The sequence below is a fragment of the Coregonus clupeaformis genome, chromosome 5 (genome assembly GCF_020615455.1).
Source record: "Coregonus clupeaformis isolate EN_2021a chromosome 5, ASM2061545v1, whole genome shotgun sequence".
Classification (NCBI taxonomy): Eukaryota; Metazoa; Chordata; class Actinopteri; order Salmoniformes; family Salmonidae; genus Coregonus; species Coregonus clupeaformis.
Window position 1 is genome coordinate 14,797,523 of NC_059196.1, and position 121,896 is coordinate 14,919,418.

Consider the following 121,896-nt stretch of genomic DNA (forward strand, 5'->3'; position numbering starts at 1 on the left):
GGTCCCAGCCATACAGTAAACACTGAGCCATACTTCTTACTGAGCTGAGTAGAGAAGAACCATAGGGTTATAGTTAGGGAACCAGTATAGGGATGCCTCAGATCCAAGGTTGATATGGAGCACTGCTGACAGTCCTGGGATGCATGACATGGAGGTGAAATTATTGTGGCCTTGCTATTCCTTTGGATAAGTGGGGGAGAGATCGAAGAGAGCCAGAGAGGCAGAGCCCCACCTGTTTTGCATGTTATTTTGGCATTAATACGTGTCACATATCAGTTTGCATACAATCCCAATTTTTTTTATAATCATTGAGTTAATAAAGCTGCATACAAACTTGGTTTAATTTTTGTTTCTTGAGTAAGGCAGGTCCAAAATTCAGGCATTTCAGCCTAGCTCAGTGATTTCTGTAGTGATATGAAACATGTACTTACATTTCAACAAGGACGCACACTGGCCTTGGCTAACACAATGAAAGCTACCTGGTGGGAAAACACAAGGATGGCTGGAACTTTCTCTCACTTGACTTCCCTTAAACTGATCTTCTTCTCCGAGCTGGAGATCGCCCAGCATGCTCTGCTCCACTTCACCGGTGGGCGAAGCTACAGCTCTGATATGATGAACTAACATTACTGATATGATTAACTACAAATACTTCACAGCCTTCACACCTTTGTTTTATCACAAAACCGGATAGCAACCTCTGTCCAGTGAAGTCAAGAAAGCATATTGCATGTACAGTAACAGACCTACAGCATGGTCAAGCAAGTTAATGTTTCCGACATTTTCGGACCACTAAACATCTATTGATTTAGAACCACAGACTTGCGGCAAATCGCAAAGAAAACAGGAGCTGCCTCCACTATTCCAGCACCATTTCAACATCATCAAATCACCTCTGCTTAGTATAATAAAATGACAACTAAAAGATACCAAAAACTATTAAGTCCAATCAAGGTAAGCTAAATATGATGTGGCTGTCAATGTTTCTGATTTCTGTGTGTGTGTGTGTGTTTGCATTTGTATTTATTATGGATCCCCATTAGCTGCTGCCAAGGCAGTGCCCTCAGGCCCCTACTCCACTACCACATATCTACAACACAAAATCCATGTGTACCTGTGTATTGTGCATATATTGTCATGTGTGTATGTAACAGTACCCTTCTTGCGTTGTGTACAATCAATCATCAACACGAACTCCATCTTGTAACACTAGTCATGGAGCTTTATTCTGATAGGAACAGCACAAAATTGCACGTCATGCAATGCATGGCTCACCATCCAACTCTGCACTCATGCACGCTGGTTTGGTGCTTGTTCACTGGGGCATGTAGTTACCAAAATAATACAATTACAATATAATATCTTTAACAATGTACCTGATAGGAACAGCACAAAATTGCACGTCATGCAATGCACGGCTCACCATCCAACTCTGCACTCACGCACTGTACAAAATATACAAACCCCCCACCAGACACAGTAAGTTGCTAGCTAGTATTAGCTGGAATTCTCTACAACAAAATGCACAACAAATATTCACCAAAAAATACTGCATCTTATGTGTGATGTTCGAATAACATTTACAAACAAATTGATATAAATTATACATTTCATCACTTGGGAGTATAAAAATCACTTTTGACGTACAGTGCTTTGCAACCAACAACTTACCGCTGGTTTGGTGCTTGTTCACTGGGACGATTCTAACTGAAACATCCTCCCTCGTAAGCAAGCTACGCCAACCAGTCAATAAGATGCCATGTTGAGTAGGTGAATGCAAGACAAAACCAAAAACCCATTGGCTTAACAATAAAGTGGCAAGGGGAATCACCAATATAACCCTGTTACACTCCCCCCTACTGAATTCCACTTGCAAATAAATATATTTAAAATACAAAACGGCACTGTGCAAACATACCAGGTACAGAAACACTCAACATATGTACAGAATAATTCAGAGAGAGAAAAAAAAAATTATAGATATATTTTATACTACCTAATATAGAAAACTAAAAGGTAAAGCTGTGTATATCAAGGATGCAGACCCTGCTTTAAAACAGTCACTAAATATTCCAGTCATTAGACTATTCTCCTTGAGAATTAGAGTGAAAAGCAGTTGATCAATCCCCTTAGCCCTCATAGGTAAACATGCCTGTTACATATTAAGGACACTCAGTGACTTTAAAACATCCAAGTAATAAAATAAACAACCATAAGAGACTTACTTTATCATATCCATCACATTACCATCCTGCAACCTCTAATCATGGTCACAATGATGTACAAACAAATAAAATAAAATATGTCAATACCATTCACATACTAACCTTCAAGAGCTAACTTTCTGCTGATTCATAATCTCAATCAGTCTAGACACTGGTTTAAATATTCTTCCTGCCCTTGACCTAATACGACCCCGAGTACCTTCAACTGCATAAGGGGTAACAGTGTTGTGTACTGTTGCAATAGTGGGTCTGTCAACACAGTCAGTGCGTAACTGATCAGGTAGGGAATGGTCAGAGTTTGGTAGGTCAGTACGGATATCGTAAGCAGACTGGTCAATTATCTCACTCACTACACTGTTACGGTCTCGGTCAGATTCTTGAAGACTCTCTGATGGAGGCAGACCTTCCAGCTGCAGTATATCTTCCACAGAATCCAAAGGTGGAATATCCTGAGCTTCCAAGGATCGCACATCACCCTCCAGGCTTGTGTCACCTATTCCTTCAGAAGGCAACTCTGACACCCACACTCTTGTTCTGTACTCAGCATCATCATCCACTGCAGTGTCCATGGCAGCTGAGACCACAAAGCTGTCATTCATGTCCTCAGACTCTGTTAATCCAGACATGTCTGTTCCCTCATCAACGGCAGCATGGGGAAGAGGAAGAAAGTTGACTGGCATTATCAGGTTGCGATGTACCGTCTTCTCCTGTCCGGTGGAGCTGTTCTGAATCTTAAAAGTGTGACTGTCAGCATTCAATCCAGTGACAAGGTAGACAGTATCCTCCCAACGGTCAGCGAGCTTCCGCTTTCCTCGCTTCCCCTTGTTAGCCAGCAACACTCGATCCCCAATCTCCACTGGTGCTCCTCTGACTCTTCTGTCATAAAGGTCAGCGTGCCTCTTCAACTGCTTCGCTGCAGATGCCTGTGCTGTATTCATGGCTTCTTTCAGATCTCTCCTCAAAGACTGAATGAATTGATCAAAGTCGACAACTTCTGGGTTCTCTATGACAGAGCCAAAGACTATGTCAACAGGCAGTCTTGGCGTCCTCCCAAACATTAGCAGGAAAGGGGCAAAGCCTGTGGTCTCGTGGATGGTACAATTGTACGCAAACGTGAGGGACTTCAGCGCCTGAGGCCATCTGTGCTTTGCTCTCGTTGGCAGGGCCTGGATCATGTTTCCCAACGTCCTATTCATCCTTTCACAGGACCCGTTCCACATCGGATGGTACGGCGTGGTGTGAGACTTCTGAACACCTGCAACACTCAACAGTTCGGCTATTAAAGCGCTCTCAAAGTTGGCTCCCTGGTCTGAGTGTATACGGCGAGGCATCCCGTAGACACAGAAATAGTTGTTCCACAACTGATGAGCTATTGACTTAGCAGACTGGTTCGGGCACAAGAAGGCATGAGCCAATTTGGTAAAGTGGTCAGTAACAACGAGCACATCCAAGGACTTGTTTGAAGAATCTTCTGCAGACCAAAAGTCTATGCACACTAGTTCAAGAGGCTCAGTTGTTATTATGCTCTCAAGAGGAGCTCTTGCTTCCGGATCAGGAGTCTTGCTCACGACGCATCTCCTGCAGCACTTCACATATGTGTTTACCTCCCTCTCCAGGCCATGCCAGAAGAACCTCTGTCTTGTCAGGTAGACTGTTCTCTGTTGGCCCTGGTGGCCAGCTTCATCATGGACACCCTTCAACACCATTGCTTTCATGGAGGCTGGAACCACATACAGATACATCTTCCTCTTTGTAACCACATTCTTCGAAACACGATACAGTACACCCATCTTCATGGTCAACTTGTCCCAACTTCTGAGAAGACACAAAACCTCAACACTCTCATGGGCACGCTCTCTCCGGGATGGTCTTCTCCCCCTCTCCACAAAGAAGATCACTCTGCTGATCACGTTGTCATCACGCTGCTTACTCATCAGTAGGTTGTGTGGCAGAACATCGACATCGGTCTGCTCTGATGGCATAACAGCCTGTGGAAGCTGTGGCAACAGTAGCGCATGTGAGCCCACTTCACCCACCCAGCACCTGTGTGAACAGTAGCCTGACAGTTAATGGCCACTTCGTTGGAGTCAGAGGCTTTGTCAAAGGGGTGGCTGGACCAGCGAAACACATCTTGCACTCTTTCTGTGCGCACAGCGTTAGCTTCAGCTAGTAAGGTCTCGTACGGGACCCTTGTCAGGCGATGGAGTGCACTGGGTCGTACGAAGGGCTCTCTGCTCAAAGCATCTGCAACAACATTTATTTTTCCAGGGATGTACTTGATGTCAAACTCGTACGGTGCCAGCTTGGCGACCCATCTCTGTTCACAAGCATCAAGCTTTGCTTTGGTCAGAATGTATGTCAAGGGATTATTATCCATCCATACTGTGAACTGCTGTCCCCGTAGCCAGTGGTGGAATTTGTCACAGATAGCCCATTTCATGGCAAAGAACTCGAGCCGGTGCGCAGGATACCTCGACTGCGCATAACTGAGGGACTTGCTCGCGAAGGCTATAGGTCTCGCTGTAGCTCCCTGTTCCTGCACCTGGGACAGCACAGCACCTAAGCCATTGCTGGACGCATCCACCGAGAGTAGAAAGGGTTTGTCGAAGTTGAGGTGGGCCAACAAAACCTGGTCCAGTAAGGCTTGCTTTAGCTGGAATAAGGCCTGTCTGCATTCTGTTGTCCAGTCGGCAGCTGTCAACGTCCTGACAGGTGAGCGTCGCTTCTTTTTCCAGCATGGAGCCTTGTGTCCAGTAGTCAATCCAAAGAGAGGCTTTGTGATGGTCGAGCAACCTTCAATTAATTGTTGATAATACACCACCATCCCAAGGAATGACCTCAATTTCTTCTGAGATGGAATGTCAGTGCCATCTTCCATCAGATCAGCTTCTGTTACTCCTGTAATGTCCCTCACCTTCTCAGGGTCTGTAGCTACACCATCCGCACTAATGATATGCCCCAGAAACTTCACAGACCTCTGCAGAAAGTTACACTTTTTAGGCGCCAACTTCAGGTTGTGAGCCTTGAGACGTTCAAAAACCATTTCCAGGCGCTGTATAGCCAGATCTTCAGTGGGTGCATAGACCAAGGCATCGTCAAGGTAACACAGCAGGCTAAGAAAGTTCTGATCCCCAAAGATGTTTAGCATCATCCTCATAAAAGGTTGCAGGACTATTACATAACCCCTGTGGCATACGATTGCATTCGTACAATCCAAATAGCGACGTAAAAGCTGTGAATCTCCGGTCATCCTCATGCACTTCCACATTGTAGTAGCCAGAGGTAAGGTCCATTGTCGAGAAAAAGGCATTTCCATCTAAAGCAGCCAGCGCATCAGCCTGGTGAGGGAGTGGGTGTGCGCCCTTGATGGTGGAGTCTCAGGTCTCCAGATTTCTTCCATACAAGGACAAGGGGAGAGGCGAACTCACTACTAGACTTCCTTATGATTTCACGTCCTTCCATCTCATTCAATGCTTGCTTGAGCTTCTCATAATGATTTGGTGAAAGGCGTCGGTAGGGCATCCGAAAGGGTTTCTCATCACTCAGTTGAATGCGGTGAAGACATCCAGAAGCTTTTCCACAATCCAACTTGTGCCTGGAAATAATGGACTGGTACTCAGCTATGAGCTGGATGAGTTTCTTCTTACCAGTAGGAGACACTTGACAGGAGTCGACATCAATATCAGTCAAACCTAAGTCACGTAAGACCTCAGGACTGCTTGAACTGTCAGGTCCGTCAGTATCGTGAAGTTGGCTGGAACCGTCATCAGTCAGTGTCAAGTCATCTTGGCAGTCAGTGAGTATATCAGCCGTTCTCTGCACTTGCTGCTGAAAAATCATCATTCACACACGAACAGTCAAAGTCCTCTAGAGCCATGCAAGGAAAGACATCGGCTAGAGTGGCGTTTCGTCTCAGTGTCACTGTCTTCTGAGAAGGGTTTATCACTCTAACAGGGAGCCACCCATCCCCCCGCAATAGAGCTACTGTCCTCCCTATCAGGATTGACCTTGGTGTTGACCTTGAACTACTGGGCTAAATGAGAACAGCACTGCCCGCTGATAGATTCTGAGTGTTTCGTAGTCTGCCCCAGACTAAGTGCTCCTGCATAGGCTCTAGAGTCCCAGCCCCTTTTAGTCTCACAGTTCCAACTTTGTCAGGTACCTCACTGTCTCTCCATCTCTCCACATTAGCCATCATGTTGATTAGCTTGCTCTCCTCACCCCCATCACACACAGGAGTATAAACCCTCTTCCAGAGATCTCCATTAGTCTTCAGGTGGCGAATCAAGTGCTTTAGGAGATTGCTGCCCAAGATGAGGTCATCACTCTGGCCTTAAACCACCAGTGTAGGCACGGCAACTCTACAGCCGTACACCTCCATCTCCAGCTCACATACTCCCGAAGGCCTTGTCTTCAACCCACCACAACCAACCAAGACTACCTCTGTAGGTCTCAATGATGGACTTTTCAACACTCCTGCATACAACAGTTCAGGTAAGACTCTAGAGCTCAAGGTACAAGCCATGGACCCACTGTCAAGCATAGCTCTCACTTCTCCTCCTATTAACACCTTGGCATAGAATAAATCATCATATGGGGAAAGTCTCTGTGTGTTCTGCATTATGATACTCTTCTCAGTCTCCATTTCGTCACAAACACGTTTATATACAGACTCCAAATCAACAGCTCTCACCGATGGGGACTCTACAAAAGGCCCAACACTCTCCCCTTCTACATGCAGGCCTACTAGTTTCCCGGGAGCTGAGCAGTGATTACTGTAGGGACTCCACCAGCTGTGCTCAGAGCTGCGGCCTTGGGGCACTGAGAGTATGCGTGGCCAGCTACATGACAAAGAAAGCAGAGGTGATTGGCCCTGCAGTGAAAGTAAGTATCATGTCCAGTATCCCCGCACACATTACATGGCCCATTAGACTTCAATTTGCTCCTATTCTCTTTTTGGAACTTACGGTCAGACTGTTGTGGCCTCTGCTCCAGCACACGCTCCAGCACCGCAAGGATACGTTCCATCTGCCCAGCTGAGCCCTGAATAGTCTGGGCTGGAGAAGGCAACGCATAAGGTACTTCCATGTGGGGCCTCACAGCAGGCATGGTGATTGGCATGACAGCACCAACTTCCTGCTTCATTGTTGCGATGGCTGGGGTCACCTTAGATAAGTGAGAGTACCTCTGCTCCCTCCTGTATTCATCCAACCTCTCATGAACATCTGCAGCGGTCCACTGCTGTAATGGTTTGCACTTAAAGATAAGCGACAAAATTGCACGTCATGCAATGCACGGCTCACCATCCAACTGTGCACTCACGCACTGTACAAAATATACAAACCCCCCCACCAGACACAGTAAGTTGCTAGCTAGTATTAGCTGGAATTCTCTACAACAAAATGTACAACAAATATTCACCAAAAAACACTATCTTATGTGTGATGTTCGAATAACATTTACAAACAAATGGATATAAATTATACATTTACATCATCACTTGGGAGTATAAAAATCACTTTTGACGTACAGTGCTTTTGTAACCGGTGTGAAATGGCTAGCTAGTTAGCGGTGCGCGCTAGTAGCATTTCAATTGGTGACGTCACTCACTCTGAGACCTTGAAGTAGTTGTTTCCCTTGCTCTGCAAGGGCCGCGGCTTTTGTGGAGTGACGGGTAACGGTGCTTCGAGGGTGACTGTTGTCGATGTGTGCAGAGGGTCCCTGGTCTCACATTCCTCCTCTGGATCATCCAGATGGTCATTGGCAAACTTCAGACGGGCCTGGACATGCGCTGGCTTGAGCAGGGGCACCTTGCGTGCGCTGCAGGATTTTAATCCATGACGGCGTAGTGTGTTACTAATGGTTTTCTTTGAGACTGTGGTCCCAGCTCTCTTCAGGTTATTGACCAGGTCCTGCCGTGTAGTTCTGGGCTGATCCCTCACCTTCCTCATGATCATTGATGCCCCACGAGGTGAGATCTTGCATAGAGCCCCAGACCGAGGGCGATTGACCGTCATCTTGAACTTCTTCCATTTTCAAAAAATTGCGCCAACAGTTGTTGCCTTCTCACCAAGCTGCTTGCCTATTGTCCTGTAGCCCATCCCAGCCTTGTGCAGGTCTACAATTTTAACCCTGATGTCCTTACACAGCGCTCTGGTCTTGGCCATTGTGGAGAGGTTGGAGTATGTTTGATTGAGTGTGTGGACAGGTGTCTTTTATACAGGTAACGAGTTCAAACAGGTGCAGTTAATACAGGTAATGAGTGGAGAACAGTAGGGCTTCTTAAAGAAAAACTAACAGGTCTGAGAGAGCCGGAATTCTTACTGGTTGGTAGGTGATCAAATACTTATGTCATGCAAACAAATTGAGAAAAACATTTCCAGAAAATCACATTGTAGGATTTTTAATGAATTTATTTGTAAATTATGGTGGAAAATAAGTATTTGGTCACCTACAAACAAGCAAGATTTCTGGCTCTCACAGACCTGTAACTTCTTCTTTAAGAGGCTCCTCTGTCCTCCACTCGTTACCTGTATTAATGGCACCTGTTTGAACTTGTTATCAGTATAAAAGACACCTGTCCACAACCTCAAACAGTCACACTCCAAACTCCACTATGGCCAAGACCAAAGAGCTGTCAAAGGACACCAGAAACAAAATTGTAGACCTGCACCAGGCTGGGAAGACTGAATCTGCAATAGGTAAGCAGCTTGGTTTGAAGAAATCAACTGTGGGAGCAATTATTAGAAATGGAAGACATACAAGACCACTGATAATCTCCCTCAATCTGGGGCTCCATGCAAGATCTCACCCCCGTGGGGTCAAAATGATCACAAGAACGGTGAGCAAAAATCCCAGAACCACACGGGGGGACCTAGTGAATGACCTGCAGAGAGCTGGGACCAAAGTAACAAAGCCTACCATCAGTAACACACTACGCCGCCAGGGACTCAAATCCTGCAGTGCCAGACGTGTCCCCCTGCTTAAGCCAGTACATGTCCAGGCCCGTCTGAAGTTTGCTAGAGTGCATTTGGATGATCCAGAAGAGGATTGGGAGAATGTCATATGGTCAGATTAAACCAAAATATAACTTTTTGGTAAAAACTAAACTCGTCGTGTTTGGAGGACAAAGAATGCTGAGTTGCATCCAAAGAACACCATACCTACTGTGAAGCATGGGGGTGGAAACATCATGCTTTGGGGCTGTTTTTCTGCAAAGGGACCAGGACGACTGATCCGTGTAAAGGAAAGAATGAATGGGGCCATGTATCGTGAGATTTTGAGTGAAAACCTCCTTCCATCAGCAAGGGCATTGAAGATGAAACGTGGCTGGGTCTTTCAGCATGACAATGATCCCAAACACACCGCCCGGGCAACGAAGGAGTGGCTTCGTAAGAAGCATATCAAGGTCCTGGAGTGGCCTAGCCAGTCTCCAGATCTCAACCCCATAGAAAATCTTTGGAGGGAGTTGAAAGTCTGTGTTGCCCAGCGACAGCCCCAAAACATCACTGCTCTAGAGGAGATCTGCATGGAGGAATGGGCCAAAATACCAGCAACAGTGTGTGAAAACCTTGTGAAGACTTACAGAAAACGTTTGACCTGTGTCATTGCTATTGACCAAATACTTATTTTCCACCATAATTTGCAAATAAATTCATTAGAAATCCTACAATGTGATTTTCTGGAAAAAAATTCTCATTTTGTCTGTCATAGTTGACGTGTACCTATGATGAAAATTACAGGCCTCTCTCATCTTTTTAAGTGGGAGAACTTGCACAATTGGTGGCTGACTAAATACTTTTTTTCCCCACTGTATATATATATACACACTACCGTTCAAAAGTTTGGGTTCACTTAGAAATGTCCTTGTTTTCCATGAAAACATACATGAAATTAGATTGAATAGGAAATATAGCAAAATGAAATGTATTAATTGACAAGGTTAGAAATAATGATTTTTAATATAAATAATAATTGTGTCCTTCAAACTTTGCTTTCGTCAAAGAATCCTCCATTTGCAGCAATTACAGCCTTGCAGACCTTTGGCATTCTAGTTGTCAATTTGTTGAGGTAATCTGAAGATATTTCCCCCCTTGCTTCCTGAAGCACCTCCCACAAGTTGGATTGGCTTGATGGGCACTTTTTACGTACCATATGGTCAAGCTGCTCCCACAGCTCAATAGGGTTGAGATCCGGTGACTGTGCTGGCCACTCCATTATAGACAGAATACCAGCTGACTGCTTCTTCCCTAAATAGTTCTTGCATAGTTTGGAGCTGTGCTTGGGTCATTGTCCTGTTGTAGGAGGAAATTGGCTCCAATCAAGCGCCGTCCACAGGGTATGGCATGGCGTTGCAAAATGGAGTGATAGCCTTCCTTCTTCAAGATCCCTTTTACCCTGTACAAATCTCCCACATTACCACCACCAAAGCACCCCGAGACCACACATAAGACATGAAGGTCAGTCAATACGGAACGTTCCAAGGACTTTGAACGTTTCTTCAAGTGCAGTCACAAAAACCATCAAGCGCTATGATGAAATTGGCTCTCATGAGGACCACCAAAGGAAAGGAAGACCCAGAGTTACCTCTGCTGCAGAGGATAAGTTCATTAGAGTTACCAGCCTCAGAAATTGCAGCCCAAATAAAGTAACAGACATCTCAACATCAACTGTTCAGAGGGGACTGTGTGAATCAGGCCTTCATGGTCGAATTGCTGCAAAGAAACCACTACTAAAGGACACCAATAAGAAGAAGAGACCTGCTTGGGCCAAGAAACACGAGCAATGGACATTAGACTGGTGGAAATTTGTCCTTTGGTCTGGAGTCCAAATGTGAGATTTTTGGTTCCAACCGTAGTGCCTTTGTGAGATGCGATATGGGTGAACGGATGATCTCCGCATGTGTAGTTCCCACCGTGAAGCATGGAGGAGGAGGTGTGATAGTGTGGATGTGCTTTGCTGGTGACACTGTCTGTGATTTATTTAGAATTCAAGGCACACTTAACCAGCATGGCTACCACAGCATTCTGCAGCGATACGCCATCCCATCTGGTTTGGGCTTAGTGGGACTATCATTTGTTTTTCAACAGGACAATGACCCAACACACCTCCAGGCTGTGTAAGGGCTATTTTACCAAGAAGGCGAGTGATGGAGTGCTGCATCAGATGACCTGGCTCCCACAATCCTCCGACCTCAACCTAATTCAGATGGTTTGGGATGAGTCAGACGGCAGAGTGAAGGAAAAGCAGCCAACAAGTGCTCAGCATATGTGGGAACTCCTTCAAGACTGTTGGAAAAGCATTGCAGGTGGAGCTGGTTGAGAGAATGCAAAGAGAGTGCAAAGCTATCATCATGGCTATTTGAAGAATCTCAAATATAAAATATATTTTGATTTGTTAAACACTTTTTGGTTACTACATGATTCCATGTGTTATTTCATAGTTTTGATGTCTTCACTATTATTCTAAAATATAGAAAATAGTAAAAATAAAGAAAAACCCTTGAATGAGTAGGTGTGTCCAAACTTTTGACTGGTACTGTATATGGTAACCAACATCTCTTAAGGCAATTATTGAAACCTGACCAAAAAACTGCTTTAAAATACATTAATGTGGACAGAAATTAGCCTTGATAATAGCAAGATACTACAACTCACTAACCCCTGTCAAAAGTTGGTAAATGTAAGGCTATGGTTAATGTATAATGACAAGCAGCTGCCTGTGAAGCTCAGCCTGTGACTGCTCCACAGTAGAGTGGTCACTCCTCAGTCCTGAGTTTGATGTAGCAATCATAGGAAGGCGGCATGCGGCCAAAGCTGTAGCACGCTGGGTCGATGTTGATCTCCTCTGGAGGTCTGGTGCCGGTGAAAGTGAAGCGCTGCAGGAGGGAGGTAAAGAGGAGAAAGAGCTCTAATCTGGCCAGAGCCTCTCCCAGACACAACCACTTCCCTGGGGACAAGAGAAGGGAGAGGGGAGAGGTCATTGTCAGTCAGCCTAGAACTTCAATTGTTTAATTGAAGTTGACCAGAGGTTCTCAGGTTTCTTGTTTTGTTTTTTAAATGAGTGGGGAAGTCCTAGGCTGGTGGATCAGGCTAGCTCCACCACGCTAGGGTAGTCCCAATCCTCTCATATCTTTTCATGTTTTTTGTGGATAGGATAGAGAGACACAGGAAAGTTATTAGGAGAGCGTGCAGAAAAGCAGTGGGCCAAATTCAAACCCATGCTGGCAGCGGAACAAAGTACATGTGCTCCAGAGAGGCAGCGGCTTAGACCGCTAGACTACCCCAGGCCACTAGGTTTCTTGTTATTAACTCACATAATCTATAAACTACTTGGAGCGTGATCTTACCCACTCCAAAAGGGAAGAATCCATCATTTTTCTTAAAGCGTCCATTTTCATCCAGGAAGTTCTCTGGGTCAAACTCATCTAGGTTCTTGAACAGTTTGGGATCAGCAAGCACAGAGGACAGCAGAGGCAGGACCATGGTACCCTGAAAGAATGTCAAAATAACACCCTTCACTTGCTATGAAAACTGCATGTTGATTAGTAAAATGTAAATCATATTTTTTGAACAACACTTCCACCAAGTCAAACAAAATATGGTGAAATGTAACATTCAGTGTTCCTAAAGTTACAGAATTGTGGTCACCTCTGGAATGAGGTAGTTGTGGAACTCTGTATCTCTGATCACTGTGGGGGACAGAGGTGGGAGTGAGATCCATATATCTCTGGACTTCATGAATGACAGCGTCCATGTAGGGCATTTTAACTCTGTCGTCAATCGTGAGCACTCTTGAGCCAATCACCTCGTCTATCTCCTTCTGAACACTCCCTTATGAAGACTTCGGTCACACTTTACATTACGTTGCACTGATACCATATACGGATTGTTGTTGGAGTTATTACATGTAACTACATCGTAATAACACATTTCAAACAACTTATAGTCCAGGACTATTCTTTTTTGGATTAGTGTTTTCAAATAGGTCTAGGAGACTTGGATGCAATCGTTAAAGACCTGGGTAGATGGGGTACCTTGAACGTGAGGGTACTTCATCAGAAAGGAGGTGGATGGTGGAAGATGTGGTTTCTGTTCCAGCAGAAAACAGGTTCCATACAGTCATCACCATGTTCTCATAGTTGAACTCAGTGTTGTGATTATCTTTCTCCTAAGAGAAGAGAACAAAGATACCTATGTAAGTGCAAGTAAACAGTGACATCTGGTGACAACTTGATGCGATCTCCACATACTTATTGCTACTAAATACGTTGGAAAACCAGAGATGGGCCTCTCACTTGTCTATTCACTCTTGATAGCCAAACTCACATAAGTGGATATGGATGGTGTCTTAATTCCAGCCACATTCCATATTTTCATAATGTGTAAGAGGTTCGACCTCCAATGTGATGATCATGCCGTGTTTTCTACCTCTAGCATTTTAACCAGGAAAGCCTCGATGAAGTCCTGAGGGTCAGAGGTGTCCAGGGTTTTAAGACATATTTCTGCTTGCCCTTGTATGTCATCTTTGGCCTTGTTTATGATAGTAAAACATCTCATGGGGTTTGCCTGGAAAGCACCAAACGATTCTAGGGAACATGTTGTACATCTGAAAGAAAGGGGAGGAAGGGGAGTTTTTTTAAATATATCCTTAGAGATTGAAAGTAGTGTTAGGTTCAAGTTCTTTGTGTAGGAGAAGTGTAATTATTTAGTGGACTGTAGGAATGTGTACTCCCAATAACTCAAGGCCTCTACTGACTGATAAGAAGTTCTGTGATATGCATGGAGAAATCCTGGGTGATGGAAAAGTACTGAAGTACATTTTTGTGGAAAGGAGGGGGCGAGAGCTAAGGGTATATATTGACACTGCATTGAATGTATGTATTCAGCTGTTACATCTTTGCTGAGAAAGCATTTGAAACATCACTCAGAGTTTGGGCTCTTTTGTATGATAAATGTGTTATTTGTGTATTGAGATATTGGTCTTATCAAAACACTAGATGATCCATGTATTATAAAGTAAAACTGCACCTTTACAATTACAGGTTTAGTGTGAAAAGCTTGGTGAAGATATATTACTGAGAATAATGTATACAGTTCCTTCCTGTTATAAAATTCCCTCAGCCTCAGTTCTCAGTCCCATTGCATCCAAAACAAACGTTAATCACCCTTGGAATTTATCCCTGGGGTCCTGGAAGGAGAGGCAGGTCCTGGCAAAGTGCTCTATCTGATTTTGTACTGGGGGGGGGGGGTTTACTGTTACTATATTCTGCAATAAACCATGCATCTTCAGTTTCTACTTAATTCCCACAACCTGAGTAATATTGCCCATAAAGTTATTATACAATATATTTCAAATGCAAGAAAGATACCATGAAAACAACCTAGCTCCATATTCACTGAAGGCTTTCACCAGCATCTTAGCCACTTCTTGGACCCGTTCTTCGATGCTCCTGTGCCCCATCCCAACGTTTTTTTCAGGGTCATCAGGGAGAACCTGCGAAGATCTTTCGATCTCTTCCCACTGCTCACCAACACTCCTACAGTAAAGTGTAAGACAGAAGCACAAAGAGGAAGAATTTGAAAAGCATAACATCAACCTAATGTAACGTAACATACAGTTGAAGTCGGAAGTTTACATACACCTTAGCCAAATACATTTAAACTCAGTTTTTCACAATTCCTGACATTTAATCCTAGTAAAAATTCCCTGTCTTAGGTCAGTTAGGATCACCACTTTATTTTAAGAATGTGAAATGTCAGAATAATAGTAGAGAGAATGATTTATTTCAGCTTTTATTTCTTTCATCACATTCCCAGTGGGTCAGAAGTTTACATACACTCAATTAGTATTTGGTAGCATTGCCTTTAAATTGTTTAACTTGGGTCAAACATTTCGGGTAGCCTTCCACAAGCTTCCCACAATAAGTTGGGTGAATTTTGGCCCATTCCTCCTGACAGAGCTGGTGTAACTGAGTCAGGTTTGTAGGCCTCCTTGCTCGCACACGCTTTTTCAGTTCTGCCCACACATTTTCTATAGGATTGAGGTAAGGGCTTTGTGATGGCCACTCCAATACCTTGACTTTGTTGTCCTTAAGCCATTTTGCCACAACTTTGGAAGTATGCTTGGGGTCATTGTCCATTTGGAAGACCTATTTGCGACCAAGCTTTAACTTCCTGACTGATGTATTGAGATGTTGCTTCAATATATCCACATAATTTTCCTTCCACATGATGCCATCTATTTTGTGAAGTGCGCCAGTCCCTCCTGCAGCAAAGCACCCCCACAGCATAATGCTGCCACCCCCGTGCTTCACGGTTGGGATGGTGTTCTTCGGCTTGCAAGCCGCCGCCGTTTTCCTCCAAACATAACGATGGTCGTTATGGCCAAACAGTTCTATTTTTGTTTAATCAGACCAGAGGACATTTCTCCAAAAAATTAGATATTTGTCCCCATGTGCAGTTGCAAACCGTAGTCTGGCTTTTTTATGGCGGTTTTGGAGCAGTGGCTTCTTCCTTGCTGAGCGGCCTTTCAGGTTATGTCGATATAGGACTCGTTTTACTGTGGATATAGATACTTTTGTACCTGTTTCCTCCAGCATCTTCACAAGGTCCTTTGCTGTTGTTCTGGGATTGATTTGCACTTTTCGCACAAAAGTACATTCATCTCTAGGAGACAGAACGCGTCTCCTTCCTGAGCGGTGTGACGGCTGCGTGGTCCCATGGGGTTTATACCTGCGTACTATTGTTTGTACAGATGAACGTGGTACCTTCAGGCGTTTGGAAATTGCTCCCAAGGATGAACCAGACTTGTGGAGGTCTACAATTTTTTTTCTGAGGTCTTGGCTGATTTATTTTGATTTTCCCATGATGTCAAGCAAAGAGGCACTAAGTTTGTAGGTAGGCCTTGAAATACATCCACAGGTACACCTCCAATTGACTAAAATGATGTCAATTAGCCTATCAGAAGCTTCTAAAGCCATGACATCATTTTCTGGAACTTTCCAAGCTGTTTAAAGGCACAGTCAACTTAGTGTATGTAAACTTCTGACCCACTGGAATTGTGATACAGTGAATTATAAGTGAAATAATCTGTCTGGAAACAATTGTTGGAAAAATGACTTGTGTCATGCACAAAGTAGATGTCCTAACCGACTTGCCAAAACTATAGTTTGTTAACAAGAAATTTGTGGAATGTTTGAAAAACTAGTTTTAATGACTCCAACCTAAGTGTATGTAAACTTCCGACTTCAACTGTAATATCTGCTAAATTGTCAATTTCCACACAGACAGACTGTGGTAAGGTCAATGACATCCACCTACTCCCATAAAAAAAAATAAACACCCACCATAAATATCCTTTAGAGACTGTCATGATCACAGGTTAGTTGGCTCTGCCGCTGAACTCGGTGGCCTGAGCCAGAGATCACCACTACAGTGTTTGGGGCCCAGCCATACAGTAAACCCATGGGGCGGCGCACAATTGGCCCAGCGTCGTCCAGGGTAGGGGAGGGAATGGCTGGCAGGGATGTAGCTCAGTTGGTAGAGCATGGCGTTTGCAATGCCAGGGTTGTGGGTTCGATTCCCACGGGGGGCCAGTATGAAAAAATAATTTTAAAAAATTATGTATGCACTCTGGATAAGAGCGTCTGCTAAATGACGTAAATGTAAAAAATGTAAACACTGAGCCATACTTCTTACTGAGCTGAGAAGAGAAAAACCATAGGGTTATAGTTAGGGAACCCAGTATAGTGGTGTCTCAGATCCAGGGGCGCAACTTTGGTTTTAGAAGTGGGGGGGGGGGGACATCACTTATTTTTTATCCAGTCAGATAAACACTCCAGACCGCTCAGAGGCTTCTGCATGGTCTGTTGCCTCGTTTTGTATCACATTCCAATGACAAAACTGGGGGGAACAAAAATGCAATTTCAGAATATGGGGGGGGGGGGGGTTGCGCCCCTGCTCAGATCCCTGGTTTATATGGAGCACTGCTGACAGTCCTGGGATGTATGACATTAAGTGAAATTATTGTGGCACTGCTATTCCTTTGTATAAGTGGTGGAGAGACCCAAGACAGCCAGAGATGCAGTGGCAAATTGATAGTACATTACACTCACTCAGATATCGAAAATGTGTCAAAATAAGTGTATTTATTGCATGTTATTTTATGTTCCCAAAGATATTTTACACAAGCAGCTTTACTGCAGTAATATATCAACATTGGAGGCCTCAGAGATATAAATAATTCACTTATAAGGCACAGTCTGTATCGGGTGGTTGCCTTGCAAATAATTACTAAGTCTATGGCAACAGCCCAATCCAGACATCCAAAACCTGTTCAACCAAAAGTTAACCTACAGTATCATGATTTAGTAACTGTAGCAGTCACATGAGAACACTGAACTGCATTGTTGCTCCAATAACAAACACTGAAAAAAGTATAATAATATAAAACATAATAATAATCTAGCTAGCCACATTTAGATATTACTTTTCCAAAGAGCTTGGCAAAAATACTTATATTCAAGCAACCCTAGATCTATCACTGGTTGAGGGAGAACCGAAGGTGGAAGAACCACAGAGGGGCTAAACTCCCTCCCAAACAACCCCATCTCTCTCACCATGCAATTGGCTATCCACCCAAAGATGTTGTTCATGTTCCCAGCACTCTAGGAGTACCTTTTATATAGGATGTGTAACCTTATGTCCTTGTAGATTTACCCAATATGTCATGGCTAGCTGTTGTCTTCTTTACTGTAACGGCATCTCTCCCAAGTCTACCTGCATCGCTGCCACCGGGGAGGTCCTGAGTGCTCCACAACATATTCTTAGGGCCTGGATTACATCTAGCTTTTTTAAAGACGGCTGAGCTGCTGATCCATATGCTACACTTCCATAATCCATTAATGACCTTAACAGCGCTATATGTATATATATATATATATATATATATATATATATATTCATTTTTAATGCCATTCTATCTGCCCCCACTCCATTCCTGACAAGCAACGCATCATATTCAATATTTTCTTTCCTTTGACAACTACTCTGTTAATATGCTCCGTCCATGTCATTCGAGTGTCAACCCAGACCCCCAGGAACCTAAACCCTCCCACCCTCTCCAGATTCCTTTCATACAACTTCAAATATATTTCCTCCCCAACCTTCCTTCTAGAAAAAAAAACAGTCTGTTTTCTCAAATGAAAACTTGAAGCCCCACCTGAGGGACCACTGCTCTACTTCACTAATCGCTTCTTGAACTCTTCTGGCTGTATGGGTAATATTTCTCCCTCTCTTCCACAGCGCTCCATCATCTGCAAACAATGACCTCCCAATATCAGGTCTCACCTGAGAGAATACACATGAGATACGTCAATCATAATGGAGAACAACAAAAGACTAATGACACTTCCCTGGGGGGGGGGTACTATTATCCACCTCATAGCTTTCTGACATAGAGCTCCCCACCCTCACCTGTATAGATCGGCCAAAAAGAAAATCCTTTATCCAGTTAAAAACCCTTCCTCCAACCCCCATGTCATCCAGCTTGATAAGTAGGCCTTCCTTCCACATCAAAGAAAATGGCTACCACCACCTCCTTATTTGCCTGTGCCTTCCGTATGACTGTCTCAAGGCACAGTACAGGATCCATCGTTCCCCTGCCTTTCCTGAACCCACTTTGATCAGGTGACATTAGTCCTCTACTCTCCAGAAAGTAAGTCAGCCTTTCCGTTATCATCCTTTCCATAAGTTTACATACGTGAGATGTCCACGCTATCGGCCTATTGCTTGAAGGACTAGTAGGGTCTTTCCCAGGTTTCCGTGTTGGCACCACTACCGTCTGCTTCCAACTTCCAGGCAGTTTCACTTCCTGCCACACCTTATTGTAAAGGCCCAATACTTTCCCCATTGCAGGTGCTGGTAATTATGGGACCTTTTCAGCATTCTGAAAGCGCTGTTCCTACTCTTCACTGCTTCTCCACACTCTTCACTCCACCACGGGACTGCGTTACTCTTTCTCCCCCCTGTACCCATAGGAATCACCTGCCTTGCAGCCGCTACTATTGCTCCTCTTACTCCATCATTGGATGTTTCTATATCTGAATTAAGATCTACCTGAGACAACTCCTGTTCACTCAACTCCTGAAACTAACCCCACTCCGCTTTCCCAAATATCAATTTCCTCAATCCATTTCCTACTGATTCTTCCTCCCTCAATCCTACAGTACACATGATAGGATAGTGATCACTACCCACTGTAGATTCCTCCAAAACCTCCCAACTACATCTGCCTGCCATTGAACTTGAGATCAAAGTAAGATCCAGAGCAGATTCATTTCCAGTTACTGGGTCAATCCCGGTTCCCCGGCCGTCATTAAGACTCACAAGCCCTTTCTCATCCAGTAGTTCCTCCAACACTTGTCCATTTACATCAGTCTGTAACCCTCCCCAGAGCGTACTATGATCATTAAAATCCCCCCACCACATTACCCGTCTCCTATCTTGACCTTCTACATTCCCAAGGGCCAGCAACTCCAGTCTCTTACACGGGTTGTAAAAGTTCACTATTACCATATTCCCCCCTCCCAACCACACCTCTACATACTCCTGTTCCACTCCCTCTCCCACACACATATATGGGATATCCCGCTTTATAAAGGTAGCACACCCTCCTCCTCCCCCTGCCACCCTATCTCTACGGACTGCAACATAACCTTATAATACTAAATCTAGAGAAGGTTTTAGCCATGTCGCCTGGAGACATATCACATCAGGTTTGGCTGGTAACTCCTCAAGAAACTGTTTGAACTCTTGCCCATTAGCCATCAAATTTCTGGCATTCCATTGAAGGATTAACACCATAATGCAAATTAACCAATACATGATTCCTGGCTGAACTGATTCTCAATCTTATTGAGGTCGTCCTGTACATTTTCCCATGTCAGTCCTGTGATCCCAAGATACCTCACTGCCTGCTCCACTATGATCTTTATCTTCTTAGTCCTCAATTGTAATTTTTCTGTGCAATTGATTGCTGCTGTCACAAATGTAACAACCTTCCCACCCCTGTCTCAGTCTCCAGTATCTATGCTGCAATGGTCTATGTGCCGGGGGGCTAGGGTCAGTCTGTTATATCTGGTGTAATTCTCCTGTCTTATCTGGTGTCCTGTGTGAATTTAAGTATGCTCCCTCTAATTCTCTCTCTCTCCCTCCCCTCCCGGAGGACCTGAGCCCTAGGATCAGGACTACCTGGCCTGATGACACCTGGCTGTCCCCAGTCCACCTGGTCATGCTGCTGCTCCAGTTTCAACTGTTCTGCCTGCGGCTAGGGAACCCTGACCTGTTCATCGGATGTGCTACCTTGTCCCGTACCTGCGGTTTTCCACTCTCTCTCTCTCTACCGCAACTGCTGTCTCAACATCTGAATGCTCGGCTATGAAAAGCCAACTGACATTTACTCCTGAGGTACTGACCTGTTGAACCCTCTACAACCACTGTGATTATTATTTGACCCTGCTGGTCATCTATGAACGTTTGATCATCTTGAAGAACAATCTGGCCTTAAATGGCCATGTGCTCTTATAATCTCCACCCGGCACAGCCAGAAGAGGACTGGCCACCCCTCAGAGCCTGGTTCCTCTCTAGGTTTTCTTCCTAGGTTCCTGCCTTTCTAGGGAGTTTTTCCTAGCCACTGTGCTTCTACATCTGCATTGCTTGCTGTTTAGCGTTTTAGGCTGGGTTTCTGTATAGCACTTTGTGACATCTGCTGATGTAAAAAGGGCTTTATAAATCAATTTGATTGATTGATTGATTGATGTCTCCTACCAGTCTTGTGTTCTCCCCCATTCTGCTCTCTCCATCACGCCCAACCTGCATCTCAATCTGCCCTGGAATACCTGCTCTTCTAGGTGCCCCGATTGTTTCTGCGCGAACTACCTTCACTGCTTCTGCAGACGAGATGTTACGCTCACTCCTCACCTGCAGCACTTCCACCTGTCTTTTCATCACTGAACAACCCCCATACACTATGGGCGCCCCCACAGTTACAGCACTTTAACTGGACCCCACCTCCACATTCCCCATATGCATGTTCTCCCCCACACTTCGCACATCTCCTTTTGCCTTTACACACCGCCGCCACATGCCCAAACCTTTGACAGTTATAGCAACGCAATGGTTTCAGAACATATGCTCGCACATAGCAACTCATATACTCAATCCTAACTTTTCCTGGCAATACCAGATCCTTACAGTTTAGTAGCACTGACAAGCTATCCACCTTCTTCCCATCAAGTGTCAACTTGCGGCGCTTTGCCTCAATAAGAGAGCCTCCCTTCAAGTGGTCCTTTATTTCTTGCTTGTTAACAATTTCTCGAACTCCAGTAATAACTCCCTTCACCCACTTCCGTCCAGTTTGATCCGGCATGCTACTATCAACCACACGTTTATATACCTGCTTGAGTTTGAGTTCCTTCTCATACTGTTTAACATTGAAACACACCACCAAACTTCCATCACAAAGTACTTTAGCAGACACAACCTCTCCTACTTTACTCTCCAAATCCCTAGCCAACGCAATCGGTGTCACGGTTTCGGCCGAGGCAGCTCCTCCTCCGTGTTCGGGCAGGTTTCGCCGTTCGTCGTCTCCGGAGTACTAGCTGCCACCGCTCTATGTTTTCTGTTTGACTAGTTTGGTCTGTTAGTCACACCTGTCTTGTGTTATGTCTAATTTAGCACCCTATTTAGTTTCCCTGTTGTGAGTGTTGTGTTGTGTGTAATTGTTTCGTGTTGGTGTCGTTTTCGTACCGGTGTTTGGTACGCCACCTCTGTATTTTGCTTACTTCTCGGTTGAGGGAGTTTTACGCGCCTGTTTATTTTGCGCGCTTCTGTTTTTACGCCTGTGTGCGTTGTGCCTCTGGCTATTTTGGGATTATTGACTCACTTTTCCCAGTAAAGTATTTTTGGACTCTCTTTCTGCTTCTGCACTTGATTCCACACCACACCATTTCTACACGGCCCTGACAGAATTACACACCCTTTCGATGGAATCAGCAGGAGCACAAGTGGACAGCGTGGAGGAACGTCTCCAGGGACAGGAACATCGCATTAATCGGATCGGGCACGCGTTGGAGGGCGTCATGGACACTCTTCGGCGCTGGGAGATCAGCGGTGTTCCCACAGCCCCACCGATCGCTCCATCACCACCAGAGAACCTGCCCACTCATCCACCGGAACCCAGTGGGATTCGGCTCTCGCTCCCGAGGGCGTACGACGGCTCCGCTGCCGGGTGTCAGGGCTTCCTTCTATAAGTGGAGCTCTACCTAGCCACTATACACCCGGCGCCCTCGGGATACGAGAGCGTTTCCGCCCTCATCTCCTGTCTCACCGGCAAGGCGTTGGAGTGGGCCAACGCCGAATGGAGGGGAATAGACTCCGCCACAGTCACCTATGCGGAGTTCTCCCGCCCGCTTTCGTGCGGTCTTTGACCATCCACCAGAGGGAAGAGCGAGCGGGGGAACGTCTATTCCACCTCCGACAGGGGATGAGGAGCGCTCAAGAATTCGCACTGGAGTTCCGGACTCTAGCGGCTGACGCGGGGTGGAATGAGAGGGCCCCTCATAGACCATTTTAGGTGTAGCCTTAGGGAGGACGTCCGCAGGGAGTTAGCGTGTAGGGACGCTACGTTAACTTTTGACCAGCTTGTGGACATGGCTATTCGTCTGGACAACCTACTCACGACCCGCGGGACGTCCCCAGATGGGGGCCTCCCATTCCACCCTCCAGCACCTCCGAGCCTAGTCCGATGGAGCTGGGAGGGGCTGGCGCTAGAACTAAAAGAGGAAGGAACCCGAGGGGAGCAGTCTCCTGCACCAAGTGTGGCCGCGGAGGGCACACCGCGGCTAGGTGCTGGGGAGGGTTCCCTGAGGAGGGAGATGGCAGGCCATACAGTGGGGGAGTCCACCCAGGTGAGTAGGCGCCCTACTTACCCAGAGCTTTCTGTCGTCCACTTTACATTGCCTGTTTGTTTTCCACAGGTTGCACCTCGTTCCCAGCATAAGGCGCTAGTCGATTCAGGCGCAGCTGGGAATTTTATAGATCGCAAATTTTGTGTTAAGTTAGGGATTCCCCTCCTTCCAGTCGATAAACCTTTCCCCGTACATGCTTTAGATAGTCGTCCGTTAGGATCTGGGTGGATTGGGGAGCTCACAGCGCCACTTAGGATGATGACGCAGGGGGTCATGAGGAGACGATTCAACTCTATCTGATTGACTCTCCTGCGTATCCGGTGGTACTGGGGCTTCCCTGGTTAACCACCCATGATCCTACTATTTCGTGGCGAGAGAAGGCTCTTCAAGGGTGGTCTGCTCAGTGTGAGGGGTTTTGTCTGGGTGTTTCCGTAGGGGCGACCTCGGTGGAGAGTCCGAACCAGATGTCAGCACTGCACATTCCTTCTGAATATGAGGATTTGGCACTCGTGTTTAGTAAGACCCGAGCGGCAAGGTTGCCACCTCATAGACAGGGGGATTGTGCGATAGACCTCCAGATAGGGGCAGCGCTCCCGCGGAGCCATGTGTATCCTTTGTCACAGGAGGAGAAAAAAGCAATGGAGACGTACATTGCTGAGTCTCTGAGACAGGGATACATACGGACCTCTACTTCTCCCGCGTCCTCGAGCTTCTTTTTTGTGAAGAAAAAGGATGGAGGTCTGTGTCCGTGTATTGATTACCGCGGTCTCAATCAGGTGACTGTTAAATACAGTTATCCACTCCCGCTGATTGGGACTATGACGGAGTCATTACACGGGGCACGGTTCTTCACAAAATTGGACCTCAGGAGCGCATATAATTTGGTGCGCATTAGGGAGGGCGATGAGTGGAAGACAGCATTTAGTACTACATCCGGCCATTACGAGTATCTGGTCATGCCATATGGGTTAATGAATGCTCCATCAGTCTTCCAATCGTTTGTAGATGAAATTTTCCGGGACATGCAGGCGCAGGGGTGGTGGTGTACATTGATGATATTCTGGTGTACAGCCCTACCCGGGCCGAGCATGTAGCCCTGGTACGCAGAGTATTGAGGAGACTGTTGGAGCATGACCTGTATGTCAAGGCTGAGAAATGTCTGTTCTTTCAGGAGTCAGTTTCCTTTTTGGGTTACCAGTTGTCTGCGTCAGGGGTGAGAATAGAGGTGGACCGAGTGTCCGCCGTGCGTAATTGGCAAACCCCAACGACTGTTAAAGAGGTGCAGCGGTTTTTGGGGTTTGCGAATTACTACCGGAGGTTTATCCGGGGTTTTGGTCAGGTGGCAGCTCCCATCACGTCTCTTCTGAAGGGGGGTCCGGTGCGCTTGCAGTGGTCGGCTGAGGCGGACAGGGCTTTTGGTAAGCTGAAGGACCTGTTTACCTCGGCTCGGTGTTGGCGCACCCGGATCCCACTTTACCGTTTCAAGTTGAGGTAGACGCGTCCGAGGCTGGTATTGGGGCCGTTCTATCTCAACGCTCGGGTACACCACCTAAGCTCCGCCCCTGTGCTTTTTATTCTAAGAAGCTCAGTCCGGCGGAGCGGAATTATGACGTAGGGGACAGGGAGCTGTTAGCCGTAGTCCAGGCCCTAAAGGTGTGGAGGCATTGGCTTGAGGGGGCTCAGCACCCTTTCCTTATTCTGACCGATCACCGTAACCTGGAATATATTCGGGCAGCTAGGAGACTAAATCCTCGCCAGGCTCGATGGACTATGTTTCTCGCCCGGTTTGTGTTTAAGATCACTTACATCCCTGGGTCCCAGAACGGGAAGGCAGATGCTCTGTCCCGCCGGTATGACGCGGAGGAGAGGTGCGTGGAGCCCATTCCCATACTACCGGAGTCGTGTCTGGTGGCTCCGGTGGTGTGGGAGGTCGATGCGGAGATCGAGCGGGCGTTGCGCACGACCCTAGTCCTCCACAGTGTCCGGTGGGTCGGATGTACGTTCCGCTCGAGGTCCGGGATCGGTTGATTTATTGGGCTCACACGTCGCCTCCTCTGGACATCCGGGTATTGGCCGGACGGTGCACTGCCTTAGTATGAAGTACTGGTGGCCAACATTAGCCAGGGATGTGAGGGTTTATGTCTCCTCCTGCTCAATATGTGCCCAGTGTAAGGCACCCAGACATTTGCCCAGGGGTAAATTACAGCCTCTGCCCGTTCCACAGCGACCCTGGTCTCATCTATCGGTGGATTTTGTTACCGATCTTCCCTCCTCCCAGGGGAATACCACCATCCTGGTCGTTATGGATCGGTTCTCTAAGGCCTGTCGTCTCCTTCCCATGCCGGGTCTTCCTACTGCCCTACAGACCGCTGAGGCTCTATTTACTCACGTCTTCCGGCATTACGGGTACCCGAGGATATAGTGTCTGATCGAGGCCCCCAGTTTACCTCCAGAGTCTGGAGAGCATTTATGGAACGTTTGGGGGTCTCGGTGAGCCTTACCTCGGGTTACCACCCGGAGAGCAATGGGCAGGTCGAAAGAGTCAACCAGGATGTGGGTAGGTTTCTGAGGTCATATTGTCAGGGCCGGCCGGAGGAGTGGGCGAGATATGTGCCCTGGGCCGAGATGGCACAGAACTCTCTCCGCCACTCCTCCACTAGACTAACCCCTTTTCAGTGTGTCTTAGGGTATCAGCCGGTTCTGGCACCGTGGCATGAGAGCCAGATCGAGGCCCCGCTGTGGATGAGTGGGTAAGGCGCTCGGAGGAGACGTGGAACGCTGCTCATGTCCATCTGCAGCGTGCCATACGTCGACAAAAGACGAGCGCCGACCTACGCCGCAGCGAGGGCCAGTGTACGCACCTGGAGATCGAGTCTGGCTCTCAACCAGGAACCTACCCCTCCGCCTGCCCTGCCGGAAGCTGGGTCGGCGGTTTGTGGGGCCTTTTAAAGTCCTGAGGAGATTGAATGAGGTGTGTTACAGGTTAGAACTACCTATTGATTACAAGAATATTAACCCCTCATTCCATGTGTCTCTCCTCAGGCCGGTGGTAGCTGGCCCACTCCAGGACTTCGAGATTGAGGAGACTCCTCCGCCCCCGTTGGAGATCGAGGGGGCTCCGGCGTACACGGTTCGGACCATCCTGGATTCCAGACGCCGGATGGGGGGTCTTCAATATCTCGTGGAGTGGGAGGGGTACGGTCCGGAGGAGCGGTGCTGGGTGCCGAGGAGGGATATTCTGGATCCGTCCCTGATGACCGAATTCCATCGTGGTCATCCTACGCGCCCGGCGCCGCGCCCTCCTGGGCGTCCCCCGAGGCCGAGGTCGGCGCACGGCTGGAGCCGCGCGTCAAGGGGGGGGTACTGTCACGGTTTCGGCCGAGGCAGCTCCTCCTCCGTGTTCGGGCAGGTTTCGCCGTTCGTCGTCTCCGGAGTACTAGCTGCCACCGCTCTATGTTTTCTGTTTGACTAGTTTGGTCTGTTAGTCACACCTGTCTTGTGTTATGTCTAATTTAGCACCCTATTTAGTTTCCCTGTTGTGTTGTGTGTAATTGTTTCGTGTTGGTGTCGTTTTCGTACCGGTGTTTGGTACGCCACCTCTGTATTTTGCTTACTTCTCGGTTGAGGAGTTTTACGCGCCTGTTTATTTTGCGCGCTTCTGTTTTACGCCTGTGTGCGTTGTGCCTCTGGCTATTTTGGGATTATTGACTCACTTTTCCCAGTAAAGTATTTTTGGACTCTCTTTCTGCTTCTGCACTTGATTCCACACCACACCATTTCTACACGGCCCTGACAATCGGACTCACCGCCGTGACTCCACCTTGATCCTTAAATTTCACCAACACCTTGAACTCCACTTCTCTCAGTACAACACTGCGATCCGAACCTCCCTTGTCACTACTCTCTTCTGACAAGACCTGCAAAGGCTACTCAGGCTTCCTCTTATTCTTAACCTTTACTCTTACTATACCTCCACCTTTTCCCACTCCACCACTACACTCCATCCTGTCCTCCTCAACTCCTAACCCCCCTACATTTCCATCCATCTCTGCTCCAGTCACAGCCCAGTGTTGCTCAACCACCTCCACCGGATTTCCTCTCTGTTTCGTTAATCTTTGTTCAAATCTATTAACTTAGCTATATTGAATAATCGTCGTTTATCTATCCTAATTCACCAAACGTGGACAGCTTCTCAGCCGTCGTTTCTCCAGACGCCTCCGTTATCTCCTCCCACTGGCTTCTCTGTCCAGCTCCTTGACAGCGGTGGCATAGCCTTCTACTCTGATAATATTTTAATTTCCTTTTTGACCCACATTCAAAAGAATCACACAAGCATGAAGATGTCGTGGAAACACCCCGAATTGCGGAAACGCCCCGAATTGCGGACAGCAGTTGCACACTATTGGAAAGCTTGTTGAAGTCGTGTCAAATTTATACTGAACAAAAATAAACGTAATATGCAACAATTTCAAAGATTTTACTGAGTTACAGTTCATATAAGTGAATCAGTCAATTGAAATAAATTCACTAGGGCATAATTTATGGATTTCACACGACTGGGAATACAGACATTTTTATGACGTCATGACAATTTGCTTCGGAAAACCCTAAGATTTCTAAGTAGCCAATGACACTAGGTGAATTGATGGTAGCAATTAGATTTGTTCTTTACGAGCCTCAAACTTAGCAACAGTGGTTACCATGAATGAATGTTGATCTGTAGAGTTGACTGTAGCAATCCTTTGTTTCTTGTGTCTTGGGGTTTCAAATGTCTCCGGAAGGTGGTGAGTGACTCCGCTGTCCTGGCGTCGTGAGGGAGCTTGTTCCACCATTGGGGTGCCAGAGCAGCGAACAGCTTTGACTGGGCTGAGCGGGAACTATGCTTCCGCAGAGTAAGGGGAGCCAGCAGGCCAGAGGTGGATGAACGCAATGCCCTCGCCTGGGTGTAGGGACTGATCAGAGCCTGAAGGTACGGAGGTGCCGTTCCCCTCACTGCTCCATAGGCAAGCACCATGGTCTTGTAACGGATGCGAGCTTCAACTGGAAGCCAGTGGAGTGTGCGGAGGAGGGGGGTGACGTGAGAGAACTTGGGAAGGTTGAACACCAGACGGGCTGCGGCATTCTGGATGAGTTGTAGGGGTTTAATGGCACAGGCAGGGAGCCCAGCCAACAGCGAGTTGCAGTAATCCAGACGGGAGATGACAAGTGCCTGGATTAGGACCTGTGCCGCTTCCTGTGTAAGGCAGGGTCGTACTCTCCGAATGTTGTAGAGCATGAACCTGCAGGATCGGGTCACCGCCTTGATGTTAGCGGAGAACGACAGGGTGTTGTCCAGGGTCACGCCAAGGCTCTTCGCACTCTGGGAGGAGGACACAACGGAGTTGTCAACCGTGATGGCGAGATCATGGAACGGGCAGTCCTTCCCCGGGAGGAAGAGCAGCTCCGTCTTGCCAGGGTTCAGCTTGAGGTGGTGATCCGTCATCCATACTGATATGTTGGCCAGACATGCAGAGATGCGATTCGCCACCTGGTTATCAGAAGGGGGAAAGGAGAAGATTAGTTGTGTATCGTCAGCGTAGCAATGATAGGAGAGGCCATGTGAGGATATGACAGAGCCAAGTGACTTGGTGTATAGGGAGAAAAGGAGAGGGCCTAGAACTGAGCCCTGGGGACACCAGTGGTGAGAGCACGTGGTGCGGAGACAGCTTCTCGCCACGCCACTTGGTAGGAGCGACCGGTCAGGTAGGGACGCAATCCAGGAGTGAGCCGCGCCGGAGATGCCCAGCTCGGAGAGGGTGGAGAGGAGGATCTGATGGTTCACTGTATCAAAGGCAGCAGACAGGTCTAGAAGGACAAGAGCAGAGGAGAGAGAGTTAGCTTTAGCAGTGCGGAGAGCCTCCGTGACACAGAGAAGAGCAGTCTCAGTTGAATGACCAGTCCTGAAACCTGACTGGTTTGGATCAAGAAGGTCATTCTGAGAGAGATAGCAAGAGAGTTGGCTAAAGACGGCACGCTCAATAGTTTTGGAAAGAAAAGAAAGAAGGGATACTGGTCTGTAGTTGTTGACATCAGTGGGATCGAGTGTTGGTTTTTGAGAAGGGGTGCAACTCTCGCTCTCTTGAAGACGGAAGGGACATGGCCAGCGGTCAAGGATGAGTTGATCAGCGAGGTGAGGTAGGGGAGAAGGTCACCGGAGATGGTCTGGAGAAGAGAGGAGGGGATGGGGTCAAGCGGGCAGGTTGTTGGGCGGCCTGCAGTCACTAGTCGCAAGATTTTATCTGGAGAGAGAGGGGAGAAAGAAGTCAAAGCATAGGGTAGGGCAGTGTGAGCAGGACCAGCAGTGTCATTAGACTTAACAGACGAGGATCGGATGTCGTCAACCTTCTTTTCAAAGTGGTTGACAAAGTCATCCACAGAGAGGGAGGAGGGGGGGAGGGGAGGATTCAGCAGTGAGGAGAATGTGGCAAAGAGCTTCCTAGGGTTAGAGGCAGATGCTTGGAATTTAGAGTGGTAGAAAGTGGCCTTAGCAGCAGAAACAGATGAAGAAAATGTAGAGAGGAGGGAGTGAAAAGATGCCAGGTCGGCAGGGAGTTTAGTTTTCTTCCATTTCCGCTCGGTTGCCCGGAGCTCTGTTCTGTGAGCTCGCAATGAGTCATCAAGCCACAGAGCTGGAGGGGAGGACCGAGCCGGCCGGGAGGATAGGGGACACAGGGAGTCAAAGGATGCAGAAAGGGAGGAGAGGAGGGTTGAGGAGGCAGAATCAGGAGATTGGAGGGAGAAGGATTGAGCAGAGGGAAGAGATGATAGGATGGAAGAGGAGAGAGTAGTGGGAGAGAGAGAGCGAAGGTTGCGGCGGCGCGTTACCATCTGTGTAGGGGCAGAGTGAGTAGTGTTGGAGGAGAGCGAGAGAGAAAAGGATACAAAGTAGTGGTCGGAGACATGGAGGGGAGTTGCAGTGAGATTAGTAGAAGAGCAACATCTAGTAAAGATGAAGTCAAGCGTATTGCCTGCCTTGTGAGTGGGGGGATGGTGAGAGGGTGAGGTCAAAAGAGGAGAGGAGTGGAAAGAAGGAGGCAGAGAGAAATGAGTCAAATGTAGACGTGGGGAGGTTGAAATCCCCCAAAACTGTGAAGGGTGAGCCATCCTCAGGAAAGGAACTTATCAAGGCGTCAAGCTCATTGATGAACTCTCCAAGGGAACCTGGAGGGCGATAGATGACAAGGATATTAAGCTTAAATGGGCTAGTGACTGTGACAGCGTGGAATTCAAATGAGGAGATAGACAGATGGGTTAGGGGAAAAATTTAGAATGACCACTTGGGAGAGATGAGGATTCCTGTGCCACCACCCCTCTGACCAGATGCTCTCGGGGTATGCGAGAACACATGGTCAGACGAGGAGAGAGCAGTAGGAGTAGCAGTGTTTTCAGTGGTAATCCATGTTTCCGTCAGCGCCAGGAAGTCGAGGGACTGGAGGGTAGCATAGGCTGGGATGAAGTCAGCCTTGTTGGCGGCAGAACGGCAGTTCCAGAGGCTGCCTGAGACCTGGAACTCCAGGTGTGTGGTGCGTGCAGGGACCACCAGGTTAGAGAGGCAGCAGCCACGCGGTGTGAGGCGTTTGTGTAGCCTGTGCGGAGAGGAGAGAACAGGGATAGGCAGAGGCATAGTTGACAGGCTGCAGCAGATGGCTACAATAATGCAGAGGAGATCGGAATGAAATGAACTAAACATCAGGGAAAGGAGAGAGCAGGCCTCCCTCACCAAAAAAAAAAGAAATATATATATAACTCTCCCAACTTCCACCTCAGAAACTATAATTGTTTCACTGAACCACCCGAGTAAAACTCTCCCAACTTCCACTTTAGAAATTAGAATTGTTGTAAACTACAGCAGACTGTTATCAGTAGCTGTAATTAAGTACAGCAGCTACCAACCACCTAACGTTAATGCCTCGGATGAGGTTAGAAAAACAGCTGAATGGTAGCAGCTAGCTGGCTCAATCACAGGTACTCTTAAGCATGAAATAACATTGGAAACAATTAACCACAGTTGCAAAAAGTTACCAGTAGCTACCCGCTAGCTAGCTAGCTAGCTTTGTTGGTCCAAGTAGTGGGTAAGTTAGCCTCGGTGCTTCGCCGGGGTCCGCCGAATACAGTCCTTACCTACAATAATTACCTACAATAACCTTCAATAACTACCTGAGTAAGCTACCTATAATACCAAACTACAATACCTACCTACAATCTAAATACATGGTTTAAGCTTAACTCAACACCATATAAGAAGCCAAGCTTACCTTTCATAACGCAGCAATGATTAAACGTTGGGTAGCTAGCACAAAGATATTGTATTTAGCTACCACAGTACAGCCAGCTGGTAGTGTTGGCTGGCTAGCAATGGCTACTGTGTTGACTTTGTTTGAAAAACGGCGTCGCTGCGAACGAATGTAGCTGGCTAAAAGGATATTGTTTTTAGTTGCAACCGTTGCTAATAGCAACTCGCCAGCTAATCCAGGAGGTGAGTTAGCTAGCTAGCTTCGTGCTACACCCGGCACCGCCGAATACAAAAGTAACCTACAATAACTACACAACAGCTACCCACAACAGCCCACGATGCCTACCTATACTACTTAATAATATACAGCCCACGATGCCTACCTATAGTACCTAACTACAATCTAAATACATACTCCCCGGCCATAGACTTTCTAGTTTGATATTACAGCATGAATAGCACATTATTTCATTTGTTAAACAATATTTAATCCACAGTAATTAATATAATTGAAGATTTAAAAATAAATAACATGCCTACCTTGAACTCTTTATTCTCCATAGATCACCTAAATGTGTGTTTCCCACCATTTATGTGCACCTAGTGGTCTGGGGTGTAATTACCCGAATATTACCGTAACATAAGATACACCCAAATTGGCTCCAACACACTGGCCCCTAATTGCAACCAACAATTACCCAAAACATAACCGAGGAACCAATAAAGTGAAATGTGAGTGAATCTTCCTTCACTTCTGTTGGTCAGAGTTCTTCACAGGGCTGTACCCTCTTGGAGTAGACAGATATTGGTAACAGGTCTGTCCAGTTCTCCTGTTCTGGTTATCAGTCTCACAGACCGGACCATTCTTGTCAGAGTAGGTTTCCAACACCTTTCCCATCAGCCACAAACCTCTTGAAGCAATAGGATCCATGAAGACCAGATCTCCCACGGAAAAACATATCTTCTGTTTGATCCACTTGTCTTTCTTGTAACAATGGGAGGTACTCCTTCACCCATTGTTTCCAGAATAGATTAGTCAGGTACTGAACTTGTCTCCACCTCCTGGTGTAGAGATCACAGTCTTGATACAGTCCAGGAGCAAGGAGTGTTTTTTCCTTCAAAAGCAGTAGGTGGTTTGGAGTGATCTGAGAGTTTTGTGATGGGGCGGTTGTTCAGAATTGCCGCTGCTTTACACAAAATGGTATGAATAGAGTAGAGCACATTCCTCACCAGACGAATAAGACGCTCCCACACTCCACCATGATGCGAACCAGCAGGAGGATTGAAGTTCCACTTGAATCCCTTTGATAGCAATGCACTCTGTATCTTGCTGTGGTCCAGAGAGTGGCCAATGCTTCTCTGAGCTCTCGTTCAGCTCCAATGAAATGAATGCCATTATCTGACCTTATGTGAAACGCTTGACCTCGGCGACACATGAATCTTCGCACAACATTAATGCAGGAATTGGTGTCCAACGAATAAGCCACTTCAAGGTGTTTCGCTCTACTTACCATGCAAGTGAAAATGACACCATATCGACTATACAGCGCCCTCTCTTAACTTCAACAGGCCTGAAGTAGTAGATGAGACCAAAATGGAGCTCTTTGGCGTCAACTCAACTCGCCATATTTGGAGGAGGAGGAATGCTGCCTATGACCCCAAGTACACCATCCCACCGTCAAACATGGAGGTGGAAACATTATGCTTTGGGGGTGTTTTTCTGCTAAGGGGACAGGACAACTTCACCGCATCAAAGGGACGATGGACGGGGCCATGTACCGTCAAATCTTGGGTGAGAACCTCCTTCTCTCAGCCAGGGCATTGAAAATGGGTCGTGGATGGGTATTCCAGCATGACAATGACCCAAAACACACGGCCAAGGCAACAAAGGAGTGGCTCAAGAAGAAGCACATTAAGGTCCTGGAGTGGCCTAGCCAGTCTCCAGACCTTAATCCCATTGAAAATCTGTGAAGGGAGCTGAAGGTTCCAGTAGCTAAACGTCAGCCTCGAAACCTTAATGACTTGGAGAAGGTCTGCAAAGAGGAGTGGAACAAAATCCCTCCTGAGATGTGTGCAAACCTGGTTTCCAACTACAAGAAACGTCTGACCTCTGTGATTGCCAACAAGGGTTTTGCCACCAAGTACTAAGTCATGTTTTGCAGAGGGGTCAAATACTTATTACCCTCATTAAAATGCAAATCAATTAATAAAATGTTTGACATGCCTGAGTGGCGCAGTGGTCTAAGGCACTGCATCACAGTGCTAACTGTGCCACTAGAGATCCTGGTTTGAATCCAGGCTCTGTCGCAGCCGGCCGCGACCGGGAGTCTCATGGGCGGCGCACAATTGGCCCAGGGTAGTGGAGGGAATGGCCGGCAGGGATGTAGCTCAGTTGATAGAGCATGGCGTTTGCAACGCCAGGGTTGTGGGTTCGTTTCCCATGGGGGGCCAGTATAAAAATAAATGTATTCCTTGCCTTGGTTTTCTGCACGTAAATATCAGAAGCCTCCTTCCTAAGTTTGAGTTATTCACTGCGTTAGCACACTCCGCCAACCCTGATGTTCTAGCAGTGTCTGAATCCTGGCTTAGGAAGGCCACCAAAAATTCTGAAATGTCCATCCCCAACTATAACATTTTCCGTCTAGATAGAACTGCCAAAGGGGGTGGAGTTGCAATCTACTGTAGAGATAGCCTGCAGAGCTCTATCATACTATCCAGGTCTGTGCCCAAACAGTTTGAGCTTCTACTTCTAAAAATCCACCTTTCCAGAAATAAATCTCTCACTGTTGCCGCTTGCTACAGACCCCCCTCAGCCCCCTGCTGTGCCCTGGACACCATATGTGAATTGATTGCCCCCCATCTATCCTCAGAGTTCGTACTGCTTGGTGACCTAAATTGGGATATGCTTAACACCCCGGCCATCCTACAATCTAAACTAGATGCCCTCAATCTCACACAAATTATCAACGAACCTACCAGGTACAACCCTAAATCCGTAAACATGGGTACCCTCATAGATATCATCCTGACTAACTTACCCTCTAAATACACCTCCGCTGTCTTCAACCAGGATCTCAGCGATCACTGCCTTATTGCCTGCGTCCGTAACGGGTCCGCGGTCAAACGACCACCCCTCATCACTGTCAAACGCTCCCAAAAACACTTCAGCGAGCAGGCCTTCCTAATTGACCTGGCCCAGGTATCCTGGATGGATATAGATCTCATTCCGTCAGTAGAGGATGCCTGGTTGTTCTTTAAAAGTAATTTCCTCTCAATCCTAAATAAACATGCCCCATTCAAAAAAATACAGAACTAAGAACAGATATAGCCCCTGGTTCTCCTCAGACTTGACTGCCCTTGACCAGCACAAAAACATCCTGTGGCGTACTGCATTAGCATCAAATAGCCCCCCGCGATATGCAACTTTTCAGGGAAGTTAGGAACCAATATACACAAGCAGTTAGGAAAGCAAAGGCTAACTTTTTCAAACAGAAATTTGCATCCTGTAGCACTAACTCCAAAAAGTTTTGGGACACTGTAAAGTCCATGGAGAATAAGAGCACTTCCTCCCAGCTGCCCACTGCACTGAGGCTAGGAAACACTATCACCACCGATAAATCTACAATAATCGAGAATTTCAACAAGCATTTTGCTACGGCTGGCCATGCTTTCCACCTGGCTACCACTACCCCGGCCACCAGCTCTGCACCCTCCGCTGCAACTTGCCCATGCCCCCCCGCTTCTCCTTCACACAAATCCAGACAGCTGATGTTCTGAAAGAGCTGCAAAATCTGGACCCCTACAAATCAGCTGGGCTAGACAATCTGGACCCTTTCTTTCTAAAACTAGCCGCCGAAATTGTCGTAACCCCTATTACTAGTCTGTTCAACCTCTCTTTCGTAACGTCTGAGATCCCCAGAGATTGGAAAGCTGCCGCGGTCATCCCCCTCTTCAAAGGGGGTGACACTCTAGATCCAAACTGTTACAGACCCATATCCATCCTGCCCTGCCTTTCAAAAGTTTTTGAAAGCCAAGTTAACAAACAGATCACCGACCATTTCGAATCCCACCGTACCTTCTCCGCTATGCAATCCGGTTTCCGAGCTGGTCATGGGTGCACTTCAGCCACGCTCAAGGTCCTAAACGATATTATAACCGCGATCGATAATAGACAGTACTGTGCAGCCGTTTTCATTGACCTGGCCAAGGCTTTCGACTCTGTCAACCACCGCATTCTTATTGGCAGACTAAATAGCCTTGGTTTCTCAAATGACTGCCTCGCCTGGTTCACCAACTACTTCTCAGATAGAGTTCAATGTGTCAAATCGGAGGGCCTGTTGTCTGGACCTATGGCAGTCTCTATGGGGGTGCCACAGGGTTCAATTCTTGGGCCGACTCTTTTCTCTGTGTATATCAATGATGTCGCTCTTGCTGCTGGTGACTCTCAGATCCACCTCTACGCAGACGACACCATTTTGTATACATCTGGCCCTTCATTGGACACTGTGTTAACAAACCTCCAAACGAGCTTCAATGCCATACAACACTCCTTCAGTAGCCTCCAACTGCTCTTAAACACTAGTAAAACTAAATGCATGCTCTTCAACCGAACGCTGCTGGCACCCGCCCACCCGACTAGAATCACTACTCTCGACGGGTCTGACCTAGAGTATGTGGACAACTACAAATACCTAGGTGTCTGGTTAGACTGTAAACTCTCCTTCCAGACTCACATTAAGCATCTCCAATCCAAAGTTAAATCTAGAATCGGTTTCCTATTTCGCAACAAAGCCTCCTTCACTCATGCTGCCAAACATGCCCTCGTAAAACTGACTATCCTACCGATCCTTGACTTCGGCGATGTCATTTACAAAATAGCCTCCAACACTCTACTCAGCAAATTGGATGTAGTCTATCACAGTGCCATCCGTTTTGTCTCCAAAGCCCCATATACTACCCACCACTGTGACCTGTACGCTCTTGTTGGCTGGCCCTCATTACATGTTCGTCGTCAAACCCACTGGCTCCAGGTCATCTATAAATCACTGCTAGGCAAATCCCCGCCTTATCTTAGCTCATTGGTCACCATAGCAACACCCACCCGTAGTATGCGCTCCAGCAGGTATATCTCACTGGTCATCCCCAAAGCCAACACCTCCTTTGGCCGCCATTCCTTCCAGTTCTCTGCTGCCAATGATTGGAACAAATTGCAAAAATCTCTGAAGCTGGAGACACTTATCTCCCTCACTAACTTTAAGCATCAGTTGTCAGAGCACCTTACCGATCACTGCACCTGTACACAGCCCATCTGAAATTAGCCCGCCCAACTACCTCATCCCTACATTGTTATTTATTTTGCTCATTTGTACCCCAGTATCTCTATTTGCACATCATCTCTTGCACATATATCATTCCAGTGTTAATACTAATTGTAATTATTTTGCACTATAGCCTATTTATTGCCTTACCTCCATAACTTGCTACATTTGCACACACTGTATATATATTTTTTCTGTTGTATTTTTGACTTTGTTTTATTTTACCCCATATGTAACTCTGTATTGTTGTTTTTATCGCACTGCTTTGCCTTATCTTGGCCAGGTCGCAGTTGTAAATGAGAACTTGTTCTCAACTGGCTTACCTGGTTAAATAAAGGTGAAATAAAAATAAATAAATAAAATTCACTAACTGTAAGTCGCTCTGGATAAGAGCGTCTGCTAAATGACGTAAATGTAAATGTAAACATGCGTTTTTCTGGATTTTGTTGTTGTTATTCTGTGTCTCACTGTTCAAATAAACCTACCATTAAAATTATAGACTGATCATATCTTTGTCAGCGGGCAAATGTACAAAATCAGCAGGGGATCAAATACTTATTTCCCTCACTGTAGGCAATTTTGTGACTGTGGTAACTAGGCGAATTCCTATGCCAGGGAAGGACACGCACAATTGTAGCCTACGTTTTGGTCCATGGGCGCTCACGCCCGTGACGCAGGCACAGAGAAAGACCTTCGCAGCAGTACAGCACCATCCTCAGCACCATTGCTGTTCTCATCTAGCTGAACCGCGAGGAAAAGCTTGAGATAATCAAGAAGCCTTGTTTTGAGGTAAGATGAATATCATTCATGCATATAAGATTCTAATTATTGGATATATTTCGTTTGATTAGATTAGATTTGTGCTGTGTTTTTTTCACAGACTGTGTGTTTGTCTTGATACGGAGCCTAGAAAGATGGAGATGCTCTTAAACACTGTTTCATGAAATCTCACGGGCGGATGTTATTTTGCGCCCATTTTATAATATAAGCGTAAACATAAGACATCAGCGCAGATATTAAGTGTTTTCTCATTGTTATTGGATCAAATGAATAGTTGCACATGCCATGTGTGTATTCCTCCTCCAGCATCTTTCTCATTGTTTGTCAACGGGGCGTTTTTTCTCGTTGGCTGAATACACGCCCTCTCCTACGCACAGTCACGAATTGACACATTTTCTCAGATAGGCTTGTCAAAAGCCCTTTTATCATGCACGTTGTAGAGCAATGTGATATGCACATTTTGCATTATTGCACATTGCAACACTAATATGTTATTTCTATTTATCATAAATGACTCAAAAATGCAGCTCTGGCCTATTGTATTTGTCAAATAGAGTAGGATGGCAGTAGTGTGACCCAGCCAAATGATAAAATGATATTTATTCCATTACAATATGGATTGAGTAGAAGATCAAAATCTGTAACGTTTGTTGCACCTGTTTTTCTCATATTTTGCTGTCTGACTGTATTTGCCTCCAAAATGTATACATCTTGTTGACTCATATGAGCACTGTTGCATAAGTCATATACAGTACTCATTTAATTAAACAAATAATGTGCTCTTGCTAATTATACATCACATTTATTGCAGTGAAAATGCTGTCTGTGACTGAGACTTCATTTATAAAACACTACTGGGGTAGGAACTAGGAGGAGCAGGGCAACTCAGAGGAGAAGATGATGGCTGCCATTACTGGACTCTGTTAGCAGGATTGTCATAATAGGTGACAGGTATTGCACTGCACAGGTATAGTTATCTACCAGTCATCGGACTCTATATCATGGATACCCTTTGTTTCAACGTAATCCTTTTGGGATGTCAGGCAATGTGTTTTATCACCCATTCTGCAGTGGCTATTGATTCAGCAGCAAATCATGGGAAGCAGTAAAAAAAAGTATATAATTAAAGGAATAAATGAAAGACATGTAGGAGCTTGTAGGTAAGGTGACTCACTGCACAGGGACAGTTGCTCCCAAATCATCCAGGCTACGATATATCTTGGCTATGTATCCATGTTATGTATCCATATCCAAACACGACTAGGAATCCCCTCAATATGATGCAACTGAAGGAAACAGGCAACTCGTTGAGTATCAGGAGGATGGTATCTGCCAGAGTGGGGGTTGTTCATTTGGCTTTGAGTACATGTCTGTAGAATCGGTCTCTGTTAATGTAGTTTCCCTAAGCTTAATGAATACAGCACAGACCACTGTACGGCCTCTGTTTTGCCTCATTGTTTGAACCCATAATGCTTTGGACAATGAGTTGGTAGACTGATAAAGTAGCACAGCTGCGCAATACTGATTGTGTGATGAGCTCTCTCTCTCTCTCTCTCTCTCTCTCTCTCTCTCTCTCTCTCTCTCTCTCTCTCTCTCTTTCTCTTTCTCCTCTCTCTCTGGACTTCTTTCAAAATCAAAAAGGATTAGCAGAGGCATGGATGGACAATTTAGTCTGTATTAGATTACTTGGCAGCGTAATCATTTTCAGGCCGGATGGATCTTTTTTAGATACATGTGGTGTGCTCACCGTGCAGTCAGACTTCAGAGGAAGCAACCCTTGGACGTGACAAAAAAGACCCAGTGAATAATTTACGCTATCATAGACTTTGTTCCCATTTCAATGTTGGGATAAACCGTTTCTCAGTTGTGTTAGTGGTTCTGTTCTAAAGGGGTGTTTATAGCACATACACATAGCTTATTCTCTGAACCTAGATGAGAGTTTGAACATTTATTTTAGGATGAAATCCAGTCAGGCCATATTAATGTAATAGACCAAAGGGTCCATTGTGTTGTATATAAAATTGCATTAGCATTGGCATACTGATACTATAGGGCTTTTACATAGATGTTTTACTGTTTGTTCAGCAGCTCCTCAGAAATCAGTGCTGCAATGTCCAACACATACTGTACAGTACATGCATCCCTGAGTTCCCATAGTCAGGACGGATGTGCGAGATCTGCTGCTGCATATACTATTTGGAAAATATAGCTCAGCCCATTAACTATGTCCAGAGCAATGATGGACATTAAGACTTAGCATTAGCATGCACTGAGATGGTACAATAAATTAGCCTGCCTGCTCCCTGAGTCTCCTCATCTCTTGTCAGTAAGTGCAGTTATCAGTGAGTCACTACTGACCGTCTTTCACAGGCCCTAGAGCCAAACATAGAGAATGTCTGCTCTGGGAGGGGCATCTGCAGGGCATAGACTTGTCAGAGTAGATAGGCTGCCATGGGAACAAGACTCTTATAAGCAACTACTTCATGTGACTTTTGGCTGAGTCACAGACGTATGACAACTGTTCAGAGAAACCTGCGATGGAGCTGTTTGTTTAGTAGTGCCACACAAGGAATGTTTGTCATCCATCTTGTTTTCCAGGCCCGGCAACATCTAGCAGAATGACTAAAGAGCAGACTGCCAAGGTGGAGGAGGAGGCCCAGCCGGCCTCTGAGTACCAGAGCCCAGTTCACGAGCCCCGGAAGAGGCCCATGGTCCACCCATCTGCCCAGGCCCCCCTCCCCAAAGACTATGGTGGGTCATAGGCCTCAGTCTCCAGGGCCCATATTCACAAGAAGTGTCTCATAGTAGTGCTTTTTAGATCATAATGAATAAGACTTTGGGACGTTTTGTGAATACAGGCCAAGGCCCTTTGTCAATGCTCCCTACTCAACACTGCTTTATATGTAACAGTGGATTTTGGGCTCTGGGCCATGTGCTGCTGTAGCCTCGATCCACAAAGAGCCTTTCACCAAGCGCAGACCACTGCCTGGTCAAACAACCTCTGCAGATTCATAGAAACATAATGAAAAGATTTAATGTATGTATATTATCATAAATAAGTGAACAAGGACTTTTATAGCATGTTATTGTAGATGGATCTTGGTTTGGGGCTGTTTGTGCAAACAGTATGATACTGCTGGACTTATTCCACTCTATGCCAATGAATGTAAGTGATTTCTGCAGGCTAGCGTGATGTAAAGCTTTTAGTTTCAGTTTGCCCACAAGCTTCAATGCATTTATTATGATGGTTTATTATAAAAACAAAGTAAGATCAATTGTGTTATTTCAGTGCAACGTTTGCACTTTGATAGGGTTTCAATCTACCACATGCTGCTTTTAGAAACAGTGCTTTCAGACAGGACAGAAAGATTGGATGTCTAACAGAGAAAACTCCATAAGTAATTAAATAGAGCGCACAAACAGGCCTACTGAAAAATACAACCCAAAATACAAATTACATAAAACATATTTTTTTTTTTAAAGATATTTAATGTCATACATTCAGAATGAGTCAATATGCTGTCTGGACAAGAACGAAAAATAGCAAGAGAGGTAATTCTCTTGTTGGCATTCCCTACCAATCCAGTCTTCACATTCTTTGACCCAAATGATCCTGCGTGTCTGGAGATCCTGCTGGATCCGCGCACCACCATCCCAGAGCTGTTCGCCATCATCCGTCAGTGGGTCCCACAGGTCCAGCACAAGATCGACCTCATCGGAAACGAGGTAAGTTACTGCCAGTAGGACTTTCAACAGACTACAGGTCTGAATACAGCTCAGACACAACACTGGCAGAAACAGAAAGATATATGTTGATAGCTGTAGGCCTAGACCAGGGATGGGCAACTTTGATGGGCGTGGGGTCCACAAAAAATCTGAACTCATCATGTGCGGCGCGGTGGCTCACGGGTCTGCGTACCCACATTCATACCCACACATGCCGTCAGAGCCAGCCCTAGCCTTTTGGGGGCCCTAAGCTAAATTTTGTTGGGGGGGCCTACCTTGCGAGCAAAACATTTTGCTGCTCTTGACAGCAGAAAGGAACATTTTCAGTTTAAAGTGCATTTCTTGCAATTCTACACATTTTACCATGGGGCGGAGAGAAGATTTTGCAATTTTCTAACTCATTTCATGCCATTCTACTCATTTTGCCAATGGGTGGAGAGAAAAATTAGCAGCTTTACAGCTAATTTCCTGCAATTCTACACATTGTGCAATAGGGTGGAGAGAAATGTTTGCAGTTTTTAATATGATATCTGAGTGAGACTGACTAACAAAATCAGTGGGAGCCCCCCGGTCGGTAATTCGGCTATGATTACTACAAGTTTACATAGCTGGCTAGACTAATTTACCAATCTAAAAAAATGTTAGCTGACATGGGATAATTGAGTGTCTTTCCGATTGACATCACAGGAGAAAGACTGCTGATGCACAACCAAATTTGCACCTTGTGTATTCAAATATTCTAACTCTCAACAATAAATTGAGATCCCAACTGAGTTCCTAAAAACTTGAGTTCTGAGTTCTTTTTTGTGTGGAAATTGATCCGCGTGCCTACAAAAGGGCCGGGACACCAGTTGCCCATCCCTGGCCTAGACGTATCAGTACTGGTGCCAAATCTTCTGAATGTTTCAAAGTTGAATTTGGAGTCTCACAAGGCTCTGTGCTTGGACCCATATAATTGTTTTCTTTTTTTCTACTGTACATAACAGACAGATACAGTATATTACTGCATAGTGCACCAAAGATACAGGTCTCCAACCAAAATACAATACACAGAGGAAACAAAATACACCATGCAGTCATTAGAGAACATGGAACCACTCATCAACATACTGTATCACACAACATTGCACACCTTTTAGCCCAGATTCATCGAAATCTAAAGAGCAGTGGCCTTTCAGCTGCGTGCAACCGTCTAGAGTTGGTCACCATCGCCACATGCTGCATTTGCAGTAAGGAGAGAAGTCCATTGGTCTGTGCTCAGCTTGCTGCTCTGCTCTCATGCTCTTAGGAGCTGTGAACAGGGCAGAGGCATCGAGTTCCTTGATCCCTGGAGGAATGCAGTCAATGCGGGCCTAGTAATTGTGTTGTTCCCTTGCTCTTTGTGGTGAACTTCTGCGGCTCTGAGCCGGTTAGCAACGGTGCACTGTTGTTGTTGGCCAAGGTCCTGCTAGAAGATTACAGACTCTTTATCACACTAACCTAGTAAGATAGAGAACCCATTAAGGCACAAGGCAAACATAAGATTAGTATTTCCCAGTCCCATGCCCATGCCCATACACAGTATGTGCTGTTGATTAAGCATGTGCTGTGTATGGGCATGGGATTGGGAAATACTAATCTTATGTTTGCCTTGTGCCTTAATGGGTTCTCTTATAATGGGATCTGTATTATGGGAGGCTTGGTGGCTTTGGCTTTAGTTGGTGGCATGACTTACAGCACCTTGGGGCACCTTAGCAAAGTTGAGGCTGTACTAGTGGATTTGTAAAAAAAAAACACCTTCTTACTAAGGATGTTGTCATGTACAGTGCATTCGGAAAGTATTCAGATCCCTTCACTTTTTTCCACAGCCTTATTCTAAACTGGATTAAGTTGTCTTGGATGTGTGCTTAGGGTCGTTGTCCTTATGGAAGGTGAACCTTCGCCCCCATCTGAGGTCTGGAGCAGGTTTTCATCAAGGAACTCTCTGTACTTTGCTCTGTTCATCTTTTCCTCGATCCTGACTAGTCTCCCAGTCCATGCCGCTGAAAAACATCCCCACAGCATGATGCTGCCACCACCATGCTTCACCGTAGGGATGGTGGCTGGTTTCCTCCAGACGTGACGCTTGGCATTCAGGCGAAATCTTGGTTTCATCTGATCAGAGAATCTTGTTTCTCATGGTCTGAGAGTCCTTTAGGTGCCTTTTGGCAAACTCCAAGCAGGCTGTCGTGCCTTTTACTGAGGAGTGGCTTCCGTGTGGCAACTCTACCATAAAGGCCTGATTGGTGCAGTGCTGCAGAGATGGTTGTCCTTCTGGAAGGTTCTCCCATCTCCACAGAGGAACTCTGGAGCTTTGTCAGAGTGACCATCAGGTTCTTGGTCACCTCCCTGAACAAGGCCCTTCTCCTCCGATTGCTCAGTTTGGCCGGGCGGCCAGCTCAAGAAGAGTCTTGCAGGTTCTAAACTTCTTTCATTTAAGAATGATGGAGGCCACTGTGTTCTTGGGGACCTTCAATGCTGCATACGTTTTTTGGTACCCTTCCCAAGATCTGTGCCTTGACATAATCCTGTCTTGGAGCTCTACGGACATTTCCTTCGACCTCATGGCTTGGTTTTTGCTCTGAAATGCACTGTCAACTGTGGGACCTTATATAGACAGGTGTGTGCCTTTCCAAATCATGGGCAATCAATTGAATTTACCACATGTGGACTTCAATAAAGTTGTAGAAACATCTCAAGGATAATCAATGGAAACAACATGCACCTGAGCTCCATTTCGAGTCTCATAGCAAAGGGTATGAATACTTATGTAAATAAGGTATTTCTGTTTTTTATGTTTAATACATTTGCAAACATTTCAAAAAACCTGTTTTCACTTTGTCATTATTGGGAATTATGTGTAAATTGATGAGGAATTGTTTTAATTTAATCCATTTTAGAATAAGGCTGTAACGTAACAAAATGAGGAAAAGGGGAATGGGTCTGAATCCTTTCTGAATGCACTGTAAGGTGTAGTTAGCTATGTTTCAGTTGATTCCCTTTATATTGCTGTTGCTCAGATGAAAGTGCACAACTTTAGCTCAGGACAAACAATTACTGCAGTGTGAGTAGTGGTAATGTAACCGTGGGAGCAGGAACTCTCATAACCCTGAAGAGGAAGAGTGTGCATACTTCAAGTTTCAGACTCATTTCCCAATCCCGCCCGACTATCTTAGAGAGAGGGAAGATATGCCCCATAACACATGTACACAGACACACACACACATACAAATACACACTCTTAGTTAACTTAGTTTCCTCTTAGCGATGCAGCTTTTAGTGTTAGGATTGATCGTAAAGTCAGCCTCAGTTCCTGGGTGTCCCCGGGACCCCATGATGGCTGTGATTGATGGCTGAGATAATAGGGCCTTTCCATTACCCAGACAGGCTCTGCACTAAGGCAGACTCTAAATCAGATCGTCAGATATGGGCAAAGAACCATTCCGCCGCACCCTCAGTAAACAACCTCAGCCCTCTGGCAAATAGTCAATGTCTTTACATTTTTTTAAGTGTTTTTATTAACAGAGATGCATTGACTTATCTGCAAAAGGCCTGTGTGGGTGTAGGCTTTTGCTCCAATCAAAGCAGAACGCACCTGGCGCTTACAGATTGGCCACCGCTTCTTTACAAACTACTTGGACAGCAAGAATTTCCACCAATATCAGTTACTACTAGCCCCAAATTCCTTTTCGACAGTGCTAGCCTTGTGTTAGCACTGCAGCTACGGGGATCCATCTTATAGAATCCATGTTGAATTAATGTTGAATCATGAAAGTGTGCATGGTGGTGTCATCGTTAAGCCTCAGGAGAAGACCTGTCTGATAATATCATGTTAATTCAGTTGGACTACATGTCTCTGTATGAAAAGGCATAATGTCAGGGCTTGAGGAGAGTGCTCATTTCATCTCTCTTGAATGACACTGATGGATAATGAACTATCCCGAGATAGTTGCTAGTCTAGTTCAGGAATCAGGATGGGTCCTTTTTCACTTGTCACTCGGCACCCGTCACTGCTGTCTGTTTGCACCAGAGGAGAGAGCTAATTAACTGGAGTTTCACTGCTTCTTTAATCTTCACCATTGGGAATATGGCTTTACATAGCACATCTGACACTCAGCAAAACATTGATGGAGGTTTTTCGACATTGTAAAGGCTGCTATGAATAGTTTGCTATTAACTCCTAGTTGTACTATTTTCAATGTACCTAGTACAAACGTAGATATTCAGTTGAAACTGCATAGTAAATTAATGGCACTTCCAGTAACGACTGCCATCATTTCAATATTTGTGTCCCTTTGTTTTACCCTATCCAAAATGGCTTCCAGTTCCTCATGTAGATGTATGCTACTCAGCAATGATAGCCTCTGATGAAATTGCAATGCAATGGAAATGACGTAGCGCTTAATTCATGACTCAGCAGGAATTCATAACTCCCCATCATTAGAGTTCACTAACACGTGTCGTCTGTGCTAATTGGGTGTGAATGGCTCATCCTGCTAATGTGGCTACGCTAAGAACAGGAAGCATCTCTCAGAGAGATGAGAGGCTATGGCCCTGGGGTGGTGTGGTCTGTATGTGTGGTGTGAGTGATGACTGGCCTTAGTGTTTCATAGTGTTTTAAAAGGCATCTGATACTACTGCTCTCTCTTCCTTTCCCCTAGCATCTCTCTCTCTCTCTCTCTCTCTCTCTCTCTCTCTCTCTCTCTCTCTCTCTCTCTCTCTCTCTCTCTCTCTCTCTCTCTCTCTCTCTCTCTCTCTCTCTCTCTCTCTCTCTCAGTTCACTGAACAGTCCTTGTCTCCTCTTACAGATCTTGAAGCGTGGTTGCCATGTCAATGACCGTGACGGACTGACAGACATGACCTTGCTCCACTACAGTTGCAAAGCCGGGGCCCATGGAGTCGGTGAGTCTCTCAAACCCTCAACTGATTGTTAATTTCAAATGTCTGAATCCTCAATAAAGCTTTCATAATATAACGTGTTTTTAGCCTAAGATTCAATGCAGATTTACTGTAGTTTCCTACACATTTTGTCCATCTTGTGACCCCATCCAGGTGACCCTGCCGCTGCCCTCAGGCTGTCCAATCTGCTAATTTCCATGGGGGCAGACGTGAGTCTCCGCAGCCGCTGGACCAACATGAACGCCCTGCACTACGCAGCCTACTTCGATGTGCCAGAGCTGATTCGCATTCTCCTCAAGGCCTCCAAACCCAGAGGTGAGTAGCATCAACACAACCCATGTAGTCTACCTAGCCAACTAACAACATAGTCAGTCCTCATGAGCTGTTGGAGATTAATAAACCTCCCCAAACACTCCCTGGACAACTTTCCTCACCCTGTTCGCACACTCACTCATAAATACACACACACTCACACTCCATAGCTCCTGCTTGGGCCTGTCTTGTCAGTTCTGGCATGCTCCTGTATGTCCTGTGTGTTCCTATATGTCTGTGTTCCTCTATGTCCCTCCCCTCCCTGGACTTCCAATCAGAACTAACACTCCATCCAGCCCATACAAGCATTGACCCAAGGACATTTAATTAACTCCTACATTGATTTCTCATCGCTCCACCACACTGACCATTGATTGGCCGTTTCGTTTCATTGTTATTTTCCTGTCTACGGACCATGTTCCTCAAACACCACACGAGACTCCTAAGAGAAGAAATTGGTAATGCTTTCAGAGACCCCTAGGAGAAGAAATTGGTAATGCTTTCAGAGACCACTAGGAGAAGAAATTGGTAACGCTTTCAGAGACCCCTAGGAGAAGAAATTGGTAACGCTTTCAGAAACCCCTAAGAGAATAAATTGGTTACGCTTTCAGAAACCCCTAAGAGAAGAAATTGGTTACGCTTTCAGAAACCCCTAAGAGAAGAAATTGGTTACGCTTTCAGAATAAAACGATGATAATAGCTGTCTTTGGCAATACAATTCTGATTGATTTGATCTGAACCTGGTTGTACTGTCTCTGTAGTGCTGAATTCCACCTGCAGTGACTTCCACCATGGCACAGCCCTGCACATCGCTGCCTCCAACCTGTGTCTGGGATCAGTCCAGTGTCTGCTAGAGCATGGAGCCAACCCCACTGTCAGGGTAAGAGCACTATTGACTGTCTATACCTCTGTTTGTATGTCTCTTTCTCATGGTAACTAACTACAGACAGAAGTGCTGAAATTGAATATGGCATATATACTCACTGGACAGTTTATTAGGTACACCACCCTGTTCATGAAAATTGATCGCTCCTACAGACAATGAGTCTTGTGGCCTGCTATATAAAGCAGGCAGACAGGTTTTGAGGCATTCAGTTACTGTTCGATTGAATGTTAGAATGGGCAAAACGAGTGACCTAAGCGACTTTGAGCATGGTATGATCGTCGGTGCCAGGCGCACCGGATCCAGTATCTCAGAAACGGCCGCCCTCATGGGCTTTTCACACACGACATTGTCTAGGGTTTACCAAGAATGGTGCGACAATCAAAAAACATCCAGTCAGCAGCAGTCCTGTGGGTGAAAACAGCTCACTGATGATAGAGGTCGAAGGAGAATAGCAAGAATCGTGCAAGCTACACTCTTAGAAAAAAGGGTTCCAAAAGGGTCCTTCGACTGTCCCCATAGGAGAACCCTTTTTGGTTCCAGGTAGAACCATTTTGGGTTCCATGTTGAACCCTCTGTAGAAAGGGTTCTACATGGAACCTAAAAGGGTTCTACCTGGAACACAATGTGTTCTACCTGCAACCAAAAAGGGTTGTTCAAAGGGTTCTCATATGGGGACAGCCGAAGAACCTTTTACGGTTCTAAATAGCACCTTTTTTTTTCTAAGAGTGTAACAGGCGGGCAACAAACAGATAAATAACACTGCAGTACAACAGTGGTGTGCAGAACAGCAACTCGTCGATCCTTGTCATGGATGGGCTATTGCAGCAGACGACCACACCGGGTTCCACTCCATCAGCTAAAAACAAGAAGAAGCCGCTCCAGTGGGCATGCGATCACCAACACTGGACAATTGAGGAGTGGAGAAACATAGCCTGGAACATGATAGCGAGTTCAGTTTACTTAAGTGGCCTGCGCAGTCGCCAGACCTCAAACCAATAGAGCATCTTTGGGATGAGATGGAACAGGCTGTTCGCAGCATGAATGTACCGCCGTCCAATCTGCAGCAACTGCATGCCATCGCGTCAGCATGGACCAACATACCTGTGGAACATTTCCTACACCTTGTAGAATGCTCTGAATAATTCAGGTTGTTCTGGAGGTAAAGGAGGGTCTGACCTGGGACTAGATGGGTGTACCTAATAAAATGGGTGTACATTTGTGGTTTCATGTCATCTTTGATATGATTTCATGGTAACTTAAATGAGGGCTGAACTTCCTGATTTGGCCTCGTTTTGAGAATTGTCTTGGGGGGGTGGTTTAATAAGTGTCTCTTTTGTGTGTGTTCGCATGTGGCAAGCAGTGTATGGTTTGTACATTCACTCTCCCAAAACAGTACACAGTTACAGCCACTTACCCTTCTAGATAACTTGAAACAGTTTAACCAGGTCTTGTGTCTTGAAGTCGTCTAGGAAAGCTATTGCTAGCCAACTTCTTTCGCCTATTAGTTTCAGCCGGCTGGTGTGCGACCGTGGCAAAATTGGTTTGACATTGGATAGCGCTGGGGCTAGTTAGGGACCATCAATAAATTACACAATGTAAACGGCACAATATTTTCATGTTGCACATCTTTTAGTTGTCTCATTAAATTATTTCAATATTTGTATATACATTTCTACAATTTATAGTTGGTTAAGACATTGAAATTTGGAGCTATTGGCATTTTCAAATATTGTCTCATGCACATTTGTAATTTACTGATGGTGCCTAACTAGCCCCATAGAGCTATCGAATGTCAAACCAAATTGATCATGGACATTATGATCAGGTCTCGTGAAATAAACCCAACCAAAGGAAAACTGTTACAGTACCCTTCATTCCATGACATACTATTATAACTGTTTCTGACTCATATTGATGCCACATAGGCTGTTTTTTAGGGGAAGTTGCTCTTTAAAAACAATGTTTCAGATAAAAACAGATTCTGTTTCTGTTTTATGTGGGGATGACTTCTACACAAAACAGTAAAAATATGCCAATTTATTCCTCATGTCTCTTTCTCTCTCTCCATCTCTCTCTCCCTACATCCTGTTCTCTCTCGCTCTCTCTCTCTCTTACAGAATGATAAAGGCCAGGGGCCGGCCGATGTGGTCCCTGACCCCATGGACATGACTCTGGACAAAGCGGAGGCGGCCATGGTGGCCAAGGAGCTGAAGCAGCTGCTGTTGGACTCTGTGCCCCTCAGCTGCAACCTGCCCCGCGCCACCCTGCTCAACTACGACAACATCCCTGGCAACCTCATGCTCACCTCCATCGGCCTCAAACTGGGTGACCGTGTGGTGCTGGACGACATGAAGGTGTGTGTGTGCGTTTTGTCGGGATTGGGAGGCAAAGGGTGAGAAATGGGAGCCTCAAAGAATTGAAACAGTGAATTAAAATAAAATGCTGAATTTTGTGAGCACGTTTATGTGCATGAGACCATTTCAATGGCTTTCAATTATCTTTTTTTTTAAAGTGGCCAGTATGAGGTCGCATTCATCCTATATGGTGGAGCCCTGCTGCTTGTTGTACTGTGTGAGAAGAGAACGTGAATTCTAGCAAACATTTATTCCCACTTGTGTTAACACGTATAGCTCCCCAAAAAATCGAGCAGTGATGAAATTGACATCTCAGCTCTGCATCACCTGAAGCAGGTGGGTAGCCATCGACCTGTGTGTCTACTTGCATAACTGAACACATTTAATTGTGTTTTCAGGTGTATTTCCATGACTGACCACATTACTGACTGCACTAAATGACGTAGTCTCCCTTGGTGCATTCATTTGGTATTTACTATGCATCACTCACTGCAGTTAAAATGCATTGGAAACCTATGTGTGGCCTATGTGTATTTCTACGTCTGTCTGTAATGTGCAGCTTTATTGCACCTCTCACTGTGTTCAAACGTACACTCGTGACCAAAAGTATGTGGACACCTGCTCGTCGAACATCTCATTCCAAAATCACGGGCATTAATATGGAGTTGGTCCCCCCCTTTGCTGCTATAACAACCTCCACTCTTCTGGGAAGGCATTCCACTAGATGTTGGAACATTGCTGCGTGGACTGTATTCTCGATTTTATACACCTGTCAGCAAATCCACTCATTTGAAGGGGTGTCCACATACTTTTTTTATATATAGAATATGTCCTACTGACCACAACATAACCACTTAAAACATGTTATTGTGCTGAGATGTGTAGACTACTCTATTAACCATAGCCTAGTATGTCAGTAGTCAAGTATGACAGAAAAACAGCAGATCAGTATGCTGCCCTGGTCTAGAGAAGACTCTGAGACTAGTGCAGCCTACCTCAGTGCTGTGGAGAAGTGTTGTTAACTATTTAATCCTGCCTGGTATCACCTTCAATAATACAAGAATAAAAATCACGTGTTCTTTTATGAGCTCCTGTGGGGATCAATAAGGTTAATTCAATTTGCTAGTAAAAATCTAATTTAAACAAGAGAGGTAAATGTCAGAGCTGATGTTGAATCCTGGCCCTCACACAGTCTCTCCTCCACAGACGGGCACCCTGCGCTTCTGTGGGACGACGGAGTTTGCCAGTGGCCAGTGGGTGGGGGTGGAGCTGGACGAGCCAGAGGGCAAGAATGACGGGAGTGTGGGAGGGGTGCGTTACTTCATCTGCCCCCCCAAACTGGGTAACCACCTGTTATTTCACTCCCATTTTGGGAATTCTTACTTAAATCTATTGTTGAAATGTGTCAAGCTTCCCCTTGAGAAAAGAGCAAAGCGAAAACTTGATTTCATAACTTTTGTGTACAGGTAGTTTTCAGAAAAACAGCTGTGGTAAATTTGATATGAGCTTGCAGGTTTTTTCAGGGTTTTCTCTAATCACTTCTATTGTCCTGAAGGTATCTTTGCTCCAGTGTCGAAAATCGCCAAAGCTGTTGAGAAGGCCCCCTCCTCTGTCACCTCCACACCCAAGACCCCCCGCATGGACTTCTCCCGCGTCACAGGAAAGAACAAGAAAGAAAAGAAGGAACTAATGGAGAGAGAGAAAGGTACAAGAGTCTCCCCATCAAGGGCCATTGCATTCAATCTCATAGGAGCACAACAAGCCATCTGTTGATTCACAGACTTTATAACACATAAATAACACATGCCTCATAGACTTTATAACACATTATAACATGTTAACGAACATTTGATTGATTTCCTCCATCAGCTCTGAGGAAGAAGTCTATGTCCGTGGCCAGTCTGGACCCAGATGGGGTGAAGGTGGAACTTGGAGACCAGGTGCTGGTTGCTGGTGTGAAGCAAGGAATCATACGCTATTACGGAAAGACAGACTTTGCCCCAGGTAGGTCTGTTGTGAAATCAAGTCATTGCAACACTGGTGGTGATATTTTAAAGAAATGTTTGACAAATGATTAGAAATGTTTAATCAAGTTTAAATATTGATGATGTGTGTGTGTCCAGGTTACTGGTTTGGTGTGGAGCTGGAGCATCCCACAGGAAAACATGACGGGTCTGTTTTTGGTGTCCGCTACTTCAACTGCCTGCCCAAGTATGGCGTCTTTGCACCCCCATCTCGCGTACAGAGGTAACATAACACCTACTTTAACACCTGGTTCAAAACAATTACCCTAAGATAAGATAACGTAACAACTGTATTGATAAGAAAGCATTTTACAGTTACCTTGTGTAACCATGCTTATCAGTCATTGTCAGACAGAGAGCTAGACAATATACAACGTGCTCTGTTGTGATTGTAAAGTTTCATTCTGAACAGACTGACCGTCTGGTACAATACTAACTACTGCTGTTAATGATCTCTCAGAATCTGCGGACCAAAGGACGGTCAGAGCGGCGATGGCACGATGGTGAAAAAAGTCCACCAGGTGTCAAGTAAGTCTCTGAGGTCAAATCCATCCGGCCATGTTAGCCAGCGTGCCACACCACCCCATGTTATGATATACCTTCTACTCCCACATCTGCATTCTTTCCAAAGATGTTCTTTGTTTATTCTAGTGAACCAGCCAAAGCGTAAATTCAACGCAGTGAGGTCACCCAAGGACATCACGTCTGAGAGTTCAATATCCAGGTACAGTCTCTTCTTTTCCACTCTCTGTTCTGTTGTCTCTGAGTCCACAAATAGCAGATTAGAAACAAGCTCCTGTTGATGAATGTGTCCAGTGACACAAATCCCTTTCCTCTTCCTCCTGCTCATCCTCTTCTTCAGGTTGCTGTTCTGCTGCTGGTTCCCCTGGATGCTGCGTGCTGAGATGCAGTCCTAACCACCCTCTCCTTCTTCCTCCTCTTCCTCCTCCTCAAAAGATCTACTGCTCTCCTCCTCTTAATGTCCATCTTTCATTTGTGCTTTTCTCTGGCTGTTGCTGTCAGAATTACAGTAGTTAACAGCCCCCCCCCCCCCTCCCCATCCCCACCCCCTCCACTCTCCATCCTCCATGATCGCAGTCAGTCCTATAGCAAAACCTAGTGCCTTGTATGTTAACTAACATCCTGCATTCCATTTGTAACACTAATAATGAGACTAAATAATTGTAACTCGAAATCTGGGACACAAACCCTACAAAAGCAATTATCTAATAGATATAATCACTTAGTTTTTGTAAGTTACTCTATTTTGGTGTTGATTGCTTGTTGTTACACACCCCCTGTCAGCAGTTGCCAAAACCCTTTGACCAGTCAGCCAACTTCTTATGCCATGGAGCTTCTACTAGGGAACCTTTCAAATGACTAAGTACATGATGCTGTACTTTATTGTTTTGCTGCTGCTTCATCCTAATGTCCAGTATTTCAGAGGAGACCAAGGGCCTCATTTATCCTCAAAGTAATACATGGTCTGTCAGTGTGAACAGACTGTAGATGGCCATGTTGCGCTAAAGGGTTTGATCCAAAATGTGGATGTGTGAGTCAAATGGTGTTACAAATTCATTTTCACATAAACTTTTTTTTGTGAAAAGATGTGACATGAACATATGGTCATGTTCTTCTAATCTCGTATGTTCAAAAGAAAACAGGGTTTAATATTATTCAGGATTCCTACATCCACTATTTCTCCACTTGCACTCTGAGCATTTTCCCAAATATGCAATTGGAATGATGTATATAATATTGATTTGCTTGTTAATGGGCTTGTGTAAATTGTAATATGCTCACACATGATACAAAAACTGAGGTTCCTGGTTTCTGGTAGCCTGCTAAATTCTTTGACAGATCCCTGTAAAATACTAGTTACCTGTTTTAGGTAAGGTAATGCTAGCACGTACATATATGTTAATCATAATGTCCCAACTTAATTACTGAAGGACATCTTTATCTGCACAGATATCTTCTGTACCCTTGATTGGTTTAAATCGTGGTAATATAGACACTGCATAACTGGGTAAATAAGACTTTCATAACTTGGTCTTAGATGTTTATTGCACTTTGAACCAGTTGGTCTCAGATCCAAGTTATGTTAACCAAAATAGCTGCTAACCCCAAAATGTAATGGCAGGTAATGTAAGGGGAAACCACCTAGGTTAATATTGTTAATATTGTTAAAGCTGTTGTCTTTATTGTGTAGCATAAAGTAGCAATAACTTAACTTTTACTTAACTTTAACTTTAACTTAAACGTCATGTTACCAAAAAGTTTATTTGCCCACATTTAAGTTTTGTTTATAGAAATAGGAAATCTACATGGGTACCACAATATACTTGTTAAAGGTACGTTTCTTGATAAACCAGTGCCCTCCTCCCCATCTCTAGGTTCGTTGTTGCACTAATAGTGTTAATCTCAGTCTAAATCTGCACAGACAGAACACCTGCTAGCTCAGTGCTACCACAGTTCACACCCCCCGTTGGCTATCCTCTCATGCTTCTCTCTCCTTCTCTCTCAACGTTAGACTTTGGTAAGTTTGTGAATGTGAGCATTAGAAAAAAAAATCTGACTGTCTAAACTTGTGTGCGCTTAATGTCAAAATCTATGAGTATGTGCATAAAAACAGAAATATTTAACCTGTGTACTTAGCTATGTGGATATGGATAGTGTCTTTGTCTACTCAACACTATGTAAGCACACCATGAGGGGGAGAAAAAAACACCTGAACTTGCTCCTGCACTCTCTGAACACCGTTGTGAACATCCTGTGTTAACAGCACCGTGGAACAGCAAAAAATACTCATTATCAGGAAGGGTCTAAATACTCTTGCACCATGTCGTTTTCCGAAATCGCCACTTATACAATGTGGTACTGAACAATGTGGAACTGAACGCAACAATGTGTGGTTGTTTTGCTATTGCTAGTGTAAGGTTATGACTAGTCTGTAAGAGAGCCACTGAACAACAAGGATACTATGAGGGAGTCAGCTTCAGCTTCATTTTTAACTGAATAAGGGTTGTTAGTATATCCAGTTTGAGAGAAACTCATCCATTACACCTCAAATTCATGTAGTGGGATACTTGAGAACCTGTGGCAATTGGAACTTTTCTCCTTTTTTATTCAGTTTAATTAAGACTATCTCAACACGAAGTGTTGCAAACTTTTTCAGGACAGCTCACTTTGTTAAAATCCTCTGTTAGCCAAGTATGCTAAAATTATACTGTCAAGAAGGACTGTGAGAAAATCATCCTCACCCCATACTGAAGTGCTTGAGAATGAGTAAGAATTCATCACCATGTCTTTGTTTTTACTACTATGCTGGGAGAAATGTCATTAGATATAAGTATACGATGCAACATTGGTCATACTTACTACATGGTTGAGTTGAATAGTTGGTTGACTGGCAGATTTAATACTCAAGTAAAGTTGTTTGAGGCAAAGATTGATCCGAATTGTGTAGTTATTGCCTGAACGTTACACTCTGGTAGCATAATATGTACCGTAATATGCCAGTAGATGTCACTAATTTGTCACTTTGTTATCATCTACAACTAACAACATGACAAGAATCTGCATTGATGAGTCCTCTCTTCAAATGTTTTGTTTATTCAAGGACATTATGAAAACTGATATAATCCTATTAAGTGGTGTACTGTCATTATTTAAAAAAACATGTTATTCTAAAACTTGATCTCAAAAATTGTTAATTTTCTTCACAGACATGTCATTGCAGTTTGTTAAAAATATATTTTGATAATTTCACTAAGTGTACTTTTTTCCCCCAGTTTTATAGTGTGTTTGTGTCTGTGTCCCAAAACAGGTAAAGGGTGCTGTAATGTTGGATTTATTAGTGTCATGCATAATATTCATTGCATGCTCTTTATTTTCTGAAAGTTTCTTTTTCTGACGGTGTATCTCAACATGAAAATGCTTATAATTACAACTCTGACTATGAATCTAATAAAAGTTGATGTTGTTTTCTACATTTTCTGTTGCTTGCTTTTGTTCAAACAACTAGAGATAAATCACTCAGACACTTATTGTAATTGCTCAAATGTGCATTTATTGCAGGTCTAACAATTCAATTTCGTTTTTACATTAAATGCCCACCAATGAATTTCTATCTGGGGATATTTACGCATGGTGAGTAGGCCTAAAGGCCTATGAAATCAAGGGAACATAAATTAGTGTAAAGAAAGCAAATGTTCTTGTTATCATCAGAGGAATCATGAGAAGCCGTTTCCCTCGTAGCTGCGGTTGTTGTAGACTGTTGGTCTCTTTTCGACGTAGCCAAGTCTGGGGATTTGGCCTTGGTGCCGCTCTTCTGCCTCTTTCGGCGCGCACGACGGTTTTTGAACCATACCTAGAGAAATATAAAAAATTATGTAAAGTCCAGAAAATAACGTGTAACTTACACAGTTTCACAACCACTTTTCTAAACAACTTCAAAGTTAAAAGCAAACGTATCATTCTCTTACCCTAACGGTTTCCTCCGTGAGGCCCGCGTTCCTGGCTAGTTCCGCCCGTACCTCCACGCCGGGGTAATCTGTTTGTTCTAACAGCTGTTCCAGTTGTTTGGTCTGGCTGTCCGTGAACACCGTGCGCATTCTGCTCCGGTTTCTTTGGTTTCCATCTTGGTCCAAATAACTGCACAGAGGCTGAGACCCTGAGATAAAATAAAATAAAAAATAAAAAACTTGATTAAGTAGTCGAAAGTAAGCAAAGAGAGAGAGAAAAAACGGAAAGCCTGAGAAATAGGCCTAATAATTTGTAACAATGTAGCACTACAGTTCAATACTTTGTGGCCTCAGCATACAGTCTGTGTTGTGAAATAATGAAATGTAACACTATCTCACCTCTTTCATCGTTCATCAAAACTCTGTTTTTAGTTGCACTAGGATACAGGTTTATATCTGCATGATGACAATTAAATGATCCATAGCTAAGGTAACTGCTACTATAATCAAAAGTGTGTGATATGGTCGGAACCTGCAGCATGTGGGTGGTTGTCAGATGCCTAGGCATACCATATTTCCAGTTTCCATTATGTCCATTTGAGTGTCCATGGAGGAAGATGCCAGACAAACATTCAAAATGTTGTAAAGATTCGGCTCCAGTTGGATAAGAAGGTCCCTCTTCAGTGCCTAAAATGCGATCGATGCTGAAGTTTGAGATTTTGGTCGCATCCATGCTCAGAGCTAAAAGTCCCTCAAAAATAGTTAGGTTCGTGCTCAGGGCTACTTTTTGTCTCACCTCTCCAACCAAGGTCACTGTCCTCCTTCAAATCTACACTCTTATGATGAACCCCAGATTATATACTCCTCCGTTGACACTTCAATAATAAGATTAGCTGTAAAATGTAACCCCTCATTATTATGCAATTTACATTCCTTTGTACTAAAGGAAATGCCTAATGGTGCATCATGGCTTCATTTTTTTTTGAAGACGTCCATCTCAAACGGTCCAGGTTCATCATAAAATATCATATACATCTTTGGTTCAAAGGGTAAAGACTTTGATGCCCTTGAATCAAAGTAATAAACGCAGTGATTGATTGGAATTTGTCTATTGACTGATTAGATAGTACTGTTGAAACGGATGATACTAACCTTATGGTGCCTTATGGTGCTTCTGGGTTTATAAGGTGGATAAACATGTCAAGTATTTATGTTAAAATGGTGTCAGACTATAATGACAGATGTGCTATCAAATTAAATCATAAACTACGTTATTTACAGTGCATTTAGGTGACACTACATACTACAGAGACTTCAGGGAAAGAAAGGCCTACTGTTTGTTTTACTCATAGATGTATAGGTTTTGCGCATATTTTACACGCTCTGGAATATAATATACAGGTGTAGCATCTTAATTTGATCATTCTGTTGCAGGAGAACTTTCCTGCAATCCAGGAAATTTTTAACTTGTAGTGTATTTGAGGTTTGAAAGGCTTCTGAAGTTTGTAATTTCCACTTTGAAATCTCATCCTTGATTTTCCCGTACGAAAATTGTATCAACCCCTACAAAGATGTATATTAATTATAGTCCACATAATAATTCACATTTCCTGTTGCTGCAGGATTATTTTCCTGCTGTAGCAAACTGGCTCAAATTAAGACCCTACACCTGTAGCCTAGACAAGACAGTTGCATGAGTGCGTCTTACGATCTTTCGTATATGTGGGCTACCCAGACTTCCATTTTCAATGTCAAAATGATTTTGTGAGCATTCACAGCAGCCTTGTGTAGGCATAGTTATTCATAACCCAGTTATGTAAGGCCTTTGTCTGAAATATGCTGCAATTATCTTTGTAACCAGCTGGTGGAGCCCTTTTCCTAAAGACAAAACATATGTTTGTTTACTTTGATGATTAGAAGCGTCAGTACGGCACGAGAACAATCTATGGAACAAAGCGAAAATACTTCACAACGAGACAATCAACTACTGATACTAGCACCCGAATCCTATCCACGAACAACGTTTGTGAAATAATTATTGTGTTTGAAACCTTTTGATCCGTGGTGTGAGAAGGCACATGTCACTGTTTACGCGCTGAACGGATCAAGAGTAATGTGCCTAGCCTACTCCATTCCAGTCAATTACTGGAGCCAATCAGAGATGCTTTGTATATCCCTCCGTAAATAACCTATAGGTTCACGTTTCTATTAGTTTTTTATGTACGCTATTCACATCTGTCCAATAGACTAACATATTATCCGTTTTGTGTCCATAGGAGGCAGTGCATCGCCATAATCATGAGGGGACACTATATAGGAATATCAGTAATATTTGGGAAATATTTGTTTTAATCATACTGTACCATTAGGTATACATTATGTATGACCATTGGACCTTTGACCAAAGGGTTTTTTATGTTCAAAGAAAGACGTGTCTGTTAGAACTAAGTTATGACACAAGTATCCATATTATATTTAGATGGCATATGATCTGTGTAGGTTATATGTAAATCCATGTTTTAGATAAAAGAGGTGTCATCTCAGGCATGTTAGACTTGCAAATGCTGACAGTACCGACAGGACTCAAAAGAGACTAGTGTACAGATCAATCATCCTACTCTCTGTGATCCAACATCAATGTAAACAAACTCATATGGACATCAATGAGGGAGATAAGAAACCAGACCATAGCTGGCTCTTTGATGTTAACTCTGGTTAAACTATATGTAACAATGTACTCTAAATGGAAGCATATGTATCAATTTAAAAAAAAACTTGAATGAAGTGATCTGTGTCCCAGTGGCAGTTTAATGTTTAATGAATGGGATTCTATGGTTAACATAGTCATGTATGTGGTTACGTTGTCTTGACAATTTCAGTATCCTACAATGTAACATTTTACATACCTCCAAAGAAAAGCATATGACATCCTTGCATGTGAAACCTGACATCATTACACAAACACAGTCAGACAGGAGAAAGCATGTCAGGCCTGTGCTACAAGGATTCATTAATACTACCTAGTACCCTAGTTTCAAGGCTCAACCTCTGATAAAATATTACTCTTCGATGTCAATTTAGTTAATCTGACTTCCTCTGCCTGCTGTGAATGATTTGGACAAGCATTCACTTAACAATACTCACGTCATCACTCAGCTTCCCTGTCTGCATGCACTGAGAGTTTGCTATTCTAGAGTTTGGGGCTTTAACCCAGAAATGACCTAATTCTCATAAAGACGATTTACATGAAATACAGTAATAAAATGTGCATATTGTACAATATGTTACCATCAGGGTCAATCTCGTTAAACTGAATAATCAAAATACAGGGAGTCTTTCTTCCCGATCAGATGCCATGTCCTCTGCACCAATCAATCAGTCATACATAATATCTGTTTGCATGGCAAATTGAGAGACATCTTTGGTTAGCATCAGCATTCCTCCCTTGACAAAGAACAGCATTGACATGTTTAAAAATAAAATTTTGACTCCTCTAAGATTCATTCAGCTAGGAGGTTAACAAAGGCTTCTACTTGCCCTGCTCCCGCTAATTCTAACGCTAAAATATTTACTCTTGGCTGAGATGAAGACCTGAGCTGACAACTGCAGCTTTTTCCAATGGGAATAAAAAAACTCTAAAATAAGGAGGGAGGGTTCATGTTAACAGAGATATTTTTTTCTCAGTGTTTACTACTGGGTTTAATTTGTGGAAATTATAGCCTCTTGGGGTTATCGAGATGATGTAAATTGTTAAACTAGGATCTTGAAAACAATCTTAATGCTAAAAGAATAGCTTAAATTCTGTAAATTGTGTCTCACACTAGTAATAGATATGTAATGGCTCAGTAATAGTACTTTTCTCATGTTTTAGCTCTACAAATCAATGCCGATGGCTTAATCATAATTTATCTTCAATTTGTCACCATACAAGCAATCTGAATATTATATGAGTATCGTATCAAGTATGCATTGAAAAGCAGCTCAATTTGCCAGCCTAATTACATAATGATTTACATGTGCCTACCTACTGTATGTCTAGTGTAGTGCAGGCTATGGGCAGTAGGAGGCAATACACATGCCCCAAAATTATAATACCCTCCACAGCCATTAAATAAAATAGATGTGCTAAGTCTAACAAAGGCAGTAGACAAAGTCAGTCACAAAGAGAAGGCTGTGAATTACATTGGAGGGTAAAATCAGCATAAACATCAACAGAATAGGGGTACAATTTCATGCTAGGTTAATAGGGCAGACCAGGGACGGACATTTTGTCCATTAGGTCTGGCGTTTATTAAAGGCTGTGTCTCCTGGGAGGGCTCTCTATAAATGGAAGGGATCCGCTGTTATTATTTTGATTCTCCATCCCGCTGATGCTGCTGTGAACCCTGTCAGACCTCCTCTGCACTCGGCACGCCCCGTTAAACGACTGTCCCACCTACTCTGCCATTGACTGCCAACCTTGCTCACACCCTATATATTGTATGTCATGTCACCTGAGGCAATGCAGTGTCCACTTCCTGATACTAACTGTACACTAAATATCTCAATGAAATTAATTAAGTTGGCCACAGAAGACCATTCAAACTAGGTTTATTCCTTGTGTCACAAATCAGGTAGAAAAATAATTTAACGCGCACCGTCCAGTTAAGGCTGTAACCTTCCTCTGTATTGACTACTGAGAGGCCATCTCATTCTCTCTGTGGAGCTCTGATGATGAACCTCATCCCTGCACCCTGTCGAAATGAAGCCTGTGGCCTCCTCACCTTTCTGCCTCAGTGGCTCTGCTCTTTTGTTACTCCGGAAAGGCCAATTGGAGAGCCCCCTTCCCTTCCCACTCCAAAGCATAATTAAAACAGAGAGAGAGGATGGAGAGTAAAACCACTCTGATGCATAATTACAGTGTTTTTTGTTCATAATTAGCAGAGTGGGTAATCCATTCAGACGTGCTCAGTGAGTTATCTCGCATGTCTCGCCCCCTCCCCCATCTTCCCCCTCCCCTTGTTAAAAAGAGATTTGACGTTAGCTTCGGTTGGAGAGCGGGAACGCGGTAAGCATATAATCTCTATCTCTCTCACTCACTCCCCTTCGGTTGGAGAGCGTGAACGCGGTAAACATATAATCTCTATCTCTCTCACTCACTCCCCCTGTTGCTGCTGAAGCACCAACGAAAATTGTCTGACTGAGTCCTCCTCTAAGACATGAGCTGAGAGAGTGAAGCCATCCTCTCAGATACTGATGTGAAAGCATGAATAAGTCTCTCTCTCTCGCTGCCGTGCTGTGTTCTTGCCCCACACAGAGGCTCTGTAGTCTGTATATGTGACTACAGTGGGGTGAATGTTTGCCGTGCTGATGCCCTCCTTTGTTTCACTGTAATCAACAACAAAGGGTCTCCTTGGGGGGGCTGCCCATTAGTACAGTGTGAGTTAATCTGCTGTGCCTTCTCTAATGACACAAATACAATTACAATGCACCCTGAATCTGTATAGATCCCATCTTATTTCACTGTCCCCTAAAACCACAGGGTCTACTCTAAACCATAGGGTTTATGAGTCACGTCTTTATACTAGTCACTCCACTATTTCTGGAGGACTGAGACAAATAGATTTAACAAGATATTCTCTGTGTTCAAGACGACTGGGGTGAAAATGATAGCATACTCATATGAGTATAAGATGACTGCAGTTTAGAATGAAAATCGTATGCAATTCACTTACATTTACATTTTAGTCATTTAGCAGACGCTCTTATCCAGAGCGACTTACAGTTAGTGAGTGAATACATTTTTCATACACTTCAACCTCTTTTATACCATCCTTATGTAACTGGCCTACAATATGCCTTCATTTGAATAATTACATATAGGGGGTAGAGGAGCCACACAGCCTGTATGATACATGTAAACATTTGCATGTATTTCAAATGATCCAGACATCTGTCTTTGACTTTTTTTTTATTACAGTCTGGAAATAACCTTTGATGAAGATGTAAAAATGTAAATGAAGATTGTTGAGTTTTTTTTTAAATCAATAAGGGAAACTTCCATTGAATTGTCCACTGTATTTTTCAGTTATATTAGAATGGATAAGGCAAAACATGTTTTATATATCCTATTTTTGTTTGGGAATTGTCAGTACGTGACACATTTAGGTAAGCGGAAGTTTAATGCAGGTGAGTAGAGCGCGAGCCTGCAAGTACTGTAAGTGTTTGAGGGGTGTGGTTTCAAACTACCTGTGACAGGTCAAGTTACCTGCTACATTCATAACACCGGTGTGCTCTTCTGAAAGTGATTGCATTTACAAGAGAAAGCAGATCAACTTCACAAATTACATCCTATGGTTGGATGCTTTAAACGTGCACAAATAGGTATAGGTATTTGTCATATTTAGGCATCGAGCGAAATGTGGCTTCCAAGTGTCAAGACCTCCCAGCTGCATGAATCCTGCCTGTGAATCCAGACGAAGTAGACAATCGTAAGTTACCTGTTTGTTTCCCTGTCTCAATGCTATTGGTGATTTTTGACGTCAACATAGTTTAAACTTTCGAAAAGGCCTATTAAAATGTCAAATTACAACATGTTATTTCATTCACGTTGTGTTTGTTTGGCGAGAGACAACAAAATGGGTCATTAACAAAACATTTTTAATTTCGTCAATGTTATTACTCGTTCCAAGAACAGGCAGGGGTGGTGTTTATCTCCGGTAGTACTAACATGTAGGCCTAAAGTATAATTTACACGTAATTTGTTTTCATCAGGAACCGGTTATTGTCTGGCTGCTATGCTATGTAACTACAGCATGCATGACTCATTGTTACAAGTGGATTCCCTGTCATGCCTTGAGGTTATTGCTTTTTGAGGATGTGGCATCAATAGCCTTACTGTTAGGCCTACAGCTCCTAGTGGAACCAAATATTCCTCAGCCATCTAAGTTTCACTGAAAATTTTCCTCTTTTCACAAGGTAGAGAGCACTTTTACAGAACAATTGCACATCACTTTTGCGGGCCGATGTCTAAAAACGTTGTAATGCCAGTGAATAAAGAAAGTTTGTATAGGCCTAATGGGAATGACAGTGTATCTTCACAGCCCTTTGACAGTCCTTTTTTCATCAGTGACCAGCAATTAGATAAAATGATTCTGCTCCTTTAAGTACTTGACCTGAAGAAATTGGTGTTGGCAAATTAACTACTGAATCAGTCAGCAACATCCTTCGGACAAGTGCCATGCCCGGGACCAGAAGGCTGACAACTGGCTGTCTGTGAAACGGTGAAACTCAACTCATGAGTTTGTGAGCAGACGTGTATCAGGATAACTTGGATAACTATCAAATGTACCATCCCTGACTAGAGATAAAGGGTGTAAGGACATTAATTAGAAGGAGAATTACAGCCCTATCTCATGTCAGTATTGATATGATACCCTCTCATCATTCAAGGTTACAAACCTCTTCAGGGGCTCAGCTCCTCAAGAATAGCGTCTGGCAGTAGAGTTTCTCCAAGCTCCCTACGAGGAGCTAAGAGAGAAAATAAACAGATAAAGGATTTCTGAACTGGATTCAGGGTCAGGTTCATTTACCTGACGCTCTCCTGTAACCAACATGAATTGATAACAGGGACTTCTCAGTGTTGTGATTATTTTTGTTTCCATCCAGACATCCATTTTGATTGTCTCTCTATCTGTCCCGTCTATGCCCCTCTTGCAGACTTCCATCGCAGGCCTCTAAATTGTTTCCCGAAAGGTTGTTTATGTGTTTGTTGGCTTTCGTTCCAGTCAATTTCCGTTGTGTTCATTAGCTTGCTCTTTTTTAGTTATTTAGCCAAACACATTTAATTCTGTTCATTTCCTCTGATGACGTCTAATAAAGGAATTGTAGAACACAAGGAACATTGCAAGCCGCTGATCTAATTGAGTGAGTGCTCCAGCCCGCTAAGAATTGAGTTCCATTCCCATGTCCTATATACTGCATTGTGTGTGGCTGCATGATGGTCACCCTAAAGAGAGGTGCGGTCACTAACGGAGGAATGTGCTCTGCATTTGGACAAAGATGATCCCCACAAAGCCATTGTACTCTTCAGTGCTGGGCTCTCTTTGTGAATGGTTTTTTTCTCTCTCTCCTCTTAGCGATAGTATAGCCATGTTCTCCAGAGCACCAGTTTCCCATGCCTGATCAAGCACAACATTAGATAAAATCTCTTTTAATGAGGGGTGTATCTGACACCAAGGATAATCTGTGTAACCTAAAGTGTACTTGAGCCCAGCCTCTTGTTCCATTGTGTTCACATAATTTCTTTCTGTCTTCGTTGTCTTGTACTCATCACCTACTTTAGGCGAGTATACACTATACAGACAATTGAAATCTACAGACTGAGGTATTGCTGTTGGAAACATGGGGTCGGATTTCACCGATGTAGCATTGTATTGCTTCCAAACCCACCTTTTTAGTAAATATTAGTAGGGAAGGCTCGGTAGCTCAGTAATTCTAGCAGCCTATGAAATATGAGAAAGCTTTTGTTTTGTATTTGATGTTTAACCACATTTTTATTAGAGTGCAGTAGTGGTACAAACTAATATTTGTCTTTCAGTCACTGAGGGCATTGTCCCAGGGACATGCAGCACACATCTTGCCTGAGTGTTGTTGTCCCCCCCCCAGTTTCGATGCTACAGTACACAACTCACTCACTCTATCACTGTTTCTCCTATCTTTCCCTCTCAGTCTTTCAGTCAGTGTTTCTCTTCTCTCTCACTTATTCTGCTTCACCTCCTCTCATTTTGTATCTGCAATTTCTTTCTATTTTTCGCTCAATTTAGGCAAAGACTAGTTGGAGGGTGAAAGAACGCTCCGTTTCTCTCCCACAACTGACCGTGTTAAGTGTTCTGATCTTGTATCAGTTCAAGGGTGACTGATGGTGAGTTTCTCTCCCTGGCTGCCTCTATCTCTGTGCAGATAGTGGGATAGATCAGGTGTCCCAGGCCTGTCTTCCGCACTCCATCCGGACAGCAGAAAGGCACATTTTGTTCACTTTGTGAGTCTTTTGTGTTCCAGAGACAATGGCTGCAGTCTCTGGGCCATGGGGGTGAGGGGAGAGAGTTTGAGGGGGATGGGTAGGGAGCAGCCGAAGACGTGAAGCCATGCTCCATTTTGTCTGCGTCTCGTTGGTAGTTCCCACCAGATGTCCTCCACGGCTGCTGCTCCTCACTCTGACCGCGGTATGGCACAGAAGGGAGTGGGCGGGCACGCTGCAAAACATGGATGGGTACTAGAAACGTGTCAATAGGCATGCTAACTGTTGGGAGGAGAATGGATCTAGGTGTTTTGTAAAGATGTCATTATTTCATCTATGGTGACGTGCACAGTTGTCACTTTTCACAAATAGTATGTCATGTTTCCAATGGCTCTATGTGCTTGCTATTTGTTTAATTCTTCATACTGTGCCTAATCCTTTCAATTGAACTGCATTCACCCTCAGAGTTGTTGAAGTACTGAACTAGTTGGCATGGACTAAAAAGTGCTGAAGTCAAAGTTTCGTTTTGTTGAGCAAGACTAACTACGTGGTAGAGCCCATCTAATACAATCCAGGCAGATAAATGTGATTAATGCAGTGGTGTGGTGCCTTGGTCTGTTCAGCCCTGAGCCTCTGCTCCAGGCATTGGACCAGCATACCAATAACTGTTAGTTTTTTTCACCATCAGAAGAGGAGGAGAGGAGCTGCCTGCACACACCGACAAAGAACAACCTGTCCCAGCTGCCTATAAACTTTTAGTGTCCACTGCAAATCAGACGGCTAAAGGGATGCAATTGCCAGTTATTGTCCCCGGACACTGTCCCACTAGCCAGCAGTACGTGATCTGGAGGTTGAGTCAATGTTAGCCAAATGACAGTTAATACGTTCTGTCAAGGACTGAATAGCAGACTGACTCCACAGGTTAACGATCCTCTTTTCCCTGGTAATGTCCCCGCTTCCCGCTCCCAGCCTGTCCATCAGGTGATCCAGGATGCTACCGGTGTCAGCTGACGAAGCATCCATCAAGGCAAGGAAATGTCAGCGGCCAATCACACTTTAATGGCTGTGTTGACGCTGTCATTATTTTTCATTTGTCTCGCGCAGCAGCGCTCGTCTGGGCCATCATTTGCTGATGACGTCAGTAGCTTACCTTTTGTCTGAGCCGGAGAGGTTTTGTTTTTTTCTTCCATAGCAGACAGCAGTTTCACTGTTTAGGTTCATTCAGCTCCGTCTCACTTATTCAAATGCGGGTATTGTTATGGAAAACTACCAAGATGCACCTGCTTTGCCGCTCTCCACCCCTACCCTGACAGTAGAATGACGCATGCACATTGTGGGCGTTAGCTGGCATTAGTTCACTTGTCATATCCCTATTCATGGGCAGGTAGTTACTCTAATCTGTGCAGAAATGGTGACATGACGTCCATTGTCTTTGGACTGTACTACAGTGAGGGGAAAAAGGTATTTGATCCCCTGCTGATTTTGTACATTTGCCCACTGACAAAGACATGATCAGTCTATAATTTTAATGGTAGGTTTATTTGAACAGTGAGAGACAGAATAACAAGAAAAATAATCCAGAAAAATGCATGTCAAAAATGTTATAAATTGATTTGCTTTTTAATGAGGGAAATAAGTATTTGACCCCTCTGCAAAACATGACTTAGTACTTGGTGGCAAAACCCTTGTTGGCAATCAGAGGTCAGACGTTTCTTGTAGTTGGAAACCAGGTTTGCATACATCTCAGGAGGGATTTTGTTCCACTCCTCTTTGCAGATCTTCTCCAAGTCATTAAGGTTTCGAGGCTGACGTTTGGCAACTCGAACCTTCAGCTCCCTCCACATATTTTCTATGGGATTAAGGTCTGGAGACTGGCTAGGCCACTCCAGGACCTTAATGTGCCTCTTCTTGAGCCACTCCTTTGTTGCCTTGGCCGTGTGTTTTGGGTCATTGTCATGCTGGAATACCCATCCACGACCCATTTTCAATGCCCTGGCTGAGGGAAGGAGGTTCTCACCCAAGATTTGATGGTACATGGCCCTGTCCATTGTCCCTTTGATGCGGTGAAGTTGTCCTGTCCCCTTAACAGAAAAACACCCCCAAAGCATAATGTTTCCACCTCCATGTTTGACGGTGGGGATGGTGTTCTTGGGGTCATAGGCAGCATTCCTTCTCCTCCAAACACGGCGAGTTGAGTTGATGCCAAAGAGCTCCATTTTGGTCTCATCTGACCACAACACTTTCACCCAGTTCTCCTCTGAATCATTCAGATGTTCATTGGCAAACTTCAGATGTGCTTTCTTGAGCAGGGGGACCTTGCGGGCGCTGCAGGATTTCAGTCCTTCACGGCGTAGTGTGTTACCAATTGTTTTCTTGGTGACTATGGTCCCAGCTGCCTTGAGATCATTGACAAGATCCTCCCGTGTAGTTCTGGGCTGATTCCTCACCGTTCTCATGATCATTGCAACTCCACGAGGTGAGATCTTGCATGGAGCCCCAGGCCGAGGGAGATTGACAGTTATTTTGTCTTTCTTCCATTTGCGAATAATCGCACCAACTGTTATCACCTTCTCACCAAGCTGCTTGGCGATGGTCTTGTAGCCCATTCCAGCCTTGTGTAGGTCTACAATCTTGTCCCTGACATCCTTGGAGAGCTCTTTGGTCTTGGCCATGGTGGAGAGTTTGGAATCTGATTGATTGCTTCTGTGGACAGGTGTCTTTTATACAGGTAACAAACTGAGATTAGGAGCACTCCCTTTAAGAGTGTGCTCCTAATCTCAGCTCGTTACCTATATAAAAGACACCTGGGAGCCAGAAATCTTTCTGATTGAGAGGGGGTCAAATACTTATTTCCCTCATTAAAATGCAAATCAATTTATAACATTTTTGACATGTGTTTTTCTGGATTTTTTGTTGTTGTTATTCTGTCTCTTACTGTTCAAATAAACCTACCATTAAAAGTATAGACTGATCATTTATTTGTCAGTGGGCAAACGTACAAAATCAGCAGGGGATCAAATACTTTTTTTCCCTCACTGTATATACACTGATGGCCTTTGCCATACTGTAAAGAGGGAGATTTAACAGAGTACATGTACTGTCATTGAGAAGTAGCCTATTGGGACAGTATCATCACCTGCAGCCAGGGAAGGCCCCTGTCCTTTGTGCTGTCTAGAGAGGGACTGAAACCTAACCATGACATTTTTATGGAGGGCGTATATGATACAGGCGTGTATGTGTAGAAACCTGAGATTCTGATACGAGCCCCCATGGAATTACATGTTACTCAAAACTACCGGCTGTCAGCTTCCATCATATACTGCAACCCTAACCCCCTCCCACACACACACACACACACCACTCAACACTGGAGAATTGATTAACCTCTCAACATAGATCTGGAGCCTCGTTGCCACCCAGCCCTCTCTCTCACTCCCAGCCTGCAGAAATGACATGAGTGCCCTTTAGAAGCTGTGACATCTGCGGGTTCCATTATTCTCCAGAATGGAGTGAGCTCCCCTAACAGGTACAAAAGTAATAAAACTGCTTTCGATTTTCAACTCCATCGCCTCGAGGCCCAATCCAGTGACTCTGTGCCCTCTTGTGATGGAGCAATCAGCCACACACGGTTATGAATGTTGAGATGTGACTGACTGATGCTGCTCTCTCATGAGGAAAAAGAAAAGGACATTTCATGGTGTTTATATTAATATTTAACCAATGGCTGGCTGGCAGCCATTTTGAAAGCCCTGCATTCTCTTCTATCTGAAGAGGGGAAGATGACCATTGATACATTTGTGTCTTGTTGGTAGTGTTATTCCCTGTCTCACTCTGGATGATTAGTCTAAGGGCAGAGGTCAATCTCAGGCTGGTCGGTGCTGCAGCAGTCAGTCTGTTGTGCTGGATTATCAAGTGTGACATTAGCCCGGAGGGGTCCGTTTTCCCCCGGTAGCAGAGTAGCTGTCCTTCCATGGCACATTCAGCAGGTAAGGGACCGGGGAAAATCTATTTGGCATTTTCTTCTGCCAGGGCCACAGTGGTGCCCTCATAACTCTTCTGGGCACAATTGTGAAGAAGTGATTTATCAGCCTCCAAGGCTGAGGGAATTCTTAAAGAGCCTACAGGCTACTTCCACTGTCTAGATTTCTATTTAACTCTGCATAAAAAAGAACTGCCATGGAAAAGAACACTCCTGTGTTAACTTGTTGTGAAGTATTGAGTCTCCAGGGCATCTCAATCAAGTTGTTTATGGGACATTTTATTGACAACACTAGTAATGTGAGCAGATTGGGTTGGCATAACGCCTTGGTAACCATGTGAACCTCGTGCTCCCTGTTTGCTGTCGCCGTGAGATAAGCACTAATTACTTTTGGGTCATAAAATCATCCCCTTCCATTTTTATTGATGTGGTCCATAACTGTATCACACATGATGATTGTAGTTATTAGACTCCACCGACAGCCTGGCCTCACATCTGCCCGGCATAAAGTTTTTCCTGGCAGTTTCTGTGACCTATGGACTTCAGTTTAGTCATTAACTTCAGTTGAGCCAACCACTCTCTGAGAGGTTGGCTCAAATGGAGAGTATCTCACAGCTTTGTGCCACACAAATGAACCAACCGAGAACCACGTAAGTAGTTTGCCAAGAGTTCAAACTTGATAGTGAAATCTCTGCATTGACTAAAGAACTTCTGCAATCCTGAATGTTCTTCTGGAGGATATGAAAGGAATACTAAGTATAGACAGTTGGGTCGATGGACTCTGACAGGTGGGATTGCAGATTGCCAGTGATGTGTATTGGAAACATCCTCCACACTGTTCTACTTCCCCTGGAAGGAGCTGTCATTCCTTTCACATATTGACATTCCTTCCGCCCTGAAGCATGGCAACATGGGAATTAGTTATGAATGACAATGAGAAGACTGCATCAAAAAGTAATGAATGCAAGAAATCTCTCTAAATCAGAGGTATTCAAACATTTTTAGCGGGGACCCCATTTTCTTTAGCCAGAATTTCTGGGGACCCCATTTTTGTCCCCCAAGAATTTCTCGCGACCCCACCCAAAATCTAATGACACAACCTTCAAATTTGTAAATTTAAAATTTTTGCATCAACAAATAACCTTCAATTCATTACATCAAAATGAAAAGAAACCAATAAATACAATTATCTTTCTCAAAAATGTTTGTATATTGTCCCATACAATAATCTGTACTCTTAAGTTTTTGTTTTGTTTTTGGCGACCCCACTGAAGTTCCCCCGCGACTATCAAAGATCTGACTGCCTCAGAAACCTGTGCCCACTCTGAAACGTTATCTGACAGGCTGCTGCCCAGTGTGCCGTCAATCACTGAATAAAAGCGAGAGAAACTATTATACTTTACTATACTGTAGAGATGACAGACAAACAACCAGGATTGAACATACAGGGCCTACATGACCAGACAAGAGCATGTTTCAGACTAGTTTAATTACACACCCTCAGCTTTTGTTGTATGTTTTTCTAAAGGCAGGCATAAATTGATAATGTCAACATCGATGAGACCGAAAGACTACTCTTTACTGTTTTCATTTCCTATTCAATAGTCCGTAATGTGAAAACATCCTCTGTTTTCAGCTCCTAACCCCCTTTAGAATGGTCTGAAGTGTGGAACCGCTGAGTCATAATTCATAAGAGTGATTGCTACTACAAAACGATTAGATGGCCCAGAAAATAACCGCTTGGCCATTCGGATAGTTGCCTCACTTTGGGAGAGCCATTCAGCTACGCGCCATCTGCGCTGTCTCTCTCAATTCCTGGGCAGTCATTCAGAACTCTATTTGTAATTACTTATATGAATAAACCATCAGGGTGAACTCAGGTGCTCACCCAACACTGAGTGTACTCAAAGACATCCCACCCTTGATGATAGTTGTTTTTAAAGATGGCACCTTTACTGAGTGCATTGAAAGCATGTAGGCTCCATCTGATAACATACTATAGAGGTTATGTTACTGTGAAAAATGCTTTGAAATGAATTGCGTTGAGTATATGTGTTATAGTCCCGTGTAGCTCAGTTGGTAGAGCATGGCGTTTGCAACGCCAGGGTTGTGGGTTCGTTTCCCACAGGGGGCCAGTATGAAAATAAATAAATAAATAAATAATAATAAGAATTCTCACCTCATTTCGGAGTGTTGTAATGCGGTGACACTTTCCCACCCCAAACAGGTGGGGCCGCCCAGGTGACAGGTGGAGCCCAAGATGCCTGTGGAGGTGCCACTCCCAGCCGGTAGTCATGGACACTGTTGTCCCTGTACCACAGGAAGTGACATAATGTCGGAAGAGGATGAACGTCGAGTCGCTACCCAGTCTGTGAACAGCCCCTTGGGATTGGACCTTATCCTAGAGCACACTGAGCCGCTACTTTCCGAGTCCCACTTCCTGCCTCTACTAGAGATCAGTGAGGAGCCCCAAGACTGTCTGACACTGGGAACCTACTTGATCCAAGATGGAAGCCCTTCTCTGGATGGATGTGTCCAGTGAGTGTGTATCTGTTAAGCCCCTTTCTCAACTCCTCAACACATTTGTTTTCTCTTCTGACCCCAATGGGGTTTTCTCAAGTGTATTTGCTGATTTTGAAGGATTAAGACCTAATTAACATGGACAGTTAATTAATGGAATGTAGATTGTATTGATCAACAGCCGATACTGCAGTCTCTCCTAGCAGAGAACCATACTACCCTAAGCAATGTGCTTTTCCGTTTACGAGTCTGGCCTTTTGTTTGTTTATCTCGCAAAGGTTGGAAAGAAAATGGGCACTATGGCATGAATTCATGAAGGAGTACTGCTCTCTCGGCGACTGGCTCCGATTGGCTGAGAAGTCTGCCGACTCCCCCAGATCTGCCCATGTGCTCTTTGTCACTGCCAAGGAGGAACTCAAGAAGTTTGAGGTAAAAGAGACCAGATCAGACCATCTAATGGCCATCTAAAGCCCCATGTTGGTGTTCATGTCCTCAGTCATTGTTATTACAAATTTAATAGAGATGTTATTACGGAACTGTTTTGTTCACCTGTATAATAGAAGAACAAGTATCTCTCTTTTGTTCTATCTAAACCCCCAGCTGTTGTGCTCTCCCCTTCCAGAGCCTGAGGACCCAGGCTGGGGCTCGGCTGGTGCAGCTGGACAGCCTGACCCTTAGGAACAGGACCTTAACCAGGCTCTTTGATGGGGCCATGCGTTCACGCCTGATTGGCATGGCCAGGGACTGTGGTCAGCGCTGGGACCGCCTACATGGAACCATTGAGAGTGTCTGCCGCAGACTCAAGGTAATATGTGCAAGATACAAGATACTCCCTTCCTCCATCACACAGATATCTAAGACAGTGAATATAGGGGACGCTATATCCGATTTCTCCCAAATGTATTCAGATGCCAGCATTGCTCGGAGGACAAACTGCCTTCACCTCTCTTGGCCTGCAATTTTTTATTTTCTCCTCTTCCCCCCTCTCTCGCTTCACGTGCTCTCTTTCCTACCCCGTCTCCTCCTGCCCCTCCCCCAGCACTGTGTGTCCCAGCGGGAGGAGTTTGAGGGCCAGAGGGAGGAGATGGCTGTGTGGCTTGCTGACATGGACCTTAGGCTGACCGAGGTGGAACACTTCTCTGGAAGGGACACCTGTGACAAGATGCGGGAGCTGCAGGTAACGGACCTGGCCTAGGACTGTACTGGACAGGACTGACCAGCCAAGTAATCTGACCACGCAGTCAGTGGTCCTCACTCATGCCTAACATAATTTTGCTATGCATCTGCTTTACCTGGTCTTTTATCTGTAATTCCCATTAACTGTCCCTTTCACATTAGCCTGACTTGCTTCTACCTGATTCCAGTACCTATTCTTATGGCCTTTCCCCTGGTAAATGTGTCCTCCCTGATTGGCTGTGCGGTGTGTGTGTGTGTGTGTGGCCTCAGAGCTTTCAGGAGGCAGTGGGGGAGAATGCGGTGCGTCTGAACGGTCTCCTGGAGCGGGGCGAGGCGCTGATCCAGAGGAGCGAGCCAGAGGATGCCCAAGACATCGAGGAGGGGCTGCAGGAGCTGCTGGTCTACTGTGCCCACGTATTTGAGGGAGTGGGCCGTCTGCACACTCGCCTGCTCAGCATGAGACTGGTAGGCTCTGCTTAACATTTATCTTTAACTGCACCAGCCACTCTAAGGCCCTGCTTTTCTGCACAATTACGTCACTCTTCTTCTAAGCTTCTGTCCACCGTTCTGAAAGGGCTATATGGATTAAAGGAAGCTAGTGAAGAAAGGAGAGGTGATTTTGGGTTGTGGAATATGCCCATTTTTCTCTTGGCTCTGATCAGCTGTTCCAGGCCAAACACTGAGAACCACTCTACCATTAGTGTGTTTTATAGCATCCTTATAGTTCTTCTCTTCCATTTATACCTCCTCCTTTCCTCCCTCTCCCTATCTGCCCTACCTCAGGTGTTTGAGGATGACTGGGTACTGACTCAAGCCTCTGACTCCGGCTGTCCGTCTGAGATCCTGTTGGAGCAGGATGGAGTTTTTGAGAAGAGCAGTGCCCCAGACCAGCAGAACCCCCCCAACCTGGACCACATGGTGCTGGAGTGGGACCCCTCCGTTGACATCGGGGGCCCCGTCTCCCATGACGACGCTGACTTGTCATATTTCAGCGCCAACACAAGTAGGCAATGAAATAATTTACTATGGATTTTAAAAAGGTTAATGACGCTGATGGAATAATCCACTTGTTCTATCCTCGACTATTGTGATGCCATGACAACATTTTAAATGATTAACGCTGTCATTGTTTTCGATGTGTGTCGGTGAGGCTTGGCACCAGATTTGAGGTGTGCTTGTGTCATTCAAACAGATAGAGAAAAGCCATTGGCCAGAGATGGTGTGAAGAGGCGGACTTACCTCAACTCCATAGGCTCTCAGTCTGAAATAACTAACAGAGCAGCAGAGGAAATGGTGAGTAGACTGAGCTCCTCCTACTGATCTGTATTCTGGCGCTTCGCTCGGCCACACACAGGTCGACATGTTTTTGCAATGTTATCAGGAATGTAAACTTGTGTTCAACTGGCAAAGGAATTTGAATAATTCATTGGACAGTGTATACTGAAGTATGTGCATCCACTTGTCAGTGTGAAACAAATGATCCATTGAAATTATGATGAGGCATTAACAAGGAGTTATTGTGTGTGCTGTGTGTGTGAGAGAGGTGGAGAATGTGTGTGTGAGAAAAAGCAATCTTAGCTCTCTGTTTCTAGTTAAGTCTAAAGCCAATTCTTCCATTATCATCGTTGTCAGTAGCGAGAAGTTTTGTTTTGCTGGTCTGACTAATATAGTACTGATTGTGTTGCACTGCAGTTGAACTCCAAACCAAAACCCATTGGAATTAATAGTGATACAGTAGTGTAGGACTGATTTTTAGCATCTGATTAAGCCAGCAATATAAAGACATCAAAGCCTCTGAGGGTTTTTGCATATTAAAGCAGAAAATCTCAATGAAATGTGTTTGTGTAATGTTACCTGGAATTAACAATCTATCCTCACTTGGTTGTGGCTGGTGTTTCCAGAGGCCGGAGAGGAGGTTTGAGTATGCAGGTCCAGAGGTGTTCTCACCTTCCACGACCCAGAGTGTCCGAGATGGCAGACCTCTACTCTCTGGCCACTGGATGACCTCCACGCCCGACGGACCCTCCCCGGAGCCTGTAACCTTTGACCCTGCTCGCATCAGCGCTTGGCTGGGACAGACGCACAGACACACCGTCCCCTCGGTCCAACAGCACAGAGCCTGCTCCAAGGCTGTCCAGACCGACAGTACTCGGAAGGTACGCCTTAAACCCAGTAAAACTCCTCTGCCTTTTAACAAACGGATCTAGTGTCCCCTCTGACCCATAATATCTCCTCCAAATTAGAATTCATCATAGTCTCAGTTAATTGGTGGAAATAATGACTTAGACAGAAACCCTCTGATCCTTTGAGGACATTCGACTTGGCCCACACCCAAAAAATAATAGCCGCTGCAGTCTGAAATGAGTATAGTTGGAGGAATGAGCTGCTAGCAACAGTAGCCTTCATTGAGCAGCATACTGCATCACTTGACCATCTTCGCATCTGTGTAGCTTTCTGGAACGGCAGAGAATTGTGCCCTGGAGCCTCCACAAGACTCCTGACCTTCCACACTGATTAGGTTCTGCTTGTGTTCCTCTTTAGTACCATTGATCCAGAGAGGAGCATGTACAGTGAGACATACTGTACACACAAGTGTTTGGGTCTATGCAGACCTGCTTCGTGGAAAAGGCTCACTTTTACTGTGAAAAGCTCTAGGAATCGACTTTTCCATAAAGTATTTGCAAAAATGCATGGAGAATTCACTGCAAGTGGCATCATGGAAAAGTCAATATCCATAGAATCATGTAAATCTAGTTTTGTGGTCCTCTGTAGCTCAGCTGGTAGAGCACGGCGCTTGTAACGCCAAGGTAGTGGGTTCGATCCCCGGGACCACCCATACACAACAACAAAAAATGTATGCACGCATGACTGTAAGTAGCTTTGGATAAAAGCGTCTGCTAAATGGCATATTATTATTAAATCGAACACTCAGTGTTTTGTGTCATTGCATGCAGCTTTAAATTCATTGCCCCCTATTTTGGGTGTCAAATCGCCTACAAAGTGTCTATTTTATACATTGTTTCGCTCGTAAACAAATCAATAAAATGGTGATTTATAAATGTATCGGTGTAGCAGAGGCTACGTTTTTAAGTGTCACCAAAACAAAAACGGCCGAGGAACATTTATTTCTAATTAAGCTGTCTGAAGCCCAGCCTGACTAAAGCATTCTGTTCGCCAGAGGGGGACACGTCCATAAGAAAGTGAATCGCTGTGCTGATGGAAAGCCTGATTTCACTGCAAAGACTCAAACCTTGTAGAGGAACCATTTCCATTTCAAAGGGGCTCTTGTCATTTCTTTGCGCTCGTGGCTTAATTGTCAGCTTTACAGGGACGGCGGAGAGCCCTGGCGTTAACTGGCTTTTTAATGTCTGTTGTAATTGCAGGCGAGCGCATAAAGACAAGACACAGCATAGGTCACGAGCGCTCGTCAGAACCCAGTGAGTGGATTAAGGGAGAGGTGCTGACGAGGGGCTGATGGGTCGGTCCCATGAGAGAGGGGGTGTGTGTGTGTGGTCTGTGTGTGTGCGCGCGGCAACCTCATTGGACCACATCTCTAAGTTTCTTTTGATTTACAATTGGCCTTTGTTGCATAGAGACACTGTCATGTAGAATGGTTCTAGCCTGTGCCGTAACCCAAACTGCTCTGTGTATATGTGTCAGCGTGCTGGTTGCTCTGAGGGAAGCCACAGTCTCGGGGACATCCCCGTTCAGACACACCCCCAGGAGCTGTGTTTGGCCCCCTGCACCTCACAGTCATGTGACCTCCAGCTCCAGTCTGATAGGATGACTTGTAGACTTCAATCAAACCCACAGGTAACAGTATCACATTATTTATCATTGCCATAACTGTTAATGGCAGCTTGTAAAATGAAGTCTATTCATCTGTTGTGTCTTCAATGTACTGAAGATGACGGGTTGTATTCAGATCACAGATCACACTAAAAGTTCAAACCTTTGCCAGCTGCCTTGTAAAAAGTTGTATAGGCCTACAGAGCAGAGGCCAAAATGAATGCATCCTCTGTCGGGTTGGCTGTGTGTGTGTATATGTGTGTTTGTACACAATCCCTCTCTCTGTTGATTCCTCTGTTTCTCTGCCAGTCTCGAGAGGAAGAGCCGCGCTGCAATGCCTCATGGGAGGTGGTTCATAGTCAGCAATGGTGAGTAAAGTCTTATTCACGTGGAAACTATGGCTGCCTTTAAACAGGCAGACCAATTCTGATCTTTTGCCCAATTATTTGTATTTTGACCAATCAGGTCTTTTGCCAATAATTGGGCAAAAGATCAGAATTGGTCTGCCTGTGTAAACACAGCCTATATGTTTTAATATTCAATGCTTTGGTTAAACTTATTACTGTACTATCATCGTTTTTACTTATTATACATAGATACACTGCAAATACCTGTCGTGACATTTCACATTTGATATTCCAATCAATACCAATTAGACTGTGATAGCAAATCTCACTTCTCCATGTGAAATTTTAAACATCACACACTCCCAGTCCCCAAGGTCAAAAACAACCCCTGACTTAAATGATGCTGAGACTGTAATTCTATCACACACCTTCTATCCATTTCCCCACTCCTCCTGTAGGCCAAATGAGTGCCCTAACAGACAAACCCAGTGCAGCTCATGGGCCGTGTGGGTACTAGAGACTCTGAGGAGCCCAGTGTTCCTGGTCGTCCTGCTGGCTGTGTTTCTAGCCCTGCTGGTCTGGTCCACAGCACTCCTCATGGACCCAGAGTGCCACCGCTCCAACTCCCTGGCCCGCTCCTTCCAACTGGCTCTGCGCTACGTCAACGGGCCCCCGCCAACCTGAGGGACAAAAGTGTCCCAGAAGGTTGTCACAGGGGGCACAACAAACCCCTGGTGAGCCCGGAACACACCTGCTTTAGGGGGGACAGTCCCAGAATGCCTTTGCATTTCAAAGCCATGAGTAAGGCATTAACAAGGAGGCCGTATGAGAGATTAAGAACTATTGGGCCCAATCAAAATGTGGGCTTGGTATTTATTATCTGAATCCCTGCACCAGCCTGCTGGCAGAAGTGGCTCATTACTTAATAGGCCTCATTTATAACGATCTCTAATGGCATTCGTAATATGTCTTACTGTACCATGGTAGCACTTTTGTTGATGGGTTTGTAACTTATTTATGTGGTGATTATAGTCTATATGGAAGACTTAATAACGGCAAATACTTTGAGCATTTCTCTTTGGGCATTTGATAAGACAGTACAAATTATCTGTATATCAATATGTATTATGTCAAATGTATTATGTCAAAGCTAAAGAGAGCTTTCAATTTATCCTGCACTCTATATTGTGAGAGCTTGGGACTAGAAGGTTATATCTGCATTTTAGTCAAAATTGAGTTATTGACAGCCTTGTTCTGATCAATGTTCTTTACCTATATAGTACTCTAAATACCCCAATGAATGTTGTTAAATTCAAAAGAATACAAGATAAACATTGCAGACACCTTTCAAACCAATGAGGGTTCGGAACTTTAAAGCCAATTATCTCCGAATCATCATCTTTTTGCAGATAGATCGTTATAGTCCCAAGCTCTCGATTTCACATGGGGTTTCTGCAAATGAATGATACTGAATGCCCGAGTTCAGACTTACTAGGGAGACTTGCAGAGATACCTCATGTGTAAGTAATGTGTAGGTCAATGGGATAGGTGACCTGGCTAATGCACTTAGGATAAATGATCAGTCATTTTGTACTGCTTCTGTGCATGTGTGTGACCTTGTTTGCATGTGTGAGGGGTTGTTAGTATATAATCAATGCATTTCTTTTATATCTGCTGCGATGCCAAAGGGGTCCAGCTGGAAAACAATCAGCCAAAAGCAAATGCATCTGAGGCCAGTGAAGACACAGTGGAAGCCTCTAAACATAACGTATGTGTTATGTAATAGTTAATGGTCAATGCTTATATTTTGACACAGTGGATACAATCCTGGATCTCATCTATACAACGTAACAAATGTAATGTCAAAGTCTAAGAAGTGAATTAAATATATATATTTCTACTCCATAATATTATGTGAGGTACATGCACCTCATCTGAAAATGTTGGAATATGCCTGCCTTATACTTGTGTGTGTTTGTGGGGGAGTGTTTGCACATATTTTGGATTGTTGTCCGTCCAGTGTGTATCAGCGTGGAAATGTAGCAAAGCGTAACAAATCAGATGCTTGAGTTTCTTGCATTAATGGATGATTTTTTTTATCTTCCCCTTTATACAGTAGAGAGGATTCCTGTTTTTTATGTGGAGTTCCAGATCTGTACATGCATCATGAAATTAAAGACCAGTGTGAGAACAAATCGAGGGGTATATATCTATTTTTCTTCTACTATGGAATGTGTGTGGAATGGTATGTCGTGTGATTCTGACTTCGCCATAGTGCGACGGCCAGCAAGTATTTGGGCTAGTGGGTGAACTGAAAGGGGGTTTTGTACTGGCGCATGCAAAAAATGCGCTCAAGAATGTTTCAAATTCAATTAGTGCGCAAATAAGTTAATGTTGGAAGAATTTTCAGATGGCCTTTCAACACCATGGCTTGCCAGTGAACGTGGATTCTGATGCATAGGTTCAGGTATGAATGGCTAAAGAGGAGACCATAGTCTGATAGGCCTTCACTAACAGGGCCACTCAGTTCACCCATGCTAATGAGGCAAATTGCAATGTATTCATTCTATGCTGTTTGGTTGGTTGCCCTTTTATCCCAATGACTCGCAGAGGGGGAGACGATATAGAGAGCAAAATGCCTGTTTGTGTGTGTTTGGCACAACTGTTAACAATATATTTTAGGACCTGCGTAGAGACTGAGGGGCACGGCGCACTAGATTGGACTCTGGACCGTGATATACTGCCGGGTATCTGGTGCCACCTGCCAAATGACTGTAAAAACAGAACAAATAAATGCTGCTATTTTCCCTTGAAGGACGAGCATTGTGGGCCCAGGGGAGAAACGGGTGTCTGCTCAGGCGCCTGAGTAAATGAGACTTGTCCTCCGAGACATTCTGAGTAAACGGACCTTTCCAGCTGACTTCTGATGTACTTATCAGAAGCACTGACATGGTGATGTACTGCTTGCACAGCAAGTGTGCATACTGTAAGAGCCAGTGTGAAGAATGTCTTTATTCCCCTGGATTTATGCCAGAATCCTTCTCTAACTGTAAAGTACTGGCCAATGTTTTTAGGCCAATCTAGTAAATGCTGAGATGAAAGGACCTGTTGTTTTTCTTTGTCTGTGTGTGGATATGATTCTCTGAAGCAAAGTGATTTGTTTTGCTATATTCCTGCTAGAGCACCAGCAGTTCATTTCACAGCCTCAGAGCCCAAAAATATTAATACAAACTATATATATATATATATATATATACACAGTGGGGAGAACAAGTATTTGATACACTGCCGATTTTGCAGGTTTTCCTACTTACAAAGCATGTAGAGGTCTGTAATTTTTATCATAGGTACACTTCAACTGTGAGAGATGGAATCTAAAACAAAAATCCAAAAAATCACATTGTATGATTTTTAAGTAATTAATTTGCATTTTATTGCATGACATAAGTATTTGATACATCAGAAAAGCAGAACTTAATATTAGGTACAGAAACCTTTGTTTGCAATTACAGAGATCATACGTTTCCTGTAGGTCTTGACCAGGTTTGCACACACTGCAGCAGGGATTTTAGCCCAATCCTCCATATAGACCTTCTCCAGATCCTTCAGGTTTCGGGGCTGTCGCTGGGCAATACAGACTTTCAGCTCCCTCCAAAGATGTTCTATTGGGTTCAGGTCTGGAGACTGGCTAGGCCACTCCAGGACCTTGAGATGCTTCTTACGGAGCCACTCCTTAGTTGCCCTGGCTGTGTGTTTCGGGTCGTTGTCATGCTGGAAGACCCAGCCACGACCCATCTTCAATGCTCTTACTGAGGGAAAGAGGTTGTTGGCCAAGATCTCGCGATACATGGCCCCTTCCATCCTCCCCTCAATACGGTGCAGTCGTCCTGTCCCCTTTGCAGCAAAGCATCCCCAAAGAATGATGTTTCCACCTCCATGCTTCACGGTTGGGATGGTGTTCTTGGGGTTGTACTCATCCTTCTTCTTCCTCCAAACACGGCGAGTGGAGTTTAGACCAAAAAGCTCTATTTTTGTCTCATCAGACCACATGACCTTCTCCCATTCCTCCTCTGGATCATCCAGATGGTCATTGGCAAACCTCAGACGGGCCTGGACATGCGCTGGCTTGAGCAGGGGGACCTTGCGTGCGCTGCAGGATTTTAATCCATGACGGCGTAGTGTGTTACTAATGGTTTTCTTTGAGACTGTGGTCCCAGCTCTCTTCAGGTCATTGATCAGGTCCTGCTGTGTAGTTCTGGGCTGATCCCTCACCTTCCTCATGATCATTGATGCCCCACGAGGTGAGATCTTGCATGGAACCCCAGACCGAGGGTGATTGACCGTCATCTTGAACTTCAATTTTCTAATAATTGCGCCAACAGTTGTTGCCTTCTCACCAAGCTGCTTGCCTATTGTCCTGTAGCCCATCCCAGCCTTGTGCAGGTCTACAATTTTAACCCTGATGTCCTTACACAGCGCTCTGGTCTTGGCCATTGTGGAGAGGTTGGAGTCTGTTTGATTGAGTGTGTGGACAGGTGTCTTTTTTATACAGGTAACGAGTTCAAACAGGTGCAGTTAATACAGGTAATGAGTGGAGAACAGGAGGGCTGCTTAAAGAAAAACTAACAGGTCTGTGAGAGCTGGAATTCTTACTGGTTGGTAGGTGATCAAATACTTATGTCATGCAATAAAATGCTAATTATTTTCTCTCACAGTTGAAGTGTACCTATGATAAAAATTACAGACCTCTACATGCTTTGTAAGTAGGAAAACCTGCAAAATCGGCAGTGTATCAAATACTTGTTCTCCCCACTGTATATATTATGTGGTATGAGCTAGCCTGACTCACATTAGTTACCATCGCTAACTGAGTTTCGAGACGGCTCCTGATGAGGACTGCTATGATCAGGCTGACTATCGAGGTTTGGACTTCAGAAGGAGCAACTGACCTTGCAGAAAGAGGGAGTGCATTGCTACAGACAGTACTATGAGTCTCTGCGCTCAATAAGGGCCTTGCCTGAAGTTTTCCCACTATAAATCACATATAGCATCACCAAACACTTTTTTAAAAAGTTATACAGTATCTTACCTCAACTTAAGAGAAGCAAAAAATATGTCTGAGTTAATGTGAAGCTGATGTCTTACTGCTCTCTTGAACAAGGTAGCCAAAATTCAACAGAGCTCTAACAAGGAGGCCTTGTTAGCACTGTAAATAAGAAAAACAAGTTAATTGAATCACAACACAAACCAAACTGCACAAGCCCTTGGGCTTCCTGATTTGTAATACTTTACTTTATTCCATCCTTTGCCTTGAATTTTATGGCTGATAAATTGTCAGCCATAAAAGTATCATATACCTTTCTCATATCACATATTTAATATTTGCGTATTTGTCATATAAAAAGAGTACATCTACATGTACATTTTTTATAGTATGAATCCAGAAAATCTCCCTATGTATCAAAACTGTGACCTGATAGTGAGTGTTGTCATGCCGACGCCAATGTCATGCTGGCTCACTTGGCTAGTCGTCAGGATACTTAGTGAGAGTAACTCTTTAAGCCTGCTTTCTGCACTACACCCAGTGTGTTACAGCTAAGCTAATGAAAATCCCCAGCATTGGAGGAATACACACTTGTTGACCTCCTGAGATTTCAAATACAGTATTTACATTAACCCCACCTGTGGAAAGAGGGTTTTCACATCCACTACGGTTGGCAGAGGGACTGACAAACAAAATAGTGTGTTTCACAGTTGTGTAGCTTTGGCATTCCCTAGATATTCTGTGACAGCTCCCCTCCCCTGTGTCACAATGGAGAAATCCATGGTCGGTCCCCATCGTATCTCTGCCCTCAGCCTAGCACGGATGTGGGGAGATAATGAGATGGCATGCAGCTAATCGACAGAATGGATTACCATTGCCCCCCCCCAGAGGGAGGCTGGCACAACAACAGCCGTGATTGAGATTGACAGGTTGTGCACACATAAAGAGATTATAGAGAAATCCCTGGGAAGGCATCACTTCAGGACAGGAGTGTTGTAGTATTGGGTGGCCACGACAGCTGCAACTCAAAGGTCTCCCATGCATGAGCAGCGGCGTTGGCGTCGACGTGGCCTCCGCCATGAGCGACACATTAACCAGTAAGCACATCTAGAAAGGTCCACTTGCTGTGTGTGGACCGTTCTCTGGGCATCCAGATGAAGTATCTAAATGCATTCTGAACACAGATGAGGGGAAAGTGCCCATAAGTGACCTACAGGTGGGGATGGATGGACGTGTGAAGACACAGTCATGGCATCCATTTTGGGGCGGATGAATTCTGAAGTGGCAGTTGGTTTAGGTATGGGATGACAGTCTATGGTTTAACCAATCATTGGTTTGTTTGGTTCTAGGAATTTGATTGGGATGGTCTGACAACATACAGGAAGCAAACCACCTCCCTCATTTGGATAGCTAACCAGAGGTGTGTTCCATATTTGCCTCATCAGTGAATCACAGTAAATCAGCGAGTCCATCAGAGAGTCACCATTGTCAAACAGTCATGTACTCCATTGCTTCCTCCCTGCTCTCGATAAGCACTGAATTCAGATAATAAGAAAGAAAGTAGATAGGAAAAAGATTATGCATTCCACCTATTTTCCTCCAGGGCAGAAAGTGCAAAAAAAGAGAGCGGTACCCTGGACCGTCACGATCTGTTTCGGAGGAGAGTGTGGCTCAAACCTAATTACACAGATTAATGTCCCGTGGAAAGTGCCATTACCTAAATGGACCCAAAAAGAGAGAGTGACGAGCCAGGGTACCACCAGATTAAAATACAAATATATCTTTGCAGTGCCTTGCTCTCTCCTGAGTCAGATGGATAAGATTTTGAGCACTCTTTAAGTCCAGTGCATAGGCTACTTCAGTTGACAATGACTGTAAGCCCAGATACATTCCCCCTCCCTATCGCCTCCACTCTGTTTTAATTCATCTGAATGGATGTATTGTGAGTCATATTTTGGGGCTGGCCGAGGCATGCATCAAAGCACGGGCATTGAAAAGTACCCCCTCCTCCCCCTCTCTATCTTTAACCCTAACTCCTCCTCCATGGTCTTCCTGTTCTTCGTCATTGTTTCTGCAGTCCACATTGATTAAATGGAAGGCTTAATCCTTCTGTAACCCCATACATTTATAGACAGTGACGTCAGCCTATTGTAAATCTATTTGAAGTAAATGAAGTGGCTGCAGATGCTATTCGATTGGCTGCCAGCGCCTCCGAGCCAGGGTGTTTACGGCTGCGTGTCAGAACACGTGCTGGTCATCAGGCTGCAGAAACCAACTTCTTAAAATAAGACCTTGTCGCCCTGGACAAGAGAGCGGGAAATGGAGTTGACAGGTAGTGTTGTGAGTCTGACACGTCCTTCAGCTGAGCCTGTCAGAGTTAAGGCACCCAACCCCCCTCCAACCCTCTACACACATACAGATGCACCCATACACACTCTCACTCACACACACTTGCTCATTGATGCACACACACAAACACTTGCTTCCTGATGCACACACACAGCAGGCGTGCACGCTCAAGTATGCACACGCTGTCGCCAGGCGTTAGGGAGGCTTCACTTAAATGTGTTCACACTGAAATCCCTCCACCGCTTGGGGGACATTCGATTTTATGTTTCAGTCCCTGTAGAGGGACTCTGCTGGCTGTGGGATGTCTGGGTCTGAGAGCAGACAGACATCCAATACAGAATGCCAAAAACTAAAGCCATTAATATGATACTGTTCAAAGCTCCCATCCCTTGTAGGTTGGCACTTCATTTGTAATGTCTGTGATGGTGGCAGGTAGCCTTGCGGTTAAGAGCGTTGGGCCAGTAACCGAAAGGTTGATTCGAATCCCTGAGCTGACTAGGTGAAAAATCTGACGGTGTGCCTTTGAGCAAGGCACTTAACCCTAATTGCTCCTGTAAATCACTCTGGATAAGAGTGTCTGCTAAATGACTGAAATGTAATGGTGCATCTGAATGAGTGTTATTTATGATCAAGCCGTTGAATGGCAAATATGTCATTACCCTACACACACGTCACCAGAGGCGACAAGAGCCTCTCCAGGCACAGACAGCTTTCCTTCTGCCTGTCTGTGACATCCAAATGACATTGGGCTTCGCTCACTCGAATAGCGGGTGAAAAGAATGTATTCTCTGATTGGATCAGCCAGTGGTGGAGGGGAAGGAATGATGAAATATTTCAGGCACGTTGGCTCCAAGCTGCCTAAGCTGGTCAGAGGCAGAGGCATGGCAGAGCCAGCCGTTCTAGCTGGTGATCCCACACAAAAGACAAACACCCCACTCTGGGGCTGATTGGCCACCCCCAAAATAACATCTAAATTAGGGTTACAGGGGAGAGCCCACAGTGTGTTGTTGATGAGGAAGCTTAGATGGTAGATACTCCATCTACTGTAGCAGAGGGGCCATCCATCCACCCTCGCAAGCCATGCCCCCAAATGATTTATTGAGCCAAACTTTGGTGACATTCTGAATTCCCGCTTCAGCTAATGTCTGCACCTTTCTTAAACCCCTTGATGCACCACACAACACCCTCCCCTCCCCGCCATGTAAGGAGATGATTTCACATGGAGCCATGCATGACATGGGGGTGGCTCGGCTGCACCGTGGCCTCCTGTGTCCTTAACCATTAAGCGGATGCCTAGCTGACTCTAAGTCAGCAGTGTAGCCTAGCCTGCACAGACAGAAATGCTGGCATCCTCCACAAGGAAATGAAGGCTCAGGGTGCGAAAGAGACCAAGTTCTCGCAGATGCACTGTCTTCTGAAATATTAATAACACAGCAATGCTTTTCCAGTGCAGAGCACAATTTACTCTATCCAGGGGACAAATGTTGTCCAATATTAAAACGGATAGGCACAGACAAATATGATGTTAGTATCCATACACACTGTCTGAGCACACAGCACAATGTTCCACTGCATCCTCCCTCTGCTTTCTCCCCATACACCTTCATTTGTCTTCTGTTTTGCAGTCTCACTGTATGGCAAGCACCTGGCCACTTGGCTCTCCAACATGGCTGAACAATGCTGTAATAAAAGGGCTTTTCCTCTGTATTTCATTGGTGGTGGACATTGTGATGGGATGAAATAAATTGACATTTCAATGTACAGTTCATCCACTCCAGGTGTCAATTCTTCTTCACCTTGAAGGTTAATTGTTCCCAAGTCACATGAGTTCAAGATGACGATACAAAGCAACGGTTCGCTGCACATCAAAATTATGGGAATGGGAGCACATGGGAGGATAACCTGTCCCAAGATTACGCGATTTTGCGCTTTAAAGCGCACAATTTTACGCATATCAAATGCAAGTGGCTCTTCGCTCTGACTGGGCAAATTACCGAGGGAAACAATTCCGAACCGTACTCTAACCCTCTTAGTGGTGGGGTTTTAGGGGAGGGGAGGAAAAGGGGGGGCTCCATGGTTGCTAAGGGCAACGGGGTGAGATAGATGGGCTGTATTTGCGGAGCCGCAGCTGCGCGTCTGTTAATACCAACACGACCCTGACGTCCCCGCGCAATTCTCCACACTGGGTTGGCTGCTTCAAGGCATGAGGATGCGAGCGGGGATTTAGTTTCAGTGTCTTTTCTGGTCTGGAACAGTTTATTACCTTTCTCCCGCACACAGAAACGGATTTAGCCACACGAAACAAGGTTTGCAGAGATTATTCGTTTTTATAGTGTTTGTTAAATGCGCTATTAAATGCATATGATGATTAACTTATGTGATTTTCATTTACCGTTTAATTAACCTTTATAGTCATACAATATGGCTATTGGAGGAGAAAAAAAATGATGCACTCACTAACTGTAAGTCGCTCTGGATAAGAGCGTCTGCTAAATGACTAAAATGTAAATGTATTGTTGATGAAGCTCTTGGGTGGGGAGCTCAGCTTGGTTTTTGTTGGAGGATCTCAATGTTGAGGGACTATGAACAGGCTGTTGATGGGTGATGCGTGCGCGCTCGATGCATCTAAACTCTGGGTACATAGGATAGCCTACATAAATTAAATGTTTGTCTTTTTCTGGCATTGCTTTGGTTCGATAACCATTTGTTTGGGAAGACAATTCCGCGCACCAAAACAATGTACTTTGGTCTTTGAGGATTTGAGGTTCCTCATTAAATCAACTTCCACGACATTCGCCAGAATTCCCCCTCACACATTATAATTTAAACTCATTAAAGTGTGAATTTAAACGGGGCCAAGTAGGACCTCAATTCCATCTTACAAATTTGATCGCTCACGGGAGGGAAAACATTTTAAGAGAAGACTGGCTTTTGGGATAGAGGTTTCGAGAATGTGTAGCCTAGTCTATCAGCTTCGCCACAATAGACAAGCGCTACATTTGTTGGGAATGTGGCGCTTGAGTTGTTTTCCTTAGTGAGGATTTCATATTCTACTAATCACGCATGTGTTGCTTCCAGAATGATCTGAATGAAATATTGCTTAATTCATCGAAAAGATGGCTACAAAGCATATTTTTTCTCGACATGTATTTTGCCTATGATAATGCATTTACACGTTATAACGCGGCACAGCTTTCTCAATAGGCCAGCCTATCTATTGTTCGGAATGCGTCTTGGCTACAACTTGGAAACCATGTCTGTTGTTGTGGTTTAATTAACGGGTTGAATTCCCTTACATAGGCTATAGCCCAAACATTTCGAGAGGAAAATATCAGTAAAAACATTTCGGTAGACGTTTATTTTAGGCTAGCCTACACAAAATGGGGCTTGTGGCTTTGTGAATGACATTAGCAATGCAAATGAGCGTTTGAAAAGCACGGGCACCTGCTTTCTCGACCAAATGCATTGGCTTTTTCACCAGTGTGTCGTGAACAACATTAGCTTGAGCAACAATAGTGGAATCAGCGGTTCGCCTTCAAAATAAATGTCCCCCATTGAAACGTATGGAAACGGATAAAATGTGTGGAATCATGCCACAATTGGACTACATACATAGCCGCGGGAAGTAGGGGTGCTGAGGGTGCTACAGCAAACCCCTATAATTCTAAATAATAATAAAAATCCACAAAATTAGTTAACTAGGCCTTTATAAATATTTTACACAAATATTAGCGTCCTAGCTCTTATTGCGGGACTTTGACTATGGAAAATCAACTCCCAAGTTAGTTTATTATGCGCAATACGAGCGAATATGCTAATATGTGTGTAAACTCTACAGAGTTATGTTCTGTGGGTGTCACTGAGTAGGCTGATACCCCATTTCATGGTGCACAATCCATAGCTTAGGCTGTAGAGTGCAATATGAATGTCCAATATGCACAATAGACTGACTGAGAAGGTGATTCTCCACAGTCATACGTCCTGCAATACAAGCTAAGACACTAATATTTGAGTAAACTCTGAGAATTGTGTCCTGTGGGTGTCACTGAGTATGCTGATACATTTTACGGGTGCACAGTCCATAGCTTTGGCCAGGTTTCCCAAACTCGGTCCTCGGGAGCCCAAGGGGTGCACGTTTCAGTTTTTGCCCTAGCACTACACAGCTGATTCAAATAATCAACTAATCATCAAGCTTTGATCATTTGAATCAGCTGTGTAGCGTTAGGGCAAAAACCTAAATGTGCACCCCTTGGGTTACCGAGTTTGGGAAACGCTGGGTTAGGCTGTGGAGTGCAATATTAATTTCAATACGCATGATAAACTAACTGGGGAGGTGATTTTCCACAGTCAAAGTCCTGCAAAAAAAATATGCCATTTAGCAGACGCTTTTATCCAAAGCGACTTACAGTCATGCGTGCATACATTTTTTGTGTATGGGTGGTCCCGGGGATCGAACCCACTACCTTGGTGTTACAAGCGCCGTGCTCTACCAGCTGAGCTACAGAGGACCACAGCTAAGATGCTCATATTTGTATAAACTCTACAGAATTGTGTTCTGGGGTGTCACTTGGTAGGCCGATACCCAATTTCATGGGTACACAATCCATAGGTTGTACAGTGCAGTGCATATATATAAGTATCAGTGGTGGAAAAAGTACTCACACGACGGCATACACACTACGCTGTCTGCCATCTGCCCGGTACAGTTGAAACCGGGATTCATCCGTGAAGAGGACACTTCTCCAGTGTGCCAGTGGTCATCGAAGGTGAGCATTTGCCCGCTGAAGTCGGTTACAACGCCGAACTGCAGTCAGGTCAAGAACCTGGTGAGGACGACGAGCATGCAGATGAGATTTCCTGAGACGGTTTCTGACAGTTTGTGCAGAATTTCTTCGGTTGTGCGAACCCACAGTTTCATCAGCTGTCCGGGTGGTTGGTCTCAGACGATCCCGCAGGTGAAGAAGCCGGATGTGGAGGTCCTGGGCTGGCATGGTTACACTTGGTCTGTGGTTTGACATACTGCCAAATTCTCTAAAATGACATTGGAGGCGGCATATGGTAGAGAATTTAACATTAAATTATCTGGTAACAGCTCTGGTGGACATTACTGCGGTCAGCATGCCAATTGCACGCTCCCTCAAAACTTGTGGCATTGTGTTGTGTGACAAAACTGCACATTTTAGAGTGGCCTTTTATTGTCCCCAGCACAAGCTGCACTTGTGTAATGATCATGCTGTTTAATCAGCTTCTTGATATGCCACACCTGTCAGGTGGATGGATTATCTTGGCAAAGGAGAAATGTTCACTAACAGGGATGTAAACAAATTTGTGTATAAAATGTAAGAGAAATACATTTTTGTGCATATGGAATATGTATTCTATCTTCTATTTCAGCTCATGAAACATTACATTTTTACATTTAGCAGACGCTCTTATCCAGAGTGACTTACAGGAGCAATTAGGGTTAAGTGCCTTGCTCAAGGGCACATGGACAGATTTTTCACCTAGTCGGCTCGGGGATTAGAACCAGCGACCTTTCGGTTACTGGCACAACGCTCTTAACCACCTGCCCCCCCCCCCCGTAGGCACTCAGACACTCCAACACCCAGACATAATTTACAAACACAGTATTTGTGTTTAGTGAGTGCGCCAGATCGGAGGCAGTAGGGATGACAACACGTTATATTGATAGACATTTACATTTACGTCATTTAGCAGACACTCTTATCCAGAGCGACTTACAGTTAGTGAGTGCATACATTTTTTTATTTTTTTTTATACCCCCCGTGGGAATCGAACCCACAACCCTGGCATTACAAACACCATACTCTACCAACTGAGCTACATTCCTGCCGGCCATTCCCTCCCCTCCCCTGGACGACGCTGGGCCAATTGTGCGCCGCCATGGGTCTCCCGGTCGCGGCCAGGCTACGACAGAGCCTGGATGGTGTGTGAATTGGCCCATATTGTTGTCCTGCCTGAGCATTCCAAATGTAACGAGTACTTTTGGGTGTCAGGGAAAATATTTGGGAGTACAAAGTACATGTTTTCTTTAGGAATTTAGTGGAGTAAAAGTAAAAGTTGTCAAAAATATAAATAGTAAGGTAAAGTACAAATACCCCAAAACCTACTTAAAGTTTTACTATGCAGGAATCGCTCCACCATTTCCTGGTTGCTAAAACTCTAATAGTTCGCCTAATTTGAGTTTATGTGACAACATATTGCCACTAAGTAGTACTTCACAAAATGTTTTACTTAAGTACTTTACACCACTGATAAGTAGGCAATGTAGTGCAATTTCAAAAAAAATTTTTTTTTTGGGGGGGGGGACTAATAATTGTCTTTTGTTGACTTTATATAACAACATCCCCCCACAAAATAACATTATCTAGTCCAATTGTGGCAAGATTCCACAATTGTTTATTCATTTGCATCAGTTTCAATGGGGGACTTTTATTTTGAATGCGAACTGCCGATGCCTCTATTGTTGCTCATACTAATGTTGTTCACGACACACTGGTGGCTCCCCACCATGTTCTATTTCTCCGCTCTCTCCCTCATTAGAATGATGTTCTATTTCTGCAGCGCATGATTGGAGCTCACAGCTAAACTCAATCGCAGGGGCTTCTTAAACCCCCTCGCGCTCACTGCTGGTTTAACATAACAAAGGGTGAAGAGAGTGCTCAGATGAAAACGGGACAAAAAGGCTAAAGCGCGCGATTGTCCTTGTGACAGGACATGCAAGCGTGGTCTCGACTCCCTCCACAGACGCTCCTTTGCACGCAGTAGTAACCTAACTGGGAAATCAGATTAAAACATCGTGCTCCTTTCTCAAAATACAAGAACATTATTTTACAATGCATGTTGCTGTACTCATTTTATTTCACAGGGTCCGTCCGTTAAAATAATCGAATATAGTTTACCTCTGGTGTTTTAGATTGGAGAGAAAATAGATTATTTCAAATTCTCAACTGGATGATTTAGAGATAACGTATGAATCTATAAAGATAGCTTAACCATGGATGACATAGCTACGTTACAAAATAACCCACTGACGACTAGAAAACAAGGTCAGTGCTCCACAGCGCATAATGGGAGATAAAGGGGTTGTTTGTGGGTGCAGTGAAGTCTATAATAAGGTGTGGGGGGGGGTTAAAGTCTATAGAAAATCATGGCCAGAGAAAATAGAGCATTTGTTCGTTTCTGTTTTGCCTATAACCTTTAATGTTATGATGCAATTATAAACAATTTCCCAGATAAAAATGATCCAGGTGTCTTTTACTTGGGAAGCAGACATTTTATGTCTTAAAGCCTAGAAATGTTAAAATTAGGTACGCCGTATGTAGAAGATAAAGAAATATTTATAAGCTCTTTTTCTTGGTCATTTTCCATTATGGAGATTTGCTGAAGATTTTCTATTTTTCACTCGCCTCTGCTGTCATTGCATGTTATTGTTCGAGCTTACAATCTAGGATGTCAGCTTGTTTTTCCTGGATACTAAAGCCCAGACATAAACCCTTCAAATGGTGCTGAATACTAAACAAAACCACTGATCCACTTTTCTAAACAGCAACGCTCTCTATCATCTAGGTGACAGGAGTCAGACCCATGTGACAACATGAGAATATATGGAGCATGTTACACCCTGTGTTTATTTCCCTCTGACTGCTCTGGCTAGTCATGTCATTTCCCCATTCTTCAAAATGCCCATCACCTCTCACATAGCATTTGTCACGTTACATTATGTTGGTTTGTGCTTGGATGCATTGGCTTTAAAACTCCCCTTTGAGCAGGCATTTGCTGTTGTAGAGATGCAGTGTGTATTGCGTCTGCTCTGTCTGGAGTACCCTAGACTAAGTAATGGACTGTCTGTGTTGTTGATTTATACATTGAATTCCTTCTCATTTCATTTTCCACCAGGTTCGTGGCCCTCATTCTCACCACGGAATATGATGCAGAGGCCCTCCTCTCCGAAGGGAAGTTGGATGGGAATAGTGCCATACGTGTCAGCTCGTGATCAATGAACTCAGTCCATTCAAGCACAAAAGGAACTAACCTGAACTACTGAAGAAAAACGGGATATAACGACACAGACACCTTTTTGCGGATATGGCGGCGACAGATGCCTGTGCAGCGCCTGTACAGGAAGATGGCACCACCACCACCGAGACCAAAACGGAGGTGGAGCCCACAAACTCAGAGACTGTCACAGAGGCGGTCACAGAGGCTGTCACGTCTCCACCCGAAGAGGCACAACCTGCCGGAGAGACCACAGAGAGCACAGAGCAGCCGGCCGATGGCAAAGCTAAACAGGCCTCTGAGAATATTTTCTCTTCCTTCCTGAATAAGAGTGGGCTGGGAAAAGTCATGGGAGGGAAGAAGAAGAAGGAGCAGAGCACTGAGGCTGTGGAGGCTAATGGAGAGGGCAACACAGAGCCAAAAAAGGCCTCTGACCAAGCAGAGGAGCCGGCAGCCAATGGCACAGAGGCAGCGGCTGAGGACCAGGCCATTGAAAAAGCTCAGGAGAATCAGGTGAAGGTCCGATCCAAATCCTTGGACAGGTTGGAGGACCCCGAGGCCCTCAATACCACAGTGGACCAACTGGACGATGCCCCGGCAGCAGAAGAGTCAGAGAAGCCTGCCTCCAGTGCAGCGACCAAACACATGAAACGCTGGCATTCCTTTAAGAAGCTTATGGCCCAGAAGAGTCACAAGAAGAGCACAGAAGAGTCTAAGGAGGCTGAGGTCAGCGAGGGTGCATCTGGGGGCACACCTGGTGACACAAGTACACTGGACTCCAAGGCTTCAGAATCCAGTGGCCAGAAACGGTGGAAACTGAAAAGGTCATGGACATTCCAGGGGCTGAAGAGAGACCCGTCAGTCGTAGGCATCAGCAAAGCCGCTAAGGGCGAGAAGGCGGAAGGGGAGGAAAATGCCACAGAGAACGATGAAGCGGCTGCGCCTGAAACAGACGAAGCCAAGGCACAAGTAGACGGCGAAACACAGGAGAAGACCAACACAGACAGAGAGGAGGAAAAAGGAGCCACCGCCGCCCCACACAAATCAATGAACCAACACGCAGATGAGATCTGGACCTCCTTCAAAAAACGTGTGATCCCCAAGTCCAAGCGGTCAGCAGACACGGTGGCTGCCAGCGGGGAGGAGGAAGGTGTTGCCGCATCTGAACTGGCCGAGCAGACAGAAGAGGCAGGCAAAGAGCAGGCCAAGTCGGCCAAGGCCAAGCGAACGCACTTCAACCGCGCGGTTTCGCTGAAAAACTTCATCATGCGAAAGGGGAAGAGCACCAGCGAGGACCAGGGAGACGGCGCTCCGAAGGAGGGTGAGGAGGCAGCAGACGGGGAGGCGAAGGACACAGAGGGCGCGGCTGCCCCAGCTGACACGTCTGACAGCCAGCAGGGAGAAGCAGACGCTGCTCAGGGCGAGAGCAACGACAAAGGAGAGGCTCAGGTGGCCAATGAGCACACAGCCGCAGACGGAGAGGCAAAGGAGCCCGCAACGAGCACACCGTCTGGTCCTGAGACAGAGAAGTCCAACTCAGCTAAGCCCGCAGCACCAGCAGAGCCCGCAGCAGAGGTGAAAATCAACGGTGAGAATGGGTGCTCGAACGGCACGCCTGAAGAAGACGCCATACACAATCATGAAACGACCCCGAAGAAAGATGGACGAACAGACGAGGCCAAACAAGAAAACACCAACTCCAAGAAGGACGCCAAGCTCCTGAACCTCGGCACAGGAAATGCAGTTGCCCAAAGTGGTGAGTTTGCAGCAGAAATAGGCTGTGATGATGATCTCCAACAAAATGGAGCTAACGTGATGACCCAGGCTAAATTAGAACTAGGGACTAGCTTTGAGTTAGAGGCTGGGGGGGAGGGGCCTCCTCAAAATGGAGGGTCCCATTCTGAGTCAGGGGAGGCCAACACTGAGCCACATGACCAAGAGGAAGGACAGAAGAGGATGTTCTATGAGGCTGCTGCATCCATCCTACAGACAGTTATGTCAGCAGCCACTGAACAGTTAGAAAATGAGAATAACTTTCTGGACAATGGTCTAAAGTGTTCTCATTCTGCCAATAATGGGAATTACCCAGATATTGACATCAGCTTTGGTCATTGAGCTTTTACAGTTATGGTGCTGGGTGAAGCTTTAAGTGGAAGCGTATTGTAGTTATGTGATACTGAAATCAGTTCACCTACTTTGATGCAACACTTTGAAATCCCTTTAAGGACACTGAGCACTGCAGTAGGTAACATGAAACATGTAAAGAACCACTGAACCTAAGGATTACTCATAGGTATCCATGTCACAGCACACAATAGGAAAGGTCACTGTGTATAACAGGGTCACTTCATTATTGTAGGGAAAGCGGGTCAAAGGACATCAATAATGTTTAGTCAATCAAAGGATTAGTAGTCAAATCAAAGTGTCACTTGGGCTGTCTAGGAACAAGATCAAGCACCTTTCTCCCTGGGGTACCAGTTTATCGATGAAAGTAGTTTTTCCCGCACATGTTTGATTCACAGTTTTCAGTCAGGGACCATGTCTACAATATTGTGATTTACCCTATGGAGTAAGTAGAATATGCTGTGAATCTGTGTCCAATAGTCTGAGTAATACTGACACTTCACAAAGATCTAAGACTATCTGTCAGCACCATGTCTGCTACTAATTAAAACGTTTTCTATGAATGTTCTGATTTAAATATATATTTTAATATATTCTATATTTTCTGTTATCATTCACCAGAAAAAAAGGCGGGAAACGTGTGACGACACACAAAGAGGATTAGATCTGCATGGGATTCGTTCAGCGAGGAGCTTTGATCCCCCCCAAACGGAGTAATCACGTTTACGCCACGGTTCATCATGGTGAGAGCGATGCAATCCATATAGATGAAAAAATACTCAAAAGCAATAATTCAGTCATCAATCAGTGCAGTTCTTGCTTACCATTCCATGATCAATGTAAATGTTTTGCTTGTCCTCTACTAGTGAGATTTTATATTGTCAAAAGAAAGGAAGACATTCCATCCTTGTCAAATGCTAATCTCTATGATCTCTCATTCCAGGATCAAAAAGACTTAGTTTTATATCATTTGCCATTTTGTTTGTAGTTTTGTCAATAGATATTTCAAAGTGCACCCAAGAACACATTTGAAATGATATCCCTAAAGACTGCCCCCCAATGTGGATTCATTAAGTAATGTGTTCTAATCTCTTTCTGTGTTAATGTTTTTAGACTGTTGTATACATGAATAAACCACCATAAAATATTAAGTCAAAATGTTTTTTTTCTATACACATCTTCTCACTGTAACGCAGATTGATCTGCCGTATTGATATGTTTTGTTGATCAATGATGTCACATGTTCGCTAGCAAATTGTCAAAAATTAAAACAATAAAGATTAAAATCTAACAACTAAAGAACCATAATTGTGGAGGCTATTTATGCATAAAATGTTGATGTACAGTACTTAAGAAGGCATTATGGAAATGCTATTTGTCATTCATCTCTATTTTGATAATCCTACATCATTTTACATAATGGCAGATTTGTACAGTATGTATTAGCTGAAGTACTTCAATTTCACAATTAATTGCATCAAGTGATGTGCTCATTCAGAGTAAATTACTTGTTTCAGAAAGGCATGTCTGCTATAGTCAGTGTCACTGCCCTGGCAGTTGAGGGACATGTCTGTGACCATTCTGTAAATACGCTTGATACAGCACTATTCATGAAATCACCACAATACTGTTATCTGTTAAAACTAAATCTCTGGGATTAAGTTATTATAGAGATGACAGACAGTAAGAGCATATTATAACTGATATTAACCCAACATAATAGATACATGTTATTTGAAGTTATAGGCTAGCTAAAAATACACAAAATGTGCATAAAATGATAACCTGCAGTGACAGACAAATACAGGGTGCCATCATTGAAATGGGATGTTACCCACAAGCCACAGCCATCCCAGGAATGTAGACCTCATTCATCTAAAGGTGTTCATGACATGGATCATTACATAGTCATTACATTCCTGTTGTTCTGCCAAATGACAAATCAATCAATCAGGACAAATAAAGGTGATATTGTTTTTGTATGTGTGTTAGCAGTTCATTTATTAACAAACAAGCTCACAATATGACTTAAAGGTCTTTTTGGCAATATAACACAACTGTAATACAATATTGTTGTGAATACTAAGTGGCAGCTGTAAGAAAAACACCCCGGGGGTCTCCTTATTGGATGTGTTGACCAGATAGTTGGTTGTTATCAGTGGGAACAGACACAATAAAACAATCTGCCCTCAGGCAGGTCACTGTGTATTGACTATAATGTCTGGAGCATTTCACCCGCTTAGATAACAGTCACTCTTTAAAAGGCTGTATGATACACAGATCAGTGAGATGTCACTAATGGCCACTAAAAAATGAAAGAAAAGGGTGAACCAGGGACTGTAGTGCAGTGTGTGTGTGTGTGTGTGTGTAACAGCGAGTGAGAGAAAGAGAGAGAGGGACAGTTAGAGAGATCAAAAGAAAAATTGTGAGTATGTGTGTGGGGAGAGTTGTAAGGGAGTGTGTGTATGAAGTCTGCATATTGGAGAAAAAACATTGCGGACAAAATTCACATTTAATCACATTCTGCACTTCACGGTGAAAGGCTAGATACCATTTGTAGTAAAGAATCTCAAAAAAATTAAACATATATCCACGAAAATATAAATAAACAGGCATTAAAAAATGAAATAAAAGTAGTCAGCTCATTACGTCATAGTTTATCCCATCATATTTACAACCTCTGCTTACAAAGCTCATAAGGAAGGGATTATAATATCCTTCATACACAGACATAGGGTTGTCCAACATACTGTACTGTCTGTCAGCAGTGCGCATCGTCTCCCTCCGTCTATTCCATTTTGGACATCTCAAATTTGGTTGTCATGGTCTCCTGTGGGGAAATTAAAGCATAGTTGGAATGACTTTCCAAAGGGACATGATGTACTGAAAAACAAATATGGACATTGACGTCAATCTATCTTTACAAAAGCTTTAATATAAAATCTACATCTACTGACTACCCTCTCCATACAGGTATATTCACATTTTGAAGTATTACACTTTGGTATCTTCGCTAAAATGTGAAAGTATTTATTTTTATGTTCAAATATCCCTTGCATTGACAATCCTAATGGCTTTATTTGATGTGGGGGTGAAGAAAAAGCAACAGACAGAAAAAGCTTCACCACCACACCACCCTTCCGCACCCTCTCATTGTTCAAGCAAGTAAGAAAACAGGGAGGAGGGATAAACATGCTGATGTAAAGCTGACTAGCTACTGCTCTTTAATAAGCATGGAGCTGGCACCCCCTTCTGTTCACACCAGGAATAACACCTCGTTTTACCTCATCAGAGTCCAGTAGGGGGGGAAGTGCACTGGGAGAGAAAGGAAAACATGTTTGATTGATTTACAACTGAACTGGATTACAGTTGTCTTCTAATCAGGAAATCAACTGTCCTTTCTGTGCTTGTTTCACACCTCATCATAGAGTTTCAATGTTCTTACTATGTAATAACCACGCTGTAATATATTATTCTAGTCAAAGTGATGATATTATCACTGTCAATAATGGTTCATGTTCCTAACATTTCTACAACTTCAATTTGCGTGCACTTACACGTCTGCCATTGAAGAGGGTATATTCTCTTCTACCCATTTCAGATCCTCATCCTGGAAAAAAAGCATTTCCTATCACCAACACAACTTTCTCTGAGCCATAAGATGGAGATAATATCCTACATTCTTAGTATGGGTGGTATTTCGTGGTATGGAGAAGGCCCTTACCACTTTGTTCGGCTTGGCTGTTCCATTTGTCTCTGCCTTCAGACCCCTCATCTTCACGCCATCTGGAAGTACACAAAATAGGACAGGATCAGAATCACAGATTTGATTACTGTATGTTGCTGAGTCAATTGCGCTCTATCAAAAATGGCTGCTTGGAGAGAAAACCAAGGTACATTCATCCCATAGACTATATCAATACACTATGGAAGTGTCACAACTAGGCCAAAGAGGTCTAGCTACCTATCAAGACATAGATTATGATACTGTATTTCCTCCTCCAATGAACAATATGCAGTATCAACTTGTGTTCCTATGAACGAAACACCAAAACAGCTTAATACAGCAGTGGGGGTAGATCAGCTTTAATATTGCAGATAGATTGTATCTTTCATCAATGTAACTGTCTGCATCACTTCCAATCCCCCATATGTTTTTTTCTCTCGCAAATATACACACATACGTACACAAATATAAATACATATACAGTGGGGAAAAAAAGTATTTAGTCAGCCACCAATTGTGCAAGTTCTCCCACTTAAAAAGATGAGAGAGGCCTGTAATTTTCATCATAGGTACACGTCAACTATGACAGACAAATTGAGAAAAAAAAATCCAGGAAATCACATTGTAGGATTTTTAATGAATTTATTTGCAAATGATGGTGGAAAATAAGTATTTGGTCACCTACAAACAAGCAAGATTTCTGGCTCTCACAGACCTGTAACTTCTTCTTTAAGAGGCTCCTCTGTCCTCCACTCGTTACCTGTATTAATGGCACCTGTTTGAACTTGTTATCAGTATAAAAGACACCTGTCCACAACCTCAAACAGTCACACTCCAAACTCCACTATGGCCAAGACCAAAGAGCTGTCAAAGGACACCAGAAACAAAATTGTAGACCTGCACCAGGCTGGGAAGACTGAATCTGCAATAGGTAAGCAGCTTGGTTTGAAGAAATCAACTGTGGGAGCAATTATTAGGAAATGGAAGACATACAAGACCACTGATAATCTCCCTCGATCTGGGGCTCCACGCAAGTTCTCACCCCGTGGGGTCAAAATGATCACAGGAATGGTGAGCAAAAATCCCAGAACCACACGGGGGGACCTAGTGAATGACCTGCAGAGAGCTGGGACCAAAGTAACAAAGCCTACCATCAGTAACACACTACGCCGCCAGGGACTCAAATCCTGCAGTGCAAAACGTGTCCCCCTGCTTAAGCCAGTACATGTCCAGGCCCGTCTGAAGTTTGCTAGAGTGCATTTGGATGATCCAGAAGAGGATTGGGAGAATGTCATATGGTCAGATGAAACCAAAATAGAACTTTTAGGTAAAAACTCAACTCGTCGTGTTTGGAGGACAAAGAATGCTGAGTTGCACCATACCTACTGTGAAGCATGGGGGTGGAAACATCATGCTTTGGGGCTGTTTTTCTGCAAAGGGACCAGGACGACTGATCCGTGTAAAGGAAAGAATGAATGGGGCCATGTATCGTGAGATTTGGAGTGAAAACCTCCTTCCATCAGCAAGGGCATTGAAGATGAAATGTGGCTGGGACGTTCAGCATGACAATGATCCCAAACACACCGCCCGGGCAACGAAGGAGTGGCTTCGTAAGAAGCATTTCAAGGTCCTGGAGTGGCCTAGCCAGTCTCCAGATGTCAACCCCATAGAAAATCTTTGGAGGGAGTTGAAAGTCCGTGTTGCCCAGCGACAGCCCCAAAACATCACTGCTCTAGAGGAGATCTGGATAGAGGAATGGGCCAAAATACCAGCAGCAGTGTGTGAAAACCTTGTGAAGACTTACAGAAAACGTTTGACCTGTGTCATTGCCAACAAAGGGTATATAACAAAGTATTGAGAAACTTTTGTTACTGACCAAATACTTATTTTCCACCATAATTTGCAAATAAATTCATAAAAAATCCTACTATGTGATTTTCTGGAATTTTATTTCTCATTTTGTCTGTCATAGTTGACGTGTACCTATGATGAAAATTACAGGCCTCTCTCGTCTTTTTAAGTGGGAGAACTTGCACAATTGGTGGCTGACTAAATACTTTTTTTCCCCCCACTGTATACAGTGGGGAGAACAAGTATTTGATACACTGCCGATTTTGCAGGTTTTCCTACTTACAAAGCATGTAGAGGTCTGTAATTTTTATCATAGGTACACTTCAACTGTGAGAGACAGAATCTAAAACAAAAATCCAGAAAATCACATTGTATGATTTTTAAGTAATTAATTTGCATTTTATTGCATGACATAAGTATTTGATCACCTACCAACCAGTAAGAATTCTGGCTCTCACAGACTTGTTAGTTTTTCTTTAAGAAGCCCTCCTGTTCTCCACTCATTACCTGTATTAACGGCACCTGTTTGAACTCGTTACCTGTATAAAAGACACCTGTCCACACACTCAATCAAACAGACTCCAACCTCTCCACAATGGCCAAGACCAGAGAGCTGTGTAAGGACATCAGGGATACAATTGTAGACCTGCACAAGGCTGGGATGGGCTACAGGACAATAGGCAAGCAGCTTGGTGAGAAGGCAACAACTGTTGGCGCAATTATTAGAAAATGGAAGAAGTTCAAGATGACGGTCAATCACCCTTGGTCTGGGGCTCCATGCAAGATCTCACCTCGTGGGGCATCAATGATCATGAGGAAAGTGAGGGATCAGCCCAGAACTACACGGCAGGACCTGGTCAATGACCTGAAGAGAGCTGGGACCACAGTCTCAAAGAAAACCATTAGTAACACACTATGCCGTCATGGATTAAAATCCTGCAGCGCACGCAAGGTCCCCCTGCTCAAGCCAGCGCATGTCCAGGCCCGTCTGAAGTTTGCCAATGACCATCTGGATGATCCAGAGGAGGAATGGGAGAAGGTCATGTGGTCTGATGAGACAAAAATAGAGCTTTTTGGTCTAAACTCCACTCGCCGTGTTTGGAGGAAGAAGAAGGATGAGTACAACCCCAAGAACACCATCCCAACCGTGAAGCATGGAGGTGGAAACATCATTCTTTGGGGATGCTTTTCTGCAAAGGGGACAGGACGACTGCACCGTATTGAGGGGAGGATGGATGGGGCCATGTATCGCGAGATCTTGGCCAACAACCTCCTTCCCTCAGTAAGAGCATTGAAGATGGGTCGTGGCTGGGTGTTCCAGCATGACAACGACCCGAAACACACAGCCAGGGCAACTAATGAGTGGCTCCGTAAGAAGCATCTCAAGGTCCTGGAGTGGCCTAGCCAGTCTCCAGACCTGAACCCAATAGAAAATCTTTGGTAAACGTATGATCTCTGTAATTGCAAACAAAGGTTTCTGTACCAAATATTAAGTTCAGCTTTTCTGATGTATCAAATACTTATGTCATGCAATAAAATGCAAATGAATTACTTAGAAATCATACAATGTGATTTTCTGGAATTTTGTTTTAGATTCCGTCTCTCACAGTTGAAGTGTACAGTGGGGAAAAAAAGTATTTAGTCAGCCACCAATTGTGCAAGTTCCCCCACTTAAAAAGATGAAAGAGGCCTGTAATTTTCATCATAGGTACACGTCAACTATGACAGACAAATTGAGAAAAAAAAATACAGAAAATCACATTGTAGGATTTTTTATGAATTTATTTGCAAATTATGGTGGAAAATAAGTATTTGGTCACCTACAAACAAGCAAGATTTCTGGCTCTCACAGACCTGTAAATTCTTCTTTAAGAGGCTCCTCTGACCTCCACTCGTTAACTGTATTAATGGCACCTGTTTGAACTTGTTATCAGTATAAAAGACACCTGTCCACAACCTCAAACAGTCACACTCCAAACTCCACTATGGCCAAGATCAAAGAGCTGTCAAATGACACCAGAAACAAAATTGTAAACCTGCACCAGGCTGGGAAGACTGAATCTGCAATAGGTAAGCAGCTTGGTTTGAAGAAATCAACTGTGGGAGCAATTATTAGGAAATGGAAGACATACAAGACCACTGATAATCTCCCTCGATCTGGGGCTCCACGCAAGATCTCACCCTGTGGGGTCAAAATGATCACAAGAACGGTGAGCAAAAATCCCAGAACCACACGGGGGGACCTAGTGAATGACCTGCAGAGAGCTGGGACCAAAGTAACAAAGCCTACCATCAGTAACACACTACGCCGCCAGGGACTCAAATCCTGCAGTGCCAGACGTGTCCCCCTGCTTAAGCCAGTACATGTCCAGGCCCGTCTGAAGTTTGCTAGAGTGCATTTGGATGATCCAGAAGAGGATTGGGAGAATGTCATATGGTCAGATGAAACCAAAATATAACTTTTTTGGTAAAAACTCAACTCGTCGTGTTTGGACGACAAAGAATGCTGAGTTGCATCCAAAGAACACCATACCTACTGTGAAGCATGGGGGTGGAAACATCATGCTTTGGGGCTGTTTTTCTGCAAAGGGACCAGGACGACTGATCCGTGTAAAGGAAAGAATGAATGGGGCCATGTATCATGAGATTTTGAGTGAAAACCTCCTTCCATCAGCAAGGGCATTGAAGATGAAACGTGGCTGGGTCTTTCAGCATGACAATGATCCCAAACACACCGCCCGGGCAACGAAGGAGTGGCTTCGTAAGAAGCATTTCAAGGTCCTGGAGTGGCCTAGCCAGTCTCCAGATCTCAACCCCATAGAAAATCTTTGGAGGGAGTTGAAAGTCCGTGTTGCCCAGCGACAGCCCCAAAACATCACTACTCTAGAGGAGATCTGCATGGAGGAATGGGCCAAAATACCAGCAACAGTGTGTGAAAACCTTGTGAAGACTTACAGAAAACGTTTGACCTGTGTCATTGCCAACAAAGGGTATATAACAAAGTATTGAGAAACTTTTGTTATTGACCAAATACTTATTTTCCACCATAATTTGCAAATAAATTCATTAAAAATCCTACAATGTGATTTTCTGGAATTTGTTTTCTCATTTTGTCTGTCATAGTTGACGTGTACCTATGATGAAAATTACAGGCCTCTCTCATCTTTTTAAGTGGGAGAACTTGCACAATTGGTGGCTGACTAAATACTTTTTTCCCCCCACTGTACCTATGATAAAAATTACAGATCTCTACATGCTTTGTAAGTAGGAAAACCTGCAAAATCGGCAGTGTATCAAATACTTGTTCTCCCCACTGTATATACACATATCCTTTAAAAAAATATATTTCCCTTTATTACTTTCCAACCCCACCACCCCTTCCCTAATTGGAGTAATGTGAACAACAACGCTTAGGCCTCTACTTCCAGCTTATACATACTATATACATTCTATGGACACAGTCAATTTTACAATAATTATATTTTGTTCGTTTTTACTCCTGAACTTCCTCTACCCTCAACCTCTCCGATCGTTTTCATGATGTCCATCCTTTTTGCTTCTATATGCCATATTTCTCCAACTGTGCTCCTTCACAAAAGCTCTCAACCTATAACATATATACTTATTATGGACACAGCATACCCTACATTAGTTATCTTGCTGTTATTAGTTGTTGTTAGTTGTTATTAGTCCCATCCTTCAGCTCCATTCAACACCTCCAATCTATCTATCTCACTATCCATATTGGATTTCTATTTGCCATATATTTTTCAACTGTACTGTGATGTTTCATTAAAGTTCTGAACTCTTCTATTCTCATTGTTTCTACAGATTGTACATTGAAAATAAACATTTTTGCTAAAAGTATTATTATATTATTGATCGATTGACTATGACTTTTCAGATCACCCAGTAGTGCTATCTGCAGGGTTAGCTCCAGGTAAATATTGCAATCCTTCAGCCATTCCTGGACCTGTGACCAAAAACAAGCCACAAATGGACAGTACCAAAACAAATGATCTAATGATTCTGTCTCTTCGCAGCAAAATCTGCAGAGCTGGGAAGATTGTATCCCCCATACAAATAACATTCTATTGGTAGCAAGAATTTTGTATAATAATTTAAAATGAACAATTCTAAGCTTTGAAACACTATGCCATGGAATCGGTACGACAAAAATCTCTTCCCAACTATTTTGCAATCTATATGGGACGGCTGTCAATCCTTTGGTCCTTAAATGAAACTGGTATACTTTTTTATTTATCACAATTTTCTTTAACCAATTATGTTCTTTAATGCAGGGCCGACAGACAAGTTCCTTACTTTTTCCCCCTTCCACTTTCCTCTTCCATTGTTGCGGTAATGCTGCAATTATTTGGTTGTAATTTTGGGTAGAGCAGACATTTCCATATGTTTTTGTTAGCTGCATGTGTGACATAACTCCACCAGTCCTTCCTATGATATCATTTATGAAGATTATACTTTTTTTTTTTTTTTTTATTTATAAAAATATACTGGCTTTTTATCAATTAGTATATTTGAGTTTAACCACAATATTTGTTGCATTATTTGTTCTGTCGTTTCTGGAGGATTAAATTGAAATTCTATGGCTTGTTTTAGAAATAGTGATATTTGGGAGATTATTTCCTTTTCAAATAACTGAAAGTGAGAGGTTGTAATCTGAATAAAGGGAAAAAGGCCATCCTTGAACATGGGGTGAGACAATCTTACTAAATTGCTAGAGAACCAGTTCGGATTTAAGTATAACATTTTACATTTACATTTTAGTCATTTAGCAGACGCTCTTATCCAGAGCGACTTACAGTTAGTGAGTGCGTACATTATTTTTCATACTGGCCCCCCGTGGGAATCGAACCCACAACCCTGGCGTTGCAAACGCCATGCTCTACCAACTGAGCTACATCCCTGCCGGCCATTCCCTCCCCTACCCTGGACGACAATTGTGCGCCACCCCATGGGTCTCCCGGTCGCGGCCGGCAACGACAGAGCCTGGATACGAACCAGGATCTCTACATTTACATTTTACATTTTAGTCATTTAGCAGACGCTCTTATCCAGAGCGACTTACAGTTAGTGATTACATTTCTTTTTTGTGTCGAACCCACAACCCTGGCGTTGCAAACGCCATGCTCTATCAACTGAGCTACATCCCTGCCGGCCATTCCCTCCCCTACCCTGGACGACGCTGGGCCAATTGTGCGCCGCCCATGAGTCTCCCGGTCGCGGCCGGCTGCGACAGAGCCTGGATTCGAACCAGGATCTCTAGTGGCACAGTCAGCACTGCGATGCAGTGCCTTAGACCACTGTGCCACTCAGGTGGCACAGCTAGCACTGCGATGCAGTGCCTTAGACCACTGTGCCACTCGGGAGGCCATAACTTTTGTATGACTGAAGCTTTTAGTGATAGGTCTAATAAGTTAATATTTAATCATTTCTGTCCTCCGAATTCATATTCATCATATAAATAGGCCCATTTAATTTCGTCTGGCTTGCCGTTCCAAATCAAATTGAAATTTTTTTTCTCATATAATTTAAAAAACTGTTCGCTAGGCGTAGGCAAGACCATAAGCAAATAGGTAAACTGGGATAATACTAAAGAGTTAATCAGGGTGATTTTTCCACAAATAGACAGGTATTTACCTTTCCATGGTAGCAAGATCTTATCTATTTTTGCTAACTTTCTATTAAAATGTATTGTAGTTGTAGTGTATTGTAGTGAGATTATTTATTTAATTTGGAATATGTATTCCGAGTATATCCACATCACCATCAGACCATTTTATTGGTAAACTACATGGTAATATAAATATTGTATTTTTTAGTGATCCAATACGTAATATAGTACATTTATCATAATTTGGTTGTAATCCAGAGGTTAGAAAATTTATCTAGATCCTCTATGAGGCTGTGGAGGGATTCAAGTTGTGTATTTAAAAGAAAACATGAATCATCAGCGTACAATGACAACTTTGTTTTTAAGCCCTGGATTTCTAATCCCTTGATGTTATTGTTGGATCTGATTTTAATATCTAACATTTCGATGGCCATTATAAATAGATATGCCGATAGTGGACAACCTTGTTTTAATAATAATAATAATATGCCATTTAGCAGACGCTTTTATCCAAAGCGACTTACAGTCATGCGTGCATACATTTTTGTGTATGGGTGGTCCCGGGGATCGAACTCACTACCTTGGCGTTACAAGCGCCGTGCTCTACCAGCTGAGCTACAGAGGACCACGCTTTTACTCCTCCTGACAGTTTAAAACTTTCGGAGAAATAGCCATTATTTACTATTTTACACCTAGGGTTACTATACATGATTTTAACCCTTTTTATAAGAGATTCTCCAAAATTGAAACGCTCCAGGCATTTATATATAAACTCTGCTATGAATAGCAGGTCTGGTTTCCCAGATTTTTCATAGTGTTCTATTGTTTCCAGTACTTGCCCTATATTATCTCCAATGTATCGTCCATGTAAAAAACCTGTCTGATTAGAATGAATAATGTCCGACAATACCTTTTTAATTATATGCGCTATACTATTTGCTCGAATTTTTGCATCACAACACTGAAGTGTAAGGGGCCTCCAATTTTTTTAATGGACTGGATCTTTATATTTACTACTTGTATTCTGTTTCAGTAATAATGAAATCAGACCTACAGCAGTGACTCTTACCAAATGCATCATTCATCAGCTGTTCCTTTGCCTCGTCGTCACTCTCCTCATCCACTAGGGGGCTGAAGGCGTATCTAAGGCCAGGACACAACATTGTGGAACGTTCAGATAGAAATATGCTATGTACAACAAACATTGTTCTCTGACATACTGAATAAGGAATCACGGCGGCTCTATTCATGGAATTTCTATCGGCAACGTTCGACAACATTTGGCTACTGAACATGGCCAACTTGGGCTCAACTCCATCTCAATTCATTTGAGTTGGTTTGGACATGGGATTTCTCCATACAAGTGCAATGTTATGTCCTGAATTGACCCTAACTTTGCCACAGATGTCTCTGGTAACATACTGAAGGATCCTAGCCAGTACCCCTAATCCCTAGATTAAAAATCAAAAATGACTTTGGTTTGTGAGAGGGTTGAGAGGGTTCTGGCTGTGTGTTGATATGTTGAACTGTTTAGCCGTGACCTCTTACCTCTGGTTGTTGGCAGACGGCCTCCACAGGAACATGATGACCAGAAGGATGGTGGAGAAGAGGAACCGCCAGAACGCATTGTCTATCCACAGCTCCCTCCAGTCCTAGAGAGATACACAGAGAGAGTGAATAAGAGAGAGACAGGGGAGAGGAAGAGTATGAGAAAGATGAACTACCTAATGCCAAATACCAGTTCATTAGAGGTCAACTGTGTATGTGTGCTTGTGCTAGCCACTCGGATTTGACATCAACTCGCTAAAGGGGCCGCATTCGGTCTTCAACGAGGTCCAGAGGGACGCATTGAAAATTGGTTATATTTCCTCGCCATCAAAATTTGCAAGAAAACATTATTTTCGATGTTCCCTGACTGTCTCGCTTTCATTTCGGTGATTGTTAGCGAGCTGGACAAAGTCAAGAAACTGTATGAATGTACATGGCTTATTACGTAACGTAGTAAACAAACACTACTCACCGACTGACACTTTGAAAACTTGAAGGTCTTTGTCGTCCAGATAATGAAAATGACTGAGACTGCAGAGTAAAACAGTCACAGGCCAAATACATTAGTGAATGCTTGTAATCATGGCACACCATGGTGTATAGAACACTATGTTTGAAATGTCTCTGTTGAGTGGTTGCAGTAGCACAGCCGCAGACAGCTCCTCACCAATAACAGCGAATATGAGGGTGTTGGTAAAGTGGCGATACAGGGAGAGCTTGACCACGTTTCTTCGGAGGCGAAGGAGCTTCATGGTCTGGGCCAGGCTGATAAAGATGTGACTGGCTGTCAAGGACTCCAACATAACCCCAGGACACACCCCGCTAACAACAGCTCACTAACAACAGCCCACCGTTGAAATACAATTCTCAACAGAAACAGCTTACCCAATAATGCCAGTCTTCCTCCATTGACTGTCAACATAACCAACACAGAAGAGTTTGCCTACCTCAACCGAGCTGATATGGCCTAACGTAACCCCAAGCTAATCAGGTTGTAAGGGTGTAAGTGTCTGAGGGCTTTCAGTCATTATCTCATTACACAGGAGGAGTTGAGCTCCCTTCTGCCCTCCATGGCCAGGTTAAGCACGGCTGAAAAACCTGGTATGATCTTAGTCATCACTATACTAACTGGTTTTCTGGCTAACTGGTCAACTAACTGAATCCACTAAAATAATGTTCTGTCAAACTGCAGGAGAAAATATAGGACCATCCGTGAGAATAAAATAAGGCATTTGTCAATAGTCAGCAGTGCCTCCGAGCTCTTCTAAATGAAGTTATTGATAGCCTTGATATAGCCTTGATATAAGTGGCCCTGTAATTAAAAATGTAATTAATCCATGGGACTATGGCTCCCTCTGATGTCTAAATTAGTCTTTGTGAGGCAGAGCATATTTTCAGGAAATATTCCCTTCTGGGTTATTCCCTTCTCTGAGACAAAGGCGAAGGCAGGTGAAAATAGAGGGAGAAGGGTTAACACCACCACCAAGGCCCTGCCGCACACAGGGATTGCAAGAAGTGAGAGTGTTGGGAGAGTAAGGCAGAGGGGGAGGGAGATTGGAAGAGAAAGAGAGAATTGCAGAGAGTTACAGTACAGGATATCCACCAGCAGAGGGTAGAGTCGAGCACAGCCAAAGGAATGGCAGCCAGCAGCACCAGATCATCTTCAGCCTGGAAGGGACAGAGAGGGGAACGGACACACACATAGGGGCAGCAGAAAGGGAGGGAGGGAGTGACAGAGGCAGGGAGGGAGGGACAGAGGGAGGGAGGGAGGGAGGGAGGGAGGGAGGGAGGGAGGGAGGGAGGAGGGAGGGAGGGAGGGAGGGAGGGAGGGAGGGAGGGAGGGAGGGACGGAGGGACGGAGGGAGGGAGGGAGGGAGGGAGGGAGGGAGGGAGGGAGGGAATACCATCACATACTCTTCAGGGAGCCATGCAGATAGACACACACACGAAAGGACCTGTGTAGAACCAAACTGCCACTCAGAGGGTTGGAATCAAACTTGTTTGAGAAGTTATGAGAGACACTGGTAAAAGGAAGGAGGAGATCTGAGTAAGCTTTGGAAATACAAGCATGCCCAGAGGGAGAAAAAAACGAGTCTGTGAAAAAATAGATCTTAATACTGACAGACTAACTGCATACAGTGACTACTAGACTAACTAGCTGACTGGCAAACAGGCAGACTCATGGCCTCCGGTAATGGCTGACCACTCCAAAAGGATATCCACCACACAATGCACGAGTCAGTGAACGCCAGAACAATGTCACACAGTAGTCTGCTACTGTCCACTTGTCCCTGTGAGAAAGATAGGTAAACACTGACAGTGGAATGGCAATACTACTACACACACAAGATTCCTGGCATCCTTTGACCAAAGATGAAGATATTCAACAAAGAGCATCATGGCATTGCTTGGTTTAGTTCCATATCGAAAATGTATCAACATGGTTTAAGAGTCTAGTTACAGATACTGCAGGTAGACTGTGTATTTTTGGGAATACCGAGGTAGTATATTGATCAGAAGGGAGAGACCAGACTTACCGAATTGACCCTCAGGATTCCCTCGACAATGGAGAATATAAGGTAGAGCAGTCCCACCCCGACCACCCTGTGTAACAATGCACCAAGCCTTGGCCTAGGGAGCGAGAGAGAGAGAGAGTGACTGGCAGGCAGGCAGGCAGAGAGAGAGAGAGACAAAGAGAGACAGAATTGGCAGTCTTCACATTTTACATTTATTTAACATTTTACATTTTAGTCATTTAGCAGACGCTCTTATCCAGAGCGACTTACAGTTAGTGAGTGCATACATTTTCATACTGTGACCTGTTATGAAAGGAGTGACTCACTTGACAATTCCATAACCAAGACTAGCGATGATGACAAGAACACGGGCCAGGGTCCTCTTCACTGCTGATAGGACCTCCGCAAACACTACTGCCCCCTGGACTGTTGGAGGACACAGCACACAAATAAAGCTTATTAATGGAGTACAACAGCACTTTTAGCACAACACTAGGATCAACTATCTCTTACCCAATTCCAACCTTGCCCACCAGGAGGATTTAGGTAGAAAAACAAAAGTGGCCAAAGATTTTTGTTTAGGGGTGTCCACCAAAAATGACTACTTAAACACACGTGGAATCCCTTAAAAGACCCATTACAGACAAAGACGTGTTTCTGCCCTTACGAAAAAAAACACATGAATTTCACGTGGTTTTTCTGTAAGGGTGTGTCTCTCTCCTCCTGACCTGAGAGTCCGTCGTAGCGGATGCTCTGGAATTCGGCGTAGTACACAGCCTTCTCCAGCATGCCCAGGAAGATGACCCCGCCGATCCAGAACTGGATCCTCAGCAGCTCTCTCCAGTAGCAGGCGGACAGCCCCAGCCATAGCAGGCCCAGTAACACATAGATGACACACATCACCATGTAGAACTGAAAAAGGGACAGTTAGTTGAGCTGGCAAGGAACTAGAGTCTGTATTGTCTGATAAGATAGAGAGCATGTCCTAAAGGCACACACCTTAGAAGCTATTTGTATTTATTATACTACATGTAATGAAGCTATAGTGTAGAGTGTTTTCCATGTACACAACTTATCATGGCAGAATTGACTTACGATCATAAGAGGCCATTCTGAAGCTGAGATGTAGTCATGGGGTCCCTTCATACTGACTTCCACTGCAGGGGGTGAAGGACATAACAGTTATATTAGCCTATTAGATAATGTAGTTTTAATATATTGCACCCAGGTTTCATGTGAGTGGTGGAGCTCCTTACGTTGGATGACCCAGTTCTGTGGTGGGACAGAGTCAGTGGCGGTGCTGCTCTTCTCCTTGATCTCTTGGATGTGGATGATGAACATGTAAGGGCCATCCTCCCAGGTCTGAGCATCTGCATCAAAGTGATGCTGGGGTGTCTAGGAGCGTAGAGTTACATTATAGGATCTCTATGTCTAAGAGAACCAGGCATTAGGAAATAGCTAGCTGAACAAAGGTTTTCCCTGCGGTACAAGAAATTAAGAATGGCAATTAAAGAAACAGTGTGTTAGTGTATCAATATCCTGGCACACTGTTTGTTTAGCCAACATGTATGTACACCATACATATCTTCATTCAGACATGGTTCTTAGGGGACAAGGAAACGCTCACCACTTCTTTATTTGCAGCTGGGGCTGGGGCTTTCCCTGTGCCCACAGCTGCCTCTGCTTTGACAGCAACCGCCTAAAGGAGAGAAATTATAATGATTAAGCTGATTTCCCTGATATGGAGGTCTGTTGCTAGGCTGGGAATCACAGGACCCAATCGCCTTATTCACATGAATCTACACTTATATACATTTTGCATATATTTGGTTATGATATCAGAGGGTGTTTGAGTTGTTGATTTACCTCCTTTGGATCCTCAGCGCTCCTTTTCCTCATCCCTTGGTCCTTGTAAGTGACAGGCTAAAACAGGGGATAGAGACAGTCATTCCGATGACACCTTGGTGAATTACTGTGTTACTATATGCACCTGCATGCTCTATTGTGAACTTCTCAAACAAAACAGATCATGTGTATCTAATCTATAATAAAAAGTTGATGTATATAGAAGGATTTGTATGCTAAACCTGTTTGCTTTAGCCCACTCACCTGTTCTTGAACTGGCTCAGTAAGCCTAGTCGGCTCCTCAAATTTGTTGAGAAAGAACTGTTCCAGAAAACAAACCAGAATAGCAACCATTAGACAATGATACCTCATGAACACCTCCATAACATTGCCTCGCCATGAGCTGCGCTGTACGAAAACACGTATTCAGAATTACAAGCCCTTCCTAATGATCAGTTACGAGCTGCTATATTTAGGTCGCAATTTAGTGAACAAACAAACTCAGGAAGACAACATGAACGAGCGAGGTGGAACATATCAGGTTGTGGTATTTGTTTCACCGTTGTGTTGTTTGCAGTACGCTTTTTTCCGCACTTTATTTCACTGTGCTGATTCCACTGGTTCTACCTGCCATTTAATAAGAAGTTAGCTACTAGCAAAGTTCTCTTTTTTAGAAACAAATAAGTAATGCATAGGTGTTGCTGTGTTATAAATCTCACAAAACCAGACGTGTATCTCTGAATATTGCATTATATGGTGTAGCTGTAGAATCTAGCATTACTGTGTAATTAACATTTGACCATGTAAATGCCGGGATATTTCTGTAAGGTACCGTAAAATAAAGTGCTACCCTGCTTTCTTATGAGATCCTCCATTGCCACATACTGTACCTCACTGCGGGTCATGTGCTGTTTGCACTCAATGGCAGGGTGCTGATGGAACACATAGAACCCACTGCCTCCTTCCTGCTTCACAGCTGTCGTCCTGAAGTAGCTCCCTGCCTTCAGAGGCTGCAAATCAAACAAGTATGATAAAGTTAATAAGTAAGTTAATAAGTATTTGCACAAACCACACTGTCTATGCAGTCATAAAACATGAATGACACTGCGAACCTTATCGAGACCCTAAATCTTGCATTGCCTGTTGTTAAATTGAGAACAAGAAACTAGCTGAAAAAAGGAAATACTGGAGAGTTTATGGAATACAACAGGTACAGTTAGTCCAGCGTGAATGAGCCCATTCAGTTAGTTTCCAAATGAGAGAGAGGAACTCACGTCGAGACCAAACACCTCGTCGAAGCAGCGGGAGCTCCTTAGGTACCAGGAGATGTTGAGTTTTACCGGAGGGTCACAGTGTTCCATCAACCCTGAAACAGCAGACGTCTAAGTCAGCAAACAACTTAGTCACAGAGCTACTACTTCCACCCCTACTACTTCCTCCCCTACTACTTCCTCCCCTACTACTTCCTCCCCTACTACTTCCTCCCCCAACAGGTTTTCCCATACTCTTACTGTATACACAATAAAGTAGCTTATTGTATACAGTAATGCTATCATACAAATATCCTGCATTGACAGTATACCATCCTGTTACAGGAGTGGGTCGCAGTTCCGGAGCGATCCACTAGAAAACTCAGCCAATATGGATCCAGCGGAGGCAGCACAGTATCATAGCGGCTTTCCGCCGATTCAGGAAGGAGACACCTCAGGAGAAGGCTATGCAGCTGGGTGCGGCGCGCTCGTCCCGGATGGAGAGGCAGAGGCGTCTGCCCCAGGGACGTTGCCGGTACTGCGGCCACGCAGGTCACCATGGCAACACATGCCCAGAGAAGCCGGGAAAACGGGAGGGCTCGCTAGTATCGGGAGGGGTGCCAGCGAGCCGGGAACCAAAACCACAACTCCAGAGACTCCCAGACTTTTCTCCCCGTCAGGGTACAGTGGGCCCACGCTGCGCGTCAGAAGCATGCACTGGTGGATTCTGGGGCCGCGGGAAACCTGATGGATGCGGGGCTGGCCCAAGGGTGGAGCGTTCTGTTACTCGTTACTCTCTCTCTCTGAGCCGGTTCCGGTCATGGGCCTGGACGGCCGGCCGTTGGGGTCCGGGTGGCGGAGGGGCTATAGGAGTATATCCAGTTTTTCATTGTGGACTCTCCGGAGTGTCCGCTCATCCTCGGGCACCCCTGGCTGGCCGCCCACAACCCCCGGATAGACTGGTCCATGGGGCGGCTCATCCTGGAGGGAGGCACCGCCCCTGTCCTGTTCCGGTCACCACTGACCACTCATCAGCCTAAACCACCATCCGAGACCACCTACCAGTCCTCACCTCTTCCCCAGGAGTATTGGGATCTGGGGGAGGTGTTTAGTAAGAGGCGTGGCACTGTTACAGGAGTGGGTCGCAGTTCCGGAGCGACCCACTAGGTGTCATCCTCCAACAACCATAGGCACCTCCTCACTCACAGTCGGGACTAATTATCTGCCTATTGGTGTCACCTGTGGCTATCTGATTCACCTGTGTATTTATGCCCTCACTTCCCTGTGTTCCCTTGCTCAGTTTTCTCTGCTAGTTCCTTGATGTCAAGCAGTACGTATCAGTGTCGGATCACGTGACTGAGTTACAGGTACTCAGGAAGTGTTCTCCCTGTATCATTGTGTTTTTCCAGTCAGAGTTAATATTTTGTATTGTTTGTTGTTAGCCTGTTTTTTGGAGACCTATGTGCTCCTCATTTGTTTTCGTGTATAGTCTGTTGTTTTGTATCCTGGCTTTTGGACCATCAGTAAAGATCCTTGTTTCACCAACCTTGCCTACTGCCTACTGTCTATCCTGCACCACTCCTGGGTCACACCTCACACCAACCCGTACACCATCCTACAATACTAGTCAGAGGAAGGGGCAATCATGTTGCTGCTATATAATATTCTACAAGGTTCAGTAAATAACTGAGTTTTATCCTCACTTGCAGAAACATAAGAGAGGTTATAGCCTACTTACAATTCAGCTGAATAACAGTATTGTTAAACATTGTCTTGGTGAAGAGGAAAAAGCTCTGCTTCTTCAAAGTGTCCTGTAACACAAGCGGTGAGAAAATGTCAAACATATGGTTACTGCAATAGATTTTGACAACATTTAGATAGTCAATATTCTGATAAAAAAAACCTGATGGGTTTTAAATGATCTTAACAAAATAGCTGAATAGTTTATTATGGAATGTAGGTAGGCATGATGGTGAGCCAAGATTCAACATTTGCCCAGGGGCAGGAAGTCTATGAATGAATGGATCAGATCGCTTACTGTTTATTACTTGTATTGACTATTCGTGAAACAACCCCATATTGACTAGCACTGATAGGGTAAAATAATAAGGATAATTTGGACAGCCTAATCAATGGGAGAATGATAGTGTTACATTGTTTATAATACAGTGGAAGCGGTTACAATGTTGTAATTACATTGTCGCCAGAACCGTGCATGGTGCGTAAAACTAAGGCAAGTATTGTCTCAATGCCTCCTTCTGTAGACTAAGACAGTATATCAACTGTTGAAATATATTAATCTGGCTGAACTAAACAATGTTCTTAACAAGATATCATAGCCCTAGGCTACCTATGATGCTTTGATAGCAAAAATACTATACGCACAAGACAAGGCAACTTACACTGTTGACGTTTAAGGTCCATTTACCCGGCTCTGACACTGCATTTAACGGGCGTGTAAAGTGAATACAAATTAATAAGAATAGCACTTTTGTCAAGTCTCCCGTCAATAACCATGTTTTCATGGCGCTCGCCATTTGTACCAGAAAGCAGCCACAGCGACAACTTCGCGAGCGCTCCTGCTTCCTGCTTGGGTCCTTGGTCTGACATCACAATGTAGGCGGTATTCCATGGACAACAAACGGGAGAAAACGTTTTCAACTGGGGAAGGAGAATGACAAGTTCACACGGTGTAGCTTCTTCTTTTTCAAACGTTCCCCCACGTTTCAGACATCTACATTGCATGCAATTTGTAGGTTATGCAAATAGATTTTCAGAATAAGTCTCATCATCCGTAACATCATCAATAGGGAAATGCCAGTCATTCTTGACATAGTCCTACGGGTTATAGGACCCAGAGTCATTCCCGACCTGTCTCTCCCTATGTTGCGCACTTCTCTACTGGGCAGGGGTGTGAAGCTCTGATGCGTTGAAAAATAACTCCTTGTAAAACTGGATTTGTACCAAATAGGAGTGCCATCACTTCAGTCTACCGACTTCAGCTACGCATTGGTCGCTGTAAGTACTATTCTCAATTTAAGGCAATCAGATTGCCTTCACAAGTTTATCTGACTGTTTCACGTTGATTTGTTTTGTCTTCTTCGTCACTTTTGACATCTGCTGTTTGTGCTGCTTACCAATACAGGCCAGGGAGCAAAGTTTTCAGAGGGAGCCCCAACACTAATAACACATTTATTACAGGCGGACATAATTGATTATGGTTTGCTTTTTCTCTCTGTCGCATTTTTGTTGTCGCCTTTTTGTTAAATCGATCAGATGTTTGATGATCGAACTCATATCATTTTTTCTCTCTTGACTCCTTTTGTAGATTTTCACCTCTGTCCCTCATAAAGATGTTTCTGGCCAAAAGACTCATTGGTGGCATCCTGGATGTTGTGAGGTAGGCCTGGCTCCTTTTGACACATACATTCACACACACACACACACACTCACACTCACACTCACACTCACACTCACACTCACACTCACACTCCCACTCCCACTCCCACTCACACACACACACACACACACACACACACACACACACACACACACACACACACACACACATAGTCATGTACAGCTAACCTTGTGGGGACACACAATTCAGTCCCATTCAAAATCATATTTTCCCTAACTCCTAACCCTAAACCTAACCCGTACTCTTACCCTTACCCTTACCCTAACCCTAACCTTAACCCTAACCTTAACCCAAAAACATAACCTTAATCCTAACCCTAAAACTAACCCTAGCTCCTAACTGTAAACCTTAACGTAATTCTAACCCTAACACTAATTCTAACCTTAACCCTAAACCCCTTAGAAATAGCATTTGACCTCATGGGGATTAACAAAATTTCCCCAGTTGGTGAATTTTTTTGTTTGTTGTCTATTCTTGTGGGGACTTCTGGTCCCCACAATAATAGTTAAACACGTCCACACACACACACAGACACTGTCAGTATACTGACTTCATTCAGGACTTTGCACACTCAGTATTTATTAAATAGTAATAGCTCCTTCTGGTTTTCTCCAACAGCAACATCGACCCTGGTCAATTTGTGCCATCAGATCCTGTGAGTTAACCTTTTAGCACCCATTTTCCTTTATAACAATTTCAGAACATCATAATAGTCTTATGATAGTGCCCTCACTGCAGACTGGAACGTTTTAGAAGTAAACACTACTCTTTTAAGCAAATGAGCCACAACTGTTGTTGGCCTGCATGCCAGACTGCAGTGAAGAGGGCTGTGAGTGTTAGTGTTAACAGAACCTGGTCTGTGTTTGTGTCCTAGCCCCCACCACGCAGACCTCTGGCCTACGCGGAGCAGAATGAGAATGACGAGGAGAGACAGTTACGCAAGGTGTTCCAGCAACTCGCTGGGGATGTAAGGACTTATTGTTTTTCAACTTATGCACTTCTACTACTCTCATATCTTATCCTATTCACCTCCGAACCTACTGTCCTTTCCTATCCTGTTCAGAGAAGTTCATCTTAGGCTTTCGGCCATCAAATCCAGTACAATAAGTGTGTCATTGTATAATCAGGCCTCTTGTTGAATGATTTAGAGAGGCTGTTTCATTATGTGGGGTTCCACAAGGATATATTTTGTAGGTGCAGCCAACTATCCATGGCATGGATGGTATTTCATTTATTGGCTGATGGTACACTGGTACAATCAGTGAAACCCTGTTGTCGCCTGTTGTATCCCAGTTAAGTCTGGTTTGCATTCCAAACCCCTCCCTCCACCCATTCACCCTCTTTCATCTGGAGCCAGTCTTCAGAATGTGTTTCATCCAGCCACCCAGACATGGTGAATTTGAGGCTTCAAATGTGCTGTCCGTCATGCACTGCTGCCAACCAATATAAGCCTTCTGGAAGAGTACAGTAAAGCACTCCTGTTGGCTTAACCCTCCCATTGTCCTAGGGTCAAAATGACCCGCCACTGTGTTGAACCAACTTTATTAAATTTTTATATTTTTGGGATCATTTGTGAGAAGGAGGCAGTGAGACTTTAAAGAAAGTCTCACTGCCTCCTTCTCACAAATTATCCAAAAAATAAAAAAATTAAATAAAGTTGGTTCAACACAGTGGCGGGTCATTTTGACCCTAGGACAACGGGAGGGTTAAATCATTGATTCCACCCCATTGGTTATGGTCATCAAGCCCAGGGCTCCACAGACATTCCCCTTCTGTGACGAACACGGCAACATGGATTTTGACAACTTCATTGGGTGCCTGGTTGCTCACAATGATTCACTGCTGTTGGATCAGGTAGTGGTGAAGTAAGAGGCTTGGGATGTGGTTTGTTGACACGGACAAGAAGAGGGACTGGTTCTTCCTCTATGTGTTTCCTACCATTGTCTGACAGGGCGGCTCTCTTTTCTGGTTAGTTTTGTGTGGGTGGGGAGTGTAGATTGTGTGAATCATAGATAGGGGTGGATACATGTTCTACTGGTAGGCTCAACATCAACGATTGACTTTAAACTGATAACTAGCCGACCTCATTGAGGCCTTACTCATAAGGGGAGGGAACACAAGATTCATACGGAATGAAACCTAAAGCTATACCTGCTGCAAATGTATCTGCTGAAAGTTTTAAAGTTGTTTGCATCACTTTGGTTGTTCTAGTATGTCACGTAAACACACAAATACAGAGAAAACAATGTATTTGGTCCATCTGTGCAAATGACTTATCATATATTACTTAATGATAAAGTAGTCTCAGTGTCCTTATCCTTTTGTGAGCTGAGTTGTGACCCAAATACATGTAGGCATATGCAGTGTATGAAGATTTACTATCTGTGTATTATAGGACATGGAGGTCAGCCCCACTGAACTGATGAACATCCTCAACAGGATCATTGGCAAACGTGAGTCCTATTCTTACACAAACACCATGCTTGTGTCTATACTTGTCTTTGTCATTGCATTCTTATAGTATTTATACCTCTGTGTGCATAAACCTTATGTTCAAGAGCATGTCTATGCATGCCTTTTTGTATCTATGTACTCTCTGTTCAAACACACACACACACACACACTTTACTCATATCTAGACATCTGCTGCACGCATAATGGAGTCTGTCTAAGCACAAGACTGGTTCCATGGAATGGTTTACTGTGTTGTAGTGAAGGAGTGGTCTGTCTGTGTTCATTTCAGGTACTGACCTGAAGACTGACGGCTTTAGCATCGAGTCATGCAGGAGCATGGTGGCTGTCATGGACGTATCCTTCCACATCAGTGTCTGTATTAGAATGGAAGACTATACTACACTACACTACACTATACTATACTATACTATACTATACTAAGCTGACACTACTATCAGAGTAGTTGATATTAAGTTTTACCTTAACCCTGAACACACAGAGCGACAGCACAGGAAAGCTAGGTTTCCATGAGTTCAAGTTTTTATGGAACAACATCAAGAAATGGCAGGTGAGTTCAGTCCTCTTGTTACATTTTTGACAATCGGCACTGTATAATTGTGTTACATCATGGACATTTCTGTAAAACGTTTGCCTTGAACTAGAAATGATTTACATGTATTTGCAAGGCATTCATAAACACCACTTACAACTTCCAATAGTCCTCTTACTCCACTACTGTAAGAATGTTGTTTATAAATGTCATGTTAATACATTCTTAATAAAAGGTGCTATGAACTTTGACCTCTCGGTGTAACCTTATTTCCGCTCTGATTCAGGGCATCTACATATCAAATGACGCAGACCGCTCAGGGATCATCTCCTCACAAGAGCTTCCCGCTGCCTTCAGAGCTGCAGGTGAGCTCAGAGATCATGAGAACCGGAACATGGAATTGCATATTTCTTAGTCATCATAAGGCCCTTATAACAGTGTCATAATATTGACAACAAACAGCCATGACAGCTGATGAAAGCTAGCTTGTTCCTGCATATATGTGTTTGGTCACATTGGTGTCTCTCCTCTGTTATGTCCGTGTGCAGGCTTCCCTCTCAACGACCAACTATTCCAGTTGATCGTCCGCAGGTACAGTGACGAACAGGGCAACATGGACTTTGACAACTTCATTGGGTGCCTGGTGAGACTGGACGCCATGTGTCGTAAGTGACTCATCCTCAATATTCCCCTGCTCAGTCCGATTATGTTCTTGATTTCAGACTATTTTCTTTTCATTACCCTTCAGTAATAGTGTTTTGTGCATTTTCAGGAGCTTTCAAGACTCTGGACAAAGATGATAATGGAAGTATCAAAGTCAACATCAAGGAGGTAAATTAGTTTTCACTATTTGCTCTTTGAATATAAATGGTGTGTTTAGGGTTAGGGACCATTTTTAAGATGAATGACTGGATATAGGCACTGAAATTAGACCTAAATAACCACACCTCTTATTGTCTTTTGCTTTCTCCGCAGTGGCTTCAGTTGACCATGTACTCATAAAACATAAAGGAAAGCCTACAAAAAGCCTACATGAATCTCTTCATGAATCTCTCTCTCTCATTTAAGATTTGTATTTCATATTACCATTGTTATTATTGTATACAAACGTTCATAGTGGTCCTCTGTAGCTCAGCTGGTAGAGCACGGCGCTTGTAACGCCAAGGTAGTGGGTTCGATCCCCGGGACCACCCACACACAAAAATGTATGCACGCATGACTGTAAGTCGCTTTGGATAAAAGTGTCTGCTAAATGGCATATTATTATTATTATTATTCATACATCATTCAGTCATGAATGTTCATTCAGTTTATCACTAGATGGCAGCATTGCAGCAACACCAGGAAAGCACACATTTACCTTCTCTACAATAGGGCAAACTCAACTACATTTCTATAGTCCAACTATATTTTTGTTTTCCTTTATTCTGGCAACACATTTTTAGTCAAACATTCCATACTGCTATGTAATGTAATGTAATATATACATTCTAGTGCTCAATAAAGGGGCAATATTACCTCATACTTGCAGCTGTCTCATTTATTACGTCTACATTTTCTGCTTTTGCTCATTAAATAAATGTTCTCTCATATGTTTGTAAATAACTTTAATATTTTTGTTTTATTGTAGTAATTTCACTGACTTTTACAAACCAAGTCAATAATAAAGTTGATTGTTATTCAGTTATTAATCAGCACCACTCTTAACTTCCACCTCTGTCGACTAATAGCCTAATCCTGGCTGCCTATTTACTTTATTTACACACTGCATGGGGAAAAGGAGAAGCACACAGAAGAACAGCGGCTGATGACGTGCACAGGTACCGGGCTGTTTCCAGAGCAACGAGAGAGCCGCTGTTCAAGGGGGCTTGATCGCGGAGGAAGGACTTGGAGTAGAGCCAATAAAATGAGAGTCCCCTCGTCGGGGTGTAACGTCGAAGACAGAGCCACCAATTGGGTGAGGGGATGGTAATGGGGGCGTGTCATCGGACTTACCTGGGGGCATCACTTTATAGACATAGGTGCTTTTATATTATAATATAGGCTATGTGGAGGCTAAGCTTGACCTAGGGCTGTTGCGGTGACCGTATTACTGCCACACCGGCGGTCACGCGTCATGAAGACAGTCAAATTCCGCATGACCGTTTAGTCACGGTAATTAGGCTTCTCCAAGCTCTGATGCTGCTGCTGGTCATTAGTAGCCTACCAAACATGCTAACTGCCTGGTACTCAGCACTCTATTGTCCCTCTAATCACTCTGACATCAATGCAAATGTTTCCGAAAATCTAATCAAACACTTAATGAGAACCCATGAGCTCATGTTGCGCAACATTTCTATAAACCAGGGGTGTCAAACTCATTTTAGCTCAGGGGCCACATGGAGGAAAATGTATTCCCAAGTGGGCCGGACCAGAAAAATCATGGTATATATAACTTAAAAACAACAACTTCAGATTGTTTTCTTTGTTTTAATACGATCAACATACAACATAAAGCTGGAGCCTG

The 121,896-nt window shown here is 44.2% G+C and overlaps 5 protein-coding genes and 1 pseudogene across 10 annotated transcripts; 4 read left to right on the forward strand and 2 right to left on the reverse strand.

The window, feature by feature from the left end:
* Positions 1–11,935: 11,935 nt before the first annotated feature.
* Positions 11,936–14,687, reverse strand: LOC121557108 (annotated as a pseudogene).
* Positions 14,688–37,463: 22,776 nt separating this feature from the next.
* LOC121562712 (CAP-Gly domain-containing linker protein 3) lies at positions 37,464–55,774 on the forward strand. Of its 2 annotated transcripts, XM_041874907.2 has the most exons (15): positions 37,464–37,572; positions 40,162–40,314; positions 41,150–41,289; positions 46,116–46,209; positions 46,360–46,521; positions 47,280–47,398; positions 49,522–49,758; positions 50,035–50,094; positions 50,965–51,100; positions 51,314–51,463; positions 51,628–51,762; positions 51,882–52,005; positions 52,243–52,310; positions 52,434–52,506; positions 52,645–55,774. In XM_041874907.2, exons 2-15 carry the CDS (start codon positions 40,182–40,184, stop codon positions 52,697–52,699), a joined length of 1,686 nt encoding a protein of 561 aa, XP_041730841.1. In that variant the 5' UTR covers positions 37,464–37,572; positions 40,162–40,181; the 3' UTR covers positions 52,700–55,774. The 2 variants fall into 2 exon arrangements, with proteins under 2 accessions (XP_041730841.1, XP_041730844.1); XM_041874910.2 differs by lacking the exon at positions 50,035–50,094.
* Positions 55,775–62,491: 6,717 nt separating this feature from the next.
* LOC121562730 lies at positions 62,492–79,252 on the forward strand. 3 transcript variants are annotated; one of them, XM_041874916.2, is made up of 12 exons: positions 62,492–62,718; positions 71,453–71,763; positions 72,024–72,174; positions 72,368–72,550; positions 72,785–72,922; positions 73,192–73,386; positions 73,705–73,924; positions 74,114–74,214; positions 74,823–75,077; positions 76,582–76,734; positions 77,020–77,078; positions 77,516–79,252. In XM_041874916.2, exons 2-12 carry the CDS (start codon positions 71,486–71,488, stop codon positions 77,739–77,741), a joined length of 1,959 nt encoding a protein of 652 aa, XP_041730850.2. In that variant the 5' UTR covers positions 62,492–62,718; positions 71,453–71,485; the 3' UTR covers positions 77,742–79,252. The 3 variants fall into 3 exon arrangements, with proteins under 3 accessions (XP_041730850.2, XP_041730856.2, XP_041730864.2); XM_041874922.2 differs by lacking the exon at positions 62,492–62,718 and adding an exon at positions 68,999–69,232; XM_041874930.2 differs by lacking the exon at positions 62,492–62,718 and adding an exon at positions 68,999–69,232 and having other exon boundaries at positions 71,547–71,763.
* A 7,345-nt stretch (positions 79,253–86,597) lies between these two features.
* LOC121562759 (uncharacterized protein DDB_G0286299-like) lies at positions 86,598–96,573 on the forward strand. 2 transcript variants are annotated; one of them, XR_005999628.2, is made up of 4 exons: positions 86,598–86,756; positions 92,371–94,225; positions 95,215–95,336; positions 95,537–96,573. XR_005999628.2 is itself a non-coding variant. In XM_041874959.2 (3 exons), exons 2-3 carry the CDS (start codon positions 92,560–92,562, stop codon positions 95,235–95,237), a joined length of 1,689 nt encoding a protein of 562 aa, XP_041730893.2. In that variant the 5' UTR covers positions 86,598–86,756; positions 92,371–92,559; the 3' UTR covers positions 95,238–96,573. The 2 variants fall into 2 exon arrangements, 1 of the variants encoding a protein (XP_041730893.2); XM_041874959.2 differs by having other exon boundaries at positions 95,215–96,573.
* Positions 96,565–115,747, reverse strand: LOC121562746 (transmembrane protein 87A). 2 transcript variants are annotated; one of them, XM_041874949.2, is made up of 21 exons: positions 115,368–115,747; positions 114,704–114,776; positions 112,990–113,081; positions 112,606–112,725; positions 111,980–112,036; positions 111,737–111,793; positions 111,498–111,569; positions 111,127–111,265; positions 110,966–111,027; positions 110,599–110,782; positions 110,197–110,296; positions 109,892–109,985; positions 108,954–109,022; positions 108,022–108,130; positions 107,827–107,885; positions 107,355–107,458; positions 106,876–106,949; positions 98,318–98,379; positions 98,151–98,203; positions 97,878–97,908; positions 96,565–97,423 (listed from the first exon to the last, which is right to left on the reverse strand). In XM_041874949.2, exons 1-21 carry the CDS (start codon positions 115,500–115,502, stop codon positions 97,382–97,384), a joined length of 1,788 nt encoding a protein of 595 aa, XP_041730883.1. In that variant the 5' UTR covers positions 115,503–115,747; the 3' UTR covers positions 96,565–97,381. The 2 variants fall into 2 exon arrangements, with proteins under 2 accessions (XP_041730883.1, XP_041730880.1); XM_041874946.2 differs by lacking the exon at positions 108,954–109,022 and adding an exon at positions 109,574–109,645.
* A 130-nt stretch (positions 115,748–115,877) lies between these two features.
* On the forward strand, positions 115,878–120,912 carry LOC121562773 (calpain small subunit 1). The gene is made up of 11 exons (XM_041874967.1): positions 115,878–115,983; positions 116,294–116,365; positions 117,005–117,041; positions 117,261–117,353; positions 118,782–118,839; positions 119,130–119,194; positions 119,340–119,408; positions 119,677–119,755; positions 119,939–120,055; positions 120,163–120,221; positions 120,366–120,912. The coding sequence occupies exons 2-11, from the start codon at positions 116,319–116,321 to the stop codon at positions 120,390–120,392; spliced, it is 651 nt and encodes a 216-aa protein (XP_041730901.1). The 5' UTR covers positions 115,878–115,983; positions 116,294–116,318; the 3' UTR covers positions 120,393–120,912.
* Positions 120,913–121,896: the final 984 nt, after the last annotated feature.

Excerpts from the sequence above, each read along its gene's own strand:
- LOC121562712 (XM_041874907.2), top strand. The coding sequence starts at position 40,182 with ATGACTAAAGAGCAGACTGCCAAGGTGGAGGAGGAGGCCCAGCCGGCC. Across the intron at positions 49,759-50,034 it reads TGGTGCTGGACGACATGAAG|CTCCCCAAAAAATCGAGCAG; the intron begins GTGTGTGTGTGC and ends TAACACGTATAG. Across the intron at positions 51,464-51,627 it reads ACTAATGGAGAGAGAGAAAG|CTCTGAGGAAGAAGTCTATG; the intron begins GTACAAGAGTCT and ends TTCCTCCATCAG.
- LOC121562730 (XM_041874916.2), top strand. The coding sequence starts at position 71,486 with ATGCCTGTGGAGGTGCCACTCCCAGCCGGTAGTCATGGACACTGTTGT. Across the intron at positions 71,764-72,023 it reads TCTCTGGATGGATGTGTCCA|GTTGGAAAGAAAATGGGCAC; the intron begins GTGAGTGTGTAT and ends TATCTCGCAAAG. Across the intron at positions 74,215-74,822 it reads ACAGAGCAGCAGAGGAAATG|AGGCCGGAGAGGAGGTTTGA; the intron begins GTGAGTAGACTG and ends TGGTGTTTCCAG.
- LOC121562759 (XM_041874959.2), top strand. The coding sequence starts at position 92,560 with ATGGCGGCGACAGATGCCTGTGCAGCGCCTGTACAGGAAGATGGCACC. Across the intron at positions 94,226-95,214 it reads AAATGCAGTTGCCCAAAGTG|AAAAAAAGGCGGGAAACGTG; the intron begins GTGAGTTTGCAG and ends ATCATTCACCAG.
- LOC121562746 (XM_041874946.2), bottom strand. The coding sequence starts at position 115,502 with ATGGCGAGCGCCATGAAAACATGGTTATTGACGGGAGACTTGACAAAA. Across the intron at positions 109,986-110,196 it reads CTTGGTTATGGAATTGTCAA|GCCAAGGCTTGGTGCATTGT; the intron begins GTGAGTCACTCC and ends CTCGCTCCCTAG. Across the intron at positions 108,131-109,573 it reads ACTCGTGCATTGTGTGGTGG|ATCTTTATCAGCCTGGCCCA; the intron begins ATATCCTTTTGG and ends ACAGCCAGTCAC.
- LOC121562773 (XM_041874967.1), top strand. The coding sequence starts at position 116,319 with ATGTTTCTGGCCAAAAGACTCATTGGTGGCATCCTGGATGTTGTGAG. Across the intron at positions 116,366-117,004 it reads GGCATCCTGGATGTTGTGAG|CAACATCGACCCTGGTCAAT; the intron begins GTAGGCCTGGCT and ends TTTCTCCAACAG. Across the intron at positions 119,195-119,339 it reads GCATGGTGGCTGTCATGGAC|AGCGACAGCACAGGAAAGCT; the intron begins GTATCCTTCCAC and ends CTGAACACACAG.